The sequence below is a fragment of the Carya illinoinensis genome, chromosome 7 (genome assembly GCF_018687715.1).
Source record: "Carya illinoinensis cultivar Pawnee chromosome 7, C.illinoinensisPawnee_v1, whole genome shotgun sequence".
Lineage (NCBI taxonomy): Eukaryota > Viridiplantae > Streptophyta > Magnoliopsida > Fagales > Juglandaceae > Carya > Carya illinoinensis.
In genome coordinates, this window is record NC_056758.1 from 35,451,763 (window position 1) to 35,557,952 (window position 106,190).

Consider the following 106,190-nt stretch of genomic DNA (forward strand, 5'->3'; position numbering starts at 1 on the left):
TAAGTTTTTTTAATTATCATCCTTCTCTAAAAAATTATTTAATGATATGATAAGCATCGGGTGTGGAAATTGAAAAATTCCTTTAAAAAAAAAAATTTTACCAAATGTTTAGTTATTGAATAATAAGTAAAAGAATTCATTTAGTTTAAGAAGAAAAAACCCAACAAAAAAATTTAAAAAAAAAATGGTAAGTAGACTTATATGTAACAAAGCTCGTGAAAATTTCGTCGATTTGATTCCTCCTTTCCACTCAACAAAAGTAGACAAGCCACATGCCCTTCTTTCGGGTGCGGCTCAAGTGGAGGGCATTTTTAGAATCGTTTCCCCAATGTTGTTCCGTTCTCTCCTTATCCTAATTGATATTCTAGGGAATTAAATGGCTGACGGACATTACATGATGTTACTTTCTGCCGAATAATTAAAGTTCAGACTTCCAATAATCAAATGAAGGAAATATATCACGATTCACTAACTTGTGATTCTAAATAGAAGTTTGGGAAACGTTGTCAATTATAAGGCCAGAACAAAGAAAAGAGTGGAGGGAAAATCTGTCAAGTCAGGAAACACTTGGTGTCAAAACTAGCTAGACAAGAAAACTAGAGAGAATCAGCTGGGGCTAACATACGTAACTCTGTGGCACTAGAAGGCTATCTCATCAACTCTCATGTATACGAGTAAAGAGAGCATCTCCTATCCCTTTGCATCAATTTGGTGCGAATACTTGATGTCATCATAGAAAATAAAAATCAAAATATTTGAAGGATATGGAGAATGGACTCTTGTATCCTGCAGACAATCGACACATTGAACATGAAATGACATCAGCTACTAAGAACTCTAGCAACTACCTGGCACCGTTCAACTTTTTGGAGGGTAAAGTTCCCAGAGAGCAACTGTCCTGTCTTCTGATGCAGAGGCCATTAACTTAGAATCAGACGAGTGTGAAACAGAGTTGCACTGTTAAAAAAAGAAGAAGCAAGTTTTCAAAATAAAAATAGTGACAATTCACAACAATCAGCTATTTAATAGTGTGAAGCTGGGAGAGAGAAGGGAGGATTACAGCAAGTGAAGAATTAAAGGCAAGATGAAGCTGAACACTTAAATTTTCTACAGACTTCTAAGTAGAATGAAAATATCGAGGAGCCCCCTTGAGCATTATGATATAAAATCTTCCGTTATTCGCTTTCTTAACAAAAAGTATACAGCCAGTCAGTAAACAAATAGGCTGGTGTACCTAGGGCTCCCGTACTGCTAAAATTGTGTCAAAGATTAGATTAATGAACTTTATGGCAAAGTGGGATGGCTTGTTTTGGCCTTGAATTTTGAAGTGCGACGAAATTAGCACAAAAGTGAATTCATAATTTTGGAACTGATCATGCCATGGTCATTCTGAGAAGCTTTTAAGCCTTGTCTTTTACACGATGGATCCAAAAGTGAGGTGAATGCTGCGGTAGGCAGACAGCCTACGTAGAACTTGTCAACTAGGAATACATATTTGTGAAGAACAGACAAGCTCCACGTGAAAATTATGCTCGTCAACAAAAAATAGGCAAAGGAAAATTCTGTTTTCCAGATCTTCCACGAACCAATCGGTGTAACTGGAATAAAGGTTAAGGTGGTTCAACTAGGGTTCCATTCAAAGTCTTAGTCTGGTATTAACAATAAATAAATAAATAAATAAGCGCACATACAGACACCGGAAACTTAAACATGCATCCAATAGGGTTTTAAACATAAGATCTCACCCTCCACCCCTAGTTTTATGAGAGAAGTGTCATTTAAGCTAGAGCTCATTGGCCTCAATCTCTAAAGTCCATAATAAAAATCAGAAACATAACCCTAGGGATTGGCTCAAGTGGTAAAGGCCTTGGGCTTGGGGTATGCTCCCCCAAGTCTAAGATTCAAATCCCCTTGGGTGCAAACAATCTATAGGGGCCATCGTAATGAGGGATTTTTCCCTTAAATTACCCAAGGTGCACTTGTGGAAAACTCCTTGCCGAGCGCCTGTGCACCCACAAGATTAGCCTAGAGTCTGTTCTCAGACACCCGGTGCCAATTAAAAAAAAAAAAATTCAGAAACATGCATTTCCCTGCTGAATATAAAGAAACAAAATACCAGCCACAACTAAATTCAACTTTTGATGAGAAAACTGAGAAGCTGAATATAATTGAGAAAAGGGAGAAAAAAAGAAGAAGAATATTTTAGCATGTGTCTCCAGCAATGCTAAACACAACATAACATACCGTAGCATGGTGATATTTCAATATTGCCAGAGCATTTCCTTTGTGATAATTATATATCCTTACTCTGCAGTTATTAAAAGAGAAAACCTAAGAACAACACATTTTGTAAGAAAACAAGACATTACGAGGGTATCTCTTAGTGAATGATTTGCGTACAATAAAAACACAAAGCCTCAGATTAATTGCAACATAAACGAAGAAAAGGAAAGATTATGAATACGAGAGTTTTTTTTTTTATGTTGTTAAAGTTCTCAATAATGAAACCGTTTCAGAGTGAAACCCTGCATGTCTGCTCAGAATATCAGAAGATTTCCCAATATGCAGGCAAAAAAAGTTTGGGAGGAATCCCTTTAGGGACTCAGTTGAGGCAATCAGAGGAAAAATTGGTTCATTATCTTTGCATACAGATTTTAAACAGTATGATAAAATCGTCCAATCTTATAGAAATTCAGCTGAAATGACAAATACAATTTCTTGTGGAATTTTCTGGGCCTTGAAATTTCATGCACAAGATTTTAATATGAACAAGTTCCCCTCCTGATATGAAAGCATGACCCCTTGAAATGAAAATGAAGTCATTTGACAAGTGTAACGACTTCAGTGACCACAAATCTATGCAATAAACTATTTTGAACATCTTAGCTGTGTAGTCTGATAGCTCATAAGTCCGTAACGTTTAACCTTATGGCATTCTGTTGTATATGCCCATCTACATGAATTATGCTTATTGTTTTCATCAATCAAATTCTTGTCTACTTATTGAAAAAAGTAACTGAAAAATGCAAGGATTGCAATGAATTTCTATTAATATTTAATATGGAAAATATAAAATCTAACCTGTGGTCCCAACCAGCTGTAGCAACAATTTTTCCATCAGGTCGAATTGAGGTGCCTGATATACCGGGGCGTTCCAAACTAATTTCTTTCTTGCCCACACAAGAACCCTGTTTATAGAAGGCAAAATACACAATCTTAGAAAAAATAATTTTTATTTTTATTATAAATAAATAAATACACACCAAATTTATATGGATTAACATGATAATGGCCACTGTAGAGACAACTCTACCTAGTGCTTGTGTGCAGTGTGTGTGTGTGTGTGTGTGTGTGTGTGTGTGTGTGTGTGAGAGAGAGAGAGAGTGAGAGAGAGAGAGAGAGAGAGAGAGAGAGAGCAATATAGTTAGTTGTTAGGCTAAATTAACTTCTTATACCTAAAAAATATCAAAATTAAAATTTATGAATGGTCGTGTCATAAAACCAATGTGCTGCATAATTAAGATCAAAATGGAAGCACATAACTCCATTTTCATTCCGCCATTGCCAACACGCTCAAATGTGACATGGCAGGAGAAATATCAAACTGAAAACAAGTATGATTTTATGATAAAATGTGTTTACCAAGGAATGATCCAAACTATACATCACAATCTTGTCATCTGCAGCTCCTGAGATACCCCCTCTACATGACTCATCAATGGATATGCTTAGAACTGAACATAAAATGCCAAATGGATCACAATTTGCTTTTGAAGGAAAAATGATAATGAATGCAGAGAGGGTCCCACACCTGGCTCTGAGTGGAACTTTATTGAAGTAACAGGAACCCCTGGGTGCCGTATATCCCACCAAAGCATGGATCCATCTTCATAACTGCCACATGTATCAAAGGAAAATTATGTATGTACATCACCCCCTCCTCTCCTTATTGGACATTTAGAAGGTTTTTTTCCATTGACTGCAATAGGTGATCCTACAGAAATATCATTGAATTCTATACATGTTCAGAGTTAAGATCCCACAGAACTAGATGGAGGAAATATGTTAGATAGGTTTAAAAGACAAAACTGGCCCGGCAGGGTTAAAGTAACAGTGTAATTCAGCAACAGAAAATAATGAAAACAGGTCAGATCTTACAAAAAAAGACCAGGAGGTTGTACCGAGTAAATTATCATCAAGATTTAAAATATGGCCCTATAGGTGTTTTACCGATATCAAGGTTTTCATTGATGTATATAAACATATGGCATATCATTTTTTTTGTTTTTGATATGTAAGAAGTAAATTTTATTGAAGTGAATGAAAGTAGGCAAAGCCTATGTAGACAGGAAGTATACAAAAGAAATGCCTAAGTACAACATACGGCATATCATTTAGGAGTTATATCTAAATGTAGCAAACTTATAGAGTTGCAAAGCTGATAAGGGCTTAGACCCATAATAGAAGATGTGCAAGAAAGATAGAGGGATATACCCAGCCAAGACATTTAAGGATCCCTGTGATTCAGCAGGTAAAAATGCTTGAACCGCCATGCACATCCCTTCCAAGCAATAATTGTTACATGTCAAAGTAAAGCATTAAAATAAGAGAAAAAGATTTTCTTAATCGAAAACAGAGGCCAATTGAGGCAGATCATGCATTAAGCCAATATTTAAAATGCATGAAAAAAATGGAAACTATACAAATACAAGAATAAGATATAACCCTGTCAAAGAAAATACTGACGACTTAGAGAACAAGCACGAAACAATATGTGAGCTGTCAAAAAGTTTAAAGAGGAACAACACTTGGAAATCATAAATATGGGTTGTACAAAATAGTTAACTAGTAGTGATATGCTGCTAACTGTCAAGCACCCCAGGAGAAATGTGATCAGTCGAGGCACTTGAGATCAATAAATCATGTAAACTGTGTCACTTTTGTAATTTTTCTTTTTGCTAAAATAAAGATTTAAAACTTATGACCACGTTACATATGGTTTCATAACTTTCTATTTCAGTTGGTGTGCAGGTTAATTCCTCAGTAATATCATCAGCTTCTAGCCCCAAGAAGCCCAAACATAGGACAGATTTTTATTTGTTATTATTTATTTATTTTTAATATCGGGGAAACTCCTCAAGGCAGGGCCCTTCGGACCCACTCCTGTAGAGTAAACCCCGGTCCTATGTGCTGCACCTTCAGAAGTTTCCCTACATGAAACTGGTTAAATCAATAGCTTTTAGCTAAGGGGTGTGGCCCCAAAGGATTGTTTGCACCCAGGAGATGTTGAACCTTGGACTTGGAAGTGATACCCCAAGACCAGGGCCTTCACCACTTCGGCCAACCCCTTGGTTCTGAAGGACAAGATGCCAATAGTTTGAAGAAAGTCAGTAAAAAGACTAATAAAAAAATGGCCTATATATAAAATATATATCTCCACATCTTCTCCATGCATGTGAAACACAACCACAAAGGATTTGTCATATTCAGATTAAGATATTCTGAAGTATTTGTCCAATAAATTTTTTTAAAAAAAATCAAATTGATGAAAGGAGATATATGATGACACTGTCCAGAATAGTTGAATATAATTATGTGAAGAAAGAGCTTACCCAAGTAATATAATTAATAATAATACCATCAGTTAAGAGACATATAAGTTCATCTCGAATACAGACCTCTCTCACTGGTAGAAATGTTAGGGGAGCCACCAGCTGAACTTTGAGAGAGTTGAACAAGCCTTTCTGCACTATTGAGATCCCAAACTTCGACCTGTGGATTGCATCAAATTAAAAAGTGATAGGCACACAAAACTATTAGGTATGTAAAGATAAATAGGAAAGGAAATTATTAAAAATTGCATATTGACCTCGTGTGATTGCTCTCCTGCTATAGCCACATAGTTTGGTCCTTCAGCATGTGCATCTTCTGATTAAAAAGAAACTTAATAATGCATAATCTAATTATAATAATATCTAGGAAAAATAAACACCATAAAGAGTGTAGAACGACCAAAAAACACAACGAAAGATGAGGTGGACTGATAAAAAGAAGAAGATACAACTGTGTGTGAAATCAAGAGATGAGCAGCTAAGGCTGCACCTCCAAGTATTATTGGTACTAGGGAAAGCTCTAGCAAAAAGGTTCTTTTTTTCTATATAATTAACTGAACATGTATAGATAAATTTATAAAGTAGTTCAGCAACATACATAAAAGAGAAGACATGCTGCAGATTTAGTCGGAAATGATATCAGACATTTGAGAATTGAATCTGGATAATTATCCAAAAGGATATCAGATTCCGATTCCAGAAAATTTATAAGTGTGACCAGTTTTGATAGGTTCATTCGTATCAGAAAAACTATAAATTATATGAAAAAAAAATCTGTCAATTTGAGCAAACCTCCAACAACATTGGAAGACTCTGTTAGACCTCTTTCAGCCTTTTCCTTGCTACCATCCAGACTTTCTAAGTCAAAGGCTCCCCTAAACTCCGTCTCATCATGATAACAATGCCCTTCAGCTTGCGGTGCATGAGCAGAAGGCTTCTTCACCAGGGAAAGCTTGCAAAAGTGATAAGTGTTTGTCTTGATTGTAACAGAAGGATTCCTGCAAAGAATAGAAACATTATTTAATAGTCTCAGCATACTGTGAAGTTGAGAAATAACTAATACTGACCATAAAAAGCAAAAAACATAAAGGTCATAGCTAATACTAATTTTGTGGGGAAAGATAAATGACAAATAGGAAGATCGGGGAAAGATTCCTCATGCCTATAGGAAGATTGATGAGACAAATGCCACGGTGAAGCTCAACATGCCAGCCACTCAATGAAACTCATGCATTATATTTCTAAGACCAGAGCTCAACCCAGCCTTTTATGATCTATTCTTATGATTTTTTTTTTTTTTTATTGGCACCAGGGGAAGGGGTACACGGGTTAGGATCCATTCTTTGAGACAATAAGGGTGGTAAATGGAATAAAGAAATATACTGAATGGAAAACGTAAAATAGACAAGGTGATCTACCAATGACAACGTACTTGTAAAACTTCCTGTAGCCGTATCTATAGTTGAAAATTACATCTTTTTTGGAAAAGACCCAGTGCAATAAGCATTTGGGTAGACCAGTCTTTCAACTCAGGTCTTTCAGATAAGAATTTTTTTTTTTTTTTTTTTGATACATTTGGAGAGACGAGTTTCAAACTCCATACCTCCATTTTGGAGCTAAGTGTAATGCCAATCAGGCCACAGGCCTATGGCTTTCAGATAAGAATAAGTGCTGAACAGAGAAGTTTCCGTCCCTTCCATGGAAAAGATGAATGCTCCTACCATCCAACTCCTTTTCTAAATAATTAAGGACTAAACTTAGCATTGGACAATATGGGTTCTTCTGATTCACCCACCAGAGTCCAATCTAACCCTACATTCTTGGTGGCAATGCAGATGCAGAAATCATCCTGATAAATCTAAAAATTTTGCCTTATTTCGTATCATATTTCACTCAAAATAATTAGAAGTAGTTGTGCACCGGGACAGCCCTCCGTCTTCAATATCCCAACATTTGACGGTTCCGTCCCTGCCCTGGCTACATGCATCAGAACACATAGAACACAACCATTAGTGCACAACACCACTTAAATACTACCCAAGAAAATAGTAAACAGCGGATTACAATAGTTAAAGATGCAAACAAAAAACAAAGTACCTGATAACTTTGTTGGCTCCAATCAAAGGACTACTAGCAACGCAAATAATCCCGTGAGCGGCACTATGCACGCTGCAATTGACCATAATAAAAACTCAAGAAACTTATGGTCGAGAAATGAAGATAGATATGCTGAATTAACACGAATACCATGCAGATGATACTGTTCGATGCTGGACCGTGTCCCATATCCGCAACTCGCCATCCGCAGAGCTGCCGAAAAATAAAAACTTTATTTAAAAAAACATGGATTCTGAAATTGAGATGTCCAAGCTTTTACACGGTAGTACACGCACTAGTACTAACTTATAAGTACGAAGAAACATACCCAGTGAAGAGTAAAGGTCTAGAAGGGTGAAAAGAAGCGTCCATAACAGAAGCTCGATGGCCCCTGAGTACCGCCACAGGATCAGGGGTCGGCCTCTTGCTCATTCCCTCTCGTATCAAATTCCGAGTTCCTTGGCCACCGAAATTTTAAAAGCAGCGTTTATTCGGCAATCAAGAACAGGGAGAAGAGGGCGAAAGAATACAGTTCTGTTTTTCACGTTCACCTGGAAATGTGTTGCAATTTGCCGGCAATAGTTGCCAGAAATGTGTAATTTGTCCACGACGTCTATTAGCCCTAAACTGGCTCACCAAAATGCCAAACAAATGGAATTTCGGGCGGTTGGGGTTAATAAAAAACTAGCGCATCAAAATGCCACTGAGAGGGTTATTTTTTTCAATCTTATTTTTCTTTTTCTATTATAATTTTAAATAAAAGATGAATGGTCGATATAGTCAGTAGCGTCAAAACTCTTCCAAAAACAATTGAATTCACTGTAAAAAGGTGGCTGATCATGCGGTCACTTGTTTATGATCAACCATCCATAGCATTGTTAACAATGCTTTTGTTTATAAGCTGTATGGTTCATCCACTTGAAATGTGCAATATTTATGCCACCGCCAGTTGCTTTTTACGAAAATTAACCTTTGTAATTTGTAATTAATCTTTAGATAATTACTTGTACAGTCGTAACGTGTACAACTTCTGTATACTTCATTTTTAAAAAAAATGAAACTTACTATTAAAATAAAAAATAATAATTTTGTTATGTGGATCTAGATATTAAGATGTGTTTTGTAACCACCAGGTCAAAAATGAAAAAAGAATTATTCACGACCCATAACTACAGTTTGAGTCTTGATCAGTGTTGTTTGGAGCTCACGATAACAGTTCAAAAAGAAAATACGATATTATTACATACGTCCATTATGGTAAATAAAGAATAAATAAATATAACTAAAAAATGTGACATACATATTTACATAGTTTGACATATAGTCTGCATCTACAAGGTATTTGAAGTGCAAATATACTATAATAGAAATATTTTACGATCTCAAGTCTTATTGTACAAATAAGGCCAGTGACTCCTACTACACAGAAAATATTAAATTGAAGTTTTGGACGTATGGGAGTTGAAAAAGCTCAATCCTCAAGTCTTTCAGAAGTCTGCTGATATCTGATCTCAAATTCCTTTATCTTGAGTCTTATCAATGATTACTTTATATTAATTCACTGCTCACTTTTATATGCTTGATCCTCCCTTATCTAATTTCCGTCACTTTCCTCTTATACATTACTTTTTTTTTTTTAGGCCTCTATCTCCTTATTTATTTTTTACCACTTGCTTCTTGACACCTTTTGTGGTGGATTGGACCTGAGATGCCATAAGGGTTGGGATATTTTATCCCTTTCAATAGAATTACCCATTTTTTAAAAAAGAAAGTGTACAAAATTTACTCATTTTAAGACTGTAGATATAATTTATTTGATATTTTTATCACCTCGTGATGATTGATAGGTAAATAAAAAGAAAATTAATTCTATTATAAGTTGACGTCAAAATAAAGACGACGATTAAAGAAAACTACTAAATGACATATCTCATGAGTACGACCATTGCCTTGCCCATATAAACTTCTTGCACTGGCACAAACACCTCCGAGGCTTAACAATCGGGTTGCATCAATTATCAGAACATGCGACTTGAATAGTAGACAAAAACATAAATTTGTGGAACATATATGTTAATTAACAGGACCTTGTTGTCCAATTGGGAATGATGATCGTATTGCTTGCTGCCTGCTGGGACTTGGATTCCAATATCCAATATTGGAGAGATGGGGCCATCATTGTTCATGTTCTGCCCAGATTTTATTGGTCTTGTATATTATTTATAAATTAAAAATAATAATTACAGTCGTGAGTATGTAAATGCAGTGTAATTATTTAAAAATAAATAAATAAATATGAAACTTACATAAAAAAGAATTAATTTTTTAATAAAAAATTTTACTCTTATTCAAAACTATTATACGGTACTTACGCACTTTATAATTAAATATAACATTACTATTTATAAATAAAACAATAGAAATATATATATAATTTTTTTTTAAAAAAATAAGAAAGGCAAAAAGCCCAACGGTATTGATAAATTTGATTTCATTGAGTTGAGTCTTACGGCCCTTCTACAGATAGTGGACCAAAAGGGAGATTCAAAGCCCAAAGAGTCCTCCTAGACATAGACTCCTGACAGACGAGGGTGTTTCTGTAATTATGTACTACATTTGGCTGAGATTGGAGGAGAGTCACGTTCGCTGTTCGCTGTTCGCATATGAGGAGGGCCGTATATGAACCACAGAACAGAAGCATCAAGAGCCTAACATTTTCTCTCCGCTCAGAGAAATCCAATAGAATAGTAATAAAGAAATTATCTTCTCAGATCGGATATTTTTCTCCGAAGAAATTCAATTTAGTAAAAGCGAAATGTCGGGTTTTAGCGGCGATGAAACCGCTCCTTTCTTTGGCTTCCTCGGCGCTGCAGCCGCCCTCGTATTTTCCTGTAAGCAAACCATATGTCTATGCTATTATTTGATATTATTATTATTATTTATTTATTTATTTGTTATAATTCTCCTGTTTTTGTGCAATTAAATGATCAATTTTCGGGTATGGATCTAGGGTTCGGTTGATGTGGATCTAGGTTTTCAAATTAGTGATGCGGATCTGTGGTTTTGATCGGGTGCTTGCAATTTTTCAGGTATGGGAGCTGCTTACGGAACGGCGAAGAGCGGGGTAGGTGTGGCGTCGATGGGTGTTATGAGGCCGGAGCTGGTGATGAAGTCGATCGTGCCGGTGGTCATGGCTGGTGTGTTGGGTATATACGGTCTCATCATTGCAGTCATCATCAGCACCGGGATTAACCCTAAGGCCAAGTCCTATTACCTCTTCGATGGCTACGCACATCTCTCCTCTGGTCTCGCTTGCGGCCTCGCTGGCCTTTCTGCCGGTATGGCTATTGGAATCGTCGGCGACGCCGGTGTTAGGTATTTATCTTCCATCTCTAACATATATGTAGTTGTTTTTACATATTTTATTAATTTTCCCATTAATTGTGGGTTTGCCTGAATTGGTAGATTGGATTGAATGATTGCATAGGATTACGGATATTTATTTTTGCTGAGAGTTTGGTGGCAAATAGCGAAGATGCGAATTTCGGGTTAGTGACTTTGTAAGTTGATTTGGATCCATCTTACCAAAAATGGAGATCCATTTGGTTCCGAAATGGGAAATGGATTGGATATGAATTGGATTCGTGTATCGGTAACATATAGAAACGTGTTCCAAACCCTAAATTGCCTGAGATTGTTGCTTTCTGATAGTACCGATTTTGATTTGAGCTAAAATGTGGATATGGGTGGTGGTGAAATCTTTCTACTTTTAGGGTATGACGTTTAGATGAATGGCAGTGATATAGCTGGCCCCTTAAAACTTGAAGGGAAAGAAGAACCTAAATAGTTAGCTTTCCAAGGATTTTAGGTAGTAGTGGTCCATCTGGGCTGGAATATTTGGGGATGCTTATCAGGCCTACTCCTGTTGAATAACCATATACTTTTATTGGCTGGGAAGTAATCGGCAACAGCCAAGGCTTTTGTCATAAGGCGTCACTGAATATTTCAATATACTCCTAATGCACATATTATCTGTTACATTAGAAATTAGAATGCCTTGTTTTTAGAATGTTCTCTTAATGCAACCATGGTATTTTACAGAGCAAATGCACAACAGCCAAAGCTTTTTGTTGGGATGATCCTTATTTTAATTTTTGCTGAAGCACTCGCCCTATATGGTCTCATTGTCGGTATCATCCTCTCCTCCCGAGCTGGTCAGTCAAGAGCTGACTGAATGTGCACATTCTTCTGCTGTGTGCTTGTGTGGTTTGTTTCCATCAAGCGATAAGTGTTTTTTCACTACAGACTCTTGTTGGTGAGGGGGGTTGTCTTAACATCTGTCAGGAAGTGCCATAGTATTGTGCTAGAATGTAGAATTAGAAATTAGTTTGTCCTCTTATAAGTTAACTACTTTATCTATGTGATTGTGCATTATCCGGATTTAATTAAAGTTGTCTAGAGATATTGACTGTATCCTTCTACAAAGGATTTGTACTCATCTTGTCCATTTATATTCAATTTTTTGGTGCTGAATGTGGAGAACTTTAGCCAAAAACCTCGTGCATGTCTAGTGTATTGATCCGAGCTCGTGCCACCTTTCAATGTTGAGAAGCTTTACATACTACATTTTTGGATCCAGTTGAAATTCAAAGCGAAAAAATTATGTTCATGCTCAGCTTCCACGGCTATAAAAATTGCCATCGTATCTCCCAAAATCCCATATACCCAAACATAACCCAGAACCGGACTGCTGCCGGAATGAACGTGTTATAAGTTTTAGTGCCCGACTTCCTCGTCGTTACATTCTTCCAGGTTATGTATGGGTCTGGGATTTGGGGAGATATGATGGAAGCGGGATTCTGGGTTTTGCTTTGGGGGAGGGAAAGTGGGAGAGAAAATGTCGGGTAGATGGAGAGAACGTTTAATTGAAATATAATATTTTCTCAAGATTACGTACTTGAAATTAGATCACCCCGAAAACTTTTCATCTCTGCGAAAGAAGATTGTAATAGAGAGAAATGGTTGGAATTACTTGTGGAAGGGTGTTAAAGCTAAATCTGTTAAGTGTGCTATATGTAAACAATATTTGAATAATTGGTATCACGTGATAAATCTGGAGTACAATACTCGGGAATTACACAATAAATTTCGAGGAGTGCTACGTACAGTCTCATTAAGGGACTGCCTGTGCATGAAATGGGTGTTTATGTAAATTCTCTACAATGTTGAGCAAATGTCAAAAATGCCCCTCACTTCATCTTCCCTACCTACAGGCGATTCACAGAACTCTCATTTTTATCTCTCTTCCAGTGACACAACAATCTAATAATGGGTCGACCAATACAAAGCAAGCAATAGGAGTAAATATGAAATCGATGTATAGAATGGCAGATAACAAATTAGTTTCTCATGCCAAATGAGCAAACAAACAATCAGAAAACAATCCCTAAGGAACAAAATTGTAAAACCACATAATCAACAGCAATTAAAACCAACAAAGATCATCAGAAACCAAACAAGAAGTATCTTTTGTTGCAATTCAATGAATTGATGAATCAGACAGCTGATCGAACAAACCTCTGAAGACGGCTACTTCCAATCAATTATGGCTTCCTTCAAGTTCAATTATCCTCCTCCACTGCTAAGCGACCATTCCCAAGCCCAAGACCTATTGTTCCGAATGAAGAAGGCCTCTTCGCCTTCTCTACCACCTTATTCTTCATGGTTTCGAGTTACTCGTCAATTTTCTTCCAATCATTCATTTTCTCTGCCAGAACAAACCATTGAAGTAGCAATTGTTATTGTTGGAGATGTAAGACCTAAAGCCCATTACCGGTTGCGGTCTCATTCAAGCTCCTTAGCTGAGTACTTGCGGTGGCTAGTGGATTAAAAATTATTCTCACTTCATCTTTCTTATCGAAGTAACGAAATACATCCCGTTCTAATATGGTTAAGTCCATCATCATGTACACCTAATTGCTTATTTTCAATTTTATCTAATAAAAAGGGCCAATTCCTAACGACACTCGTGCAACTTCTTATCCAGTCGTCAAGCCAAATAAAGCTCACATGAGATCTAATTCTATAATTTTTGGATAACATTTAAATGGTTCTATAGGAAAAATGCAAATCTATCAAAAAATGCAACCGAGATAAAAGGAAGTGAACAACGGAATTTTCCATAGGAAAAATGCAAATCCTTCAAAATATTTTCAAACTTAGAAATGTGGAAGAGCCCATGAAAAGAACTCACAGTGAAAATTAAGGAAAGAGAAGTACTAGGGATCCACAACTGTAGCGGAGCACACTTGCACACCATACGTGGCATCCGAATTTTTTTTTTTTTTTTTTTTGAAAAAAAATTGAAAACGTGCGTTTGGAGAAATGGGGTCCTTGGTAAGCTAGATATTTCGAAATCAACCCGCGAAAGCTCCCGTTCGTCGCCCGCGTGAGAGGTTCCTCCGCCCAGCACCACCGGCGACGCCGTCTCTCCGGCCAGAAATAGCGAGCACAGTACTTCATCTGCACGGAGCTGATTTTGCTTGGGAAACCAAACAACAGAGCAACCGGTCAGTGTGTTTCAGCTGCGAAGACCTCCCTCCCTCGCCGGCGCCACCGCTGCTGAACCGAAGGTAAAAAATATTCAGACCAATGAACTGTCATATGCTTACGTTTATCTTGTGTACACAGAGGTTAGTTTTCAGTTTTGTGAGATAGATATTGTGGATTAGGGCATGGTTAAAAAACAATGTTGCATGGCTTTTGACGTCCGGTTTCATCCTTTGCTTTCAAGCAGCTCGGTCCATTGTTTTTGATTTTTTTTTTTTATTATCTGTATTGAGAATCAGTTTTTTTATCTTTTGCACGCATTCGGACTAATTATTTGTGCCCCTCCAAAGTCAGAACTACTAGCTGGTTCTTATGATAGTGCAGAGTATGAGCATTGTAAGGGAAATGCATGATCGTTGAGTATTTCAGCTCATACTCTATTCTTACTCTCCCTTCAAGAATTTTTTTCGAGATTTAGAGAAGTAAGTGGTGGGTTAAGCTGGAACCCATAGGTAACAATTAATGCTCTTTATTTCATCATTCATGTTGCATGATATTTAGTGTTCTCTGCTTACAGGGCATATAAATGCCATAAGAACAGAAACTAGTTATGAACAAATACATATTGATTAAACTTAAATTTTTATTCCGTGATAATGCTTAAACTTTAATACATATTGATTAAGCTTTAGAGTAGAAAAGAAAAGGGAAAAAAAATGATTTAAATGATATTGAATTTATAGTCATCATTTATATGATTTTCTATAAATTGTAGTGCAGAAGGGTCTGTGAGTAATTGTTTAGAGTAGATTAAATTTGTTTACCAATACAAAAATTGTTTAGATTATATGAAGATAAATTGTTTGTAGGCAGTGGCCATATGCATCTGAAGGAGAAACCCATGGATGTCATTACTCTGAAATTGTCATCTTGGACTTCTTCCCTGAGCACATAACCTGACTTTTCATTTAGCGAGAATAATTTTTATTTTTTATTTGTTTTTTAAAGGGAAAAGAGATAAACTTGTGTTGGAGTTTTGCCGTTATTGAATTACATTGCATTAATAACTATGTTATAAACCTAAAGATAGTTAATATGCAATAATTGGAAATAGTTTAGAAGTGTGAGATTATTTATTAAGTGTGAGTGTTTAATGTTGATATAATGCGCTTTGACATCATATGAACATCGCCTTTAAATATTTTGAAGACATCTTAATTTTAGTGTAATGGGGGAAGAGGAAGATAGAATGGCTGCTGATGTTACTTTGAGGTAGTATTCTTAGGCAAAAAAATATTATTGGTTGCTGATGTTAAATTGCATGGCTGTGTTCAAAGTAATGAGTATTTAAAATTCCTGAATGTGTTTTTTGTAATATTTATATTTTTTACCACAGATAAACTCAGCACCCATTTTATGGGAAGTGAAATATCGTGACAAAGTCTTCAATCCGTTGGTGTTCTTTGCTGCCAAGTTCAAGGTGGTTTGATTTAATGTGCAGACACCATGTTCATCTCAGTTTGCTGAGGCTTGGTTGAAGATTTGTTGACTTTAGAATGATGGCTTTTGTATTTGTTTGTAGAGTATTTCGGATCAGTACACTCATATGACTTCTGAATTTCCATTTGGTTATGTTTTAACAGCCAGATATTGTATATATGGAATATTGTGACAAGTTTGATGGTCGGGAATTGTATATGTCCAATATCCTGGGGCGGCATTTGTATTTATTAAAGCAAGAATATGTATAGCAGGAATTTCCAGTTGACAAAGTCTCACGGCTATATCTGTGGTTGTATGATACATGGGTTCTGACTTACCATACTGACATTGCCTTTTTATATCCAAAAAGACAACTCCAGCTTCAGTTCATTACCAGATGGGGATCATAACCACTCAAAATCCAACAATACTTAAAGTGCATAAAAACTGTACAGTCAAATTATTAACATCCCTGTTTTGAGCTATGTCACTAAAGTACACTTTGCTAAAGGATACAAAGTCAATTTCATTGACAAAATTTCTTCTTTACACGGATGGGTACAATTTACATGGTCATGGTTCAAACCATGTGACCTTCTTTCCAAAGACCCATGCATAACTTGAAAAGAGTACATACACTGTACTTTACATAGAACTTATACAAACCATATAAACACTATTACAAAAGTTAGAACCCAATACAAACACAAAAGTTTTCGCTTTTGTTTTTTCAGATTCTTTCCTATCGCTCTCACTTTATCTTCCCTTTTCCGAACGGCATACTCGCGCTGTAATACATCATTCCACGTAATATTTGTCGCCTTATGACTCTCACGGGCACGAAAATTTTCCTCTAGCAAATGAAGTATATCGGCCCATACAAAAAATTCACACCTTGCTTCTCCCTACACACAGTATTAATAACCATATTAATATGATAAAATACACCCCAAACAGCAAACCATTAGGTAAGACAAAACCAAACAAAGCAAAGCATCAAGTTGCTGCCTTACCGTTTTATAGTTAGGGCAAGCGAAAAATCTCCTTCCAGGATTTTTCGACGTGTGAGATGTCTTTAGTGGTGTCCTCAAACCACACCAACAGGTTGGAGATTCCATGACAAAATCATTAAGTAAAGATGATGATTGAGATGCTGACATGACTGATTCTAAAAATCCAAAGATAAATTTGTGCTTGTGAGAAGTCGAACTCAAACTTAGGTGTCTGTAAATCAGCCAGAATTTATGCAATAGTTCAAGGAGAGTTATAATTACCAATAAACTCTACTGGTTTTATTGAGGTTCTCTCCACAATGTGCAGACACTGGGAGCTGTCCAAACTAAGTGTGGTAAATTATAATGATATTCATAATAATGATATTCATAGAAGAGGGAGGATAGCAAATAAATTAATAATGATATTCATAAATTTTGAAGAAACAAAAGTAGGGGGATTCAAAAACTTCAAATCTTTCTCAAAACCCCCCAAAGTACTTGACCTTGACAAAAGTAAAACAAAAAACATAAACTAATAGCTTATTTTAAAATTTAATCCTACCCATACTCAGAAACAAAACATTATTATCTCATATTTTTTCCTGTTTTTGTCCACGAGAATGACCAAATTAATAAGCTTCCAAAAATTTAAACATAGAACTACCATAACAGAGGCCCAACACGTATTCTGAAAGAACAATTAAAAATTATGAAAAATTAATTAAACATTATGATATATGAGAATTCTATAGCCCCAAGTGCCATATGTTCATGTATTTTATTAAGTAATAGTTTATCATGAATTACATATGAATCTAATAAAGTTCAAATATCAAGCCTACCCTAAGAATTCGATTATGTGATGAAGGAGTTTTTTTTTTTTTAACTACTGATAAAGGAGCTTGAACTTATAACCTGGATAGCGAGTAATAAATAGCCCCTCTTTATTCTGTTTGGAGCATTTGCAGTTCCTGAGAAAATGACAGAAGAAGCTCTATTAGTTAAATGCAGGCTTGATAAATTTATACACAGACAAATGTATGCCATGAGAGTCAACATCGGCAACATCTACACCCCAATGCCATTAGTTTCTAGCAAATACAGTGAGCAACAAATAATAGAAGTAAATAGACTAAAAAAAAAATTGCAAAAAAAAAATTGCCCAAACCCTAGAATCACCGATTATTTACCTTCCCACAGATTTGAAGGATCGATGTTGGTGGACCGAGGGTGGCTTCGCGTCGGTGGACTCCCCCCTCCCTCGTGTCAGTGGATTGTGGCCGATCTCGCCTCGGTGGACTGACGGCAGCTTCAGCTCGATGGACTGACGGCGACTTCGCGAAGAATGGACTGACGGCTTCGTGAAGAATGGATTCAGGGCTTCTCTACGAATGGACTGAGGGAGGGCTTCGAGACTGATCTCCTTGGGAGGGCTGAGGTCCAGAATGTGGGGAGGGTTCAGGGATGCGATCGGAGAAGACACAGAACTTTTGAGGAGATTCGGGAGGGGGGGTTTGTGGGAGATGACGAGCGAGACGAGGGGGAGAGTGGGCTGCCTGGTGGGTGCTTGGGTGACGGCACGCTGTTGAAATTGAGAGAAGGGAGAGAGGAGCCAATACGATTGAAAATCAAATGTTTGCCCTAGAGGGAGGGAACGGGAAGCTGGGGGCCAAGGGGACAATTTCATCTTTTTCCTTAGCGCCACGTAAGGTGTGCGCCGGCTGCTCCCATACAGGGGCTGATGCGAATAATATTTCTTAAGGAAAATAGCAATTTGTAAATTCTTATTTATTTATTTATTTTTAATAAGCCTAGATGCAAAAACTCTTCACTGATCTGTGGAAGAACTCACGAAGAGAACCCACGGTAAACAAATCGATTTTTACCAACCCACGAAGAGAAGCTTGGTTTCGCACGAAGAGAAGGTCGGCATGAAGAGAAGCTCTATTATGCATGAAGAGGAGCTCTATGAAGATGAAGAGAAGCTCAGTCTGCCTGTACTTTTATTATTTACATATTTTTGTGTTTTCTTTTTTCAATATTTATTTATTTATTTTTTAAAAAATTGAGCTAACGTGACATGCAAATTACACTGCAGTTACGCATGCCAACTGTCCATATAAGAACAAATAGCAAAATTATTATTATAGACTATTTATTATGTTTTATTTACGAGTCAATTATTTAATATCGTATAAAAAAATATTAATAAAATAGATCCTATTTTAAATAGTCACTTTATTGTTTCCAGGTTAATTCCTAACACTTTAAAATCATTGAAATAGATATTCTTATTGATGAAGAGGCTTATTATATCCTATTATAATCTCAAGAAATTCAAGCATGCAAATCTAAATTTCTCTCTCTCTTTTTTTATTCCTTTTTTCGGCAAAGCTTTAAAAATGGCAAAAACTTCAAAAATTTGGAGTGGCAATTAGATTCCCATAGAAATGACCGCGCTTATTAAAAAGAACTGGCGCAACTATGTCAACGAATTTCCATGTTTGAACTGGTTTGCCAAGACAGATCAAATAAACTTGGAGTTCAAGTGTGGTCCACATCATTTCGGGAAACCGAAGTACGTCACTGCCTACGTATATTCTCTTTCGGGAATTTATTTATTTATTTTCTTTAAAAAGAAAACAATGTCCGTCAGAGTCGGAACCAACGGGACCAGTTTGTGTGCGCGTATATATATAGTCGGGGGGCTGTGTCCGTTCTGGTAAACGTAGAGAATTGCAATTTACATGAGCCTATCTCGCCTTCGGTGGTCAAAAATGGCGGAGGAGATCAGAAACGCCGAGATGCGATCTTCTCCTGCGTCCACAACGAAATCCAGGTTTTTGTGGCCCTCTGTTCTTCGTTGGATTCCCTCCTCAACTGATCACATCCTTGCCGCCGAGAAGCGCCTTCTCTCTCTCGTCAAGTATTTCTCTCTCTCTCTCTCTCTCTCTCTCTCTCTCTCTCTCTCTCTCTCTCTCTCTCCCAGAATCCTAGCACGTCGGTTGGTTGCCTAGAATTTGTTGGATAGGAAATGATTTCCTTTTCAATTCTAATTGCCTTTGGTTCAGAGATAATCTGAAATTTGTTGGTAAATGTGAGGACGAACCCAATTATTCGCTTCCATTAAATGAAAAGCTCTAATTTGCCTTGCTTGAATATAATCGTGATGGGTAGTTGAACAAACCGATATTTTAGTTTCTCCCAATAATTTTTTAAACCCTTAATACTGGGTTAGGAACTTCAGTGAGGTTGATTTTGGAATTATGAGTTTAATAAAAATTATGATTGGTGTTTGTCTCATTTGAGATGGTGTGTGTGCATCTACTTGAATTTCAGGACTCCGTATGTTCAAGAAAAGGTTAATATTGGTTCTGGCCCACCCGGGTCCAAGGTCAGGTGGTTTCGTTCTAAAAGTGATGAACCGAGGTTTATCAACACAGTCACATTTGATGCAAAGGATGATTCTCCCACTCTCGTGATGGTTCATGGTTATGGTGCTTCTCAAGGTTTCTTCTTCAGGAATTTTGATGCCCTTGCTAGTCGTTTTAGGGTCATCGCTATCGATCAGCTTGGGTGAGTCTCCTTGTCTTGATTCTACAGTTTTGTTGGCGATTTGGTAGTTTCGCTGACTATATACTTCATCTGCAATAATAAGCTAACTTTGTACTTGGTTGCAATGTACTTTCAACTTTTAAAATTGCAGCATTGCAAATTAGTTGGGACTAATCTATTAGTTATGGAAGTTAATAGATTATCTCAGCTGCTCCCAAAGCCGTCAATTATTTAGTAGCTGGAATGGATATTACAAGTTAATGTTGGTTGCAGTTTTTTTTTTTTAATGTTGAAAGTGACGCATGTTTTTCTTTTTAAGCCCCTTGGTCCAGAAAGTGCTTTCCAGAAACAGCTCCAAAGCCGTTGTGTTTTGCATTTTATTTTTATTTATTTATTTATTTTTTATAATTATGTTTTGTTTCTCATTGTACATGCTATCAACTTACTTTCTTCCCCCTCTCTGGCCGATGGGGGGAGTTTTGTTGTCGATTAGATGTGTTTCTGTACATTCTCTCTTTGCCGCTCTTTAAAATTTTTTTATTGCTTTTTAATCTAAGTGCCTCAATCAACTTTATCTGCAGCTGGGGTGGATCGAGCAGGCCTGACTTCACATGTAAAAGCACCGAAGGTAGTTTTAGGTTTCTTCTATGTTGAACACAGTACTCACTATATACTGCCTGTTTATAAAGATGGGATAAGATACTACAGCACAATACACTATAGGTTGAGTTTGTTGTTGCAATTGGCAATGCAGAAACTGAGGCATGGTTCATTGATTCCTTTGAGGAATGGCGAAAAGCCAAAAACCTTAGCAACTTTATATTGCTTGGACATTCATTTGGAGGCTATGTTGCAGCTAAATATGCTCTGAAGGTAATCGCTTCCTCCCATCATTGTTTGAGTTCTAGAATTAATATAAAGTACCATTTCTGATTTTTGATGCTATTTTTTTTTTTTCATCTATAGCATCCCGATCATGTTCAGCACTTGATTTTAGTTGGACCTGCTGGATTTTCATCAGAGTCAAATGCCTCTGAGTCGCTTATCCGGTTCAGAGCGACATGGAAAGGAGCAATTCTGAATCATCTGTGGGAGTCTAATTTTACTCCTCAGAAAATCATCCGGTAAACATTTGTTATCATTTTCTTCGAATGTCTTCCCTTGAAACCATAATGCGAACGATAACCTCATTCATGCTTCTATATGATCTTTTTTTTTTTTGTTCTTTTGATTTCTGCCTTGTGCATGAGGGGCTTAACACCCTGTCCCATGGCTTCACCTTTCTGAGGCATTACTTGCAGCTTGCAGCATTAGTCTAGTCTGTCTGCTGGAAAATTTGCAATGAGATGAGACTAGTTAATTGTACTGCCACTTTGTAAACATGGTTGAGGAATTTTAGTCAGTCATAATAAAGATGCTTTTAAAAAATCCATGTAGAATTGGACGCATGCTATGCTAAGCTGTACTTTATTTTTATGCATCCATTGATGCTAGCATAATGTCACTCATTGCCTGTAATATATCTCTCTGAGGTGTAATGAATGGATTCCAATTGTCTTCGTTATTGAGGAGGTGATATCATTTCATATCATAAAGATCTACTGTCTCAGTGCATGCAGTTGTTCTTGGTTTTCAAAATCCATATTTAATCCAGGCAAGAGTGAACATTTTTTCTCATAATTGAATTTATTTGAGTGATCTTTGTCACTGAATCGTAAGACTAGACATACCGTATTGCCACACTTAATTTATGTCTATTTGAAACAATTGATTGAACTACACTGTCAATTATATGAATTTTGTTGATTATTTGAGTTGTGAATATGAATTCAAATGCACTCATAGTAATGGGCTGAATTAAATTATAATGTTCTGAAAGGAGAATTAATTCTCTCTCTCTCTCATAGTGTACTGAATATCTGATTGTACAATTTTCCCTTGTCTTTTGTATCTTATTTTTTCATTTATTGCAGAGGTATAGGCCCTTGGGGTCCAAATCTTGTTCGAAAGTACACAAGTGCTAGATTTGGTACTTACACAACTGGAGACACACTGACTGACGAGGAGTCCAAATTGCTTACAGGTAATGTAAGATAAAGATGTTATATTATATATACTACTCAGAATAATTGAACCGCTAATGATTGTGTTTTCAATTGAAGATTATGCTTACCATACTTTGGCGGCAAAAGCTAGTGGAGAGTTGTGCTTAAAATATATCTTTTCCTTTGGAGCCTTTGCTCGGATGCCCCTTCTACACAGGTCTGTTGATCCTGGTCATTTAAAAGTTTATTAAATTTTTATATTATTTATCAACTTTGTTTTTTGTGCTTTGGGTGTTATAAATTTTCCAATTTTTAGTTATAACTGCAACACTTTTTAATACTAGGAGTCCAAATGATAATGCTTATGAGTCGTACCCAAATTTTTGATGATTGAATGTGTGAAACCATAACCCCTTGCTACTATTCTCTTTTTTCAGTTAAGAGGGGGTTTTTTGGGTAGGTAATAAAATTCATTCAAAAGCAAGTAAGAAAGGACGCATATCCCTAGTATACAAGAGGGTACACCTGTGATTGGAATTACAAAGATCCAGAAGCTCCCAGAGGGATAGTGAAGAAAACCTCATAGGGCTTCTCATCTAATTGGAGAATACTCTGACATAAATATTTTAATCACTATGATCTCATTTCCGTACAAAGAATAGGAGTTCCTGTCCATCTCAATACACCATTTGTGAGGTAGTGGAATGGATTCCCATATGATACTTCTGTGCATAATTTGAAAGTGACCAATGACCACTTCCTGGAATATAAGGAAGTAGATGACTTCTACGATATTTGTTACATCTTTCTTGGTGGTTGGTTTTATTTGCAAAACCATGGATCTCTCTTCTTGTAAAGGAATTCATGAAGACATAAATGCATGCATGTTTGTGTGCACAAACTTATATACACGGTGTTCTGCTAATCAGGGGCAGACCCATGTTATTGGGGTGGGGCTTCCAATTTATTTATCATTATTTTTATATTTTGTGAAGTGGCCTCCTAAATTAATAGTTATTATTATGTATTGATTTTATTTAATGAATAACCGTCCTCCAACATAATATAATATTAAGATGCTAAGTTGTTTTTTGAATTTTTTTCCTATATCCATCTGTAGAACTTTTGTATTCGAAAGAAATACTGCATGGTTTGGATAGTGAGTTGAGATGGTTTGTGAATAGTAGTGAGATATTTGATTTGAGATGAGATGAGTTAGAAATAGTTCGAATTAAAATGTTTTTTGGGGTTTTGGGAAATGAGAGAGAAAAGTTGAATAAAAATATTATAAAGTTAAAATATTGTTAGAATATAATTTTTTATTATAATTTTTGTTTTGAGATTTAAAAAGGATGAATTGTTTTTTGATTTTTGTTTGACAATTTGAAAAAATTGTAATAATTAGGTAATGATTAGATGAAAAAGTTGAAAATTTGAAATTGAAAAATGTTTGTGTTTGTGGTGTTTGGATATTGAGATGAGATGATATGAGATGAAAGCATTTCTCTAAGATGATTATATAAACTTATTTACTTTTGTAAATAGTTACATCTTATGATTTATTTTGGAATTGAATTTGACTTGTGTGTTTTTATCTTACATAGATATGCACATATTATACATTTGGAGAGATGGATTATACATATTTAGGTAGGTTGTTACCGATAGAAGGAAAAAAAATAAAAAAAAAAAAATAAATAAATAAAATAAAAAAAGAAGAAGAAGAAGAAGAAGAAAAAAAAGAAAAAGAAAAAAAGGTAGGTTCCCCCCCCCCCCCCCCCCCCCCCCCCCCCCCAAAAAATAAAAAATAAAAAAATTTCTAGTTCTATTCCTGCTGCTAATTGTAATGCCTTTTTGGTACTTTACCAATGGCCAACTGAATCATAGTCATGCTTTGTTTGGGCTAAACTCTACGCCCAAACCGAGATTTTGCTAATTACTTACAGTGCTTAAACGGTTTATGGGGTTATTTTTTAGCCACCATCTTAAATTAACACTGTGAGGGTTGTTGCAGGCAGATGGGAATGGAAGCAATTCCTTTTGGTTTTGTAGAAAATAGGACTTTTGAAACGATCACATAATCCAATCTTTTATTGTGTGCAGTGCATCAGAATGGAAAGTGCCAACCACTTTTGTTTACGGCTATCAAGATTGGATGAACTATGAAGGGGCTCAAGAAGCTCGCAAGCGTATGGAGGTCCCTTGTGAAATCATTCGGGTTCCTCAGGTCCTGTACTCTCCATTTCTTCCAATATTTGTGTGTGTGAGCACACCTTCACACGCAAGATTGCCCATTTTTTTTGGTGGTGCGCATTTGAAAGTCATTGATCAGGATATTGATATAATTTCATTAATATTCAAATGCAGGCCGGGCACTTTGTGTTTATAGATAACGCAAATGGTTTCCATTCAGCCGTTCTATATGCCTGTCGCAAATATCTTTCACCTGACGCAAATGCTGAATTATTGCCGGAAGGTTTGACATCTGCCTAGAGAAGACAACGTTGTAATATTGTTCATGTGTATAATAGATATAAAATGCCGTCATATTTACATCTAGAACATTCACATTTCATTGATCATATATTTTTCAATCAATTCATTTTAAGTGTATCTTTATGATAATCTTGTGGAAGATATCTGCCTACGGGTAGTGTATGGTTTTGTACCTGAAAATAATTAATTAAATGATGAGTCATGTTTATTTTACTGCTGTTGATTCAGCAGTTGTCATTAAAACTAATCAACATGTGTAATGCTACTTGTAACATGCCTAACGTAGTACTTACATAACAGTACCACTGATATTTTAATTTTTATTTTGACTAATTCATGCTTGTCACATTACTGATGCTATATGAATGCTACTAGTGGCATTATTCAACTTAATATGCCATGAAGGGGAGGATAATTTATATCGATTGAGATTATAATAGAGCATAGTATATATAGGAAAATAAAGGAATAACATCAGAGCATACCGATCGCATGGAAGTTCGGCAAATCTATACTCGCCTTATTATTAATGTTATGCCCAAATGGTAGGGACTGATTAAATGCCTTTCATCACGACTGCACATGTACAAGACGAGCCAGCAGAGTAGATTACATTTATTTTCACTGTATAACTGAGGTGGTGCTCGAAAGCTTGGGCGACATTATTATGGCCACAAACCATTTGTGCAATGCCAGCTTGAGGAGGGAAGCTAGAAACACAATTTGTCTATTGGAGGACTGCATGCCAGTGTTATACCATTATTTCACTATATATAGAATAATATGGACACTTGTCGTTCGTCGTGGTTACAGTGAATGCTAGCTCTTATTAATGCGACACGACATTTTCAGCATTTAGATCTGCTACTAGCTGCTTTGTCTGTGATTCACGACATACACAACCATCATCTCGTTCGGTCACAGGCTCACAAAGTATGACAGCAAGTTGTAAATTGCATGACCTGCTGATAATGATATAAACGAATTTGAACCCCAATTCGTTATTCTATATAAAATATGAGATAGGAAAATTTATATCTATGCAACCGTCCGTTTGAAGTTAGAGATGGTAATGTTGTTAAAGAGGCTCAAGTTTTCGAGCTTGTTTCGACCCCGACAGCGGTATGGTCGGCAAGTTTTTATTTTTACAAGTTACAGCTGTGGATGCTTTTACTTGAATTTGACTTGACTTATATTCAGTTTAAAAAAAAAAAAAACAGATATTAAAGATGCCCTTTTCACTATCTACAAGGACAAAGGAATGAAAGATACCAATTTTACTCGATGATTTCTTTCCTTTCCACGACGGATTGATGAGAGGGAGGAATGGGAATATTGAATCCGCAGGTGGAAAAAAAGGACGTGGGTCACGTAAGAAGAAGTGAATCATAAATGTCTGGGGACAGGTATTGAAAATGACGTGTCTTCAAGTCGAGTCTATAATACAACTCACACACAGTGCTGTTACTTTAGACGTGGGGTAGGGTCCATTCTCAGAACTCACAAGCCCACATTACAATTTAGTATTTACGGCCCCATTAACTCAAAAGTACTGTTCAATTGACTTGGCTTTACGCCGGCTGACACAGTCACGATGTTACTGTCATCTTCATCACTGTATTCTCTTTTCAGAATTTTAAATTTTAGGCTGATACAATGGGATCCACTTCCCCCTTCTTCCTCCGTGCCACCCTATTATTATTGCTACGGATTTCTTATTTATTATTTGAGTTAAATGATTAGTGCCAAGCGTCCTCTTTCGTTATTTTCATTTGATTATATGAAATAAAATAATATTACTTTAAATAATCTTGTCAACGTTATTATTTCTCTCTCCCAATATCCGACGTGGCAATGTCCTTAAGAATCCAAACCCGGAAACCCCTACTCTGTCTTTATAATATATTATTATATTATTAATGCACATCCATATCCTAAAAATAAAGATGATTGGTATGTCTCCATCGTGTCAACAAGTCAGTGACAAGAAGGCAAGGGTTTTCAAGAAAAATTATAAAATTTGGAACTTTTATTATGTATATTATAAGTTTATTATAAAATTAAAAAACAAAAAAGATGGATGACCTAATTTTTCCTTTCTGTACTTAAGATCTTTTTATAAATTAAAAAAATTATGATTATAATTAGTTTTTATTATTTATTATTTTATTTTATTAAATTAATTAAATTATTTTATTTATTATCTATACATTATATATTTATTATAAAAAAAAATAAAAACAATTAAAGTAAATGTTATGTATAGTTCACAGAGATGATATGTAAAATTATTCGTAGGAAGGAAGGAGTTAAGGAGTATCATGATTCTATATCACGGTCCTGACAGTGACAGTCCCTTCCCTGCCCTTTCCCGATAAGGACGCTTGGGGTCCTGTCGCGGTCATATTAACGGCTACTTTCCCCTCTCTTCTGAGTTAGCCACGTGGCGTTTCCAGATTATATAACTTCCTTACTTGGCGGGAATGTACTTGGGGGAGCCTCCTCATCCAGTCTAGTTTGACCTCCCTACTTCCTCTTTGGAAACCGTAGTAGTAAACGAGACATAATATTTAAACACAAACAGTACGAAATCAAGAAATTGCTTAGAAATATTTAAAAATAACAAACATTACATCCCATGAATCATAATAGATAATTTCGAAGAATGACTTCTTTCAGAGAAGTAATTCTGGGGAAAAATGAAGAAAAAGATTTCAGGCTGGCGAGGGCAGCGAGGTGGGATCGGCTGATGAAGGGATTTCGGGTCCGACCCGGCAGCCTTCAAGCATGAACACAATGTCGGTCATTGATGGTCTGTCGAGTGGATCGGGGGCTGTGCAAAGCAGTGCTACTTTCACTCCCAATAGGAATTCTTCCCACTCCGATGACTCTGGGTCCAGCTCGAGCAAACCCGGTTCGAGCAGCTCCGAGACCTGGCCCCTCTGCAATTGCCTTTTCACCCACTTCACGATGTCTTCGTCTTGTGTGAACATCACCGGCTTCCTTCCCGTTAGAATCTCTAACAATACGATTCCGAAACTGTACACGTCCGCTTCCCTTGTGGCTTGCCCAGTCAATGCTGCTTCTGGTGATACATAGCCTAAGGACCCGATCGGGGTGGACGAGGAAGATGCTTCTGCTGGAGTTGCTATGGTTAGTCTGTCCAGGCCGAATTCAGATAAATGGGCTTCAAAATCAGCGTCGAAGAGAACATTTTGCGGCTTGACGTCACCGTGGACTATCGAGACCGAGTGCAAGAAAGCTATCCCGCGAGCAATGCCAAGTGCAATGAGGTGACGCATTGGCCAGTTGAGCACGTGCCCTTCTTGGTGAGATGCCTCTTGGAGGAGAGTGGCAAGGTTTCCATTGGGCATGTAGTCGTAGACGAGGAGCCTTAGATCGGGTGGCCCTGCGTAATAGCCACGCAGAACAGTTAGGTTTCGGTGCTTCACTTTACCGAGCGATTCTGCTTCTTTGCGGAAAGTGTTGTCGTCGATGGACCCGTCGGGAAGGCGACGGATTGCTAGCACCATTCCATCTTGGAAAGATGCCTTGAATATAAGACCAAATCTTCCTCTGCTGAGGACGTTTTCCTCATCGAATTGCCTTGTTGCTTCCAATGTCTCTGCAACTGTGATTTTGTTATTGAACATGACCAGTTTTGGCCCTCCATTTTCTCCACTACCACGACCCCTTTCACCTCCTGAGCTTGCACGAGCCGGGCTCCGTTTCTTCTCCCCAGTTGCCCCTTCTCTAAGCTTCTTGCGCCAACGTAAGAGGCTGTAGATATAGCCACAACAGCATATTGTCAAAAGGCATGCCCCAGCTATAGCCACGACGATCAATAGAATCAGCCTCTTCTTCTTTCTCCTTCTCACATTTGCACACTCTCTATTCAAGGGCTTCCCACATAGATTTCTATTCGTGGCAAAAACAGCTGGATCATTGAACCGAGTACCCAACATTTTTGGAATTTCACCTTCAAGTTCATTGCTAGACAAATTTAAGTATCTCAAACCCGAAATACGTGAAAGACTTGCGGGAATGGATCCGCTCAATCTGTTAGAGGCAAGATTTAACGTTGTTAGCTTCGATAAATTGGACAATGAGTCAGGTATATGACCTGCAAGGTGATTTGCGTCCAATAACAGAGAAGTCAGAGACGAGCAATTGGAAAGCTCATCTGGGATTTCACCTGTTATTCTATTTTGACCCAAATCAAGCTTCTTCAAACGAGATGAGCGAGAGATATCACCTGGTATGTGCCCCTCCAAACGATTAGAGCGAAGCTCAAGCACTTCAAGACCAGAACAATTACCGAGTTCTGGGGGGATTATACCCGAAATACGATTGCGAGATGCGGAGAGAACAACTAGTGATTGAAGAAATCCATATGTTGCGGGAATCTCACCAGTAAAGGCATTTGAGGTGAGGTTCAAATATTGTAGACTAACCAAGCTGCTGAAACCTTCAGGAACATCCCCAGATAAGTGGTTATCTTCTAGAGCAACAACCTGTAGGCTTGGTAACCCGAAGAGCTCAATGGGCAACTCTCCGGATAGGTTTTGTTTACTCAAGTCAAGAACTGCTAGCTTCATCAAACTCCCAACACTAGCAGGAACGCTCCCTGAAAACCCGCAAAGACTCAGGTTAAGAATCTGCAAGTTACTTAAGTCCCCGATATTAGATAAAACTTCTCCGGAAAGCCTGTTGTTGCTAAGATTCAAAGCACTCAAATTGCTCAGACGCATTATCTCCTCCGGTACATTCCCTGTGAGTTTGTTGTCGCTCAAGTTCAACATTTCAAGCTCGGAGAGCCTTCCAAGTTCCAGTGGGATTGAACCGGAGAACATGTTTCTTCCTAAAGATAACACCTTTAAGCTTCCTAGTACTCCGAAAAAACCAGGAACCAAACCCGAAAATCGGTTCCCTTCAAGATCAAGTACCCGTAACGAACTGCATTTCACAATCTCGCTAGGAACCTCGCCAGTGAGTGAATTATTCGCCACTCTAAGCTCCTCTAACCTCAAAAGATTGCCAATCTCAACCGGTAGCGTACTCGAAAAGAAGTTCCCAGAAAGATCCATTACCCTTATCGTCGTCACATTGGTCAACCACGTCGGAAACAGACCATGTATTTGATTCTCTTTAAGGTCCAATACCTCCATGACGCTTAAACATTTCCCATTTGGCGGCTTAACCATGCCCGTGAGTGCATTAAAACCCAGCTGAACAATCCTAAGCGAAAACGAGTGGTTGGCTGACGCAATGCTGCAAAACAAAGATGCGGGGACCGAACCTGAGAATTCATTGCGCGATAATGATAGCACCTGAAGCCTCGGTATCGCTCCGATGGTCGCCGGGATCAGACCTCTTAGCGCATTGTCTTCAGCACTGAGATGTATGAGGGAGGAACAGTTTGCAATAGCCGAAGGCAGAGTCCCGTACAATTTGTTCGAGTCCATCCAGAGATACTCAAGCTCCTGAAGCTCTCCTATTCTCGCCGGGACTTGACCCGAAATCAGGTTGTACGATAAGTTGATAAGTTGGAGCTGAGATTTCGCAGAGAAGTTCGACGGTATGTCGCCGGAGAATGCGTTCGACGATAAATCGAGGTACCTGAGACTCTGCGACACATAAACGGGGATTCTTCCAGACAGGAGGTTGTGAGCGACGTTGAGTACTTGGAGATTCGTGAGGTTAAATATGGACGGCGGCAGAGTACCAGAAAGCGAGTTGTAGTGAAGGTAAACGGCGCGTAGGAGAGCGCATTGAGAGAGCGACGAAGGTATGGAGCCGTTGAAGCCATTGGAGTGGAGGCTAAGCTTGCGCAGCTCTCGCAAGTCAGCGAGTCGATCACTGACCCGACCCCCTAGTCCGAGACGAGGCAAGCGCAGCTCGCGGACTCGATTTTCATAACACACAATGCCACGCCAGTCACAAGGTGCCGACGGGGTGGACGAATCCCAGCCGTCCAATGCCCCCAACGGATCGTAGAGACCAGCTTTAAAGGCCGTTAATGCTTGGATCTCCGACAAACTTTTGCCGCTGCGTTGCGCAGAGGATAAGATGGCAATGAAGCACGGCATAGTGAAGAGGAATAAGAAAAGGAAGTAGAAACTAAACGTTGCCATAGGAGAAAAAGAGGTTCTGATGAGCAAAACGAGTGTTAGAATATATATGTAGAGTGTGCTACGGCTAATGCCGGCAGAGATTGGTAGGAATGAGCGTTTGACTGCTTTGCGCGGATGAAAATATGGGGAAGAATCAAGGCAAAGTGAAGAAGAAGAAGAGGAGGAAGAGGAAGAAGAAAGTAGCCGTTGCCATTGGAGGAGCAGAAGTTGGTGGGGGCGCAGAGAGGAGCAAAACGAGCGTTGGGAATCAAGGGTTGTGTGGGTGTACTTGGGGAGCGTGTGTCATGGCCAATGCTAGCAGAGATGGACTGGAAAGAGGGTTTGACAGAAACGATGCCATACGAGCAAGTGGTTTTATCATCTTATGTGTGTTTCTGTTGCCTTTTTCACTCTCTCTCTTCCTCACTTTGGAGTTTGGTCTCTACCGCTTCGGTTTCCTTCCCTCTTCCCCAAAAGTTCCGAGGGCTCTTTCTTAAGAAAGAAAACCCAAAAAACACAGCAGGGCTTTTTAAGAAAAGAAAAAAAAACCTTTTCGTCATGGGGAAGAGAATCATCAGCTCTTTGTCGTGAATTTCTCGGTCCCAAGGGGTTTGATAGTGTCACCCATGGGTGGTGACTTGATTCGGGTGATTTTGGTTGGTGCTTGCATGGCATGGAGTTTTTTTTGGGGTGGTGTCAACTCCGGAACAATTTTACCTCGGACTTTGCTAGATACAGTCAGAAAATACAATCAGCGTGCAGTCGGCTGTACGGAATGAATAAAAAAATTATAAAAAAATTATTTTATATTTAGAGGAACCTACATGAATAAAAAAAGTTATAAAAATAATTTTTTTCATGTAGGTCTCGTATTAATTCACTTTTTTCTTCACGACTGCATACCGACTGTATTCCCTGACTGCAAAAAGTATTTCTCTTTTACCTCTGACTATGTTTTTTTATTACTGCTAGGTAATCTTTTATTACCTACTTCAAATCAACATGACACACTATTCATCAATACTACGTATTCCAGCATTAAAAACTTTGAAATTGGTAAATTGTGCCCATCTAAATAGTATAAAATGTTTAAATTTTGTTATATACAAGCATAATCGCGCACTAATTTGTGTATTAATATTGATTTATTCATATTTAAAATTTAAATTAACACTATTTTTAATAAAATCTACTTTTTGACCAATCACATCATATTAATATACAGATTAGTACATAATTATACTTGTAACTATATTTTTTCAAAATGTTTTATTTTGAGAATACAGAATCTCATTAAATATATTCTATAACCTTTATGCATTAGGCTAGCGATTTTGTCATTACTCATTAGATCTTGTTTAAACGGTGAGATAAGATTAAAAAAAAATTAAAAAAAATATAAATAATTTATAAATAATAATAAAAGATTTGAGTTACTTTTTTCATTTTCACATTTATTTTAAAAAATGAAAAAAAAAAGTGATTGTTCTTTTAATTTTGTCCACTATCAGATACTGTTTTGCTAAAATACTAATTTGATTTAAAATTAAAAATGTAAAAAATAAAAATTTTAAGTACATACGTTGAATAACCCTACTCCCAGCAGGTTCAGAGAGAGATAGAAGAGAGGAAAAAAGGGTTTAAAGCTTGGCAGGCTCTCTCCCGCTTCAATGGAAGGGTTGAGCCCCCTAGGCATTGGCCTCCGTACCACTCCAAGCCTCCTAGTACCCCATCCACTCCTTCGAAAATCCCACAAACTCATACCCTCCTCCTCCTCCTCCTCCTCCGGTGGCGGCGGCGTTAGTCTTTCGACCACCTGTTCCGCCAGCAAATGGGCCGACCGTCTCATCGCCGACTTCCAATTTATCGCCGACCCCTCCGACCATCCTATCTCATCAAACACCGCCACTCTCCCTCCCCCTCCACTCGCTCCACCCGAACGCCACGTCTCAATTCCTATCGACTTCTATCGGGTCCTCGGAGCCGAGACGCATTTTCTGGTTGATGGTATCCGGCGAGCATATGAAGCTAGGGTTTCGAAGCCTCCCCCGTATGGGTTCAGCGACGACGCATTGATCAGCCGGCGCCAAATTCTTCAAGGCGCTTGCGAAACCCTATTGAACCCAGCTTCCCGAAGAGATTACAATCAAGGCCTCGCGGAGGACGAACACGGAACAATTCTCACCCAAATCCCCTGGGATAAGGTAATTTCCGTTCCAATTGCTCTCGAACTTCCAACTTTCTCTCATGCTCTGTGTGGGTGCCTAGAAATTTTGCAAGACAAATAGTTCTGAACTTAATGGACATTGGGCATGTAAGAGGATGGAATTGGTGGACTTGTAGGTTCCTGGCGCTTTGTGTGTGTTGCAAGAGGCCGGAGAGACGGAGTTGGTTATTCAAATTGGAGAGAGTTTGCTTAGAGAGAGGCTGCACAAATCGTTCAAGCAAGATGTTGTCTTGGTGTTGGCACTTGCTTATGTCGATATGTCGAGGGACGCAATGGCATTGACTCCGCCGGACTTCATTCGGGGTTGCGAGGTACTCGGGAGGGCTTTGAAGCTCTTGCAGGTATGTTATCTCTGGATGACTTGTTTTACTGGCTTGGGCTAGAAGTTTCAGATTTTTCCATTTTTCTTTAAAAGCTTGCTTATGATCCCTTTATTTAGTTAAAAAATCCTTAACTGTCTAGGAAGAAGGGGCCAGTAGTCTTGCACCAAATTTACAAGCGCAGATTGACGAGACATTGGAAGAGATCACTCCACGATGTGTACTGGAGCTGCTAGCCTTACCACTTGGTGACGAGTACCGATCAAGACGGGAAGAGGGTCTCCATGGTGTGCGTAACATTTTGTGGGCTGTTGGAGGAGGGGGAGCAGCTATTATTGCTGGAGGATTCACGCGTGAAGATTTCCTGAATGAGGCATTTTTGCGCATGACGACAGCTGAGCAGGTAGCATCTTAGATTATCTTTTAATTCCCGTTAATGGCATTTTATGCTTACCACTCAATGTCTAAATCAAAGTTTCAATATTAACTTATTTTTCTGTTTTCATCTCTTTCCTCGAAAGGTCGATTTGTATGCAGCCACACCACCAACTGTCCCAGCTGAATGTTTTGAAGTTTATGGAGTAGCGCTTGCACTCGTTGCACAAGCCTTTGTTGGTAAAAAACCTCATCTCATTAAAGATGCTGATAATCTGTTCCAAAAACTTCAGCAGGCTCAGGTGACAGCTCTTGATAATTCAGTCCTTTCCTATTCATCCAAAGGAAACCCTGAGATAGACTTTGCATTAGAGAGGGGCCTTTGTTCACTACTTGTAGGGGAGCTTGATGAGTGTCGCTCATGGTTGGGCTTGGACAGCGATAATTCACCTTACAGAAATCCGTCTGTTGTAGATTTTGTGTTGGAGAATTCAAATGATGACTATGACAAGGATCTTCCTGGGCTTTGTAAACTGTTGGAGACGTGGTTGATGGAGGTGGTTTTTCCTAGATTTAGAGACACTCAAGGCATACAGTTCAAGCTTGGGGATTACTACGATGATCCTAAAGTCCTGAGATATTTGGAAAGGCTGGAGGGTGCAGATGGCTCACCCTTAGCTGCAGCAGCAGCAATAGTGAGGATTGGTGCTGAGGCTACTGCAGTTCTTGATCACGTAAAGACTAGTGCAATTCAGACATTGCAGAAGGTGTTCCCTCTTGGTCACAGAGACCAGAGCGCAGGAAATCAAGATGATAACGACATCAATAACTTTTTTCCTGCTGTAGAAAGTGAGGAGCCTCTGGAAGAATCTGATCAAGACGATTCTGCCAAAAATGCTGAGATCTCTGGACGCAATGGGACCTGTGAAACACATGAAGAAGAATCAATTACTGAAAAAATTAAAGATGCAAGTGTGAAGATCATGTGCGCCGGTGTGGTCATTGGACTAATGACTTCGGTTGGCTTGAAGTATTTACCAGCTAGAAATGGCTTGTCCATCCAACGGAAAGTTGGTTCAGCAATGGCCTCCAATGCTGTTAGTGTAGGTATGATATATTGATACATGTGCAAGAAAGCTATTATTTTAACTGATTAGGATCAGCTACATGGGTTCTTCAGGCCATTTGGCTCTATCTAGGGCAATATCTTTAATTACATGTTGTTTTGCTCACAAATGCTGAGAGGTAATCATTGTGTGCTTCGCTTACAAAAAAAAAATAACTATTGTGTGCTTGGGGTTTTTTTTTTTGCCAAGTTGCTTATAAAAGAAAAAAAAGTTCTGCCAAGATCCCCTTAACAATTTCTACGGGTGTCACTCTCTTTAAGGTCCAAGGTTCTACACCTTATGGGTGCAAACAATCCTTTGAGGCTATACTCTCTTGGTGAAAAGTTAGCAATTTAACCATGTAGGGAAACTACTGAGGGTGTGTTGCATGGGACCGGAGTTTACTTTGCAAGAGTGGGTCCAAAGGGCATTGCCTTGGAGAGGTTCCCTGATATTAAAAAAAAAAAAAAATTCTAAGAGATAGTCTTTTTGATGGAGCCTTTTTTAACCATCACATAAATTTTTTTTATAATGGAGGCGTGGGTTCTCAAAATAGAGCTGCTTTTAACTACTCCATTGAATGGATGGCAATAAAATGGCTGGCATCATTGTTTACTCACCTTAGGTGCAAAGTATAATTTTCAAGAGAATTTGTTATTTTCTTTTATTTTTTCCCTTTAAACTTTGGATTTACACTTTTCTTCTTACCCAAGTGTGTGGTTTCAGCCAATTAGTCGTTTTTGTTATTATGAATAATACTTTTGGATTCAAGCCACCTGTTAAGTCTTAGGTTTCTGTCAACAAATTTAATGTTTAGTTCTTATGCATGTAGGCGACGGCAGGTTAATGACATTGTGTTATTTGCATTAGCTCTAGATTCTGAAAATTGCATTACGTTTTATATGGGTGGGGAGGATTAGTCGGTCGCCCACAAATTGCAACATTGTAGAAAATGGTTCCATACTTGCCTCATATGGTGTATTAGAAGGAAAAAATAATGGTAGGTAATTTTTATTACTTATTAAAAAGAAGTTTAGATGGCACCTCTTCCCAGCATAGAAATTGGCTGGATGGTGTGAGATTATGAACTTAAATCCTTATATAACTTACAAAAGAAAGAAAGAAAGTAAGGAGAAAAAATTACACGGGTTTATCTTTGAGAGGCAATTTTATTGTTGTGGTGTAAGTCTAGTATGGTTGATCTCTCCCTCAATTAGTTACCGTGGAAAACTTTTTTTTTATTTTTTATAAGCACCTCCACTTATGCTAGTCTCGTGGTGTATACAGTCACCGCTTTTCTCAAGAAGTTATTATATACTCTTATATATAGGCAAATTTGAGAGTGAAGAATCAGGTCGTGCCCCTCATTATATACAGAACCTCACCTACATTGCTTCATTTATTGACTACCATTTCCCTCAATTTATGAGACTTTTCCAAATTGGAAAACTTTCATTGAGTTTTTTTTTTCCTTTTCTTTTTCGTATTGAATGCGTATTAACTCCCAAGATTCACAATTGGTTTTACATCTTTGAATTTTGTGTAAAATATTGGACATCACAATATGCAAATAGATTTGAAAAGCAGGCATTTTAATTGCTTTATGCTGATTGCTTTAAACTTGATGCGGATTCAAATGTGCAGGTTTTTCTGGAGATGAAAAGGCTGGGGAGGAATCACCCAAAATGGATGCAAGAATTGCAGAAGGTCTAGTTCGCAAATGGCAGAACATTAAATCTCTAGCATTTGGACCTGATCATTACCTAGACAGATTGCCAGAGGTAACCCAACTTCCTTGGTTCTATGGTAATTAGCAGTGATCATTAGCATGAACTAGATGTGGGAACTAGGGGTGAGCATCGGCCGGTCCGGACCGGCAAAACCGACCAGACCGGACCGGACCGAATTGGGTCCGGTCCGGTCCGGTCCCATTTTTAAGGAACCGAAAAGATTCGGTCCGGTCCCGGTCCGGGAGTTTTTCACCCCGGACCGGACCGAATAGAAATAAATAAAAAAAAAAAAAAATTTTATTTATATATATTATTTATATAATAGTATTAGCATATTACTAATATATATAATAGTATACTATATGTATATATTAAATATATTACAATATAATTACATAAATATTAAAAAAAATATCATTAAATATTAGCATATTATATAAATATATAGTTATCACTATTACTATTATTACATATAGTTATTAGTTATAGTATAGTTATTATTACATATATTTATTAGTTATAGTATTATTACTAATAGACTAATAGTATTAGCATATTACTAATATATATATATAATACTATATGTATATATATTAAATATATTACAATATAATTACATAAATATTTAAAAAAATGTCATTAGATAAAAAAAAAAAAAAAAAGAAGTCAACCTTGGACCGACCGGACCGGACCGGACCGGTCCTGATGGAGTTCGGTCCGGTCCAGGGTGGGAAAACCCTGGACCGAATAGGTCCGGTCCGGTCCACAAAACCTCCCCGGACCGGACCGAACTCACCCCTGGTGGGAACTCTATGAGCTTAAATTTCTCACCACATAAGAAAAGTCCAAAACAGAGAATCCACCCGCCCCCCCACTTCCCCCCCCCCCCCCCCCCCCAAAAAAAAAAAAATCCAGTGGCTAAGAAATCGGTAGCAAGCAGCAACAGAGATTTTGGCTCTCTTCTATTACTTTCCTTTTCATAATGCTAGTCATGGATCTCTTTCCTATACATGAGGATTACAAACGGATTTGACTGATCTTCATATTAGACGTGTTACAATTAGGTCTGGATGATTCTGCACCTGAAGTTTGAAATCTATTTGGAGAATCCAGAAACCCGTGTTTACTTCCCTGCACAGACACAGACTAACTTTTTTGAATAGGCTATTTTCTTCACATGCTATGTCTCTTGTTATGGGTGCTTAATGTCATTTGAATGCCAAGGGTATAATATCATTAGATTGTTTGTTGAGCCCGTTAATCTCTCAGATTTTGTATTTGGGTTTTGAGAATTTGTAATTAGTCACCAATTTATTGGTTATTAGTTTTTAATTTTTTATTAATAAACAATATTTTATTAAAAGTAGGTAGCAATAACCAAGTACACAATTGTGATTTCTATTGATGTTGGGGACTGACAGGTTTTGGACGGTGAGATGTTGAAGATATGGACAGATCGTGCGGCTGAAATTGCCCAACTTGGTTGGTTCTATGAATACAGTCTATTGAACCTCGCAATTGACAGCGTCACAGTCTCACTAGATGGGCAGCGAGCTGTGGTTGAAGCAACTCTCGAGGAGTCGGCCTACCTAACTGTTGTGGACCATCCGGAGCAGAATGCCTCCAACACCAGGACCTATACAGCTAGATACGGAATGTCGCGTTCCAACCCAGGATGGAAAATTACTGAAGGAGCTGTCCTCGAAGCGTAATGAGGTTTTTGTGTACATGGCATCTTTGTTTTTGTTGATCTCTTTCTTACAAAGTTTTTCTTTTTACTTTGTTAGTTGACTATATATCGTCAGCGCTTTTTTCGCCAATTAGATAATATTAAGAATTATTCCTCACAGCGCCCCTTATAAATACTTATCCCCCCTCCCCCCCCCCCCCCCCCATCTTACTCAAAACATCTCTTCGCTATAATGCGGATGCCCTCTATTGCATGTTAAATGTTGTCTACTGTTCGGACTGAAGGGGGGAGAAATCAGTGGGCACTGAGCCAAGGGCCCACTGATTGGGCTTGTCCTATTACTAAAAGAGGATGCTTCAAGGCTTTGAATTTCTCTTTCAGTAATAGGACAAGCCTAGGGCACTGAGCCAAGGGCCCACTGATTGGGCTTGTCCTATTACTAGGGTTCGTCATTTCAGTGATACAAAATATCCATTTCAAGTTTTTTGCCATTTCTACTTTAATTGGATTGCACGTTGTTTTATTTTAATACGCCTTTAAAAAACCTGAAAAGTCATGTTTTCCATACATTTTTAAAAAATTCTTGTTTGCGAGTTTATATTTTTTGAAGTGGACAGAATTCGAGGGAATTTCGAAAAAAAAAGTGGAGAATCAAACCTCAAATTCTCAATTTTATTTATTTGTCAAGCTTTATATACATGACAAACCATCCCTGTACCAAATTAGAAAGTCCACAAGCTTTACAAACATAAAAGTAAGAGGTACATTTCATTAATTTATATTGAAAAGAAATGCAACCGTGACAGTGATCACGTTTAATTTGTAACTAGAGGATGCTTCAAGGCTTTGAATTTACATTTATTAAAAGCTGGACTAAGTGGAAAACATATACATTTGATTGTTTGGAGTTGGATGCAAAACTGCAATCATATATTCTAATTTGATCTGCACGGCACAGCTTCTCAGTATCGAATGGTTCAACAGGTATGGGTACGTACCTCCCTCAATCCAATAAAGCTTACGAGAGAGAAGAGAGAGCGTGTTTCCACGGAAACGATTTCCGGGATACAGGTTGTTGGGATAAGAAGCTGAGTCCAAATGTCTCTTTGCATGCCCGACCTGGCTTCCCCACCAAGCCTGCAACAAGTGCAGCACTCTTCCTCAGATGGTCCATGTCCTTCGTGTCCGTCCATAAGCTGAATGCTAATTGTAGGCTCCTTCGCTTTGAGTTCAGCCCAATACCCCACCTCTGGTAAAGGCGTTCTCGTTCCTTTTTTGAGAATTTCTTTTGCACTTTCCTGCTCAACATTTTCCTCTCCCGATGGAGAGCTTTAGCACTGCCCCCCAAGCAAAAAACATTGATATTAGAATGGCCCTCGAGAGGAATCACATAAGGATCACACTACTTGTACTTTCTAATAAACAGTGAACCTCTGTTTCAAATTTCCTTTAAGTTGACATTTAAAAAATAATAATAATTTTCTCCCCTAAAAGATTATGAAAGTTTCTTAATTAGTTAAAAAAAAATGTCCGTGACTAATGTCACGAGAATGGGGTGTCACTTGTATAAGATTTATTTTACCCCTTTATAATCCATTCCATTTGCAATATTCTACACTTGAATGCTTAGGTCAGTCACAGGGAGATATGATACTTGCATGCCTTCTACGTAGTCCGTGCTTGTGTATAAGATGAATCTCCCAGATGGAGGAGAAAGGCTATACGAGTGTACCTTGAAGCTGGTGTGAGAGTTTCACTCTTATTCACCGTGAGAGTTCCATGTGAAAAAATAGCCTTGAGAAAGGACAGCCGTCTGAGCTCTACTTCCATGTACACAGCGTCTGAAGGATCACCCTCAAAGAGAAGGAAGAAATAGGTTCTATGCACCAACGGCACATTGCACTCACCCCAGAGTTCAATTATTTCTCTTCGCTGCCTCTCAAATTCGGCATAACAGTTAGAACCAGGCTGCAGAGCACCCTGCACTTCAGCCCACCCAACATCCTTTCCATTGTCTCTGGGATCATAGCTGGCGGGTTCGCTCCTAATTTGTACCTATCACACGCACAATCCGATAATAAAACTTAAGCCCCATAATGTCTTTAGTATATATTTTCCAATAGTTAATAAAAATGACGAGATTAAAGTCATATTGTCCGAAGGATGACGTGAAGTACCGACAAACAAATTATGTTAACACTCCCAACCTACAAGACTTGCATGAGAACAAAGTGAACAAAAGTAGACCCAAACTTGTTGTGCGTGTGTGAGAGAGAGAGAGAGAGTGAGAAAGAGAGAGGTCTGCATTCTCACCAAACCATCAAATTGTTTCTTGAATTGAGGGTTGGCCTCTTCATTCACTCCTGTAGCATAACTTAGGACGCTTCTAGTATCCTCTGAATCATCAGACTTGTCGCTGTTTTGTGCTTCTGTGAAAGCACTGGTTAGAGAAGTTTGAGAATCTTTTCTAGACAATTTCCCATAGCTGGCACTAATCCTCGATGCAGAAAGCGTTTTCTGAGGGCATGCTGGTCCTCCGGGCAAGTCCTCAAACGCAGCAGGTCGTATAGGCATGACAACTGCCCTGCAACTTCTACTTCTACCGAAGTTCATGCTTTTAGAGCGGGATGTGTATGCTTCAGAGTGACTTGGAGATGGCTCTGACGGACAGAAACTGATAAGGCAGTTGATGGCCTTTTGCATGCTTTGAATTTTTTGCTTCAGATCATCATAAGCGAAATCTATATTGACATCACCCAGATCTTGAGACCCATTCTCCGGGGATGATACTGCATCTTCATTCATAAAACTCTCAGATCGTTTATGTGGATATGATACTACATCTTCATTCGTAATCTTCTCAGATCGTTTATGTGGATATGATATTACCTCTTCATTTGTAATATTCTCAGATCTTGCATGTGGATATGACACTGCATCTTCATCCGTAACCTTCTTAGATCTCTTCTGTGGTGACATTACATCTTCATTCACTTCCTCCATAGGTCCCTTCTGTGGGGATGTTACAGCATCTACATTCACTACCTCTCTCAAGGATAAGTGTCCAATTCTTTCTTCAGGACGAGATAAGAATAGAGGAGCTTCTATCTTTTTACCCGTTCGCGATTCATCCACTTCAATGCATCGAACTTCCTTGCAACCATCTTCACATTTCTCATCATCTATTTTGGCAGTCTCCTCCCAGACCTCATACGGATCAGGACTAGAAGACTTGATATCCCGAAGAAAGTAGTCTTCAGGATTCTTGGCAAATTGTTGGAAATGCTTTTTGTAATCGGGTCTGCATGTTCTGGGACTTACTTGGTCGAAACAAGGATTGGCTAGTTCTGATGGTTCTAATACAGGATATTCATTAATTCCTGAAACCTGATCTTCTCTAGTTAATTGCCTTCTAGTCTCAGCCCGAGCACGAGCAAGCTCACATTGCCTAGTCAATTCTTGAATCTCTTGATCCATCTGCATAGAAAAGCAGCATGAGCCATACTTGAACTTGGAAGGAAACAACGTACAACCAACAAAAAATCATTTTGTTTACTCCACATACATTCTGACATAAACCCCTAACCAACCCCACTCTTCAAAATCTAAGCTCGCGCCACCTTCATAAAAAAGCTTTGGCAAGTGCGCTATTTTCTAATTCTAAATCAAGTAAAAGATTAACCATGTCAAGTACATTTAGTTGAAAAAGATTAATGAATTTAATGAAGCCTCTTGAGTAAAGGGCATTCTCAATATTCTTTTGCCTCAGCTAAGACATGGGGCAAAAAGAGAACAAATTACAAGCTCATTAGTATCGATTCCCATAATTTTATGTCTATTGATGAAGGATTCCTGCATCATGGCCAAATACTTGCTATTACTACAAACTTCATATCTCTTAAGAAAAATCCAATCTCATTTTGTTATGTCCTATTTGATCCCTCTATTTTCCATATTCGAGTTGCGATTGATCTATTTATTATGGATGTCATTATATTTGTCTTTTACATATCCATTTTTCAATGCCTAGTATTATATATTGTCCTCTGTCGCCAGATTAGATGTATCATTTTCTATCTTTGATAATATAAGAAGGATACTTGTGCCTTCCTAAAAGAAAGAAAAGGCACGAACCATGTGTATAGGATGTGCACAAAATGTTAGACCCATGAAAAAATAATTATGGAGTGAAAATGTTTTAAGGAAACAGAACATATAAGGAAAATGCTAGTCTTCTTGTTGGGATTTTTTTTTTAATTTGTTTTACTTAATGATTAATTAAGCATTTTCTTAATGATATTGTGAATTTTTTTAAAAAAATATTTAAAAGTATTAAAAAAATGCATGTGAAAAAAAAAAGCAACAAAATAAAAAAAAAAATTAAATGCGCCAGCGAACCCCAGCGGAAGCCCAAACCTTAAGTTCTGGCGCATGAATATAAAAAGGATATTTGTAGACACCGAGTTGTAACTATCATCGTACCTTTTCAATCTTGAGATCTTTCTCCTTCAGTAAAGCGGAAACATCAGTTGTCTTGGGACCAATTGCTAAGTTTTTCATCTCACCCTCTAGTCTAGCCAGTTCTCTTTGCAGTTGCTTTACCAATGCCTTATCGGACATCAACACGTTAACCTGTGCATTAGTAGTCACCTCTTTAGCACAATTTGCAAACAAGAGGGTGTTTCTTGATTGCTCAACGTGACTGCGGGCAGGGCTCATGGTGCAGACGATGGTTGTTCTGGCATTGCCTCCCAGGGAGTTCTGCAGAATGCGTGTTAGCTTGGAGTCCCTGTAAGGAATATGCCCAGTTCTTCCTTTGCTGCATCCAATTGTGGAAATAGATCGACAAGGATCAAATGATTAAGCAATGTTTACAACAAAGAAGTTGAGAAGGTCAAATGAACAGTAGAAAAGAATTTTCAAGACCCCAATGAGAGAAGCTTCCAAGTCAGAAATGAAAATAAAAGGCAGCAAACCCAAGTCATATAAATACGGATGTGGAAACAATCCAAACAGAATTACATCAGTCTTCAAGGTAATATGGTAAACATGTCCTAGCAATTATGCTGCTCCTTAAGCAGGATCAAAGAGTTGTATTACTGGGGCCATAAATAAAACAAGCTAGAGCAAGAGACACAAATCTACAGTATTTACAAAGTAGCAAGGGAATGACGATGAACACTACCAGGCTAGCACAACTCTATTTTGCACATAGTAGACTTACATGGTCCAACCCTAACCTCACGTCAAATTTTTTCTTGCAAGGTGCTATCTTCGAAAATAATAAGTCCTGACCAATTAAGGTGGAAAAAACGTGATGTGCATGCACTTGCCAACAACCTAAGGTTACCGTTTACCTTTAAGTGCAGTTACATATGTTAATTCCTGGGTAAAGGATTTCAGGATTGATGGTTGATGGAAGAATTTCAATCACAAGCATAAAAAAAGTGATAAAATTCTTTATACCAGTTAGAATCTGCAAACAAGTTTTCAACGAGAACTATGTGAAGAAAACCCAGTTTGGCAAGCCGTCAATGGATATTTCTACCGCGAATAAATGTTGAAAAAAAAACAACCTTAATTCCCTCCAAATATGAGCTCTGGATGTCATCAAGGATGGAATTTTCTAGCAAAAGCTATATATGTTATAATCCGAAGGCATCATATCAATTTCTTTTCGTACTTTTTCAAGGCAAGAAGGCAAAAAAAAAAAAAAAAGAGAGAGAGATTTAAATTTGAATGTCATCTTTGAAAACAAAGCCTCAATAATTTCACAAAAACCAATAAAGCTATATCCGAGATCATGCATTAATCATCCTCACTTTAATTGTTAAAGAAGAAATAATGACCTTAATTTTCGGATTACAGTTCCTAGAGTCAGTAAACTGCGATTTATGTGGGCCCCTTCTTTCAATCTTGTACCTGCTGCTAATGTCTGAGAAGTACGCTCACTCCCAGCAAGGTCAACAAAATTCTGTAGATATAGACCAACTTTTAAGCACTCATTTCTCATTTGGTAAGAAATTTATGAATAACTATTTCCTACCAGTTGAGCTGCAAGAGTTCTGGAATTTGCGGCGCCAGTATATTCACGAGCAGAGCTTTCAATTGTCTGGGGAGTGTTTAAGCATCCAGCATATTACAAGGAGAGTAAAATATTAAACGAACAAAAAAAAAAGGAGAAAAAAAAATGGTAACTTGACGTGTATAAAGTATACCAATCGCAAAATTTGATGAGATCTGGAACTAGTTTCATTTAGAGAGGTCTCTCCTATCTTTCTTTCAGCTGCAAGCATGCAACGCCCAGATTACAAGATGAATATCCATATTATGAAAACTGACACAAGCTTATTTACCTTCACATACGGCAAGGAGCTCCTGCAGATGTTTCCAGTCCCTCAAAGTCACCTCTATAAGTCTCTCAACAACTGTACCTTTCTGATGATGTTAAATAACGACATTAAAGATGTGCGTGATCATTAAAATTAAACTAGATGCAAATAAAATTATTAAACAAAAAAAAAAAGAAAAACGAAAACAGAAAACGAAATATTCACCTCTGGATCATCTAGAAGTCTAAGTGGAGCACCGTCCGACCTCAGAAGGTCTCTAACGGCTTCATTGTATATCTCCATGGCAGAGAACTTCAACACAAACTCTCTTTCTTTATGCTAAAAGATAAGAAAACACGTAAAATTTACGCTACTGTGCCAAGGACCGGAGATAATTAGTATGTCAAGTTTGTTTGTTTGTTTTTTTTTTAACTTACCCCATCTATGTAATCATATATATCTGTCATTGCATGTTCTGTAATTCCAGTCATGGTGTAGGTCTTTCCACTGCTGGTTTGCCCATATGCGAAAATGCTTGCTGTATAAACATTTCTCCCTCAGTCATCTGCAATAGGACTCGAATTCCAGGAAACTGAAAATGAGGTCAAGAAAGCTACTCACAATTAATACCACTGACTGCTGAAAGGGCAACGTCTCTGGCTCCTTCTTCATACACCTTCTTTGTGGGAATGTCAGTCCCAAATACTCGATCTGTATATCCCCCCCATTGCATCGATATCCAGAAATTAGAAAAGAATTATATATTTGAAGATAATGGAGAAAAAAAGGGAGAAATTTGTTGAGAGACATTCTGTGATCTGAACTACGAGCTTGTTGCCTATTCAAGTTTACACCTGAACTCTTGTAAAACCTTTTGAAAAATAAAAAAATAAAAATAAAAAGAGTGATGGAAAGGAAAACCCTGTTGAAAATCTATATTCCAACGTAGAGATTCTAATAAGACAACAACATCATGCTTTGGTTTGACAAATTACAACATTTGATTTGACAGGATAAATTTTAAGAGCAAACATCGCTATCATACTATTCTCTCCTGTGGTTAATATCCGACATCTGTCCTAATCGATAGGCACCCACGCGTATATATTCCAACCAAAAAAAAAGACCTGCGATCAAATGACCACATAAAAGCGTGAAGGATCATATGATTCAATTACCAAATGTATAGGCAGTGGGAAACATGGCCCGGTCCGGCAGGGTGTGCTTGAATCTGATGGTATTGTTATTGATGCATTCCCAATCGAACACATCGTGCGAGGCAGTTTCTTTCTCATTCAGAGGCCTCACCCTCACCGATACGAAGATTCTCTCTTCTTGTCCACTCCATCTCGGCGTATCCCCTTGCATTGTTAGCTCCTCCAGCTCACTCATTGTGCATGAAGCATATCTTCACCTTCAAAGTTTCTTCTTCGAATTCAGAATCTGTTTCTCTTTACACAAGGAAACGAAGCTGAAAACGAAGAAAGAAAATGGAGAGAGAGAGAGAGAGTATGGTTTTGTCGTTTCAAAGGAGGCTATGGAAGCCAAAGAGGACAGACGTCAAAAGAACCGACCTTAGAAATAAAACCGCCAATGATTTGACTTCTCTAGCGTTGGATTCTTCGACAGCAATCATTTTGACCCAATCAATAAAAATTATTGTTTTTTAATTAAAATTTCAATTTTTAAAACAAAATTCAGTTAATTTAAAAAATATATATATCTAAAAAGTTTAAAACATAATTTTAAATTTTTTTTAATTGAATTCGGTAATTTAATTATCAAGTGGTATAACCTCCCTCTCGTTATGTATTAACGTGATAGCCCCATTGTTTCTAGCTGTCAACGTTAAAAACAATTTTTGGAAGCCACTAATTTTTTTGTTTATTCAGTTTCGCCTTGTCATCGTCCGCAAAACGGATGGATCTGTTACGACAGTCGTTACAAATCGATATATCTGTATACGTCGGTATATTATACCTTTTCTTCTTTTATATACGAAAATCAACATTTGATAATATTTTTTTTCCTTTTTTTAAGGTTTCACAAATTTTCAATATTTATTTTTTCTTGCACCAATTGAAATAATATGCAGCATTTGTATATATATATATATTATTATTTTTTTCTTTTAAAAACTGAATCAAATATAATAATAGATAGAACGCAACAATCTCTTAGTATTTAGTTTAAATTTGATAAGGATCAACTTCTTTAGAAAATGATTCACTTTAAAATATATATCACGCTCTCATCTTACATTTTTCTTAATATTGATATGATATTATCTATCAATCATTGGGGCAGTTATTGTTTTTAAAATGAATATATTATATAATGTATTCGTTCCATTATAATTTTTTTAAGAATTTAATTCAACGATTTAAAGACAATGTCACGTCAATATAGTAGGTGAGGGTGGAATATGTATATAGTACATTGAATAAATCTTTTTACAATAATCAATTCAGATTTTCATGAATAATACCAAATCAAATTACGTACTGAGAGTGCGACGAGAGTCTAATAGATAATAAATATTTTTTAGTTTAAAATAATGATATCCATACAGCACATTTTATAATATATATTAAAGAATAAAATTATTTTATAAAATGATATTACTTGTTAAGATATTTTAGTTTTAAAAAATATCTTTTATTTTAAAATATTGTTATGTAAAGTAAAAATTACGTTTGTTTATCATTTTTCTTTTCACAATGTTTCTTCAGGTATTGCGGCTATTGCCCACATATTGAGGCAGTCCCCCCATCAAGGTCCATTAATGAATTGATGGAAAATACTGAAGTGATAGTCGCTTGGTATATCAAGACCAATCAAACAATGACACATCACAAAAGCACAATTAATTTAATAAAATAAAACGTGTTCGTTAACATGCCACATTAATATTAAAAAGGAAAAAAGAAAATACATTTAAGGAAAAAATAAAATACGTAACAGCAAAAATAAAAAAACTAAAATAAAAATATCGACTAGATTTAAAAAAAAAAACATAAATTTATCGAACAAAGTTAAATTTAACGAACTAAAAATAAAACTATCAGAAAGTTAAAAAAAACACTTACAAAATCAAGTAACATTTGGAGAGAGAGAGAGAGAGAGAGAGAGAGAGGACAACAACAACACCACTTTTCTTCTGATGGACATATATGGAACATGTTACTTGGGCCGAATTTCAGAACACAAGGAGAATTTTGTAGTCTCGTTCTTCGTGATGAACATATTAATTATGCACCTTCTGCAAGAAAAATCCAAGTGCTCTAGAGATTTTTAAGATCATCTTTCCTACCTAGTATCATACAGATGATGTTCATCGCTATACCATCATTTGCTCCTCATATATATGATTCCAGGCTTCTCTCGGACTCGCAAGAGACGGCTAGAAACAAGCGCAGGGTGGATAGTCTCTTGTGGGCAAAAATATCTAGTAATTAATCGAAACAAAGTCGGCTTTAGAGTTCCCATGCTGCATGCTTGGAATTAAGAAGGCCAATGCCGAACACAGAATGCAAGCAAAAAGGTATGCATAGATGCAAGTGTTATTTCACAAGTAGTACAGAAAATCAAAACTAATCCTGAGGTCAGCTAGTTATTCTCTGAAGAATATTACAGTTGCCATCAAGGCCATATCAAAAAATTCCACATCCAAAATTAATGGCTTTTACCAGCAGAAAGTTGTGCTGGTTATTCTGTGACGAAATATCCCATTTGAGGTAAAGATTACAGCAGCCATCGGGGCAATATCAACGATTTTCACTTTCAAAATGAGTAGCTCTATTACAAGTCCTATTTATCTTGTATCTCACCCAAGAATATATAGTACATCTACCCGTTGGCAACCACCACTCTGGAGTCCAAAGAACTTGTATGTATCCACAACATTAGATTGTAAAATATTCTATACTGAGCTTCAAATTCTTCTGTAAAGGAAACTAATAACTGAGTGAAAAACTCATTTGGCTAGTCATCTGGAATTCGTCCAAGGGTAATCATATGTTTCGGTAGTTGGATGTATAATTGGCATGGATCTCCACTTCATAAACCCCCACACTTGGGTCCGAGAAAAGGAAAGAGAGGATGTAGTTTCTGTTGACTGTAAGCTTTAATATCTGGCTAATAAAAAGTTTGCCTACCAGTAATTGCCACAAGAGCATTCACCATTCCTAAAATGATGAAACCTCTTCCCATCTCTCACAACTATCTCTCTACCCACCACTTTTGACATGTACTTGAATGCATTATGACAATCCCCACAAATTCTTAGGTTCTTGAAAACTCTAATTGTCGCTCCTAGAGGAAGCTTCATAAGGCCAAAAACAACTGCAAGCTTCTCGCTATGAGTAGACAAGACAGACTCCTTATGTTCATTCTCCATATCATGAAGCACAAATTTTGTGTCAGGGATATATCCAAGTTTTTTCATTTCTAGTACCAATTGCTCCAGATGATTGTACACAGCTTGCACCTCGTGGTGCACAGTGTCATCAACCAAGAAAACATGAACTTTGTTTTCGACCTCAACCCAACTGCAACCAGGCTCTTTCTTGATACCCCGATCCCTCATTAGTTTCCGCACCTTAGCCACATCATTCCACCTGCCCGCTGTGGCATACATGTTTGACAAAAGTACATAGGTCCCATCATGTTGTGGCATTAGTTCAAAGAGTTTTTCAGCAGCTTGAACCCCTAACTCCATGTTCCCATGAATACGGCAACCAGCAAGAAGAGCCTCCCAAATTGCTACACCTGGCTCAAAAGGCAATGATTTGAGCACATCCTTAGCTTCTGAAAACTTCCCAGCTCGACCCAACAAATCAATCAAGCGGGCATAATGATCTTCACCCGGGGTTACACCATAAAAGCCACACATCGAATCGAAATAATGACGCCCCTCTTTGACTAAACCAGCATGGCTACAAGCAGAGAGAACTGTAAGGAAAGTTATCCTATCAGGTACTAGATCTTCTTTCAGCATCTCTTCAAAAAGTTTTATCGCTTGCAGACCATATCCATGTTGCCCTAGAGCTGCAATCATGGCGTTCCACGACACTGAATCCAAATAAGGCATTGTAAGGAAAACACAATTAGAAGCCTCAACAATGCCACATCTTGCATACATTGTAATAAGTGCATTTCCAGCTGAAAGGCTTGAATCATGTCCCAACTGAACTAGTTGAGCATGGAGCTGGCGTCCATGCTCCAATGATCCAAGCACCGCACAAGACGTAATTGCTCCTGCAAATGCATAGTCGCATGGCTCAAAACCCTCCATTCTCATTTGGTTGAACAGCTTCAAGCCTTCTTCTCCAAACCCATTTTGTGCTAAACCAGATATCATAACAGTCCATGATAAAATGTTTCTCTCCGGCATCTCCTTAAAGAAGGACTTAGCTTCTTCAATGCGCCCTACATTCACATACGCTGACAGGATCGCATTCCACGAAACAAAATCCCTTACAGGCATCGTATTAAAAATTTCTCGCGCCTCATCTACTTTACCACATTTCCAATACAGTGTAACCAATGCATTATTCACAGACAATGAGAAATCTGGTTCAGCTTTCCTTTCCGTTCTCAAAATGTAAGCATGCACTTGCTTCCCGTGTTTGAACAATCCCCCATTAGCACAAGCACTGATTACACTTGTATATGTGAACTCATCAAGCCGAATCCCCATCATATGCATCTTCCTAAACATTTCCAACGCTTCCTGAATAAAACCACGGTGCACATAACCTGAAATCATTGCATTCCATGCAACCTCCAACTTTTCAGTCATCCCATCAAGAATACCACGGGCTGTAGCAAGATCATCATTCCTCACGTACCCTGTAATGATCGTCGTCCAAGTTAACTCGTCCCTCTCGGGCATCTCGTCAAACAACTTTTTTGCCGCACCCAGCAATGAAGATGATGATTCCAATGGTGAAGATGCGCACTTCACATAAACAGATATAAGCGCATTCAACACTGAAGTAACAAACCCTGTTCCTGACTTTAGCACAGCACCATGAACCTGCTGGCACTGCTTTTCTCGATCAGCTATGAGTGCCAAAGCACCAAGTACACTTGTGAAGGTGAAATTATCTGGCCTAAAAGCTTCTCGCCTCATGTCACGAAAGAGTTCCATAGCGGCGTGGCCATCGTCGTTATGCGAATATCCAGTGATCATCGCGTTGTAGAAAACGGTGTCTCTCATACTCAATGGGGTTCCACCAAATACTTCCCGAGCCAGCTTTAGATTCCCTGCGGCAGAGTATGCAGAAATCAGCGTCGTTCTTGCAACTATATCTGGCTCGGGAATTACGTCGAACAGGTGGCGGGCGTAGGTAATATTGGATGATTTGCAGTAGATATCGATCAAACGGTTGAGGATGTGGCCACGCGGTCTGAACCCAAAAGCAATCATATGGGCATGAATGGTTTGAGCCAGGGGGTATGAGGTGGGGTTTCGGGAGCGGCATAGTTGCAGGAGTGTAGCGTAACGGTTAGCCACTTTGCGGACGTCTAATGCATTGCTCATTTTCGAAATGCTTGGAAGTCATGGCTCTTCTCAAGGATGAGAAAAGTTCAAAGTACCAAAATGACCCCCCATGAGAGGGTCTTGGGAGAAACCATTTTTTTTCAACTTGTTTCTTTTTCGCTTTTTATATGTTTAAAGTCACTGTGTTCCACTTTACATCTTCCCCGGAATAGACGAGATATCTACATTTAATGAATAGTTATACATTTGAAATTACTTCAAATAAAAAAGCAATTGTATAAAATTAAAAATTATATATATTTTTTATAAAATCGATATTATTATATTAATTGATTGTAAAATAGTTATACCTACATTATTATTCAATATCACAGTATTTCTTAAGAAGATTGAGATGTACTGAATATTTTACGCGACATGTAATGGTATTGATGTAACACACTAGCAACACTACTTTTCTTGGAGTGGTTGGATCACCACCCCTTCAATTTTTAGGTAGTTTTTTTTAATTATTTTACTTTTAATCTTGATATTTATAATTAATTCAATGACGGTATCTAATAAAAAGCCCATGACGGTAATTTTATGGGCCTTATGAATGGACGTGGCCCGTTGGGGATTGAAGTACTAAATAGTAAATACCACTAAATAGAAATGTGCACAAGTTTAGAGAGACAATTTTAGGGTTGACCATCATTTGATGATCATCTAATGCATGTGAAATTATAAACTTTATATGATTAAAGCCTGAAAAACCTTCTGATAGTCATCCAGCATGATTTTGTTCAGACCTTTTAATTCTCTCTTTGATAGGTACGAAGCAGCTTTCGCGCTTGTTTTGGCTTCAGTTTATTTTTTATTTTTTAAATTCGTTTGAAATAAAAAAGTATATGTTTGATAAATTTATAAAAATATATTAAACATCTAATAAAAATCAGAAAGTCCAATTTTTAAGTATAAAATTAAAGTTTTTATTGAAAAACTTCTATAGATAACACTGTAATTTTTAAATACTATCATAACTAATTTTAAAAGCACTCCGAATGTATATTTGCTAAATAATAAATAGGAAAATTTTATATACCATATTATCATATTACTTACATCACACTAAATAAGATGTGATATATTTATTACCATTAAATAATTATTTATTGAATATTTTTTTATTATCAAATGGTGATAAATACGTCACATCATATATAATGAAATGCAAGTAAAATGATAGTGTGATGTATAACATTACTCTATTTATTTTCTAAAACTTAATAAAACAACTTACTTCAAATTATTTTGTTATTATTTAAATAATTATTATAAATATTTAAAGATTAAAAATGATATAAAATTATTATTACATTTAAAAATAATAATAAAAGAAAAAAAAAAAACCGTCGTCGAAAACACTTCGGTTGAAAGTAAACTAACGGTAGACTGGTAGTGTAGGGTCCAACGAGATTATTCGGCGGTTGAAGCACATGGATTTCATTATCGGAGACTTATATAGTACCCTTAAAATTACGATGGAAGATAGAAATACGCCACCTCCCTCCACCACCTTTGTAACGAGAGTTGCCTGGACCATCTACTACTGCAATTATTAAACAGTCAACCAATTAAATTAATTTAAAGAGTCACCATCTTAATTTTCATTTTTTTAAAAATTATTTTATAATATAATATTAAATAATTAATCAATATAACATCATAAAAAAATTAAAAAAAAAAAAGAAAAGGAATAAATTTATTGTAATTTACAAATCAGTAAAAGTAAAAACGACTGTGCTTTATCGAGTATTGTGGGGCTGGCACTGGCCTGGCAGCGGCACAGTCCACAACCTCCCCCTAGCCATCATCACTGCCACACTCAACGGCCAGAGGAGAGAGAGTGAGAAAAGAACAGAGAAGAGAGAGAAAAAAAGGGACGACTCTATCGAACTCTGTCTCTATCTATCTCCATCTCTCTTTGTTTCTCTCCCTTAATCTGTCCGTGAGTGTCCAGAGCAGAGAGAGTAGTCACCCCCAAATTATGCTCTTAAAATCGGGAAATTTAAGCTCCCCCTTCATGTTCATGTGGTCAATCTCTACCCTTTAGTGCTATATTCAAATATCTTCTTATTCTTCTTCTTCTTCTTTCATGAAGATTGGCTCTCGGTGGTGAACCTTACCCTTCAGGAAAAAAGAAAAAGAGAAGGAACTAAAAAGGATAAATGGCGACGAGAGGTAGCAGATCAGAGAAAGTGAAGAGAATTTTCCAGCAATTCGATGCCAACCGTGACGGGGGGCTTAACAGAGAGGAAATGGAGGCTCTCGTCGTAGCGGTCAACCCGAGGGTTAAATTCAGCGACGAGCAAATCAGCGCCATTCTCGACGAGGTTTTCCGGACATACGACGAGTTCATTGACGGCGACAAGGGTTTGACGTACGAGGGGCTTTTGCGGACTTACGACGATGGTGCCGGCGACGTCGACCGTGACTTCGACTCCCTCGAGCTCGAGCTCAATTTAGAAGATAATATAAAGGGTATTTCCGAAGCGTCGTCGTCTTCGATAGCGGAGGAGCGCGCAATCGAGTCCCAGAAGAAGCAGAGGACAGCGGCTTGGGCTGTCTCGCCCAACCACGGCATCGTCTTCGATGACACGTGGAAAATAGTCGATGATTTGGAGATTCTTATCAAGAGGTTGAAGGCGAAGCAAGCGAAAGATGGGAAATCGAAGGGCGATAATTCCGACGCGTACTCGGACGCTGGGTGGTCGAGGGAACTGGGACCGTCGACGGAGATTTCGGACAAAAGGGTAATCTGGGAAGAGTCTGGGCAGTCTGGGCCTGACTACGTGGTGTTCGTCAAGGAATTGGGGGTTCTGAGAAGCCGAGCCGACGGGGCGAGGTCGAGAGAGGAGGCCTTTGATGGGCATATGGCGATTGGTCGAGTTTTGTATGAGCATCAGTTGTTTAAGGAGGCTTTGGTGAGTTTCAAGAGGGCTTGTGAGTTGCAACCCGTGGATGTGAGGCCGCATTTCAGAACTGGGAACTGCTATTACGTACTTGGCAAATATAAAGAGGCCAAGGAGGAGTTCTTGTTGGCCATGGAGGCGGCCGAGGCGGGGGGGAATCAGTGGGGTTATTTGCTACCACAGATTTATGTTAATCTCGGGATTGCGCTGGAAGGTGAAGGTATGGTTCTAAGCGCTTGTGAGTATTATCGGGAAGCTGCAATTCTTTGTCCTACGCATTTTAGAGCTTTGAAACTTTTGGGTAGCGCTTTGTTTGGAGTCGGGGAATATAGGGCGGCCGTAAAGGCCTTAGAAGAGGCTATATTCATGAAACCGGATTATGCCGATGCCCATTGCGATTTGGGGTCGGCTTTGCATGCTATTTATGAGGATGAGAGGGCAATCGAGGTGTTTCAGAAGGCTATTGATTTGAAACCCGGTCATGTGGATGCTTTGTACAATTTGGGTGGGCTTTATATGGACTTGGGCAGGTTTCCGAGAGCTTCGGAGATGTATACTAGAGTTTTAGCTGTGTGGCCAAATCATTGGCGGGCACAGCTCAACAAGGCCGTGTCCTTGTTGGGGGCTGGGGAAACTGAAGATGCTAAGAAAGCTTTGAAGGAAGCTTTGAAAATGACAAAGAGGGTTGAATTGCATGATGCGATATCCCATTTGAAGCAGATGCAGAAAAAAAAGGTGAACTCTAAAGGGGGAACCAATGTGGAGGGGGCATTTATAACTGTGGAACCCGTAAGATTTAAGACCGCGGGGCAGAAGACTACGATGAGATCGGACTTGGCCAATGCTCTTCAAATTAGGGCTTTCCAGAGGATTACCAGGTTGGGTCGCTGTGATGTAGAACTTCTGAAAAAGGAAATGATTGATGGTGATGTGCCGGTGTCCTATTCTGGTAGTGGCGTTCCTGAGAAATCCATACGCAAGCCTAACTTGGAAGTAATTCTTCGTCGTTTACTCAGTTTCCTAAAGCCTGAGACCTTCCAAGGAGCTGTTAAAGCCATAAACGAGAGAATACTCTCTGTTCTGGATGAATCAGGCTCAGGCAGGGTGGATTTGGGGGTGTTTTTTGCTGTCCTTGCCCCCATTTGCAGTGGCCCTCCAGAGAAACGTAAGCGTGTGGCTTTTGACGCCCTTTTGTGGCGTCCCGTGAATGAAGGCATGCCGCAGATTAGAAAGGTTGATGCTGTCAGATACATCAAATTCTTGAGGGCTATTTATGTTCCTTCTCGTGGGATTAGTGAGATGCTGGAAGTCCATGGAGAAACAGATGCTTCAATGGTGCGTTACTCTGAGTTTCTTGTTATGTTTGATGATTCTGATTGGGGGTTTGGTATCATGTCCACTCTTTTGAAGCTTGAAACTGGGGATAGGAACCGGCATGGTCACCATGTTTGCTCGGTTTGCCGCTATCCAATTATTGGGTCCCGCTTCAAGGAAATGAAATCTCATTTTAGTCTGTGCAATCAATGTTACAGCGAGGGAAAGGTGCCTTCCACCTACAAGCAGGAAGAGTACAGATTCAAAGAGTATGGAAGTGAGGCCGAAGCGATGAAAGATAAGTGCCTGTGCTTTAATATGCCGTCTCATAATGATCCTTAGCTAGAAGACTTGGTCGTTTTTCTGTATTAATCCATCATGTTGTTCAGGTTGCCGTGTGTGAGGTGTATAGTTCGTCAATGTCTTCAGCAAGCATCATGCCTCTGCATAAATAAAATGTTTCAAGCGGTTGCTCTCATACTGTTGTCTCCAATGGCTACTAAAGAATCTCCTACCTCTCTTTTCTTCCCCTTCCCTTCACTTGAGTCGTGTACATTACCTCTACGCTTTCTCATTCTTTGTGTAGAGTTTATTTTGGATTGATCAAGTCCAGATTTGGAAGCCTGGGGTTTCCATTTAGTGTATTTGTTTTACTCGAGGTGTCAAATGGAGAGAGAAATGTTTTTATTTTGGCATTTATGACTTATGGCGCACGTGATTCCCAGTGATGATTCAATTGATCTTACCATCTCATTTATCTGTAGATACTTATAGCAATCAAATCGGAGGTTTATAACGATGAACAACGAAGAACATCATCTGTCCAGAATGATGCTAACGTTTGTACATGGAGTTGCTCTGTAGTGAAGGGCGTGGGAATGTGAATTAAAGGCTGTAAATGAGTAAATCTTCTCCCATTTCTGGGTTACGGTCTAGAAATGATCAATCCAATACGCAATAATAGTGTATGCTGTGTACTACTAGGTTATTTGCAATTTGACTCATCATTTTCTTAGTATGCAGGAATTACAATTTGTATCATGGCTTAGTCTTTGCTTTCGATTAATTGCATGACGTTACTGAGTAACACTAGATATAGTTATGAGTTATGCAAGTGTTATGCATTTTTTATAAAAAAGAGTAAGGTCTATTATTAAAAAAATTAATTTTTCTTTATAATTCTTATATTTATTCAGTATTTTAAAAAGAGTGCGATACTTACACATTCTATAACTATTACTAAAAATATTATTTCTCTATATTACAACTTGCCTCCTTGTTGCATGCAGGATTCCCGGACTTTTCCAGATATGAGTGAATAGCAACACTGATTTCAATCAACGTAAAATGCTTCCAAAGAAAAGGAAAATTAGCCAGCCAGAAGAAACCAATTGAGGCATCATTATTTCCTGCTTGCTATATAGCCAAGGGAGAACGATATTGTCATAATTCAAAAGTTCGAACCAATTAAAAGTTGCCTCCAGTTCCAGAGTAACAGGACATCTCCTGTTAAAACTTGAACGGCCAGCATTCTATGTGGGCAAGTAAAATCCAACTATGTTGAAAATATACTTGCAATTTTAATAAAAATAAATTTAAAGAGACCATTGTTATGTTATTTATATGTTTGTATATAAATATTAAAAAAATATATAAATATATTTGATACTACTTACTATGTTTAATTGATAAATAGATGGTTTTTTTTTTATTATTAGTGTGTTTAATAATTAAATAAATAATTTTTTTTAAAATTTTTTGGTTAAAACAATTATAGTTGATGCTATGTGTTGGGCGTAAAGTTATTGAGGGACAGCGTGGGGGACCAAATTTCTTTATTTTTAATATTAATATTTTTGCAAGTGCCAGCATAGAAGAAATTAATATATTTTTGTTTTTCTACTATTTATAATAAATAATATATTTATATATCAACATATAAATAATGTAGCAAAAACAAGAATCTTTAAAATTTATTTGTAGTAAAATTTTGACAAAAATTAACAAATAAAACATGTATCCTCTCTAACACAGTATTAACACCCTCTTTTTTGTTTAGAAGAAGCAATAATATCCGTTGGATCTAATAATAGGAGATATCCTGTTGCTTTCAAACTGGAGGTAAGCCGGATCCAATGATAATGATGCTTTGACTTGAGAACTCAGAAAAACCTCGCTGGTGTGGGGTTGGGGCCATCGAATGGCTGTGTCAAAGCCCCTTGTGCACTATTTTTAATTTTTATGGCTCCACGACTGGGGCAGCCAGTAGGGACAAACTGATGTACATGTCGAATCTCCCAAGAACTCCTGTAATTTTTATTTGGCTCCTGTCGCTGGTTGGTAGTTTGGATATTCAGGAACAGGGAGGATAGACAATATGGTTGAGTTAATCATTAGGACTTGTCCGCTGTGATGATTTCAAAGTCTACTTAGCCTTCAAAAAAAGAAAAAGAAAAAGGGTGGTTGTGAATATTCCCAAATGATGCATGTAACATGTTAATTCAATCGAAACCATTGACTTTTAGCCAAGCTAATACTCAATTTGATTTTCTTTTAAAGGGCTATCAACTATCAGAACCATTTAGTTCCTATACTCGAAATGAATTATACTTTATTTGTTAATAAAATAGAACAAACTCTGAAAGTTAAAAAAAAATAAAAAAATAAAAAATTGAAAAGCATATTTATCTCCTTTAGCTTCATATTTCTTTTAGTTTAATAAAAATTTAGATTTTACTTTAAACTCACAAACTGATATGAATTTATCATTTATGTGATGAGAAATGATACTTGTAGTTGTGAGTGCGTAAGTACCGCGCAATCACTTTAAGAAAAATGAATAAATATAGGACTCATATGAAAAAAAATTATATTTTTAATAATAGACTTCATTTTTTTTTTAAAATGACTGCATGTCGTTTGCGTATTTCATAACTGTATGTAATATTATTCTTTTTAAAATCCAATTTATGACAAACATTTCTGTTTTTCTATTTTGGTTCCTCTCAACTCCATCAGTTGCCTTAGTTGAAAGAAACAAATTACACCGCAAAAAAGTATAAATACAATATGTTTTCCACAAGCTAACAAGATCCGTTGTAGTCTAGTTGGTTAGGATACTCGGCTCTCACCCGAGAGACCCGGGTTCAAGTCCCGGCAACGGAATAATTCTTTTAGATTTTTAACGCAGGCGTACTTTTGGAGACAGGTTCACAACTTCACAGGAGGCTGCGGCTGCGGCTAGGACAAACTCCTAGCCTCCACCGAGAGTCTAGGCCCTGGGGTGCAACGTGTCTGGTCCAATGCCATATATTTGACACTAGAGCATTTTTAATAGAGTCGAGGGCGGTAGCCCTAATTGTAGGTTTTTTTTTTTTAATTTATTTTGTATAATTTAAAAAATTTTTATTAAAAAGAAAATTTATGACATCTTTAAAAAAATAATTTCTTAATTATTAAATTAAAAAAAAAGCCCTTTTGGGACACTTTTTGGGACCGAATTCAACCCAAAGTATTTCTGTTTTCAATAAGTTATGTATTGTATAAAATATATACATATATATATATATTTATTGAAAGGCAAAATATAAATTATTTAAAAAAGGAGTTTTATTGTGTAAAAAGAAATTTAAAATATAATTTGCTACAATAACCTCTACATATGACGGGTATTATTCTAAATATTTTATTATTATTTATATTTTATTTTTTCTCTCATTTTCTTTTATTTTAAAAAAATGATAATCATAATCGTGAGTATGTAAGTTTCATATAATTATTTAAAAAATAGTGAACAAATAACAGACCCATATGAAAATAAACTAATTTTTTAATAATAGATCTCATTATTTTTTAAAACAACTGCATGATATTTGCGCACTTTACGATTGCACGTAATATTATACTTTATTTAAATTTTCACCATGTAAACAAATTCTTTTTATTGTTCATCATTTAAAACACCTATATTTCATTTTCTTTTAAAAAATATATTGTCGATATTTTTTATCCAATTTTTTCATATTTTGATTTTATTTTTAATTGTTATTTGACTCATATATTTTTATTTTGTGTGTACAGGACTAAATTATATTACATTGTATAAAAAAATATATTGATTTTGCAAAATTATTGGTAGAAATGAAATATTTAAAAAAAATAAAAAATATTATTTAAATGATATAAAATAAATAAATAAGTTGATGTATGATATATTATAAAAGTTAATATGTAAAATAAAAAAAATAAGGTTTGATAATGTATTTTAAAGAATAAAATAAATGAACCATTGTGAATTCTCTAAGCATTCTAAAAAAATAATAATAATAATAGGATGGTGGCCTAATTTTCGCATTTTTTTTTTCCTAAGTAAGCTTCATTCATAATAAACCAAATAAATATACAAGTGTAATTATACAGAGCTAGTGGAGGGATCTTTGCCACTATAGAAGTCTAATAAACACTGTGGGATACAAATGAGATGGATGTTTCCATAGGCTTGCATTGAAGTTGTCCCTTGCTCTATGTTATGCGCACGTCGATTTTAACGTTGATAAATTTTTATAACCTTCCAAATATCAAAGTTGCAGAGTCCAATCTGTTGCTGGTTTAGAATGTGAAATTGCTTGCTTGCACTACCAGCTTTGAATCTCCTTTAATGATGATTTTTTCCAATTTTTTTTTTCTACTGCCTCTTGGATAGTCATTAGAGCTGCCGCTGCTTCCCCAATATTTGGATCAGTGCTGTGAATGAATCCTGTTGTCACAAAAAGTGGGCTTCCCCTATTGGATCGACAGACTGCTGCTTTTACATGCAAGAAACATGTTGTGTCATCCGTTGGGTGTGAAAAGGAACTTTAATTAATTTAATATAGGCACTGCTTTGAGTTCATACGCCAGCATTGGTTATGCCCGATAAGTAGTCTAATTAGTTGCTAATTGCCTTTCCAAAAAGCTTTTAAAATAAGAATTACTGTATGATGAGGAGAAGCTGTTAGACATGCAGCCAAAAATCATGCCAACCCCAACACTAAGGTTGGTTATGCGCAGGTTATGCATGATAATTGCTTTTATGATGCTCATGATAGCAATAACATCATCGTCATCATCACCAGTTCCATCAACAATTGGATCTCTTCTGTTTCATCTCCAACAAGATCAGGCGGAAAGGGGCAAAGAACAGTACCAGGTTCAACCAGAGATTATGCAAGAAGACTATGGCATGTGGGATCCCACACCCAACTGTGAAGGAGGTAATGCTGCTCCCATTCCACATTAAGAGGAAGAATTCTGCAGTGGTTCTACTTCCCATGTTTCAATTTTCCAACCCAGCAAGGAAAAGAAATTATGATGATTTGCTATCTTGAAAAGCAATACTGTAATTTGCATAATTTATTATTAGAATTTAATTTAAATAATTAATATGCTGTTGTTCGCTTAGTGTCATTGATAATGTAAACCACAGGGGAGGCGAAAGGCCGTCTCAACTCTCAACCTTCCCAGATATATATATATATATATATATATAGCCAAAGGCGTCCCACAAATACATTTAAGGACATTTTGCCCGTAAAAGGGCACCATTTCTGATGAAGCATGGGAACTGCTATGAATGATACAAAAGAGTGGCCACTCGAGTCACAATGCCACCAACTTAGAAAGGAAGACATGGTATGTAGCCTGCATGAAGGGCTAGGCAGACAACAGTTGTGTTCCAAGCAACGATGGCTATGTTTCTATGTTTTGCAAGTAGAGACAAACAACTAATGAAATGAGCATACAACCCCTTCTCTGGGTCGCAGTTTCAGTCCCAAAATCTAATAAGCTGAAACAAAAAAATAAAATTCCGTTGCCGGGACTTGAACCCGGGTCTCTCGGGTGAGAGCCGAGTATCCTAACCAACTAGACTACAACGGAGATGTTAATTAGCTTAAAAGTTTATTTAACTAAATAATGTTATACTAGGTCACGCGGTTCGTTAATCCACGTTCTGCGTTTCCCGCGTGCGTACATTGAAATAGCCGTTTCATACCTCCCATTCTTTCGGCGAAGTCGGTGCGATCTTGAAAAGGTAAAACCAGAAATTACTTCGATTCCTAACTCCAAAAATTTAATTTCGTATAATTGAAGTTCATAGAGTTTCAATGTTTTGCAGCCCAAGAGACTATTGATTCATGGAGACCTGGTTATTGACGTCCACGCAGCGGTACGCGTCGGCCGCTCTGTTTGCGCTCGCTCTTCACCAGTCTCAGGTTCACCAAACACAGCCTTTGCATCACTTAGTCCCTCTAGAAGAGGAGGCAATCGGTGAAGGGGCCAGCGATGGAAAGAACGCTTCGGTCTCTGAGGATCCTCAACTTTGGGTCCACGAAAAATCTGGCTTGCTTTGGCATGTCTTCAGGTAATCGTTTTGTGTGCAAAGAGAAGAAATTTGCAGCGTTCATTATGTTTTAAGAACATAACTATGATAGCCATGTCTAAACTTTACAGCCTAAAATGAGAGATGAAAATACATGAGATTATTTGTACTGCATTTATTGAGCACCGAGAAACTTCCACCGATAATAGTAAATGTTGTAAGACTCAGTGGTACTCGTTTATCTCTTTTTCACTCTAGGCAACTCTAAGAAATCCATGATTGTATACCCTCTCGGAGCACTTAGAGCCGATGTGTGAAATCTTGATATTATAGTGATTTTGCTTTCAAAAAGCCATGGGATGCGACTAGTGAGTTCATTCTAATAATTGTAAGGTCAATATGATTTTGTTGTTTATTGATTGAGGATTTAATTTTATTATGGTGAGATTTAAGTTTTTAGTCATATTTGGGTTATTTTTAAGTAAATTTGGTGATAAGAACAGGTTTCTTGGAGTGGACGGCCAAGCCGGGCATGGTTTGAAAGATACCGCAGGGACTTCCTCTCAAGTCCGTCATCATGTTGGAGCGGTTAGTCCCTTGTGTTTGAATACTTGATCAAATAATTAAAATTTTCTCATATTATACAAACTTAATTAGACTTTTAAGATAAATGGTAATCTAAAAGAAATGGTCTTGATTAATTGATAAAATTTTACCGTTTTCTATTAGTTAAACTTAATCTCAGTTCTGTCAAATCTAGTAATTGGTTTTAAAACTGGTTGGTTTCCAATGATAGGAAGGAAGTGTGCACGTGTTTTGTGTATGATATTCTCTTGCGTGTCATGATCGACGACTTTAAAAGAAAAAAAAATAAAAATAGTGGCTTGGGTTTCTATAAGTCACTTAAGGTACCCTCTATTTCTGATTTCTTCCGCTTGCTTTGTTTTCATATATGCTGCATGCATACTGATAAATTTTGAAGAGCTATACCCTTAGTGCCATTAGTGCTGCTAATTTGGCTGGAGCCTTTACATCCTTACACTTGCTATTGAATGGGAATTTATACTTATCCTTAATTCAACTTTATTTTGGGAAAAAAAATTGCTTTTACCGTTCAGATTTTGAGAAATGACTATGTAAATAAGAACAAGTGGCTTGTTTTGATGTGTTACTTTTTTTTTTTCATTGTAAGGATCAAGGAACTGATGATATATTTTGACGTGTTATTTTTTCTTTTCATTATAAGGTTTTATGAAACTAGGGATGCATTTTGATGCATTGGTTTTGTCTCATTGTAATGTTGTGAATTATCATTTTCTGTTACTCAAAAGAAATACTAATTAAAAATATACTCAAGGGAAAAGAAGTATGCCACCAGAATTCTGATACACAATGGTTCATAGTAGGTCTTTTTTTTTCCTGGGGCACTTGTTATGATTAGCAGAGAGAAAGATGGGCTGCTGGCTATACTTTCATACGCCTCTATGAAGAGAATTATTATTTTTCTTAACATACAAATAAATATTTTAGATATATATTTTTTTAATGAAATTTTAATTTGACATTCACCATGCGTCCATCTCATTCCTTCTGAATTTGATATCCATTCGATCTCAGTTCTTGATGCTACTATCAGATGAAAGTGATGGAACATCATCAGAAAGAACTGACAAGGAACTTGCTTTGACAAAAGCTGTTGATGCTATGGTGCTTAGTATGGAATGCTTCCCTTGTTCCTCTGAGGACCACGATGAGAGTAATGAAGATGAGAAAAATTCCAATTTTGAGATAGAATCAACTTCTGATGTGGCTGCAGAGCCTTATGAAATTACACAGAAAACAAGTTCCAATATTTCCTCTAAAGAAAAGGATTCTATTGGATCCAGAGGCGAGACTTTTGAGAAACTGATGGAAGAGGGAGCAAGGCTCAGTTATCAGAGGAAAGTGACAGTTCTTTATGTGCTTCTTTCAGCTTGTATTGCAAGGAATACTAACGATGACAAGAGGTGTTCTCAACTAGGAATGGGCTATGATGCTCGACACCGTGTGGCTTTACGGTTGCTGGCAATGTGGCTTGGTGTTGAATGGATAAAAATGGTTAGTCCACTCAAACCCTTCGCTTTAATCTCCCTTTAACATATTAATTTTAGGTGGTATTTTCTATTTCGTAAGAGCAACTTCCTTCAGGTCTTGGTGGTATGCTCCCTCCAGGCTAAGGTTTGAATCCTCTTGGGTGCAAACAATTTCTAGGGGCATCACTTGGAGAACTTCTCCTTGAATTGCACTTGCGGGAAACTCTTTGCCAAGGGCCTATGCACCCCTAGGATTAGTCAGGAATTTGTTCTTGAACAGCCCATGCCAAAAAAAAATTAGAGAGAGAGAGAGAGAGAAGAAGAGCGAGCTTCCTATACTTTAAGTAGAATGTGTATGCAAGCTACTGTGCACATACATGTGAATGAATTATGTTTTGTAGTGATTATGAGCTGACATCCAGCAGTATCAATACATTTCTGGAGTTTTAGGAGAAATTGTGTGTCAACAGGAAGCCATGGAGATTATGGTTGCTTTCTCTATAATTGCTTCAGAGAAAGAGGATGGTGCAGAGGAAAAAAAATCTGAAATTTCAGAGAGCTCTTGGGATAAATGGAAGAGGGGAGGTATCATCGGTGCTGCTGCTTTAACTGGAGGCACCCTAATGGCCATCACCGGTGGTATGGGAAACAATGATTTTAATATATTAGATACCTCTTCTTCAACCGAAGTTTCTGACAGTAGGCTGTATTATAATTTACTATTGATATTATTTTATGGGGAAAGTATAATTTCCACCTTCCAACTACCATGGGTTTTACACTTTACATCATAAACTACTAGGATTGACACATTGCACCCTCTAACTGCAAAAAACTTGTGTACCCTCCATTACAATTCAACTATCAAGATTGTGTTACATTACTTATTTTCATCTAATTTTCCTCAATATTAATGGCTAGAATTTACTGAGGTTCCACATTTCATTAAGATCCAACTGTCAGTATTGCATCATTTGACCAATTTTTTATACATCTTGATGGCTGGAATTGGGGAGGTTGCAATGTGTTAATCCAAATAGTTTACAGTGTAAAGTGTAAAATCCTTGTAAAACAGAGGGTGTAAAGTGTAATCTTTCCTGAGTTTATTTTCTTGCAGGCCTAGCTGCTCCGGCTATTGCTCAAGGTTTGGGTGCTATTGGATTTGCTGCTGCAGCAAGTGCCACAGGATCCGTTGCTGGTTCTGCTGCTGTAGCTGCATCATTTGGAGGTATGAGAAATGGTTTTTGTTTCTAAGATTCTTTTCATGATCTAACTTATAAAAAAAAAAAAACAAAGATTCTTTTCATGATCTATCAAGTGTTATTAGATTAGGAGGAATCAAATCTCTTTTTTGGCTAATGCTTATTCTTGCCTTTTTCATCTATAAGGAAAGTGCCTTGTGATAAGAATTTAATGACCGATATATATATATTTAAAAAAAAATAGGGAACAGTACCCCAAATTTTATTGATTTCCCCCACTTTTGGCGAGGAATACCTTGGTACAAGATAAAGCTTGGGGTTTGCAATTGGATGGCCGATCTTACAATAGGATGCTATCTTCAATTGTTCATTTATAACATGCTATAACTGCATTTGTAAATGTACTAAAATATGAGGTGGGAAATAAGCTCGTTCCAAATCATCATTTTCAAGTGTTATTTACATCAATTTGTGGAAAACTTGCACTGAATGCTTGTGTCTGTCAAGTTTGCAAACAGACTGGTCAAGGTAACAGTCCCTAACAAAAACAATCTACACGGATCAGTTGTAATGTATGCAATAAAGTGATTTGAAATTTGCATAAAGTCTCACAGAGCCGCAATTCTGTAGAAAACCACTTTACACACAGTGGTAGTTAAGGACAAAAACTTCAAAGGACCAGTGCTTTGTCTGGTTGTATAAGGTGCGAACCACTTTTTGGATTGCAGCTGCGGGAGCTGGTCTTTCAGGGAGTAAAATGGCTAGAAGAATTGGAAGCATTGAAGAGTTTGAGTTCAAAACAATTGGAGAAAATATTAACCACGACGTGAGTCCATTTCCCATTTTATCAACGTTAACACGTACTTCGAGCAAGTAGCTCACTAGAATGATGATTCAGCCAAGACCTTTTTAAGTATGTGCTATTTTTTGTGTCAATAATAAACATACTTACCAATATTAACCAACTTTTTTCCCCAGCGGCTAGCAGTTGGAATTATGGTTTCTGGACTGGCTTTTGAGGAAGAAGATTTTATATCTCCTTGGAAGGGCTACAATGATAATCTGGACAGGTATGAAACACATGGTTATTACATTATGCATGCTATATTCTGCTTGTGTCCTTCCGTGCTTCATCTTTGTTGAGAAGGAGAGGGGGTGAGGGCATTTGGTGCAATATAGAGTTGAAATGACCTTTTTTCTCCTTTTTAACAAGCTTCTCTTTTTCTGGGCATTAACACATTTTGTGATGACACCCCTAATTTCCTTCTGTTACTATAAATTGCTTAGGATCACAGTGGAAAATAACGCTTAAATAAGAGATGCATGTAATCATTAATATAAGCACCATTGCCTTCCCCCTCCCTCAGTGGAAGTGAAAAAAAAAATAGGAGTTATACTTGTTGGTACTCTCAAGGCATATGTTGGCTTGCAACTGACTTAAGGAATTGCCACTTATTATCAATCGATACTACATGGTTGATCTTGATGTATCTTTCAATGGATAGTTTGGTTCTTCAAATGAAAGTTACTTTTCCACTGGAGCCTTTATAACCTAGAAGCTAGATCTCAATTCTTTCAACAAAGTCAGTAATGTGGTGCAATATATAGGTATGCACTCTGGTGGGAGTCCAAGAACTTGATTGCATTGAGTAGTGCGATTGAGGACTGGCTTGCTTCAAGTATTTTACTGAACCTTATAACTCTGGCTACTTGTGACTGACTACACTTTGCATTTTAATGACTGGAAGTATTGTCTCCTGTTGCAGGACTTGCATTGCAGTTAATGAAAGAAGGTGCCATGATGACTGTGCTAAGCGCACTTGTTGCAGCATTGGCCCTGCCAGCTACATTAGTTACGGCATCTGACCTTATAGACAGCCAATGGGCAATTGCTGTGGACAGGTTAGCTTTCCATTTATTGGAAGGGAAAACCCACATCTGGATGGGAGATATAAGGAAACTGCTTTTGTTTCATTATCCAAATAATAAACATGCAGGCAATGTCAAGAACCTCAAAGTTAGTTAAATAAAATTAAAACATAATGGTTTTGTAATGATGTGCTTGCTCTAAATAATGCACGTTAGATGACATTTTTTCCAGTTGGTTCTAAATACAGAGACATTCATCGTAGTGTTTTGTACATGTTCTTAGAACATTTCTTGAATTTTAAACATTCTTGGAATTGGATACACAAATGTGACTAAGTGATGTTTCGGAATGTTGAATTCTATCACTTCTTTCTATTTGATCAGGTCAGATAAAGCTGGGAAGTTGCTTGCTGAAGTATTGTTGATGGGATTACATGGAAACAGGTAAGACAATTTCATTTGAATGTACTAAGTATATTTTAATGATATTGGTATCGTCCTTGCGTGTTCCAGGCCTGTGACACTGATCGGTTTCTCTTTGGGGGCTCGAGTAATTTTTAGATGTCTCCAGTGTTTGGCTGATACAGAAGGAGATAATGGTAATGGTCACTGCTGATACATATTTGCTGATAGATGGGATTATTGTTTGAGCGGAATTCTCTGATGTTGTATGCCTGCAGCTGGACTTGTAGAAAGAGTTGTTCTTCTTGGAGCACCAGTTTCAATTAAAGATGAAAATTGGGGGGATGCTAGAAAGGTAGTTTTATGCCTTTTACAACCTCTGAGTGGTTTCTTGCACCAATTTTTTTCTACTCTACTTTTTCAATTGTCGTGACAACAACATGGTTGTGGTTTGTAGATAGTTGCTGGCAGATTTGTGAATGCTTATTCTTCAAATGATTGGATACTTGGAATTATTTTCCGTGCAAGGTATATAGTTCATTTCCTTGTCAATTTTGAATGAGGCCTCACCATGTAAGTTCAGCTTGGGCTGTGAAAAAGATTGCCAACACATTAAATATAGATCTGCATAGAACTTATCAAACCCAATGGTGATTTTTCAAGATAATGAAATGCCATTTATTTACAAGTACCATGCAAACTCTTTTTGCAGTTCATCAGATGCCAATTTCTTCCTATAGTTTTCAAATAGCAGTCCTTGAATTTCAGTACTTGTATAGAACTAAGAGGTTTCCCGTCTACAGTTTACTTTCTCAAGGTTTAGCTGGTATTCAAGCTGTTGACATACCCGGGATTGAAAATGTAAGTTCTCCTTTCCTATCTTTTTTTTTTTTTTTTTTTTTTGGTCACACGGTCTTGTGATTCATGCCTGTACTGCTTTATCCAATACTAATGATTCTTCCATTAGCTTTGCAGGTTGATGTAACACATATCATAGAAGGCCACTCTTCTTATCTCGGGAAGACCACACAAATCTTGGAGCAGCTGGAACTAGATTCTTACTCCACTGTTTTCAGCCGCACACATTCCAAATCCCAGGAAGAGTGCTCTTAATCTAGATCTCACTTTTTTGCATTGCTCTTACGCTTCCAACATTTTTCCCTATCACTCTTTTCATTATTTAATCTGTAATTTATTGTCTCTGAAATTAGCCCTATAAGTTATTGAACGATGCCTGCTAATAAACAGTTGTTTGAAACCTGTTCCATGTTTCAATGCTTGGAGTTGGATATATGCCTGAATGATTCAAGCAACTGGGGACTTGGATGCTAATGTTAAATATTGGCTGCTGAAACCTAAACGAAACTTAATGCCGTGACATAATAGAGCTTCAAATCATTACGTAACCGTAATGCTTTAAATTTTATTTTGTATATAACTAACTTTGAGCTTCTATGGACTGCCTTGATATAAGGCGATAAACGCACATGAAAGCATTGCTTTAGTGCCCGAATTAGCTTTTAGAACCCTTAATTTATGCCATTGTCCACTGAAGAAGACAAAGGAACTTTCATGACTATTCATTTTCTCTTTTGATCATTTCCTTGTAGTATTTCACCTTTACAAGATCGATCTTCGATCTTAATAAGATTACCTCAACCCCACTTCAAACAATCAAGTATGGATAGGGGTAAAAGCACCAACTGTGAATGTATTGCTTGTAGCATAATCCGTGTATATAAATTATTGTCTATATTTAATCCCCAACATGAGTAGTTACATTAAGGTACTGATTATGTTCTGTAACCAGTAAGAAATTCATTTACCGTCTGGAATGAATTTATATCACCAAACTGGGACCATGCTCGAGAAAACTTGTAGGCTAGCTGAGACAAAGCCAATAGGATGCGTGCGCATGCTTTAATGGTGGGCGTGGATCGATTGGTTTACCCATGGAGTTCAGGACGAACAAACCTTGAGGCTTCCGTCAGCGTGCATACCTTAAGGCTTCCGTCAGCGTGCATATTAATCACTGCAATTGCAAATGCAGGGTGGGGACAACGTGAGATATAAGGCATATTTTTTTTTTTTTTTTCCCCTTTTTGCTCTACTGAGAGAGCATGTTTGGTTTGGTTTGGATGGATATCAAGTGGGCGTAATGCTAGCTGGCAGTGCCACCACACTTTTCTCACAAGCATGGAGTTAATATATAATCGGCGAAAGGCGTGTAGCCAATATCTGCATCTTTGGACGTTGAAAGTTAATTTCAATTAATGGATACGACAATAAGATTTTCACGGCTTGTCTTGTTCCTTGCCATTGGTATTGGTGGACTGAAAGGTGATGAAACAGGAAGCGGCATGGCGCATTCTCAAAGCAATTCTACTACTTCCGCTCTCCCTAAGCTTCTTCAAGGAAATGAAGATAGCGAAGGAAGGAGTAAAACTTCCACTGAAGTTGTACTCAACAAGAAGAATATAAATAATGGCCCATATTTTAGAGAAGGACAGGGTAGTGGAGGCGGAGGCGGCAGAGCTGGTGGTGGAGGCGGTGGAGGCGGCGGAGGAGGCAGTGGCAGTGGTGGTGGAGGAGGAGGCGGCGGTTATGGATGGGCATGGGGCAGGGGTGGTGGTGGTGAAGGAGGAGGCGGCGGTTATGGATGGAGCTGGGGCTGGGGTGGTGGTGGGGGAGGGGGAGGAGGAGGAGGTGGAGGTGGAGGTGGAGGAGGTGGCGGTGGCAGAGGGGGTGGTGGTGGAGGCGGAGGGTATAGATGGGGATGTGGGGAACAACCAAGTGGTGGTAAAGGGAAGGGAAGAAGAGCAGGAGTACTAGGAGGAATGAACAACAATCATGCAAATAGGAAAAGAGTTTTCAGCAAGGGTATCGATGGTTACAAGCTGGGGGAGTTTGCACAATGCATGAGAAGAGGGAGGTGTAGAGGAATGAGACTGGATTGCCCTCTTCACTGCGGTGGACCTTGTTTTTATGATTGCCAACATATGTGTAAGGCTCACTGTCGATGTCTTTCCTGAGTTGCCATTTCTCACATGGTTGCATTCTTCGAAGACGACTATCATGAATTAATTAGTGTTTCGAATTCCAACAGTGTGTAGGGTCGGGATGATGACTTTGGATTTTAGATTTCCAGTAATGGATTGTTAAAGCTATCGCTGGGATGTTTGTTTTCTTTTTCTATTAATTCTATTAATAGAATTAATTCTATTAATTCTATTAATAGAATTAATAGAATTATACTTATAAATTCTATTAATTTCTTTTTCTTTTTCTTTTTTTAATTCCAATGATCTGGAAATTAACAGCCACTCACTACAAGAAGTGTTAGAGCACTGCCAGTTATGAAACGCCTAAAATGACCAACTTCTCCCAAAATTGGCTAGCATTGGATTAGTTAAAAGAATTTTTGTTTTATTATTTTCTCTTCCTCAATCTGAACGGTTAACATCTTCGCTATGCTTCTCTTCTTACAATTTCTTCCTTCCCCAGTACTCATACTTGTTCTTCTCTGGTTTTCTCTTCCTCTCATGAGCTGCAGGTCCTCGCCATTTTCTACTTCTTTGTTTTGCTATTTTCGTAAATTCGTTTAGCTTTATTGCATCTTGGGTTCATTTCTCTCCTCTTCTTCACAGAGAGCTCTTCAATCAACACTACACCGCTTCCAGGTGATCCCATCGACAATAATTTCTCCTTCTCTCCCGCACCGCTCTTTCCTACTTGAAAGCTTCTCTCCTTGAATTACTTCTGAATCAGCTCTTACATATCTTAGATTTTTATTTTTGGCTGAGATTGGGAAGGCAAGAACGGGAAAATGGAAGATGCGTTTTTCTCCCTAATGTTTAATACACACAACGAGAATGAAAAATGACAACCAAATATTAAGCAAAACACTTGGTAATAGCACCTGCTTGTATATATTTCCGGATTGGTACAGTGAAATATGCTTGGGGGCAGGTTTGGTAAGTAAGATGAGAATTTTGAGTTAAGAAGAAAGTTTAAAATATTATTGTTGAGTATTATTATTATTATGAGATTTTTGAATTGGAATTTAAAAAAGTTAAATTATTTTTTATATTTTGTGTGAAAATTTGAGAAAATTATAATAATGAAATAAAAATTTTGAATTGAGATGGAAATATTGAATTGAGATATTTTTACCAACCATGCCCAGTTCCTCCACCATTTGTGTAGATTATTAGGAAATGGATAAGGCAGTGTTTTTATTCATGGTTCTCAATAGTAATTCATCCAGCACCATCTGGTACATACTAGCACATTGTTGGAGATTTATGAAATGAAAATAAAAAATTATTTAAATAAAAAAATTGCATTAAATATGAAAAGGAAAATAATAAAATATTATTATTATGGAGAGTATAATAGCTAATCTAAAATGGGGTTGAAATTTTGAGTAGTTAGTTAAAAATTAAAAAATGTTATTAGCCAAACTTTTAACTTTTGGCTAGCTAATCCAACGGCGCTAGTGCTCTTACAATTACAAAACCATTTCACTAAAATAAACTTATAAAATGACGTGATTTTATGTGATATATTATATATATATTTTATAATTTAAAATAGTATCACATCAAATTATATCAATATGTAAGTTTATTTTGATAAAATTCTTTTATAGCTAAAATATTTATCTTGATTAATGTTATTTGGTGCACAATATTAAAAGGCTGGGCAAAATAATTGTGAGCAGTAATTGGATCTTTAATCCACATATATAATTGGACTGCGTCTCCATCTCAGCATATTGATCGAGTTGTATCCAACCATTGCTCCTTAATTTGAGTCAAATTATTCAATTTGGTTGCAAGGTTAAGCTGATATTAATTCAATTCCGTCAAATTTTAATATGAGTTTAATATTTAAATATTTAAATATCAAATTATTAAACTTATTTAAAATTCAAAACCTCATTACACGTTGATTCACAACTTTTTTCAACTCAACACATCTTTATATATAGAATCTACAAATTTTTTTAATTTTTTATAAATAGTATTAAATTTATTTTAATATCTAAACACATTTAAACTCATTTTAGATAAATTATATATAATTCATTCCATTTACTTAACTTATTACTATTTATAAAAAAAATTTTATTCAGTTCAACTCAACTCAACATCTAAATTCAGTATTAATTTACTCGTCCGGCCACAGAGAAAAACAAAAACTCGTGTACGAGCAACAGAAATCGTCTGCATATTATTGGCCAAAACATAAATAGAGTTGAATATATTGTTCAAGCATCATTATTGCATGCAATAAATCATGATCATATATAATATTAAACATTTACGTGGGGTTTACAATATTGTTTGAAAGTGGTTTCATATAAGCTCAATTATATCAACGTTTCTGGATTTTATACTGACTGATGTGTCACGTTTTAAATGGTTGTTTATCTAATTAATCATCCTGTCTCTCTGCCTTATCCGAAACCGTCGTCGTCGTTATCTCCTTCCAACGTTTTCACAAAGAGTGGTGCATTCGCATGCAGCTGGCCGGATTGATTCTGCTCATACAAAGAAAGAAATTCGTAGTATTGGATGTGAGGTGGGGTTTTTTTTGTTTTTGTATATGTACAACTGATTTTAGGACACGTGACACCTAAATATGATGTAGCTGCATGAATTTTATGATCATTAAATTCACGGTTCATACCTTATCATTAAATTCACGGTTCATACCTTATCTTTATGAAAAACACTTTAGACACCAAATAATTTTATAAAAGGATCTCATACATTAACGTGTCACACTAAGAGTATGCCACATGTTTTCCTATTTTTTTCCCTCTTCCTTTCCCTCCCCCCAATTTTTTTTTCTCCCCCACCCCCTGTGCCCTATCTCCCGCATCGGCCATGAAAGCCACCGTTGCCCGCCGTGCGCCATGCTTAGGGGCATTGCTCTAGGAACAGAAAACCTTGACGGTCCACCTGGTGGCCACCGGCACACCTGCTATGCCTCGACGTGATTGGGCTGAGGAGTAACGGTCACTACTGCACCGTGCAACAACCAGTGGTAAGGCGGCCAAGCGATCGAGGACAAGACCGTCTTTGCCCTGGCCAGGCGGTTCCACTGTTGCATGCTCCACAACACATCGTGCCCTACTGCCGCCTCTCTCCAATCTCTATTTCTCTCTCGTCACTCTCTCTCACTCCTGTGCTCAGCCGCTCATATCAACGGTAGTGTTGCCGCACCACCGCGATCCGCTGTCTCACGCTTGTCGTCCCCAATCCACAGCTCCGTTGTGCCCTGCTCTGCCACATGGTCTCTATTGGTGGCCGGTGGAGGGAAGGAGAGAGCATGGAGGGGGAGAAAGAGGAAGATAGAGGGAGGAAAAAAAATGATATGGTACACTATTAGTTTGCCACTTCAATGTGTGGGATCCATTCATGTGATCCCTTTGTATCTCTAGCAGCTCCATATCTTTATTGTGTGAGTTAATTATGTGTTGTATATTACTTTTTTTTTCTCATCCTTGTCCCACTATATAAATATGATTTTATTTATAATTAATCGTTAGATACTTTATATTCTTTAAAATATCAAACTTTAGAATTGATGAACGAATTCAATTAGTTAATTAAGAGTGAGATGAGTTTTCTTAATTATTTGATTTCTCCCATTTCAATAAAAGTGAAACTTGGTTCTAGACCACAACATTATCTACCTAGATAACAGCTCATGAGAGTGAAGCACCCTGCAAGAGAAAAAGAAAAGTACATTTTGTTTTGTTGCCGAGCACAAACCTCCACGTTTACCATATCAAGAAGCAAATGTTGTGCGATCTATTTATAAGTAAATTTGGTTTCCACACCCGGCCATGCCTGTATATAAGTAGATAAATAATATTTACAATAGTACAAATGTTGTACAATTATTTAAAAAAAAAAGTAAATAAATTCGTGATTTATATGAGAAAAATTAATTAATTTTTTAATAATAGACCTTACTTTTTTTTAAAATAATTACACGATACTTGTGTAGTACTTTACAGCTGTATATAATATTACTCTTATAAGTATGGCCCGGGTGTGGAAACCATCTAGGGAGATATATATATATATGTAATATTATCTATAATTATAATTTCACTTGCATAACTTACGTGTTCATATGTCAGTTATTAAAAATTGTGAAATTTTTAATTAAAATTTTTAATTAAAAAAGCACTGATAAAATATAGTTACTACTCAATACATATAATATTATGCATACTAGGCCTACAACCCAACCAGCCCAAACCGGGTTTGGGTCTGACCTGACCCAAAAAGGAGCATACAAGCCAACAGGACAAATTGACCCGACCCGAATAAAACCAAATCGGGTCGAACCCGTATGACCCAACATTTCTCCAAAAAAGTCATTCTGATCTCTCTCTCTCTCTCTCTCTCTCTCTCTCTCTCTCTCTCTCTCTCTCTCTCTCTCTCTCTCTCTCTCTCTCTCTCTGTTACTTGGCCATGCAGATCAACGACAGTTTCGCCGCACCACCCAGGTCAGCCGTGCCTCCTCCATGTCGACCAACCACCAGCTTGTTCCCCTCTCAACATAACACCGTCTTTCCTCTAGAGTTTTTGTCGTCGTCGCCGACCTCTCTCTATGTGTCTCTGTTACTTGGCCATGTAGATCAACGGCAGTTTCGCCGCACCACCCAGGTCAGCCATCCCTCCTCCATGTCGGCCAACCACCGGCTTGTTCCCCTCTCGTCATAACACCGTCTTTCCTCTAGAATTTTTGTCGCCGTCGCTGACTTGGTTTGACTGCCTGGAACGAGAGTCACGTGCCTCGTCTTCCCCACAATGACCTCTGCTGTGACGCCCCCAAATCCCACGTACGGATACGTATAAATCGAGACGTCGGGATGATGACAACACGGGTCACCACCCTATCGCCAAGTGCCAAGTGTGTGTACATGCAACAAGTGTGCAATAAAAACATGCAGCGGGTAACAAAAGTCTTATAACTAAGTACTAGAATTTTTTCTTTGTTTAAATACAAACTCAATTAAAAAATACATAATAAAATATTATAAGTCTCAAATATCGTTTTAACACCAAACTACAAGGCATAAAACTCCAAATCAATACTCTGGCGGAGTCGCCTCCTCGGGCTCAGCCTTCTCCTCCTCCTCGACCTCTACATCAAAATCTACGGTACCAAAATGGTGCCACAGGTAAGTAAATATCCAAACGCCACAAGATAAAAATATATTAAATTCAACAATATGTATGAAAGAATACAAATGCACATATTCTATAAATCCACATTTTTCCCACGCATGCCAAATATCCCACTTTGATCCAAAACATATCATTTAAACAAAACCTTGTCATTATCCCAGATAATAATCCAAAAACCAAACCATCAGAGCACTGTAGGCGGGACTCTACCACCATCCCTGCTCACCACCGTCCCTACGCATGCACCATAGGCGGGAATCACAGACGGGATTCTACCACCATCCCTACGCCGCGTGCACCGTAGGCGGGAACCACAGGCGGGATTCTACCACCTTCCCTACACGTGTTTCTGACTCAAACCAGTCAATCCAATCGTTCACATATACCAAAAAATATTTCTCGCTTGAAAGCCCAGTTTTCAAGTTCCAACACATGTACGTACATGCAATGCACATCTCAAGACACAATTCATCCAACAAATAACAATATCAACAATAACCAAATACTCCGTCGTCAAATCCATCCGACCCCCGACTCCTCGGACTCAGTCCGGAATTAACCAATCAGTCAATGATTTTATTGAAAAATCAATAATATATTTAAATCTAAAATAGAGTTTGAAAAATACTTACAGCACTATAAAATATTTTTCAAAGGATCACGACGTTACAAACGGAGGAGAAAAAGTAACGTAACAGTGTAAAATACACTGTGGCCGTGGGTTGTAAAATACCCACTTTCGAACGGGGACAAATAAAGACTTGAAATTGATAGGGAATGACCTAGAGATGTTTATGAAACTAATGGAAATGAGTTTTGGCCTTGGGTGGTGGTGCAAATGGTGGTGCAAATGGTGGTGGAAGTGAAAAAAAGGGTAAATCGGAATTGAACTCGTGGAAGCTACTCTGGCAATGGATCGGGGTCGGAAATGGGTGGTTTAGGACAACAAGAGGTAGATGATGAATTGGTGAAAAGATAGTGGTCGGAGGTGGAGCGACAGCAGCGAAAATGCACAAAAACCGTGCTACTTAGATGGGCTCTCGGCGGCAAACGGCGGCTCTGATGGATGTGAGATTTGGCGGGGAGGTGCGCTGGCCGAAGGGGGAAGTTTCTGGGTGGGTGGTGCCGGCCATGTCGCTGGCGAGCGGCGGTTCTGGGCTGAAGAAGCAACCGGCGACAGAGAGAGAGAAAGAATGTGCAGCTTGCGCGGGAGGAAGAAGAAGGAAGAAAGAAAAAAAAAAAAAAGAAGGAAAGGAAAAAGAAAAGAAAAAGAAAAAAGAAAAAGAAAAGATGGGGAAAAGAAATAAGGTCCAATCCTCACTTCCGGAATTCAAAAACTGATCCGACGAAAACAATTTTAAAAAACTATAAAACGATTGAAATAAATTAAACACCACGTTAAACTAAAATATAATAAATAACTAATAAAAACTAAGAACAAAATTTTAAATCCGAAAACAAACTAAATTAAATTACACAACAATTTAAATTCAAAACGATAATTAATATAAAGAAAGCTCCACAAAACAAATATCACAACTAAATAAATCCAACTAAAATACAATAATTAAAATAAAAGAAATAATATATTAATTAAATTAAAATACTCGTAAAAACAGGATGTCACATCTGCTGCCTTGGGTAAGCTTATGCCGCTGTCCCAAACTTTTCCATTCGTGAGTTTTGTTGAAATGTAGAAGTTATACCTTTGTAACCAGTTTCGCATATATTTTCAGAATTCATATCTTAACGCGATCTGATTTTACTAAGAGAAAAAAGAGTGAAGAGTGTATAACCATGTTTCATTGTAATGGTTTTGAGTCAGGTGTCATCCGAAATTGGTCGGATTGGGTGGTTGTCGAAACCAACATGTACTTAACCCGACATTAGCGTGTTCGATCCAATCGGTTTGTGCGAGTAGTGTGGCCCAGCGGGTATTTTGCACAGACATAATGCGTACTAATTATAGCACTGCGCTATGTATAAATACCGAACTAGAAGTAAACAAAACACTCCTTAAAAAAGGGCTACATGAGGAAACCTTCGTCCACTTCAATTTGCGCGTTGCCAATAATATTACCCGACAGTTCTAATTTCATGTCTTATATAGAATGGTACGTCTCTTTCATCCATATCTATCACCAATTATCATTTATTATTTAAAATGTTTATATAGAAACTTTGGGTCCACAAGGATTCGAGGGATCCTTTGATGTCCCTAATTCTGTATTAACTAATAGAATTGTTTCGCGTACACATTCATGTTTGACAATTCACAATAAATGTGCGACGATTATATCGTTTACTAAACGTATTATTGATTTGATATATATGAAAATCTATTACATCATGAACCGGATATAAAAATATTGATATTTAATTGTTTTTTACATATTAATTATAATGAATTTTATGATAACTCCAATAAGTTTTTTTTTTTAGGAAAAAAGATGGTATCCTTATTTTATTGAATGTCTTCACTTATAACAAAGAAAAATTATAGTTACAACTAGATACCTAAAGTTACATATAAGCATAAAATTCCAGAATTAGGTATCAAAAAGAACTTTATAGGAAAAACAAAAAAAACAAAATTAAAGGAGAAAAAACTAGCCAAACTACACCGAATCAGAAAAAAGCATGCTTAACAGATAAACATACAATCAAAAGAAGACAAAGTAGTAATAAAACTGTTATTGATGTCGTATAACTTGTAAACTTGCTTGGTTCATCCGAATAGCTCCCCTAGTGACTTTAGGAATTAAACAGTTTTCCCAACAAACATTCTGCGGTATTAACACTTCAACAATAATTAAAGTGCTCTATAAATGTCTGTCTATGTATAAAAGGACGGTGCTATACACTATATATGCCGCCTAGCGTGTATTATTGGGCATATCCCCGAGTATATTTGCATTTTTTAAATGTTTTTAAATATTTAGAAAAAAATACAAATTTATTAAAAATTATCTTTAACTATTTAAAAAAATAAAATATATGAACAGTTAAATTGAGATAACAAACTCAGGTCATAGTATATTTTTCATATACATATATATAAACCGCACCACAAAGCACAGATGCATGGTCCTTCCATTGGGTAATTGACATAAAAGGATCGATAATTCATACATTTTAGCTGATAATGCGCATAAGTAGTATACGTCAAGCTGATCAAGACTGAAAAAAAATCTAGGTGAGATATGAGAGTACATCGATGTGGGGGCAGTCGGTGGAACTCTACGAGCACGAGGCTGAAATGAATCCAAGTGCGGCTTCACCGACCTTTTTGTCGCAATGGGCCGGTATCATGCTCTCATCAGTGACGTCGTACGTTCACTGTAATCGATGTACCAAGATATGATTATGCAAAGTTCACATTAACTTCCCTATTTGGATCGGACTCTACCATCCCAATTAAAAGTTAAAAAAATATACATATATCTCAATTTATTATATCTTTTTGCGACTACTGTAACACTTTTTTTTATTAGTTAATAAGAGCAATTAACGTAATATGTAAATGCTAAAAAAAAGTCTCATTTAGTTATTATAGACGAAAAGTTAACTGTAAGAGATTAGGCAAAGTTATAAAGTTTTGACTTTAAGTTACAATATTTATAAAAATAAATTCACATTTGGTCTAAACTGTTGAATGAGCAAATGTTTAGTTTATTATTTTTTGGTAACACTTTCTCTCTTCTCTCAACATTTTTTCATAAAATTGTTAGATTTTTTTTACTTTTACTTCAGCAATCAATGTCAATAAGGGTTATTAGCATTATATTAAATTTTAGATGAGTTTAATTAGACATTTATAGTTATTAATATTAAATTACCATTAAAAATATGATTTTTTTAACCAATAATTTAATTAGAATATAATTATTATTTATATGAGAATGGTAAAATATGATAAAATTAAATATATTAAACATTTATTAAATTAATATTATTTTATTATTATATAGAAAATAAATAAATAATCTAATATAAAAATTTTTATAAATAGAGTAACTAAAAGTCAAATTCATTTTACACTCATCAAAAATATTCTTTTAACTTCAACTAATCCATTGAAATGCTATCGTCTTATTAATTTCACCAACTGTAATGGTAATACCGTCCGAGGATCATGATCAAAGAATGCAGGTACACAACTTTAGTTAGTTATGACGAGATATACATAGCTGTTCTTTTGGTACTGCATGTGCAGTCCGTGATCTGCTATTACAAATCGGCATATCATATGATGGGATAAGTTCTTAATAAATAAATAATCATCCTAAAGCTGGGTTAATCAGATCATTGCAGAAAGGGAAAAAAAATTCAAGTACTCATAAAATGACGAAGCGCTAGCTGGCTTAAGGGTCTTCAGCGTCAAGTCGCCGTATCAAAACACTTGGCCTGAATGCCGGAAAAAGGTTTACTTTTAGCTGGACACATCAGAAAGCTGGTAAGATAAATAATAATATGCCGTCCCGGATGTACCTGCCCAAAAAAGTCCCGACCTAAAGGCCGAAAGAAAAAGGTCATCATGATCACTGCTACATCTAGTACTGGACGGCCACAAGTACTAAAATATTAAAACCCAACAAAATTCCAATCTAGGATTATTGATGAAAACGATAGTGGAGCTAGAGCACTTGTCCCCCACGGAGAAAAATATCAAAAGCCTATATCTCTCTCAGCATTCAGACAAAATGATACCATCCCTTCTTCTGATCTGGATTTCTCCATCTCTTCCTTAGACGCGATCTCATAAATTTTCACCACCACCATCGACGTTCCATCTCATCGATCTACAACTAATTCCAACTTTCCGCCATGTTACGTGCACATGCTAGCTGCATGTGTCCAATTATCCCAAACACAGTACGTGGGTAGCTTCAAGTTGTAATTAATACGTACTATCACTTCAGAATTAGCCGATGATCATCATCCCGAGGATATATATATATATATATTGTCTTTTTCTCCTTCTTTTTAAACACACTTTGGTCATCAGACAAATTTTTTCCACCTAGGAATAATGAAAACGATGCAGCTACATGAGTCCCCACGAAGAAAAATCTTCATTCGGACAAAAATGAGACCATCCGGCCTTTTGGGTTCTCCATCTACATGGATTTCTCTCCTCCTAATTGACTGACAAATTTTCACCACTCATGTATGTGCCACAATCGTTATCATTTACTTCCAACGTACCATGTTACAGTTTCCGATCGTTCTCAAGCACAGTCCTGCAGCGTCTTTATATAATGATAGCCCAACCAAATTAAAATGCCAATAAATTGTGCTTGTACGTAGTACTGTCATGACATCGAAATTCTAATCCGGTGATTATTGCGAGGGAATTTTGATTTCTCTTTTCCTTACTAGAAAACTACTATATTTTACACCTGTCTAGCTTGGACAAGACGTACGTTTTAATTTTGAGCGGTGTTGCTCTGCTGCTCAGAGTGCACTCATTATAAAAGAAGTGAATTTTTATGATTAAATTTTAGTGATCAAAAAGATTATTTTTTACGAAAATTACAAAAAGATTATTTTTTATGAAAATTATGAAAAATAATCATTTTGATCATTAAATTTTGGTTATAAAAATTCATTTTTCTTGTAGTGACCGTTCATTTTGACTGTATGGTTACATTTTTTTTATATTTTTTTAATTTTTTTAATATATTTAAATATTTTTAAAAAATATAAAAAAATATTAATATATTTAAAATTACTTCTTTAATTATTAAATAAAAAAATTAAAAAAAAATTATAACTAACAATCACTTTGGGAGGCATGGAAAAAAAAGTCATACAAGCATTTTCCTTTTAACTTTACATTTCAAATTATCAAAACAATAACTATTAAGGTCTACATCATCCGTCAAGATCATTTGAGTACTATTACCGATTATATATAATAGAATTAGACAGACCAATTACTATTTGTTAGTCTTCTCACTGTTAGAATTATGTACAAGTTTAGACCAATTTCTGGCAAATGATCATGGTTTTGCCAAAATGAGTCATGTTACTGGTTCCAGATCAGATCATTCCTCACAGCTTTCAATTAAAGCATTTGATGGGATCATATATACGTGCTTGATAGATCTCGCTTGCCATGCACAACTGCAACATATAGTAGCTTTTGTCATGAGTGTTTTATTTTTTTTTTATGGCGTTGTGGGAAAAGGTGACATTTTGCCATCAAGAATATTGGAAAGAATAAATTTAAGCATTTTTTCATGAGATTGTTGTGGTTGATAATATTTAATAGTAAAAAAATTTTTGTTACCATTTTCGTAATTTTTTTGATCAATTTGTTCTTGGATAATAAACATGAGCAGCATATAGACCTTTACTAAAAAAATATTTATTATGACAAGTTAAATTATTTTTTTACTGCTGAATAAAATCATCGTAACAAACTATTTAATTTTATACCCTCAACAGCATGGCTTATATGCTTTTGCGCATTGGCTTATATGCTTTTGCGCAAATATTCAAGTATATATAATATATGGTTGTTTTCAAACTGATGAATACGTACGGTTAATTTTCTTCTGATTTTTTTTAATGAGTTTCTAGAATGTATCTTGCATATATAGTTTATAAACCTGTAAGCAAGGTCTTTTTTGTAAGGCTTTGCTCTTTAATTTGGATTTTTGTAACTCTCAAAACCTTTTGCAAGTGAGGACAATCAATAATTTTGCAATAATAAGCATCGAATCACATATTATTTTGATTTGAGAATGGAATTAGATGTGTGAAACAGTACCAAAGTGTATTTTCCTTTCCAATTTTTTAGCAAGATTGAAATCAAAATTCATGTCAAAATGGAATTGGGTGAACGCGCGCCTACATATAAATTAGCCTCAACAAATTACATGTTAAGCAAGGCAGAAGCTCCGTAAATTGAAACTGATATTTACATGACATGATCAGGTGGTACATGCAGCATTCGCAAGTACAAGCAGAAAGGCGGACAAAACTACGAAAGCTAAACCTGGGTTGGGTTATAGGACATACAAAAGGTGCAAAAAGATGAAACGACAAACTTAACTCGGAAAGTAAAGAAAACAACATTCAAGCCAAATCAGGAAAATATGTGAAACGGTACTTGAACCATTCTCCATCCACCTAATATCTGCAGGTTTCTTTGTTCTACCAAAAATAACTAGATCTCTTGGAGCCAGTCGAAGGAAGGTTAATTTCTGGAACAGTGAAACCATCCTCCATACACCTTCTGTTGAATTTTATGCTTGTACCTTCCTTCCTCTCTTTGAACGCATTCTGCCCTGCTATTTTCTGAGGACACTGAAGAGCAGGTTGTTGAGGGACCCAAACTCCGAAATTAATCTCAGGCGAGAAAGTATCCGTATTGCTCTCAAGATCAGCATCCAGAAACGGCAATACAATGTCATCACTCTGCTTTCAATTACAAAGATGGAGAATATTACACTTGAGATCCAAAAGTGAAGCCAAAAGTGTTTGGATTTAGCGATGCAAACCTTATAGAAACCAAAGGGAGTAGGAATTGAATCTAGAAAGTCCTCAACGTGCCATCCCGGAAGAGTCTCTATCAAGTACTCCGATATGCTACTTGTTTGGTTCGCTGGCAAGTTTTGATCATCTCCTTTGTGATCAGTGACTAGTGTTGTTGTGGTCGAAACTGGGTTTTTGGCCAGCAAAGTTTGCTGTGAATTTGTAAGATCAGAAGCAGGAACTGAGTTCTTGATACTAGGCTGAGACTTGTAATCAGGAACAGAATCATTGCCGTTGGTTGAAACAGAGTTAGAGGAGGAGGAGGACGTATAGAGAGTAGCAGTAGAGGAGAGCTTAACCCCAGTAAGAAGAAACCTATTATGCTTCTGGGTGTGCTCGTTGGCCGTGTGAATCGGAAAATCACACTCTCTGCACAGAATCGCTCTGTCCTGCTGACAGAACAGAAAAGCTCTTCTCTCCTACAGAGAACCCAAATCATTTAACGAAATACAAAAGTCCCGTTACACAAATTAACATGTTCATAAAAGGGAAGAAAATAAAACATTGATTTGCCAAGAACGTGCAAGTATCAGCCAAAATAAGGCCTTCGGAATTTGTGGCGATCTATACCTTGCAAATATCGCAGAGAGGGACTTGTTTGGAAGATGGGTGGAGAAGAGCGAAGCGTTGATGCTTGGAGGCGAGCTTGTTGGCGTGGTGGACGCGGTGGTCGCAGGCATCGCAGAGAGCAGCCTCGTCGGCGGTGCAGAACACCGAGGCCTCGTCTTTGCCACAGACATCACACTGGATCTTCATCTGTCGGTTGGTTTAATTGGACGGCGTGATTGGGGATAGCAGAAGAGAAGAAGGAAAGGTCGAGAAATGCGGTTTAAAAGAGAGAGGTTTGACACTTCGAAGAGAAGGAACTGAGAAAGTCACAATAAAGAGACAGAAACATACAGTATTAAAGTTTGTAAAAAGATCCAGGCAAACGTGGGGGATCAAATTTCAAGCTATTTGTCCTTTATTTTTTTTAAGTGACATGGCCTTTTTTCGTTTTTTTAAGTGAAATCCAGCACCACTGCATTATATGTTTCTGTTCAGTGAGTTCCCTCGTAGCTAGGTTTTACACCGAAGTAGTGTTAAAATCTTCAAATTTTACGGCTGTACAAGATCGGGCCACCACCGAGGGTGCCTGTAGAAATCAAGGTCCCAGGTGACTTTCACAACTTCTAGTAATTTATAGGGTAATGTAGGCTACTCTTAAGCAAAGTAAAAACTATTCACACGTGTTTAATCTTATTCTTATAACACTTGTAGAACACTTTGTGTCATGATACTGTTCAATATTACTTGTATGATATTATTGTTAACGTGTCAGATAGTAGTAAAGCCAATTGTATTTGTTACGAACATATTCATGAGAGATTATAAAATTACTAGCTATATATCAATATCTAAAAAACATATATAATATTGATCAAAACAATAAAATCTATTTCTGAGTTAGATGGAAAGTGTTAATGGGACTCAATATTTAGGGTACCCAAGTGAAGTCATGAAACACTTGTCAGAATCTGGGACTCATTCGGTTGGAGCTTTCTAAGCAGAGAGAGTCTGGGGACCATGCTCTCTACTGCCGGCTTTGTCAATTGCCAACTCATCAGTTTGATCTCGAACTTGGTTGAAATGCTTCAGCAGGTCCACTTTTGCAAGTTCATGATAAAAAATAAAAATAAAAATAAAAAATTACTGATTGATTTATTCATTTACTTCTAAAAAAGTTAAAAAGAAAAAAGAATAGTGAGTGCAGAGATAATGATCCTATAGAGTAGTGTAGATCTCTTCTCTGTTTGTCCACAAATGGGGAATAGCTAGGGGGACCCGTCTTTATTTGCGGAAAGGGAAGCATGGGATGCTTTGAAAAGCGCACTTTCAAGAGCCCGAGCAACTCTTTGTGATAGAATAAAGGAAATAGTATAGGATCGAATAGCGGAGCTTTTCTAAGAGTGTGTGCATGTGTGTGTAATTGCCTCATAAATAATTACGGAGGCTAATTTGTGTCAGGTCATGGGCAATGACGACGACTTTGCAATCTGTCTTTCTATCTATCTACATATATCTCGTCCCTTCCAAGGAATATTATTTTTATTTTTTGCAGCCAATTTCCTTCTTTTTATACACACACACACTTTGTCGTTAACTTTGTACTATATTTCTCGAGATGGCAGATCCATCAAAGCAATAATTCCTTACCTCTCTGTAGACGGTATATATAAATATATATACACACACACTTTGGTCGTTAATCGGGTGTGTTATTTGTTAACCAATTGAAGGGAGATAGGTTGAGAAGCCAACGAGAATACTCAGATTAATATATATATAATAAGTTATTTTCTCCAGACGGGTTTATTTATATTAACGTTCACAAAACCAGGGCCAACAACCAATTGAATCTAACTACGTACGCATGCATCCACATCATAGAGATATGAAGAATCTTCGTAATCTTGATGATTGCCAGCTATATACTCAAATATTATAATCAAAGACCCACTGCATCATGTCCTTTAATAATATAAATAATCATTCTAGAACCATGTGTATAGCTTGTTAATTAAAATTAGATAGAACATATATGGTATAATATTGTATTTGACCCACAAATACCTTCGATAGCGACTCAATTGTTTTATTTATCATTCGATCGGTTGGTTTTCTAATAATATTGGAAAATTAAGTGCAACAGAAACAGTTTAAGCTACAAAGACGCATACAGATTGTGATACGTTGATCATGATAATACGCTCCTTTCAACTTTTAATTTCGAACCCCATTAGATGTAAATAATTTTGATATGTAGGTAGTAATTTTTTATTTTTTATTTTTATTTTTTGAATTATTCGAAGAGTAATTAAAAAGAATTTGTCGAGAATTTATGCACTTTAATTAAGTAGAAATTTTATTACTGAAAACTGTTAAAACAAAAACTCAACTTATGAGATATATATATCCTCTAGCTAACTGGACCACAAAGTACGGACTTAAATACAGGATTAAAGTTGGAAGCTGGTGTAAACGTAGTCTTATCGATTAGACTCATCCTTAATCGATGGTTAGTTAGGTCAGGTCATGATCTCATTCTCGAGTATGAGTTTTGATGATGGGAGAAACATATAATTCCATGTCAGTATTCCTAAATGCATATCATTAAACTTCACCATTTACTTTTGATGCTTTGTCTTCTGGTGTACGACGTTGACATCGTCCCTCTTAATCCTGATCATCGCTGCAAAAGGTTCTCCACTTTGTCAAGAGAATCATTTTGAGTCGTGCTGCATGCAACTACTAGCCGACAAATTGTTTTTTTTTTATATATATTTTATATTTTTAAATACTTAAATATACTTACTTAATCACTAAATTAAAAAAAATTATCGAAACTCATCGTTGAAAAAGGTAGCATTATTCAATAATTTTGTGGAGATGCCCTGTTTATTGTATTTTCCTCTCTTTTTATTGTTCAAAGATATATTCATCCATATTGATTGATGTCATATATATGCTAGCTAGCTTTCTAAGACATTGTAATTAAGAATCTTAGTAAGACCAAACGATGGATTGATCAGTCGATCAGGAGTTGTCGGCATCGGGGTACTGTAAGCTGATAACGAACGAATATTTGTGTTCATTGTTTGATTCTAATGCCATGCCATTCACTTGGACTGAAATTGATGATGATCAGTCGAATTGCTGTGACTGATCAACGTACGGAATAAGAACAAAAGAACATACCAGACACTTAAGTGTAAGGGTGGAAGCTGTAATATCTCACGGGGGCGGTGCTACTCCCACGGGGAGCTCCCGCTAATGCTTTTTGAGATTTTTTTATTTTATTTTTATTTATATATATATATATTTTAATACATTTAAATATTTTTAAAAAAATAAAAAATTTATAATATTATTAAAAAATACTTACTTAATTATTAAGTAAAAATAATAATAATAAAATGAAAAAAATCACAGCGGTAGAAACCAGCAAAAAAAACCATTGATAAGAGTAGCATTATCCTATCTCATGCTACCCGTGAATTCAACTCAAACATGTCATGACATGAAATGAGTTAGTTTAGATTTTATATAAATGAATTTGAATCAAAATGAGTTGACTTATAAGGCATGATTAATAAACAGGTCTAACCACTCAACTCGAAATCAAACCCACAATAATATGTTAAATTTTTATCAAAATTACAATTTTCCTATTGGAAAAAGCTAGGGATCCCGCTCCAATTTTTTTCCTTTTTTTTTACTAAGTGGTTAGAAATATATTATTTAATAATATTGTGAATTTTTTTATTTTTTAAAAATATTAAAAAATGATGTGAAAAAAAAATAAAAATAAAAATTTGCCTAGTGGGAGCTCCAAACTGTGGGTGTAAACCCACCATTTTTCTATTATTGGGTTGTAATATTAATATTTCTAAATATGCTTATATTTATATTTTTTGAATTGTAATTTGGAACCTATACTCATATTTATTATTGTTAAGTTTATAATATTGGTTATAAGCTAAAATTTGAAAAATATTGATTTTTTTTATTAGGTAGTCTTATTATTATTTTTAGATATTGTGGCTACTAACAACTATAAATTTTAATTTTATGTGAAATTATGTTAATTATGTCAAATGAGTTATGCAGGTTAGTTCAATCCATTAACATGAAACTAGTTGAAATGAGTCGTGTCGTGTTGACTCATTTCTAACTAATTATTAAACGAGTTAAAACAGGTGACACAATACAACCAATCGTGTTTATAGATTTTGAATGTCTAATCGACCTTTTAGCTTAATGGGTTATGTTCCAATTAATCTATATAGTCAAATCTCTATGATTTGTCACGACATGAACACAACCCATGAATACGAATTGTCACCCTTACTTAAGTGATATTTATATATAAATATATATATATATATTTCCTATATATTCCCCTTTTAATTAGGGTTCAATTGTTCAATGCCTTCGTACATTTTTGGGTTTAGGTCACTAATTAATTATAAAATATTCATCCTAGCTCGATCTATATATATATATTATATGTACGTACGTATGTATGTATACGAAAAAAGTAATACTGTTTTGTTAATTAGTTAAATCAAATGGCTAATTAACTGAGCATTCTCTATCTAGAATATTTTGTAATTTTTATTTACACATCCGACTGCTAAAAATAAATAACAAATGTTCTCGATCGGAGTGTGCTAAGGTACATGGATGGTGAGCGTAGAAGCTAGCCCTTGATGCCAGAAAAAGGTTCTTCAAAATCTTTAACAACAATAATAATAAATTAACAAACTGGTCTCTGCAGGATATAAAAATTAACAAAAAAAATTACATATTCATTTAAAAACACTTATTTAATCATTAAGGTAAAAAAAATTCAGTAATTAATTTCAGTAGAAATTCTCTATGGCACTAGTGTTTTCCATATAAGTTTAGTCATCGTGACTCATGGGGTATATAGAACGCACGAGGGCTCCTCCTATCGACACTACCTAGCATATATACAGTTCCCACGTGCCAATTACCAGTAGCATTGCCACTAGCTGTCTCTTTGCATATAAAAGGGTGGATACAAATTATAAGGTTGTTGTCTGTACATCTATATTGTATATATCTTATATATACTAAGCGGCAATAAGCATGCAGGAGTCGTATAACTCGTTTCTATCAATTTTGCCCTTGTTTTTCGTATTTCTTCCCTTTGTCCCTTAGGTTTGTTCTCTGACTATTTTGATCTGCTTTATATTCATTTTCCCTTTCTGCCTCTGTTGCCATTCTTATTACTGATTTAATCGTGTATTTACACTTTTGTCCTTACTTTTAAACCGCTTGGTGGATTATTTTTCTTTAAATCATGTTAATTCTGGAAGATCTGCTTACTAAGTTCCATCTGTCTAAATCACATAATTCCAAAATCACCGCTTCCTTTCACCAACCTCTGGTATTGTAATTAAAATCATGTATTGTCTGCTCTTGTTTTGATCTTTTCTTTCATTCTTGTCTTTTTAAAAAAAAAAAAAAATAGTTTATGTGAACAAGGAAAAAGGCCATCTTTTTTGCTATGTCTATTTTTTTGTCTTTTTACATTTGTAGGCGTGGTATTCTCTACTTATTTTTTTCAATTTTATCCCTGATTTTACAAGGGAATTGAAACCGAATGAAATTTTTTCTACTATTATTCATGTCTTTTTACACTCTTATTGATAGAGTGACAATAATGTATCAAATAAGCATAAAGATTAGGAAGTTTTAGAATAAAAACATGTTACATGCTTGTTTAATACATTAAAATAGAAGTAAGGAAGTTTGAGGCATGACTAAAATAAAAGGAGATTGTTTTATCTGTTTAAGTCATTCTTGGACACACGGCAGCATATTTCCAAAAAAATTAAAAAAAAATAAAAATAAAAACTCTAAAGTGTTTCACTAATGCCCCTCGCCCTCTCACTCTCTTTTCTATTTCGTTTCTAGCCCTAGTCTCTGGTGATGAACCACACGAAACAGAAGGGGATAACCACCCACTCATGGAAGATTTAAGAGAGGAAGTGGAGGAAATGCACGAGAACAAGGATAAGAAGGGGAAGAATCATAGGGCAGAGGCATCATTATCATTGGGGGAGGGGAAGAAGTTTACATTTTTAGAGTCGATTTTGGGGAGATTTTTATTCTTCTTCAGAAAAACCATAGTTTGCTATGCTTCGTTTGTTTCTTTTCGTGAAAACATTTACTATGTGTGAGTAAATCACTAACCTAGGCTCGGGTGTCCCTTGAATGGGTTGTGTTTTTTAGGGTTTAAGATCTCTCTTCATGTTTAGAAAGTAGTATCCTGAAAGGTTTCTACCATCCATTCTATGATGTTGTTTTCAGGATTTGCTTACTAACCCTTGGTTCATTGTTTACTGAAAGGGTACGGTGGAATCTTGGGTTGGGTAAAATCCTAGTTTCTGTCAGCACATTTCATGATAGTTTGGTATTAATTTGATGGAGGTTATTTCAGGAATTGTACTGCATATGCATGAATCGTCTATATCATCCGAGCACTTCTATTCTTGAACAAAAGAGTGCTTGAAGGAATTGTGAAGTCCTAAACCCTTTTGGGAATTCAATTTGTGAAAGAGAACCTGTAGTCTAGGTGTTTGAGAAAAGTTTGTTTTAGACATCCAAAAATTGTTCTTAGTTCTTTTTCTTATGAAAATAACCAAGTTTAAATATCTTTAAAAATACCATAGGAGATTCAACAAAAATAGTTACATTGTTCCAATAGGAAGGAGATAGCATTAAGAAAAAAATCATCATTGTCCATGTGCTAGATCAGGATAATCGAGTGCTTGTTTCCATTCTTTGAACCAATTTTTCCACATTAATCATTCTAAGATTTTAAGCAACAAAGACATTCTCACTTTGCATAGCAAAAACATCTCAATTTAGTTCTTCAAAGTTTTAATCCTTGTGAATTCGACCTTAGGACTCTCCCTAGAGACAACCTCACACCTTCTGCACTTAGGAGACATTAAAATAGAAGAGACACTCACCAACCGACCCGTTACATAATAGTGGACACCACTAACCCATTACATAATATTAAATAACCACTAACTCATTACATAATATTAAATAACCACAAACCCATTACATAATATTAAATAACAACTGGCTCCACATAGTTGTCCCAATGTTCCACCGAGCTCTTTTAATTTCTGAATCAATCCACCGCTCACTTTTTCATCTCCCAGTGTCTTCTACTCACAGCAATCCATCTTTCAATTTCTGGATCAATCCATCGCTCACTTTTTCATATCCTAGTGTCTTCTACTCACAGCAATCCACCGCGTAATCCCCTCATTTTTCTTATAAATACCTGAGTTGCCCAACCAAGAAAAAAAAAAAAAAAAAGACCCCTCATAAAAACTTTGTAGAGGAGAAATTGGTGCTCTTGAGCTTTGCATCTTCACCAAGAGAGCCTCTGGGTTGGCTACGAAGTGATGTCATGCTCTAGCTCTGGGTTTGCTATAGCAAGAGTGCAACGACAGGACTTTGCAAAGGAAAAAAAAAAAAAAAAACCCTAAATGAAGCATAGACTGCAAGGCTTTGCGATTTCTTTTATCATTTTCATCTATTCTAGCATGTCTTTCCTATTTGTTTACAATACTTTTATTCAATTTGTGTATTTTGTAATTGCTGCGCTCGCACTTCGCAAGAATCCCTCTATGTTTTTGTTCATCTAACAGGATCTGGAAAACCATTAATATAAGTATTTTTAGTCAAAAAGAACCCAAACAAGAACAACGTTTTATTAGTTACTACCACCAATGGGTTTGATTTTTGAATTTTTGAATTAGTGAACAACTACAAGAAATGAAAGAACAGCAAAATGCTCACATAAACAGTATTTGAAAAAATAAAAATAAAAATTTCAAATGTGAAAGAAAATTACATTGAGATGCGAATAAGGAAGAAAATATTCTAATTTATTTTGTTATTTAAAAAATCAAATAAGAAAAAAGAAAACTCAAATAGATTGTATTGAACCCAAGGTTTCAAGTTTCATGTGATTATAAATCTACACATAGATTTTGATGATAACAAATGAATTCAAAGAATAAAGGAGTTTCAAGCTCAAGTTGTTCACACAATGGAATCAAGCACATTAAAGAACCAAGCATGAGCAAGAAGGAAATAAGTTCACATTAAAGTCATAGAGTAATGTTGTAAATCTCTTAAAATTCGAAATTAGGATTAATGCTCAAAATTAATATTTTATCATAAAACATTAAAATACATTTTCCACATGTACATGAATATTTTTGAAAATTAAATTTGAAAATTTTGAAAGGTGATTGATTGTCATCTTTTACATGTGCATGCCTTGATTAAAGGGTTGAACTTTGAAAATATTAAAAATGATTGATTGTCATATTTCACATGTGCATGTTTTATTTGAATATTTTCAAAAGTGATTGATGTTTTTTTAGACTTATACAAAAGGTAGATGATTTTGTTTGAAAAATTTGAAAAATAAAGTGTGCTCATTTTGTCATATACAAAAAGTAAAAGATTAGGTTTGAATTTTTTGAAAAGGAAAGTGTGCTCATTTTGTCATATACCAAAAGTAAAAGATTAGGTTTGATTTTTTTGAAAAAGTGAATGATGTTGTCTTTGACAATTGAAAAAGAAGAACCTTTTATTTGAATTTTTTGAAAAAGTGAATGATGTTGTCTTTGATATGTGAATCTTTTTAAATTTGAATATGAAATCTCATATGCCTATAAATAGATCATTTGAGAGCTTCACATTCATAACACCAAGAGCATACAACATTCATTCAAAACTTTGATTCTCTCTTCTCTAAGCATTGAGCATTAATCCTTGTTCATTTTGAGAGATATAGTTTGCGCTGTATTGTTCTTATTTCACTCATTGAGGAGTGTTTTCTGATAACCTACCCACTATCAGCTTTTGTATCAGAAAAAAGGTGTGTATAACCCTTGTGCATGTAGAAAGTATTCTATACTCGTTATAGTTGAATCACCACGTGTAAGGTGATTGCAAGTGCAGAGGGTGTTCTACACGGATCCTTTGTAGCGGTGTTGTTCAAAGGTGTAATAGGTTTCTATCTCCACCTGAAGGAGGTTGAATAGTGAATTTGGGAATCCTCAAGGGGTAGCTTGAGGCGAGGACGTAGGCAGTGGAGCCGAACCTCGTTAACATACTGAGTTTGCTTCTCTCTTACCCTTACTCTTTATATTTATTGTTATTTCATATTTTGTTTATATTTTATATTATATATTTGATTTATAATTTTTTTTTTTTTAATACAACTCAATTCACCCACCCTCTTGTGTTAGTCATCTGGGCAACAATTGGTATCAGAGGTAAAAGCTCTATTATAAGATTGACTATCTTTTGAGTTAAGATCTTATGGCTAACATTGCAACTTCATTTGGTGAATGTCAATCTAGCAGTTGGCCTCTACTCTTTTGTGGAGATAATTACTCATTCTGGAAAGTTAGAATGAGAATATTTCTTCAAGCTCAAGGTAGAGAAATCTGGAAATGTATTGTAAATGGACCTTATATTCCAACAAAAGTGGTTGATGGAGTAAAGGTCAAAAAGGAAGAAGAAGAGTTTGATCATGAAGACGATAGACTTTATACTTTAAATTTAACTGCTATGAATTTATTATATAATGCTCTTAATGGAAATGAGTTTAATAGAATAATGAATTGCGCTACGGCAAAGAAAATTTGGGATAATTTGGAAGTAACTTATGAACGAACTTCGCAAGTCAAGGAATCAAAAATTTATATTCTTACTCATGAATATGAAATGTTTAAGATGAATGATGATGAATCTATTTCTAATATGCACACTCGTTTTACTAACATCATAAACAGCTTGACATCTCTTGGCAAAGTTTATTCCAAGGTGGAGATAGTAAGAAAAATTCTCAACTCTTTACCAAAACGTTGGGAATCAAAAGTTACAGCGATTCTTGAAACTAGAGACCTCAAGAAGCTCGAAGTCAATGAACTCATCGGGTCACTTATCACCCATGAGTACACATTGAAAAGAGGAGAAGAAGAAGGAAAGCCAAAGAAGAGCTTAGCACTTAAAGCTGTTTCTCATGAAAGTGAAAGTGATGAAGATGAGGAAAATGACGATAAAGATGAAGAAGTTGCGATGATAACAAGAAGAATTCAGAGGTTCTTGAAGAAAAATAGAACTCCTCCGAGGAAATCCTTCAAAAAGTTTTTCAAGAAAGATTCAGGTAAAAATGACACTTTAATGTGTTATAAATGCAATAAACCTGGTTATATCAAGCCAGATTGTCCTCTGCTAAAGAAAGATCGAAACAAGGGCAAGAAAGCAATGAAAGCTACATGGGATGATGATTCAAGTAACTCAGATAGTGAAGCAAGCAATGAAAAATCAGCAAATCTTTGTCTTATGGCTAAAGATGACATTGAGGTAATAAATCTTGATAATATTGAAAATCCTTCATATGAAGAATTGCAAAATATTTTAGAAGAGATTTATGAAGAATTTGAAAAATTGGGTATCAAGTATACTGCTTTGAAAAAGAAAAATTCTTCTTTAACAAACGAAATTGAAATTTTAAGAAAAGAAAGTATCATTTTGAAAGATGAAAATCTTGAATTGAATAAGAAGAAAACCGATTTAGAAAATATTGTTGAAAACTTTACGAATGGAAAAAGAAATTTTGAAAAATTTCTTGGTAGTCAAAGATGTAACAACCCGCTAGAAATTCAATTGTGGAATTTCTTTTGACCTTAAGAACCTCGTGAAAATTCCGTAAGTTTACACGAATCGACTAATCGCATAGGTTTTAGCCTGTCAACATAGTTAGTGTTATCACTCACTATGGTGCCAGAAATGCAATTTTAATTATTTGAGATAGTTAGAAGTGTCAGAATACATTATAGTCTACACCACTAGGCTTAATTGAATATTTAGGATTTTTCAGTACTAAGTTTATTACGTTTATTTTTGGAGTGAATAGTAATCTCGGTAAACGTACTAAACGCAGTGTTTTCAAAATCACAGTGTGAAATATCCAAATTAGGTTAGCAAAATTTTATTTGGATACTTGGCAAGATCTTAACCACACATAATGAATAGTATTAGATACTTAGCACAAAGAGAAACCATTAGATGGAATTGTGAAGGAAATCAAAGTGTGAGATCATGACACCTAAGCAAAATACACATTTGGAAAATATCTTAAGAACATAGATTTAAAATACACATGGAAAGATTTTAACCACCTTACTCTTCCAAGTCTACTCCACATTTAGAAAATATTTTAAGCTAATTTCGTAGATATTATTGGGTAAAAATATCTTGAGTTAATTTTTGTATATATTATTAGGTAAGAGAGTCCTACACTCCACTCTCACTCCGGTAAGAGAGTCCTACACTTAACTCTCACTTCGGGTAAGAGAGTCCTACACTTAACTCTCACTCCAGCCTCATCTCTTCTATATCTTATCCACAAGTATCTCCAGCCACCCCTCCCCACGAAATTATCTTCATTTATGCTTTCCATTGAAAGAATACCAAACACTCCTCAAAGAGGAACAACTTATATGAAGGAGACTTTATGATAAAACACTTACAAAAGCTTCGAAATGGGTGTGCAAAAGAACTCCTAAAAGCTGTCCGAGAGAGAGCTTTTAGGAGTTCTTTTGCACACCCATTTCGAAGCTTTTGTAAGTGTTTTATCATAAAGTCTCCTTCATATAAGTTGTTCCTCTTTGAGTCTAGTTTCCGTAGATGTATTTTTCGTATCATTCCATGGTCATTTGGTTGGTAAAAAGTATTTTTAACCATGGAAAGGTCATTCTGGGCGTGAATCTGGAGAGTATGTTATAGTTTGGAGTTTTTGACCAAGCTAATGGATAGATATTGGTCCGAAATTTTTATGGAGTATTGTTAACATGTATATATGACTATTGGTTGAGGATTTTTGCATGATTAAAGGTTTTGATGAAAGATTTTCTTAGATTTAGAAACTTAGAAACTGGAAGAGGAAAAACAATTTCTGTTTTGAGAAAGTTTAACTCTTTGGTGGTTTAAACCTATTCTAATGACTATGATAATTTTATTGGAGGATCCTAAGCATCTTATATACATGTTATATTATTATTTTGAAGATATTTGATGTTAGTTTCAAAGATATGAAATTTTATGTAAAGAGATATTCAGATAAGTCAAAGTGTGAATGTTCTTGGCTAAATTTATGTTTTGGTTAATTTTTAACCATGTGATCTTGAATTAGAAGCTTATATATGTTTTAAGACATCTTTTTAAACCATGTGATGGTTTGGTTTGAAGATCACATATTTATAAGTCATAGATCAAAAGGTTGATCAAAACAAGTTGGAAACAAAAATCAATAGAAATAGCATATGAGAATTTCGGCCCTATGGAGTTTTAATAGTTGTGATTAGTTTTAAATTTTTCTGAGTTGATATTTAAATTTAGGACAAAATTTACATGAGAAATGTAAATTTGGGAAACTTTTGGAGTTAGTATGCAAAATCCTTAAGTTATGGGTAAAACGGTCATTTTTCCACATGTAGAGAGTAAAATAAAAATTTTACTCTTTAAGTTAGTATTTTCCATATTTCAAATTATTAGTGATTTAGTTCTAACTTTTAGAATCACTAATTACAGTTTCTCGTGATCGCACTTGAAGTTTTATAAGAAACGCGGAGATCGAGGTAAGTTAGCTTTTAACTTACTAGCAGTCTACGGTGTATGTGTGCTAAGTAAAAGAACTACAGTGTATGTATGTATGTTATCATATGTGTCATGCCATGCCAAGTTATCATGTAATTGTCTATTATACAGAATTTATTCTGTCATCAATTTTTATCTGTTACATAATATATTCTGTTATGTATTACTGTACATTACAAGTACGTCATGCTAAGTATGTCATCTATTACATGTAAGTCAAGTCATGCAATATTCACTGTTGCAAGTATGTCATGTTAAATATGTTGTCTATTATATGTTATGTCATGTTATGAAATGTTTCTATCTCAAGTTGGTCATGTATTCTAAGTTATGTTCAAGTCACGTTATGTTACGTCAGGACTTCAGTCCTTTCGTATTCCAGTCACATTTCATCTTGAGTACATTATGATGTGTAGAATACATGGGGTCACAACAACTGTGGAGTATGTATTTTTCATGTTAAGTCAAGTTTGTGTAGAATACATGGGGCCACAACAACTGTGGAGTATGTATTTTTAATGTTAAGTCAAGTTTGTGTAGAATACATGGGGCCACAACAACTGTGGAGTATGTATTTACACGTAGAATACATGGGGCCACAACAACTGTGGAGTATGTATTTTTCATGTTAATTCAAGTTTCAGAGCAAGTTCATGCTAAGTCAAGTTTCAGATCAAGTTCATGTCAAGTCAAGTTCAGTTCATGATTCAATTTAAGCTATGTCAATTATGCTATGTTGTACGCTAAGTTATGCTTTAATTACTTATGAATTTGATTATGCATTTATGCTTTTACTGTCATACATGCATCATTAGTCTGTATGGAAGTTTTTTGTTAACTTGCTGAGATTTGTAATCAAATCTCACTGTGGTAGTCCCAACTACCATTCCCCCCGAATGATAGATCTTGTTACAGGACCTGAAGGAGGATCAGGGGCTGACCAACTAGACACAGTCGACTGAACGACGGTGCGTCGTTAATGTTAATATAGTAGTTAAATTACTACTTGTACGATGGAGTTGCATCTCCAGTACTATTGGATCATAACTATTTTGGAATAGTGCTGTGATCTTAGTTATTCAATGGATCTTTATGTATGAAGTATGTTTTCAGTATTGGGATATTTTCAATTTGGTGCATAGTATTGCTAAAGAAAAAAAATTATCCGCTGCGAATATTGCATAATGTTAGATGCATGTTAGGATTATTGCATCTTATATGTCATGAACGGGGGCAGGTAACCTTGTGTTGCATGTCTCGACGCTTCAAATGTCCGTCCGATCCCAAATGGAATTTGGGGGCGTCACAAAAGATGTGTTTTTGACAAGGCAGGATTGGGATATATGCCAAAACAAAAATACAAACCTTATAAAAATTTCTTTGATAATCATTCTACATCAAAAACTAATATTCAAAATTCTTTTCATAAAAATAATTTTGTCAAAAAATGATATTATTATAATCATTCAAGTTTTTCATATATGTCACATTCTATTTGTAATTTTTATAATAGAAATGGTCATAATTATCATACTTGTCCTATTAGAAGAAATCATACAATGACTATTAGGGCCATATGGGTACCTAAAAATCTTGTTACTTCTAATACTAATAAATAAAGGATCCAAAGAACTTGGGTACCAAGAAAAATCATTTTAATTATTTTTATAGGTATGCATGAAGTCATCTACAAGCAAAAATAAGTAATTTTTAGATAGTGGATGTTCAAGACACATGACGAGAGACAAGACTAAGTTCTTTGATCTTAGATCTAAAGAAGAAGGACACGTGACATTTGGAGACAACTCGAAAGGGAAGATCGTGGGAATAGGCAAAATTGGTAATGAATCTTCTCTCATAATTGAAGATGTTCTACTTGTTGAAGGTTTAAAATATAATCTTTTGAGCATAAGTCAATTATGTGATAAAAGATTTACAGTTACTTTCAAAATTGATAAATGCATTATTTTGAATAATCATGATTGTAATATTTGTTTTATTGCTTTTAGAAACAATAATGTTTATACAATCGATTTTGAAGAAATTACCTCACAAGATGCTATTTGTTTTTCAGCTCAAAATGAAACTAGTTGGCTATGGCATAGAAGATTAGGTCATGCCAATATGGAACTTATTTCCAAACTTTCAAAAAATGATCTTGTGAGATGTTTACCAAAAATAAATTTTCTTAAAGACAAAATTTGTGATGCATGTCAATTTGGTAAACAAACAAAAACTTCTTTTAAAACTAAGAAACATATTTTCACTACTAGACCATTGCAACTGATACACATGGATCTTTTTGGACCAAATAGAGTTGCAAGTCTAGGAGGAAAATATTATACATTTGTTATTGTTGATGATTTCTCTAGATATACTTGGGTCATCTTTCTTGTTCATAAAGATGAGGCACGTAATGCATTTACCAAGTTATGCAAGAGAATTCAAAATGAAAAGGGCTATACTATTTCAAGTATCCGAAGTGATAGGAGAAAAGAGTTTGTTAATAAAAATATTGAAACATTTTGTGATGAAAATGGTTTTGTGCATAATTTTTCTGCTCCTCGAACTCCTCAACAAAATGGGGTAGTAGAGAGGAAAAATAGATCTCTTCAAGAGATGGTAAGAACAATGCTCAATTAGAACAACTTGCCTAGTTATTTTTGGGCTGAAGCGATAAGTACTGCATGTTATGTTATAAATAGAGTTATGCTAAGGTCTAAATTAGATAAAACCCCCTATGAGCTTTGGAATGAGAAAAAGCCCAACATTGGTTACTTTCATGTATTTGGATGCAAATGTTTTATTTTGAATGACAGGGATAATTTAGGCAAGTTTGATGCAAAATCTGATGAAGGTATCTTTCTTGGGTATTCTACTAATAGTAATGCTTATAGAGTATTCAATAAAAAGACTTTGAATGTACAAGAATCTATGCATGTAGTATTTGATGAATCTAATTCTCCACTCTCCAAGAAATCTATTGATGAAGAAACAGAATGTATAAATAACACAGAAAGTCTCAATCTCAACAAAGAGAAAACAATAGAGGAAGTTCAACATGGAGTCATCAGGAAAGATCATCAAAATTTAATACAAGATGCAACCAAACAGTGGAAATTTGTGAAAGATTATCCAGTGGAACAAATTTTGGGAGAACCTTCACAAGGTGTAAGTACTCGATCATCTCTTAGAAATATTTGCAATCATACTGCTTTTCTATCTCAAATTGAACCCAAAAATATTGATGACGCACTTCTTGATGAATCTTGGATTCTAGCTATGCAAGAAGAGTTGAATCAATTTGAAAGAAATGATGTTTGGACACTTGTTCCTAGACCCAAAAATCATACTATTATTGGAACAAAATGGGTTTTTAGAAACAAGAAAGATGAGTTCGGAGTCATTACTAGAAATAAGGCTCGACTTGTAATCCAAGGTTTTAATAAAAAAGAAGGAATCGATTATGATGAGACATATGCACATGTCGCAAGATTAGAAGCTATTCGAATGCTACTTGCATATGCTTGTTATAAAGATTTTAAACTTTTTCAAATGGATGTTAAAAGTGCTTTCTTAAATGGTTTTATAAATGAAGAGGTATATGTTGAGCAACCTCCAGGTTTTGAAAATCATATTTCCCCAAATCATGTTTTCAAACTCACAAAAGCATTATATGGACTTAAACAAGCTCCTAGAGCTTAGTACGAGAGACTCAGTAGTTTCTTGATTGAAAAAGGTTTTTCAAGAGGAAAAATCGACACAACTCTTTTCATTAAATATGAAAATGATGATATTCTTTTAATTCAGATTTATGTTAATGATATAATATTCGGTGCTACTAATGAAAATATGTGTCAAGTTTTTGCTAAGACTATGCAGGAAGAATTTGAGATGAGCATGATAGGAGAACTTACATTCTTTCTCGGATTACAAATTAAGCAAGCAAAAAGTGGGACATTCATCAATCAATCAAAATATATTAAGGAATTACTGAATAAGTTTGGGATGAAAAATGCTAAGGAAATTGGAACACCAATGAGCCCATCAACTAAACTTGATAAAGATGAATTCGGTAAGTCAGTTGACTCGAAGATATATCGAGGTATGATTAGTAGCTTATTATATTTAACAGCCAGTAGACCAAATATTATGTTTAGTGTGTGCTTATGTGCACGCTTTCAATCATCTCCAAAAGAATCACATTTAATTGCAGTTAAGCGCATTTTTAGATATCTTAGTGGTACAATTAATGTAACAGCCCGCTAGAAATTTAATTGTGAAATTTCTATTAACTTTACGAACCTCGTGAAGACCCCATAAGTTTTCACGAATCCATTAATCGTATAGGTTTTTGTCTAACTACATAATTAGTGTTATTATTTACTATAATATCAGAAGTGTGTTTTTGATTATTGGAGATAGTTAGAAGTGTCAAAATATATTATGGTTTGTGCCATTAGACTCCAAGGGTTATTTAAAGTCTTATGGCGCAATAACATTTTTTCATATTTTCGGACAAAACGTCTGTTCAAAACTGTAGATATTATTGGATAAAAAGAAATATTTTAAGGTAATTTTCATGAATATTATTGGGTAAAAATATTTTGAGTTGATTTTTATAGATATTATTAGATAAAAATATCTTAAGTTGATTTTTTGTAGATACTATTAGATAGAATATTATGAGATAATCTTTTATAGATATTTTGGGTAGGAGAAAACTACACTCAACTCTTAACTCTAGCCTCATCTCTTCCATATCTCATCCATAAGTATCTCCAGCCACCTCTCCCCATGAAATTATCTTCATTTACACTTTCCATTGAAAGAATATCAAACACTCTCTCTCGGACAGCTTTTAGGAGGTCTTTTGCACACCCATTTCGAAGCTTTTGTAAGTATTTTATCATAAAGTCTCTTTCATAAAAGTTGTTTCTCTTTGAGTCTAGTTTCCGTAGATATATTTTTTGTATCATTCCATGGTCATTTGGTCAGTCAAAAGTATTTTTAACCATGGAAAGGTCATTCTGGGCGTGAATCTGGAGAGTATGTTATGTTTTGGAATTTTTGACCAATCTAATGGACATATCTTGGTCTGAAAATTTTATGGAGTGTTCTTAGCATGTGTTTAAGAGTTTTCATTGAGGTTTTGTTACATGACTAAAGCTTTTGATGATAGATTTTCTTAGATCTAGAAACTTAAAAACTGGAAGTGACAAAACAGTTTTTATTTGGAGAAAGTTTGAATATTTCGAGATTTGACCTTACTCTAAAGGCTTTGATATTTTTATATGATGATCCTAAGTCTCTTATTTTCATGTTAGAATGTTATTTTGGAGATATTTAATATTAGTTTCAAATATATGATTTTTCTATGCAAGAGGATTTCGGTTAGGCCTAAGATTTGATGTTTTTGGATTAGATTCATGTTTATTTTTTTCTAGCTATGTGATTTTAAGTTTGATGATTGGATCCTATTTAAAACACATCATTAAACCATGTGATGCTTTATTTCGAAGATCTCACCTTCTTAAGCCATTGATCAAGAGATTTATCAAAACTAGTTGAGGAAAACGTTTCTGTTTTTAGACTAAGTGTAAAACCAAAAATTTCAAATGTTATTTTGTGATTTTGGTGACTTTAGTTTGATGATTTAAAGCATGGTTGATATTAGGATGATATTGTGAATATGTTAGAAGTAAGATTTGATTTTTGAAATTCTTGGAGATATTTTGATTTAAGGTCAAAACTTGTGATTCAAGTGCTTGGATTTTTTTTACAAAAAAAAGTTTGGTGTTGATTATTAGTTTTTTCTAAATGGATGTTTTAAGTATAGTTTTGAACTTAGGATTGGAAGATGTTTGTTGCAAAACTTTGGTTTAAGCATGAGTTTTGAAATTGGAAGGAATTGCAACAAAAATCAAGAGAAATGGCCTATGGATGTTTCGGCCATAGTGTATCTTCCATAGTTGTGATTAGTTTTAAATTTTTCTAAATTGATATATGAATTGAGGATAAAATTTACATGAGGCATGTAAATTTTGGTGACTTTTGGAGTTAGTATGCAAAATCCTTAAGTTATGGGTAAAACGGTCATTTTCCTACATGCAGAGAGTAAAATAGAAATTTTACTCTTTAAGTTAGTATTTTCCATATTTCAATTTATTAGTGATTTAGTGCTAACTTTTAGAATCACTAATTACAGTTCCTCGTGATCGCGCTTAAGGTTTTATAAGAAACGCGGAGATCGAGATAAGTTAGCTTTTAACTTACTAGCAGTCTATTGTGTATGTGTGCTAAGTAAAGGAACTGCAGTGTATGTATGTGTGTTATCATATATGTCATGCCATGCCAAGTTATCACGTAATTGTCTATTATACAGAATTTATTCTGTCATCAATTTTTATCTGTTACATAATATATTCTGTCATGTATTACTGTACCTTACAAGTACGTCATGCTAAGTATGCCATCTATTACATGTATGTCAAGTCATGTAATATTCACTGTTGCAAGTATGTCATGTTAAATATGTTGTCTATTATATGTTAATCCATGTTACGAAATGTTTCTATCTCAAGTTGGTCATGTATTTCAAGTTATGTTCAAGTCACGTTATGTTACGTCAGGACTTCAGTCATTTCGTATTCCAGTCATGTTTCATCTTGATTACTTATGTATGGGGTCACAGCAATTGTGGCGCATACACTACGTGAGACACAGCAATTGTGACACGTAGAATACATGGGGCCACAACAACTGTGGAGTATGTATTTAAGCAGTTAAAGAATAAGTTTCCGTAGAATACATGGGGCCACAACAACTGTGGAGTATGTATTTACACGTAGAATACATGGGGCCACAACAACTGTGGAGTATGTATTTTTCATGTTAAGTCAAGTTTGTGTAGAATACATGGGGTCACAACAACTATGGAGTATGTATTTACACGTAGAATACATGAGGCCACAACAACTGTGGAGTATGTATTTTTCATGTTAATTCAAGTTTCAAAACAAGTTCATGCTAAGTCAAGTTTCAGATCAAGTTCATGTCAAGTCAAGTTCAGTTCATGTTTCAAGTTAAGTTATATCAATTATGTTATGTTGTACGCCAAGTTATGCTTTAATTACTTATGAATTTGATTATGCATTTATACTTTTACTGTCATCCATGCATTATTAGCTTGTGTGGAAGTTTTTTGTTAACTTACTGAGATTTGTAATCAAATCTCACTTTGGTAGTCCCAACTACCATTCCCCCCGAATGGTAGATCTTGTTACAGGACCTGAAGGAGAATCAGGAGCTGATCAACTAGACACAGTTGACTAAGCGATGGTGCGACATAAATGTTAATATAGTAATTAACGTAAATTACTATTTATACGATTGAGTTGCATATCTAGTACTTTTTGGATCATAACCATTTTAGACTAGTGTTGTGATCCTAGTTGTTCAATGGATTTTTATGTATGAAGTATGTTTTAAGCATTTGGGATATTTTCAATTTGGTGCATAGTATTGCTAAAGAAAAAATTTATCCGCTGCGAATATTGCATATCGTTAGATGCATGTTAGGAATATTGCATCTTATATGTCATGAACGGGGGCAGGTAACCTTGTGTTGCATGTCTCGACGCTTTAAATGTCCGTCCGATCCCAAACGGAATTTGGAGGCGTCACAATTAACCTAGGGTTATGGTACCCTAAGCACACATCTTTCGATCTAATCAGTTACACAGATGCAGATTATGCTGGCTGTAAAATAGATCGAAAAAGTACTAGTGGAGCATGTCATTTCTTAGGTCATGCACTAGTTTCCTGGTTTAGTAAAAAATAAAATTCTGTTGCACTATCTACTGCTGAGGCAGAATATGTTGCTGCGGGTAGTTGTTGTGCTCAAGTTCTCTACATGAAGCAACAACTTGAAGATTTTAAACTCATGTATAATCACATTCCAATCAAATGTGATAATACAAGTGCTATAAATCTTTCAAAGAACCCAATACAACATTCTAGAACTAAGCATATTAAAATAAGGTATCATTTTCTTCGAAATCATGTGCAAAAATGCGATATAATATTAGAGTTCACAAACACACACGATCAGTTAGCAGATATTTTCACAAAGCCTTTACCAGAAAATAGATTATGTATGATCAGAAGAGAAATAGGTATGATATATGCTATGAATATCTCTTAAAAGATAGACTAGAGTCAATAAAAATAGAGATAGATTTTTTAAATATTTTTACATAAACTTGAGATTCTTAGCCTCATGTTTGAGACGCTCATTCTCTTCATACAATATCATGTCATTCTTATCCATGGGAACCAGCAAGCGGAATGAAGAATCTAATAAAAATTTCAACTGTTTATTCTTCTGCCGAATGATTCCTTCCCTTGTGTGAGACTCTTGAACAATTCGTTGAAGTACAACAATTTGTTCTTTGAGGTTTTCAACTTCATGATTTTTGGCTTGTAGCCGCTGAGAAAAAGCAACAATAGAGGAAGAGTAGCGAGTCCCAAGACTCATCAAGTCATAAATAGCATCAGAATCTGACTTATTAGTCAGATTATTATTTTCTTGCTGCAACATGACACCAATGGCAGCTGCAAAAAGGACAGGAGGTTGAGATGCAGAATGCCTCATGGATGGATTTAGATAAATGTTAGAAGAATGAGCCATTGAGAAAAGAATAGAAGGCTTAAAACGAGAATGCTGAAGGAATGCAGATGAGTTATAGAGATGAGATGAAAACTTGATGCGGATTGGATGAACTTCAGAACTGATTTTATAGAGATAGCATAAAGAATAAGACAAACTATTGTCTCTTCAAATCTTATTTAGTCAAAAGAAATACAAGATATGCTGGACACACATTGTCAAAAGTTTTCTTACTAAGCCAGCGAGATTAACAGTAGATTGTCCCTATTTTTCTAGTAAACGATGAACCTCTGCTGTTATATGCCGATGTTGACCTTGTATCTGAACCCTTTCTCGTTCCAGCCCCTCTATTCGTGATTGCAGATCATGAGCATACCAATCTGTAAATTTTTTCAACTCTTAGTTTTCTTACTTTAGCCTTTTATTCTCACTATCCTTATTAGCAAGCTTCTGTCGTAACTCAAATATTTGCATATTAAGATGATCAATCTCACTCACCCTCGCTATTAACCTCCGAGACATGATCATAACAGAGGCAGCATATTGACTACTGAGCATTCTTGATTCTGCAATAATCTCAGAATCAGTCTTACTAGAAAAACGGTTCATTGCTCCTATCATGGTATTGACGGCCTCAGGAGAGAATATTGATGATTGATGCGTCAATGGTTCCTGATTCAAGTCTGGAACATTAGTGGAAGAGAATTGCTCAGCCATTTTATCGTTGTGGAAAAACAGAACTCAGGTCAAGAAGTGATTATTTTTTTGGCATCCAATAGATGAAAATGATCATTTTTTTATAGCAACTCAGAGCCTTCAATCACGTTTGTCAACAACATCAGGCGATTGTTTAAATCTCCAGCCGCACTAAATTCATAGAGTTAGGCCTCGAGACTTTGCAGCATTTGTCGGGTCACGGACAGCTCATTTTTCAACTATCTACAATGACTATTAAACGCATCATTTTCTTCAGTCCATCTACTTGCTGCCGATCCTTTTTAATGATGCCAAAAGGGGGAGAAGTTTTAGACTAGAACATTAACATTGTTTAAATTGCTAAACTTGTTATATATGCTT

The 106,190-nt window shown here is 36.2% G+C and overlaps 11 protein-coding genes and 2 non-coding genes across 16 annotated transcripts; 7 read left to right on the forward strand and 6 right to left on the reverse strand.

Moving 5' to 3' along the window:
• Positions 1–445: 445 nt before the first annotated feature.
• Positions 446–8,401, reverse strand: LOC122315464 (protein DECREASED SIZE EXCLUSION LIMIT 1). 2 transcript variants are annotated; one of them, XM_043131370.1, is made up of 14 exons: positions 8,261–8,401; positions 8,038–8,167; positions 7,860–7,922; positions 7,710–7,781; positions 7,533–7,589; positions 6,405–6,610; positions 5,870–5,928; positions 5,679–5,772; positions 4,495–4,561; positions 3,812–3,894; positions 3,643–3,734; positions 3,082–3,188; positions 2,245–2,308; positions 446–957 (listed from the first exon to the last, which is right to left on the reverse strand). In XM_043131370.1, exons 2-14 carry the CDS (start codon positions 8,139–8,141, stop codon positions 859–861), a joined length of 1,167 nt encoding a protein of 388 aa, XP_042987304.1. In that variant the 5' UTR covers positions 8,142–8,167; positions 8,261–8,401; the 3' UTR covers positions 446–858. The 2 variants fall into 2 exon arrangements, with proteins under 2 accessions (XP_042987304.1, XP_042987305.1); XM_043131371.1 differs by having other exon boundaries at positions 5,870–5,925; positions 8,038–8,377.
• A 1,944-nt stretch (positions 8,402–10,345) lies between these two features.
• LOC122317230 (V-type proton ATPase 16 kDa proteolipid subunit) lies at positions 10,346–12,264 on the forward strand. Its single transcript, XM_043134205.1, has 3 exons — positions 10,346–10,600; positions 10,799–11,084; positions 11,811–12,264. Exons 1-3 carry the CDS (start codon positions 10,525–10,527, stop codon positions 11,941–11,943), a joined length of 495 nt encoding a protein of 164 aa, XP_042990139.1. The 5' UTR covers positions 10,346–10,524; the 3' UTR covers positions 11,944–12,264.
• Positions 12,265–19,392: 7,128 nt separating this feature from the next.
• LOC122317200 (probable 1-acylglycerol-3-phosphate O-acyltransferase) lies at positions 19,393–25,078 on the forward strand. The gene is made up of 9 exons (XM_043134161.1): positions 19,393–19,661; positions 20,075–20,311; positions 20,872–20,918; positions 21,045–21,163; positions 21,257–21,414; positions 22,264–22,373; positions 22,453–22,552; positions 24,439–24,562; positions 24,703–25,078. Exons 1-9 carry the CDS (start codon positions 19,483–19,485, stop codon positions 24,826–24,828), a joined length of 1,200 nt encoding a protein of 399 aa, XP_042990095.1. The 5' UTR covers positions 19,393–19,482; the 3' UTR covers positions 24,829–25,078.
• Positions 25,079–27,419: 2,341 nt separating this feature from the next.
• On the reverse strand, positions 27,420–31,481 carry LOC122317251 (probable LRR receptor-like serine/threonine-protein kinase At4g36180). Its single transcript, XM_043134232.1, has one exon. It carries the CDS (start codon positions 30,963–30,965, stop codon positions 27,546–27,548), a length of 3,420 nt encoding a protein of 1,139 aa, XP_042990166.1. The 5' UTR covers positions 30,966–31,481; the 3' UTR covers positions 27,420–27,545.
• Positions 31,482–32,535: 1,054 nt separating this feature from the next.
• Positions 32,536–38,551, forward strand: LOC122315861 (protein ACCUMULATION AND REPLICATION OF CHLOROPLASTS 6, chloroplastic). Its single transcript, XM_043132112.1, has 6 exons — positions 32,536–33,148; positions 33,288–33,512; positions 33,634–33,894; positions 34,013–34,973; positions 36,617–36,753; positions 38,124–38,551. Exons 1-6 carry the CDS (start codon positions 32,615–32,617, stop codon positions 38,412–38,414), a joined length of 2,409 nt encoding a protein of 802 aa, XP_042988046.1. The 5' UTR covers positions 32,536–32,614; the 3' UTR covers positions 38,415–38,551.
• Positions 38,552–39,036: 485 nt separating this feature from the next.
• Positions 39,037–46,283, reverse strand: LOC122315860 (kinesin-like protein KIN-7E). Its single transcript, XM_043132111.1, has 12 exons — positions 45,903–46,283; positions 45,346–45,435; positions 45,162–45,262; positions 44,950–45,063; positions 44,749–44,830; positions 44,611–44,678; positions 44,439–44,504; positions 44,242–44,366; positions 42,875–43,211; positions 40,706–41,869; positions 40,125–40,447; positions 39,037–39,729 (listed from the first exon to the last, which is right to left on the reverse strand). Exons 1-12 carry the CDS (start codon positions 46,114–46,116, stop codon positions 39,411–39,413), a joined length of 3,003 nt encoding a protein of 1,000 aa, XP_042988045.1. The 5' UTR covers positions 46,117–46,283; the 3' UTR covers positions 39,037–39,410.
• Positions 46,284–48,255: 1,972 nt separating this feature from the next.
• LOC122317512 (pentatricopeptide repeat-containing protein At1g25360) lies at positions 48,256–51,443 on the reverse strand. The gene has a single exon (XM_043134637.1). It carries the CDS (start codon positions 51,269–51,271, stop codon positions 48,878–48,880), a length of 2,394 nt encoding a protein of 797 aa, XP_042990571.1. The 5' UTR covers positions 51,272–51,443; the 3' UTR covers positions 48,256–48,877.
• A 1,606-nt stretch (positions 51,444–53,049) lies between these two features.
• On the forward strand, positions 53,050–56,195 carry LOC122315856 (uncharacterized TPR repeat-containing protein At1g05150-like). The gene has a single exon (XM_043132108.1). The coding sequence runs from the start codon at positions 53,443–53,445 to the stop codon at positions 55,840–55,842; it is 2,400 nt and encodes a 799-aa protein (XP_042988042.1). The 5' UTR covers positions 53,050–53,442; the 3' UTR covers positions 55,843–56,195.
• A 2,397-nt stretch (positions 56,196–58,592) lies between these two features.
• On the forward strand, positions 58,593–58,665 carry TRNAE-CUC. Its single transcript has one exon. It is a non-coding gene; the product is annotated as a tRNA-Glu (tRNA).
• A 1,753-nt stretch (positions 58,666–60,418) lies between these two features.
• Positions 60,419–68,663, forward strand: LOC122315050 (transmembrane and coiled-coil domain-containing protein 4-like). 3 transcript variants are annotated; one of them, XM_043130742.1, is made up of 17 exons: positions 60,419–60,752; positions 61,465–61,570; positions 61,655–61,900; positions 62,362–62,446; positions 63,476–63,955; positions 64,401–64,569; positions 65,048–65,158; positions 65,861–65,958; positions 66,111–66,202; positions 66,741–66,811; positions 66,899–67,034; positions 67,386–67,445; positions 67,515–67,600; positions 67,682–67,758; positions 67,861–67,931; positions 68,207–68,264; positions 68,379–68,663. In XM_043130742.1, exons 3-17 carry the CDS (start codon positions 61,674–61,676, stop codon positions 68,514–68,516), a joined length of 1,959 nt encoding a protein of 652 aa, XP_042986676.1. In that variant the 5' UTR covers positions 60,419–60,752; positions 61,465–61,570; positions 61,655–61,673; the 3' UTR covers positions 68,517–68,663. The 3 variants fall into 3 exon arrangements, with proteins under 3 accessions (XP_042986676.1, XP_042986677.1, XP_042986679.1); XM_043130743.1 differs by having other exon boundaries at positions 67,563–67,600; XM_043130745.1 differs by lacking the exon at positions 68,379–68,663 and having other exon boundaries at positions 68,116–68,255.
• TRNAE-CUC lies at positions 61,344–61,416 on the reverse strand. The gene has a single exon. It is a non-coding gene; the product is annotated as a tRNA-Glu (tRNA).
• A 122-nt stretch (positions 68,664–68,785) lies between the features above and the next one.
• On the forward strand, positions 68,786–70,570 carry LOC122315051 (putative glycine-rich cell wall structural protein 1). Its single transcript, XM_043130746.1, has one exon. It carries the CDS (start codon positions 69,677–69,679, stop codon positions 70,433–70,435), a length of 759 nt encoding a protein of 252 aa, XP_042986680.1. The 5' UTR covers positions 68,786–69,676; the 3' UTR covers positions 70,436–70,570.
• Positions 70,571–82,509: 11,939 nt separating this feature from the next.
• On the reverse strand, positions 82,510–84,085 carry LOC122314845 (B-box zinc finger protein 20-like). The gene is made up of 3 exons (XM_043130469.1): positions 83,735–84,085; positions 83,131–83,583; positions 82,510–83,047 (listed from the first exon to the last, which is right to left on the reverse strand). Exons 1-3 carry the CDS (start codon positions 83,918–83,920, stop codon positions 82,784–82,786), a joined length of 903 nt encoding a protein of 300 aa, XP_042986403.1. The 5' UTR covers positions 83,921–84,085; the 3' UTR covers positions 82,510–82,783.
• Positions 84,086–106,190: the final 22,105 nt, after the last annotated feature.

Excerpts from the sequence above, each read along its gene's own strand:
- LOC122315464 (XM_043131370.1), bottom strand. The coding sequence starts at position 8,141 with ATGAGCAAGAGGCCGACCCCTGATCCTGTGGCGGTACTCAGGGGCCAT. Across the intron at positions 5,929-6,404 it reads GTCTTCCAATGTTGTTGGAG|AAGATGCACATGCTGAAGGA; the intron begins GTTTGCTCAAAT and ends CTTTTTAATCAG. Across the intron at positions 3,895-4,494 it reads TCCTTAAATGTCTTGGCTGG|TTATGAAGATGGATCCATGC; the intron begins GTATATCCCTCT and ends TACATGTGGCAG.
- LOC122317230 (XM_043134205.1), top strand. The coding sequence starts at position 10,525 with ATGTCGGGTTTTAGCGGCGATGAAACCGCTCCTTTCTTTGGCTTCCTC. Across the intron at positions 10,601-10,798 it reads AGCCGCCCTCGTATTTTCCT|GTATGGGAGCTGCTTACGGA; the intron begins GTAAGCAAACCA and ends GCAATTTTTCAG. Across the intron at positions 11,085-11,810 it reads GTCGGCGACGCCGGTGTTAG|AGCAAATGCACAACAGCCAA; the intron begins GTATTTATCTTC and ends GGTATTTTACAG.
- LOC122317200 (XM_043134161.1), top strand. The coding sequence starts at position 19,483 with ATGAGCCTATCTCGCCTTCGGTGGTCAAAAATGGCGGAGGAGATCAGA. Across the intron at positions 19,662-20,074 it reads CGCCTTCTCTCTCTCGTCAA|GACTCCGTATGTTCAAGAAA; the intron begins GTATTTCTCTCT and ends CTTGAATTTCAG. Across the intron at positions 22,374-22,452 it reads GGAGTCCAAATTGCTTACAG|ATTATGCTTACCATACTTTG; the intron begins GTAATGTAAGAT and ends TTTCAATTGAAG.
- LOC122317251 (XM_043134232.1), bottom strand. The coding sequence starts at position 30,965 with ATGGCAACGTTTAGTTTCTACTTCCTTTTCTTATTCCTCTTCACTATG.
- LOC122315861 (XM_043132112.1), top strand. The coding sequence starts at position 32,615 with ATGGAAGGGTTGAGCCCCCTAGGCATTGGCCTCCGTACCACTCCAAGC. Across the intron at positions 33,513-33,633 it reads GGGCTTTGAAGCTCTTGCAG|GAAGAAGGGGCCAGTAGTCT; the intron begins GTATGTTATCTC and ends TTAACTGTCTAG. Across the intron at positions 33,895-34,012 it reads GCATGACGACAGCTGAGCAG|GTCGATTTGTATGCAGCCAC; the intron begins GTAGCATCTTAG and ends TTTCCTCGAAAG.
- LOC122315860 (XM_043132111.1), bottom strand. The coding sequence starts at position 46,116 with ATGAGTGAGCTGGAGGAGCTAACAATGCAAGGGGATACGCCGAGATGG. Across the intron at positions 45,436-45,902 it reads TCCCACTGCCTATACATTTG|ATCGAGTATTTGGGACTGAC; the intron begins GTAATTGAATCA and ends GGGGATATACAG. Across the intron at positions 44,679-44,748 it reads GCTCCTTGCCGTATGTGAAG|CTGAAAGAAAGATAGGAGAG; the intron begins GTAAATAAGCTT and ends GCATGCTTGCAG.
- LOC122317512 (XM_043134637.1), bottom strand. The coding sequence starts at position 51,271 with ATGAGCAATGCATTAGACGTCCGCAAAGTGGCTAACCGTTACGCTACA.
- LOC122315856 (XM_043132108.1), top strand. The coding sequence starts at position 53,443 with ATGGCGACGAGAGGTAGCAGATCAGAGAAAGTGAAGAGAATTTTCCAG.
- LOC122315050 (XM_043130742.1), top strand. The coding sequence starts at position 61,674 with ATGGAGACCTGGTTATTGACGTCCACGCAGCGGTACGCGTCGGCCGCT. Across the intron at positions 62,447-63,475 it reads TCCGTCATCATGTTGGAGCG|TTCTTGATGCTACTATCAGA; the intron begins GTTAGTCCCTTG and ends ATTCGATCTCAG. Across the intron at positions 67,932-68,206 it reads GGAATTATTTTCCGTGCAAG|TTTACTTTCTCAAGGTTTAG; the intron begins GTATATAGTTCA and ends TCCCGTCTACAG.
- LOC122315051 (XM_043130746.1), top strand. The coding sequence starts at position 69,677 with ATGGATACGACAATAAGATTTTCACGGCTTGTCTTGTTCCTTGCCATT.
- LOC122314845 (XM_043130469.1), bottom strand. The coding sequence starts at position 83,920 with ATGAAGATCCAGTGTGATGTCTGTGGCAAAGACGAGGCCTCGGTGTTC. Across the intron at positions 83,584-83,734 it reads CTCTCTGCGATATTTGCAAG|GAGAGAAGAGCTTTTCTGTT; the intron begins GTATAGATCGCC and ends GGTTCTCTGTAG. Across the intron at positions 83,048-83,130 it reads CTCCCTTTGGTTTCTATAAG|AGTGATGACATTGTATTGCC; the intron begins GTTTGCATCGCT and ends AATTGAAAGCAG.